At 38.2% G+C, this 101,269-nt stretch overlaps 10 protein-coding genes and 4 long non-coding RNA genes across 37 annotated transcripts; 8 read left to right on the forward strand and 6 right to left on the reverse strand.

Moving 5' to 3' along the window:
• Window positions 1-424: 424 nt before the first annotated feature.
• Window positions 425-3,935, reverse strand: LOC131320208 (uncharacterized). 3 transcript variants are annotated; one of them, XM_058350830.1, is made up of 4 exons: window positions 3,663-3,902; window positions 2,276-3,048; window positions 838-1,901; window positions 425-733 (listed from the first exon to the last, which is right to left on the reverse strand). In XM_058350830.1, the coding sequence occupies exon 3, from the start codon at window positions 1,829-1,831 to the stop codon at window positions 890-892; it is 942 nt and encodes a 313-aa protein (XP_058206813.1). In that variant the 5' UTR covers window positions 1,832-1,901; window positions 2,276-3,048; window positions 3,663-3,902; the 3' UTR covers window positions 425-733; window positions 838-889. The 3 variants fall into 3 exon arrangements, with proteins under 3 accessions (XP_058206813.1, XP_058206812.1, XP_058206815.1); XM_058350829.1 differs by lacking the exon at window positions 2,276-3,048 and having other exon boundaries at window positions 3,663-3,935; XM_058350832.1 differs by lacking the exons at window positions 2,276-3,048; window positions 3,663-3,902 and adding an exon at window positions 3,049-3,067.
• Window positions 3,936-5,103: 1,168 nt separating this feature from the next.
• Window positions 5,104-10,311, reverse strand: LOC131320207 (uncharacterized). 2 transcript variants are annotated; one of them, XM_058350828.1, is made up of 8 exons: window positions 8,070-10,311; window positions 7,885-7,950; window positions 7,607-7,759; window positions 6,920-7,083; window positions 6,294-6,441; window positions 6,018-6,140; window positions 5,837-5,924; window positions 5,104-5,588 (listed from the first exon to the last, which is right to left on the reverse strand). In XM_058350828.1, exons 1-8 carry the CDS (start codon window positions 10,263-10,265, stop codon window positions 5,422-5,424), a joined length of 3,105 nt encoding a protein of 1,034 aa, XP_058206811.1. In that variant the 5' UTR covers window positions 10,266-10,311; the 3' UTR covers window positions 5,104-5,421. The 2 variants fall into 2 exon arrangements, with proteins under 2 accessions (XP_058206811.1, XP_058206810.1); XM_058350827.1 differs by having other exon boundaries at window positions 7,885-7,953.
• Window positions 10,312-12,579: 2,268 nt separating this feature from the next.
• LOC131320209 (uncharacterized protein At2g29880-like) lies at window positions 12,580-13,769 on the forward strand. The gene is made up of 2 exons (XM_058350833.1): window positions 12,580-13,036; window positions 13,129-13,769. Exons 1-2 carry the CDS (start codon window positions 12,710-12,712, stop codon window positions 13,648-13,650), a joined length of 849 nt encoding a protein of 282 aa, XP_058206816.1. The 5' UTR covers window positions 12,580-12,709; the 3' UTR covers window positions 13,651-13,769.
• A 6,046-nt stretch (window positions 13,770-19,815) lies between these two features.
• On the reverse strand, window positions 19,816-21,718 carry LOC131320210 (protein BUNDLE SHEATH DEFECTIVE 2, chloroplastic). Of its 3 annotated transcripts, XM_058350836.1 has the most exons (3): window positions 21,445-21,718; window positions 20,198-20,346; window positions 19,816-20,088 (listed from the first exon to the last, which is right to left on the reverse strand). In XM_058350836.1, exons 1-3 carry the CDS (start codon window positions 21,688-21,690, stop codon window positions 20,043-20,045), a joined length of 441 nt encoding a protein of 146 aa, XP_058206819.1. In that variant the 5' UTR covers window positions 21,691-21,718; the 3' UTR covers window positions 19,816-20,042. The 3 variants fall into 3 exon arrangements, with proteins under 3 accessions (XP_058206819.1, XP_058206817.1, XP_058206818.1); XM_058350834.1 differs by having other exon boundaries at window positions 19,816-20,346; window positions 21,445-21,694; XM_058350835.1 differs by lacking the exon at window positions 20,198-20,346 and having other exon boundaries at window positions 19,953-20,088; window positions 21,445-21,704.
• Window positions 21,719-26,034: 4,316 nt separating this feature from the next.
• LOC131320211 (uncharacterized) lies at window positions 26,035-27,363 on the forward strand. Its single transcript, XM_058350837.1, has 4 exons — window positions 26,035-26,141; window positions 26,314-26,626; window positions 26,919-26,993; window positions 27,075-27,363. Exons 2-3 carry the CDS (start codon window positions 26,325-26,327, stop codon window positions 26,986-26,988), a joined length of 372 nt encoding a protein of 123 aa, XP_058206820.1. The 5' UTR covers window positions 26,035-26,141; window positions 26,314-26,324; the 3' UTR covers window positions 26,989-26,993; window positions 27,075-27,363.
• Window positions 27,364-30,748: 3,385 nt separating this feature from the next.
• On the forward strand, window positions 30,749-35,797 carry LOC131320212 (nudix hydrolase 19, chloroplastic). The gene is made up of 6 exons (XM_058350838.1): window positions 30,749-31,410; window positions 33,528-33,668; window positions 33,771-33,875; window positions 34,189-34,288; window positions 34,857-34,949; window positions 35,211-35,797. Exons 1-6 carry the CDS (start codon window positions 30,823-30,825, stop codon window positions 35,504-35,506), a joined length of 1,323 nt encoding a protein of 440 aa, XP_058206821.1. The 5' UTR covers window positions 30,749-30,822; the 3' UTR covers window positions 35,507-35,797.
• Window positions 35,798-37,561: 1,764 nt separating this feature from the next.
• LOC131320213 (zinc finger CCCH domain-containing protein 34-like) lies at window positions 37,562-41,772 on the forward strand. The gene is made up of 3 exons (XM_058350839.1): window positions 37,562-37,798; window positions 38,612-38,722; window positions 40,004-41,772. Exons 1-3 carry the CDS (start codon window positions 37,727-37,729, stop codon window positions 41,429-41,431), a joined length of 1,611 nt encoding a protein of 536 aa, XP_058206822.1. The 5' UTR covers window positions 37,562-37,726; the 3' UTR covers window positions 41,432-41,772.
• Window positions 41,773-46,056: 4,284 nt separating this feature from the next.
• On the forward strand, window positions 46,057-52,047 carry LOC131320218 (uncharacterized). Its single transcript, XR_009198162.1, has 4 exons — window positions 46,057-46,157; window positions 47,168-49,453; window positions 50,355-50,921; window positions 52,015-52,047. It is a non-coding gene; the product is annotated as an uncharacterized LOC131320218 (long non-coding RNA).
• Window positions 52,048-54,809: 2,762 nt separating this feature from the next.
• Window positions 54,810-56,357, reverse strand: LOC131320217 (uncharacterized). The gene is made up of 2 exons (XR_009198161.1): window positions 55,656-56,357; window positions 54,810-55,549 (listed from the first exon to the last, which is right to left on the reverse strand). It is a non-coding gene; the product is annotated as an uncharacterized LOC131320217 (long non-coding RNA).
• A 680-nt stretch (window positions 56,358-57,037) lies between these two features.
• LOC131320216 (uncharacterized) lies at window positions 57,038-70,236 on the forward strand. Of its 3 annotated transcripts, none has more exons than XR_009198158.1 (4): window positions 57,038-57,183; window positions 58,144-58,227; window positions 59,141-60,793; window positions 70,222-70,236. It is a non-coding gene; the product is annotated as an uncharacterized LOC131320216 (long non-coding RNA). The 3 variants fall into 3 exon arrangements; XR_009198160.1 differs by lacking the exon at window positions 70,222-70,236 and adding an exon at window positions 61,472-61,486 and having other exon boundaries at window positions 59,141-60,781; XR_009198159.1 differs by lacking the exon at window positions 70,222-70,236 and having other exon boundaries at window positions 59,141-60,859.
• LOC131320214 (uncharacterized) lies at window positions 61,845-66,085 on the reverse strand. 17 transcript variants are annotated; one of them, XR_009198154.1, is made up of 3 exons: window positions 65,746-66,066; window positions 63,931-63,988; window positions 61,845-63,261 (listed from the first exon to the last, which is right to left on the reverse strand). XR_009198154.1 is itself a non-coding variant. In XM_058350843.1 (3 exons), exons 1-3 carry the CDS (start codon window positions 65,895-65,897, stop codon window positions 62,293-62,295), a joined length of 354 nt encoding a protein of 117 aa, XP_058206826.1. In that variant the 5' UTR covers window positions 65,898-66,085; the 3' UTR covers window positions 61,845-62,292. The 17 variants fall into 17 exon arrangements, 4 of the variants coding, with proteins under 4 accessions (XP_058206826.1, XP_058206827.1, XP_058206825.1 ...); XR_009198153.1 differs by having other exon boundaries at window positions 65,741-66,066; XR_009198152.1 differs by having other exon boundaries at window positions 65,753-66,064.
• LOC131320219 (uncharacterized) lies at window positions 66,637-68,647 on the forward strand. The gene is made up of 2 exons (XR_009198163.1): window positions 66,637-66,736; window positions 67,678-68,647. It is a non-coding gene; the product is annotated as an uncharacterized LOC131320219 (long non-coding RNA).
• A 3,287-nt stretch (window positions 70,237-73,523) lies between the features above and the next one.
• On the forward strand, window positions 73,524-73,862 carry LOC131321357 (uncharacterized protein At1g15400). The gene has a single exon (XM_058352343.1). The coding sequence runs from the start codon at window positions 73,524-73,526 to the stop codon at window positions 73,860-73,862; it is 339 nt and encodes a 112-aa protein (XP_058208326.1).
• Window positions 73,863-78,041: 4,179 nt separating this feature from the next.
• Window positions 78,042-79,513, reverse strand: LOC131320220 (glyoxylase I 4-like). Its single transcript, XM_058350846.1, has 3 exons — window positions 79,254-79,513; window positions 78,651-78,756; window positions 78,042-78,297 (listed from the first exon to the last, which is right to left on the reverse strand). The coding sequence occupies exons 1-3, from the start codon at window positions 79,406-79,408 to the stop codon at window positions 78,067-78,069; spliced, it is 492 nt and encodes a 163-aa protein (XP_058206829.1). The 5' UTR covers window positions 79,409-79,513; the 3' UTR covers window positions 78,042-78,066.
• Window positions 79,514-101,269: the final 21,756 nt, after the last annotated feature.

Genomic DNA, 101,269 nt, shown 5'->3' on the forward strand with positions numbered 1-101,269 from the left:
CCGATTTTTGTGCTAGAGTACCGATTTTTGTACTCAAACAGTACATATTGATTCCAGTGAGACAGCAGTTATCACTTCGTATTTGTCACTATTAGTGCTTTTTTTACATCAAAGAATTTAATATACTAATGATATACATTTATTAAAAATAAGAATAAATTTAAAAATAGTCCGATACTAACTAGTACCGAAAGAGAAAAATAAATTTAAAAGTAGTCTTGTACTATTCGATATTGACCAACATTTATCAGTACCAACCGGTATTTGAACTGCGGCAAAATTAGAGGTTTTGAGTACCAGATTGGGTCAATACCAGGACATACGGGCGGCACAAAATTCAAAACCTTGGCAACAAATAGAAAACTCCCGAATGTATGCCTTTCCATATAGATTACAACTATCGAAGAAATTGAACTCAAGTCACTTTTAAATTGCGTAGTAACATTCATATGGAAGCAAGATTGTCGAATCCTTATCAAATGTATTATCAACTCTAAGAAAAAAAAACCATAAATATGTGCAGCGGAAAACAATGCCGATGCAGAAGGAAGGTGAACCAAAGATAGTACTATTTGGAACCTCTTAATGCGCTAAGAATAGTAACTTCAAATCTTTTCAATTCCCGGGTACAAGATTGTTCTGCAACCTCAAGCAACAACCTCCACGCCCAGAAGAACAGGCCAAAGCTCGAGCTAAAGAACTTGCACTTCTTGTTCTTGCGATTCCAATCCGCCTGAGACACCAAAAGGGGGAAAAAAAAACACAAAACAATAAACTTACTGCACTCATAAAACAAATAAATTAACGGTGTGTCACAGTAAGTAGAGGAGCACTTACAGTCGACGCATCCCAATCAGTGAAGCGAATTGGAAGATAAAACAATCCAGGATCAAGGCTCATTATCGTTGTCTCTAGAAAGAGATCCATTGTCCACATCATGGGTCTCCCCTCGAAGCCTTCTTGATCTCCTCCTCACAGGCACTTGAACTCTACCTGAGGTACCAGACGAGCTACCACCGCTCCTCGAACTACTTCGAGGTTGGAAAATAGAAATAACGAGAAAAACAGGAAACAGCTCACCTTCATTGAAACCCAAAGGGCTTTCCTCCTCGTTACTCCTTTCCTCTCCATCGTCTCCGATAGTAGATTCTAGTGTACTAATCAAGTCTCCTAGATCCCTCTGCCGCTCCAACCTCCTCCAATCGTGCTGCCTCTTTGGGTCAGCCTCTGATGGCCTCGCACAAGGATGCTCCACCCTTGCATGCTTCCTCAGATCTTCATAAGAGCCACTGAAATTGCAAGTCTCACAGGCACAGCTTCTCGATTTCGCATTCATGAAACGTCGGGCAGAAACGTCTACTGCCCACCCCATGATATGCCCGCGACAGAGAGGGCACACCAGCTTTGTCTTTACCTGGTTCTCACAGGACATGGGATGCATTGAGGTGGAACCCTCCATTTCAACCGGGCAACTGCTAACCATTTCCTCTGATATCAGACCGCTGGTGGAGTGTTCAAGTTCATTGTTCGGTGGAGTAGTTTCTTTGGCAAATGACTTGCGAAACTGGTCAAAACAGTTAGAGTGGCGGTAACTTGTGTCACACATGTAGGGGCGGCAGCCTTTCTCACGGGATGAACAAATGAGGAGAAGTGCATTGTGGGGATGTTCCATGCAAACGGGGCATCTAGCTTCCTCCCACTCTTTAACATTCTCTTTGCTTTCAGGTGGGTTTTTGGGCAATGAGTGTCTTGAGTGACTAGAGCTGCTTGAAAACGGAGATGCCCTGGACCTATTGAAGGACACAGAACGATCTCTTCTCTCCTTTGGCATCTCGATTGTCAAATATCACCCTCAACTCTGAAATGCCTGGCAATCTGAACTCGCAACGGAAGGAGATACCCTACACAAGTACTACAGTTTGTCAAACACTATCCAACAATAGCATTACAAAGTTCATGTATAGAAGGAAAACAGGTGGAACAAAAAACTCCATTCTGAGAGAGAGAGAGAGAGATGCAATTTGTTCACAAACACTTCTTCCATCCCACCACAACAACTCAACATAGACAATTAGACACAAAAAGATTGACCTCCCTAGAGCAATCAATCCAACAGTAAAGAAGCACTTGCAATATTCTTTTATTGAAATTGGTGAAGGCCTTTAGACACTAGGATTGATCAAATAAGATTCCTAACTGTCAAAAGTTCTCTCCATCCATTGGACCAATAAAGCAACAACACCTTCCCCAGTGCAAACAACCATCACAAGTATACCTTGCATAATCCTAAAGAACAAGATTTTGTAAATGCAGCTATAGACAATGTCTTGAAGTATGTAGCTATGCAGGAATACAAATGAGTAATTCCCCAAGATCTCAGTTATAAACTTGTTGATGGCAAATTGGACTTGTTACCATGTTGTTTCGTGTTCAAATGAGAAAGCATCGTGGGACTATTTTGTGCAATGTTTACTATCGAAGATTGGATTGCGACTAGCAGAACAGACAAACACACAATTCAAGAATGGAATTTGGAAGTATCCCTTCAGAAATGAGTCATGTGGATCTATAGTAGTAACGAGGCTAGATTTTTTTTTTAATTGAGCCATAAGTCCCATAATACAACAAATGTTGGCATACGAGTTATTTAAAGAAGTGGTCCTGTGATGATGATGGATATTGAAGAGTTTGGAGTTGAATGCTTTATCGAGTGTCTTTCACTCTTGTGGCTGGGTCTCCGAACATCACTTTCAGTTTCAACTAGAGTGGCATTTTTTTTAAATAAGTCAAAGTCAGCAGTTACAGTGTCATGGATGGGACTCATGCCTCAATTCAAAAGAAATCTAGCCTCGTTCCTATAATACTCATCCTGATTCACATGGCTGGTTTCTGGAGAGATACTTCCAAATTCCGTCACTTGAATTGTGCGTCAGTCTTTTCTGGTATTCCAATAACTGTCAATCCAATCTTCAAGCTTATCAAAAAAAAAGAAAAATTCAAATCTTCGAGAGTAATGTAGCACAAATCAATCCGAGACTGCTTTCTCACCTGAACAAGAAACAGCATGGGAACAAATCAAGTCCAATTTGGACTGAAATTTCTGTTTGCACTCCTACAAAGTCCAAAAGCTAAGTGCAATTTTGTTCACCCTCCCTCTTATTGGTAGTAATGGTGTAAGTCCCACCACTGCAAAACACTTTTTGGTAAGCATGACATCTCTTTGTGGTGGGATCCACACCATTTCAACCGATAGGAAGAACGGTAATGTTTACTCTCCTCTTAAGGAGGGTGAACAAAACTCAACTCCCAAAAGCTCAAAAAATTGGGCAAAGACAATAAATAGGAAAAAGACTTCCACTTTTAGCTCAATTGGCAATTATCGAGATACGTCGCAAACAGGAAAACTAATAATCACAATTCAGGTTCAAAGAATAACACCAAATCAGCACGTATCAAGTAAACATCAGCTCAAAACCACAGTTTATCACCCAACAGAATTGAAAACCTTAATAAGAACAATACATCAAAAACTCAAAATAAAACGCATAGCAGCACGCTTCGGAGCTCAAAACACGCGAAACGGGAAATTAAACGATTAATCTGAGTGAAATCGGACAGCTCTCAAGTACATCAAAAGTAGGACTTTCGGTTAGAGAAGTTACCAGAGCGAATCAATCGATTAGACAGAGAAGTGTGTCCGTCCACTTTAGCTTGGTAACAGCTTGAGTCGAAGAACTCCAGAGAGCGAGAAGGCAAGAAAGAGGAAGCTTTCTAGGGCTACCTTTTCAGAGAGTAGAGAGAGAGAGATCTGGTACGAGGTTCAATCTTGCGAGCCGAGGAAGCGGACGAAGTAGGAGTATCTCTCAAATTTAAACCTACGGTTCACGTCGTCGCCGAATTGTACGGTACCCACGAAAAAAGCTCAACAAAGTGACTATCCCGAATCTTCTTTTGCGTTTTTTTCCTCGCCCCTTGTATTTACCGGGTTATTAGACTCCAGCACTCCGTTAGTGAGTCCGTTTGGTTTAACATTTTGAGAATTGCTTTTAAATTTCGGCACAGTTTTTAATAAATCTTTCTCTTTATATGTTTCCACTCATTACCACTACAACTCTCAAAAATAGCTTTCTAAAACTTAAACCAAACAAAGCCAGATTTTAGGATCCTAAAAATGAACCGGTTCCCGAGCCGCTAGAACGATCATCCCTAACACTGCTCTGATGTCTAGGTTAATTTGTAGTGTGGAACGTAGAGAGAAGTAATCGAATTTGAAGAGTTGCGTACCAGTCCCTCGTGGGGGTGATTTTATAGACGTTTTAGGGGGTTAAATAATAACGAGATTAGGATCCTTAGAATCTCAAGGTGTAGATAAGAGCATCCGCCGCAATGTAATAATCAAAAGTAAACAATTAAAACTTGTCACGTCAGCTTTTAATTATTTATTTAGAGGATTATTAAAGTTAGCAATGTGAAGTTTCACATTGTTACTATTGATTATTTAAATGTCGAAATTTGATTATTAATTAGGAGGTTACTAATTTTGATTATTACAAATGTGAGCATTTTTTTAAACACGCATTGCTAACTTTGACAATCTTTTAATTTTGATTATTACCTTATGGATGCTCTAAGGATGGCACCTGTTTGATGAGCCCCTCATGTGGGGGTGATTTTATAGACGTTTTACGGGGTTAAATCATATTGGGATTAGGATCCTTAGGTCTCGAGGTGTAGATAAGGATAGGTGTAGACAAGGATGGCACCAGTTTGATCCAATGGCCTTAGCTTTCCCAATCTTTTTAGAACTACGAATACCCGTAGGCCTTGGATTGTTGGTGGCTATCCCCGTGGACATAAACGAGGTGTAGATAAGGATAGGTGTAGACAAGGATGGCACCAGTTTGATCCAATGGCCTTAGCTTTCCCAATCTTTTTAGAACTACGAATACCCGTAGGCCTTGGATTGTTGGTGGCTATCCCCGTGGACATAAACTCGTCCTCGGATAGGAGGCGGTCGCAAGGAGCCCTGCCCGCTCAGGACCCTTTTGGCTCCGCCCCTGATTTAAATCAGAGAGAGAGAGAGAGAAGTAACACAGAAACTCATCCAAGAACAACTGTTCCTCTTTGACAAAAATCAGAGCGAACTGATACAATAGGTTCTGGAAAAAAGGGATACAATAAAGTCCGTTCTACATCCTACACACACACCATACGCTAGTACAAACCGGTGTACTGCAAAAAGACGAGCTTCACCTGGTTCGGTTTCGGTAAAACAACCTAAGGCTGTTAATATGTCCATCCGATCAGACAAGACGATTGGACGGCCAAGTTGATCACGTCTCAGAATGCCTTGTACTTCTTCGCTCCAAAAGTATTTACAACTGTTTACAAGAAAAGGACTTCTGCTAAGTGCAATTGAGATCACTTGATGTTCATGGCCGCTGACATGGCACGAAGCTCCTTTGCAATTTCTGAGAAAGCTGGTCTAGAGGCCGGATTGGGTGACCAACACCTCTCCATCAATGATCTCCATGCTGGGTCACACCAACTTGGAATTTCAGGGCGCAGATCGCCTTTGATTATACCAGCTGAAACCACCATAACGAGGAAACATCAGACAATTGCAAATATTGAGCACATTGTTATTCGAAAACTTATTCGGAAGATTGAGTTTGGGGACAAATAGTGATAACTTCTTTTGTAACTCAATTACGTGGCAAGACTACCAAGGATAATTTCAATGTCACCGTGCATTAACTATAGCAAGAGTGTCCCCCGTCAAACAGAAAACTATGCATATCGACTTTCTATCACGCATGTCAACATGAAAGATTACCTATTATTTCCTCTGATCGCATATTTCCATAAGGTTCTTCCCCTGTCAAAAGCTCCCACATGATTATTCCAAATGAGTACACATCCACCTGAACTCGAGCACCGGCGAAATTGTAAGAGGAAGCAAATGACAAGTACAAATACTGGGAATAATTCATGATATTTGAAGACGATCAAATTACCTTATCTGTAACCATATTTTTCTGAAAGTTCAATAGTTCCGGAGCCATCCATGGTATAGTTCCTCGAACTCCACCAGAGACCAGTGTCCTCTGCTTAACTTTTGATAAACCAAAGTCACCAATCTGACCAGGAACCAAGTGAACGTTCAAAAGATTGTTGTACAGTAAATCATTTACGATGAAGAAGTTGGCATCAATTTTGTGAAGCACCAACAAAAAGAAGATGTCAAACAGAAAGAAATTCCAATTTAACAGCAACAATAAGTCTGATGGTACCTTGCACACCGGCCGCTGAGGATCCCTCATATTCACAAGCAAGTTGTGAGACTTCAAATCAAAGTGAACGACATTCTTCTCATGCAGATATTCCATACCAAAGGCCGCATCCATGGCTATAATCAATCTTTTTCGTCGATCAATAGTTCTGCAAATTTTAAGCACAGTTTCGGTGAAAAGTGGGATGTATGAAAAGCCTAGCAAGAGTAAGCTACGGTTTTTTCTTTTTCTTGGTAACTAACTAGCTAGGATATTTTACCGAGTAACAGTCTGCGATACCTTTTCAAAAAAAAAACAGTCTGCTATACAGGAAGAATCTTACAACTTGCTATTAAAGTTGTGAAGGACTGAACGCAGTTTCTGTAGTGAGTATGCCTGGTTCTAAAGGCTCACAAATATCTTCACATTTGAAACCTAGCAGAAATAAAGTTTTATTCACTCTGATTCCTTAGTATGTCCTTTGGCCTTGACATAGTACTGTAACAGAAACAAAAACTATAACTTGTGGTATAGTGTCGGAAGAGTGAACAAAAGGAAAATAACTTAGAAAGAAAATACCTAAAGAAATGAAGTCTACTAAAAACTTGGCTCTTTATGTTACCAAAATAACTTTGAAAATGACAGACCTATCTTTCCTCCGCAACACTTGTCTAAGGGACCCGTTCACCATGTACTCTGTCACTGCAGCCAAATTTGTGACAGGCCCATCTGTAACTACACCATACAACACCATGACATGGGGATGGTGAAGTTGTCCAAGTATGTGAGCTTCCTTCCAGAAGTCTGCAACCTGCACACAAACAAAAAGAAATTTGAAAATCACTGGCAATCATGCAGGCATGTATTTTGCAATTCAAAATTAAGGCCACAGATTTAACAGGGAATTAAATCCCAAAATTAATTTCAAGTGGATGTTTGATAATGAATGTGCTTAAACACATGCTGTAGATAGTCGACAAAGCAAGGTCTAAGTACTTCCCGAAACACTAGATACACCAATACAGATGAACCATAAATCCGTCATGCAGGCATCTATTTTGCAATTCAAACTTAAGGCCACAGATTTAACAGGGAATTAAATCCCAAAATTAATTTAAAGTGAATGTTTGATAATGAATGTGCTTAAACACATGCTGTAGAAAGTCCTTGTCAACAAAGCAAGGTCTAAGTACTTCCCAACCACTAGTTACACCAACATAGATGAACGATAAATCGGTCCAACAAAAACCAGCAAAGCAGCAAAGTATCAGTGATAACCAATCTGATAATTTTATGGGTTCGTACTTCAAAACCAGCAAAGTATCAGTGATTACCAATCTGTCTTGGTCTGGTGCACCTTCAGCGAAGCAGCTGGGTTTAAACTTTTTGATGGCAACATCACATCCCTTCCATTTTCCGTGGAATACAGACCCATATGTACCAGATCCGAGTTCCTTAATATATTCGAGGTCAGAATTTTTTATAGTCTGCAGGAAACAACAAAAAGATTCAAGCCAGTAAAAAAAACAACAAAAAGATTCAAAGTAGAGCCAAAAGAAGCACTTCCGCTCAAATACAGTTCAAGGCTGAATTGTTTATCGTCAAGAATTACCTGCAGAAGGTCACCAGGGATGCTTCCGTTTCCCTTGGAGCAATTACGATATTCTCCAATGTCAGCCTGCTAGAAAATAGTCATTAGTTTGTCAAAGAAATGGTTAACGAAGGCCATTGTCATTGTTGTTCCTTCCCTTGATTCAAAAATCAGACACATAATTATTTTAGACTATAAGCCTATACCTGTTTGTCAACGCTTAGATTGGATGGATGGTCCTGCTGCATCTTTTCTTCTTGTTCATCCACTTTTTCCAATTTGGCAGCGTTGTTAAGAAAAGAATCCAATGAAACTCCGTTAGAGTCAACTTGGGGGCGTGAAGTGAGGAGTTCTTCAACCATGAGATCTACATGCTTTGAGTGAGGCTTCACCAAGGCTTCAGCAACATCATTGCTACTGGGAGAAGTACAGGCTGTGGGTTCAACTTCTTTGGATGAAGATAAGGAGAGATTACGCAGAGAAACATCCACCACAGAGGTAAGTCCACCTGGCATAACATGATCACCATTACAATGTTTGCTAAATGGATTAACCATTGATTCTATATTGGACAGCCCACTTTCAAATCCCGATTCTGTTCCATTTCCAAAACCCAAAGTGTTCGGCGAACCACAGATGTCAATAGTTACCATTGGCTCCACCATCTCTGATTCCTTTTTGAAATCAATACAGCTCGATTGGCTACTCGGAACCCTTGTAAAATTTTGGCATGGAACTACATGTTTCTCACCAATGGAACCAGTTAACAGATCTTCCTGAGGATCCATAGCCCTTGTGCTTGTAAAGAGGTTATTGGTAACAATAGGAGGCAAGAGAGATTTGCCATCCCTCCCTGTTGATACACCATTGTGAGCAAATTGAAGTGGCTTAGGATTTCGCTGTCGTAGTTGTTGAACTCCATGACCACTCTTGGTAGTGAAGTTTTCTTTATTGGTGCAAGGTTGATCAAACGAGTATGTTTGGTCATTTAGGCCAGAATCCAAGGTATGGAGATGGTAACCTGACCACGGCTTCCACAAGCTTGGATAAAACAACTTCATAACCTGCCCTTGTTTTGAAATGCTGGAACTTGACCTAAGTCCAGGGTAGAATTTTCTAACCCAGGGCCGTCCTTCCCATCTAAGATTCCGATGGTTCCCCATCTCCGTGACACTATTCCGGTGGCTCCGCAAGTAGTATGACGAACTCCTATAGCTTCTAAAATCAGCTGGTGGGACCTGATGGTTGCGCGTCCCACCATGAAGCCTAGCCCATATCCTCTCACTTCCAATCAACTGATTCCTGCAAGAAACTGGAGGGAAGCAATTGTTTACCATATCATAATTGGCAGACAACGGCGTTATGTTCCCCCCATCCAAAACCCTCTGCGAATCCATCAAATCCATCTTGGAATCGCATGAATGCTTCTGGCACCGTGTGACAAACTGGCTGTAACCTCTGTTGCTCGAAATTGGACCAGACCTATTCGCCGAGCACTGCGTAAAACCATTTGGTTCCACACAAGGGTTTCCATCCCTTGGATTCAAGGGATGCGAATGGGACTCCGGGACATAGTTCTCACCCAAATTTTCACTTCTTTGAAAGTGTGTATTCCAAAATCCGTATTCTAACACTTTTGACCTATAAGGGCTGCCACCAGATTTGAACTCTCTTGCCTCATGGCTCAAACTGCCTTGTGGCAAACAAATTTGACTATGGTTTTGCTTTTCACATGTAAGCTTTACGTCGTTTTGATCAAAACCTAACGCTAAACCCTTGTCAAGACCTCGAATTCGACCCGATTCCATCAGTACCACCTTTGTCCAAAAATCATCACTAACACCTTTAACTGATTTCTTAACTTCATTATTACAATCAAACTGATCACTACCATTACCACTCACAGAATCAACACCAAACACATGATAATCACTTTCCAAAAACAACCCGGACCCATTACGCATATTCTCAAAACTACCCAATTTCCCTATCCTATGACCAAACCCATTACCACTATTACAAACATAAATCCATATCCTAGCGGGCTTACCGAGGAACTCAAGCTTCTCATACTCGCTGAACATGCACGAAACGTCGTCGTCCGACTCGATCGGGACCAGGGGCGCCACGTAGTCCTTGCATGGGAGTTGCAAGTGCTTGAGAGAGAAACAGAGAAAGAGGCCGTTGTTAGGGTTTTGAACGAGGGGTAGATCCGAAAGCTTCGACTTGAGCTTTGAAAACCCGATGCTCCGTTCCACGGTTATGATCCGGGTCTCGCCGCCGGTGTACCGGAGGTTTTCCGACGGGGGTGGGCGGCGGTGGAATGCGCCATTGAAGCTGCAGACCAGCTTGAGTTTCTTGGGGGTGGTGGGTTTTCTGCGACGGGATAGGGGGTCTTTCATGGCGATTGAGAGAGAGAGAGAGAATAATGTGGAACTGTATGGAGAAGTGGCTGCGTTGAGGGTATATATAGTTGTTGAGGTGGGAGAGGACAGCGAATTGGGAATTGGGGCTTCAGGATGTTGTTATTTACGTGGGTAGCCCTCTGGCCCAGGTGTTTTCGGTTTAAGATTTTTTAGATTTGAGAATTGATATCCACACTTCTTTTTTTTTTATATTACATTTTTTTTTTTGTCTTTTAACAAAAAAAAATACACTTTTTCAATGTTAAAAATTTTAAAAAAAAGGTGTGAATATCATTTTTCTTAAATTTAGGTCTTGATAAATGAATGGCCAGTGATGTGATGCGATATTTAAATGAAATTGATTTTGTCACTCCTCTTTTATTTAAAGGCAAAGTTCTTTTTTCACGAAACAACTAATAGAGACACAAAGAGGAATGACAAATTTAATCCCCTATTTAAAACTAAAAATAAGATGGAAAATGATTTCCACACCCCTTTTACAATGTGCTACTCCCTTTTTTGTTTTATCCACATGAATTTACAATGTTGTTTTTGGATGAGTGAAAAAGTGTATTAAAAAAGTTAAGATAATAAATTCATGTGGATAAATACAAAAAGATAGTGTGAATTGTTAAAAATGGAGTGTGAAAATCACTTCCCAAATAAGATACTCCCTTCACCCCATAAAGGCCGGATATCAATAAAGACTTAGTCGATCGCATATAAGAAGCAAAATAAGCAATTAAAATCTTATGCCGTTTGTCAATTTTTTTTGGAACAAATAATATATGAATATTAAACACCGATTATTACTAAATTTGATTTTTTGCATGGACGATAAGCACCTTGCAATACAACTCTTGAATCATATTTTTGGCACCGTGATAAGTCTTATTAGTAGTTTGCATTACATGAAAGAGAATCATCACGTTGGACGATCTTAATTAAGGCTCCGTTTGTTTGGGCGTAAAATGTTTTCTCGTAAAATATTTTACTTATTTTTCGCTGTTTGGCTAAAAAAAGGAGAAGGAAAATATTTTCAGTGTAAAATATTTTGCACCAAAAGGGTGAAATTGTTTTCCTCTTCTTTTCCCCGTAAGTCGTTTTTTTTTTCGTTGCCGTGTCTCCCGTTCCCAAACCACATAAGCCCCCCCTTCTTCCAAAACACGTACCCATCCCCTTCTCCCAAATCAAATCTAAAACACGAGAGAGAGAGAGAGAGAGAGAGAGAGAGAGAGAGAGAGAGAGAGAGAGAGAGAGAGAGAGAGAGAGAGAGAGAGAGAGAGAGAGAGAGAGAGAGAGAGAGAGAGAGAGAGAGAGAGAGAGAGAGAGAGAGAGAGGACGCGAGAGCTTCCTCGATCCTGCGATTCTCTACGGCACCTTCACCGGCGACCGATCACCTGCGTTCTCAACGGCGAGTACCTCCGAATTCTTCTTCCATTCTAGTTTTGAGAAAATCTATCAATTTTTTTCGATCTAATTTGATGCTTCTAATTCATATTTGATCTATGGTTAGTGAATTTCTTTTGTTTGACAGTAGTGATGTAATCTTCTTCTTATTGATTTTTTTTTGTATGTTGTGTGTCAAGTTGTTTTGTTCCCCGCTATCTGTTTGATGTATTTACTCAATGAGCTTCAGCTATTGGTTTATTCTCAGCTGATCAAACATGTGATTATATCCTCTTAGTCTATACTTTTCTCCAATAATTGTGTTTGAATTCTTTTGTTTATGTAGATGGCTAATGATCAAAATGATGCTACTGTAACTGAAGTTGCAGTAATTGGAGCTGCCGCTGCAGTAATAGCTACCGGTGTTGCAATCCTAGACATTTTAAGATATAGGAATAGGACCCTTATTCCTGATATACCTAGGGCACCTCATGTCAATAGAGACCGAGAGAGGGAGAGCTATTGATGGGACACATATCCGGGCATCAGTTCCCCTTGAACTTCAAGGGAGGTTTCGTGGGCGAAAGGGATGGACATCGCAAAATGTTTTAGCAGCCATCACTTTTGACCTCAAGTTTGTATATGTACTTGCTGGTTGGGAGGGCTCAGCACATGATTCCCGTATCTTGAATGATGCAATTTCGAGGCCCAGGGGGCTTCAAGTCCCTGAAGGTAATTTTTTTGCCCTAGGACTTTTAGTTGGATAGCATTATTGATAAAACTGAGCAGACACATGACATTAGGGTTTTTTTTTTTTTGTAGGTAAATACTACCTTGCTGATTTTCTTTAGACTGTTCCTTTTTTATTTCTTTTCTTTTCTTGAGACTGATTATATAAGATTGAGGCTGTTAGTTTTCCAAATCAGTTTATATATGTTGATCAGACTGTTTTTTTTAGTACTTGGTGCTCTACTGGTTTGCTCCTTTTTGCTTTTATGAATGAGTTCGATGGATTAGAATTTAATCATGGAATGTGATTTGTGGTATTAGATATGAGCAAAAAAAGTGAATCCAGGGGCAAACAATTTAGGTGGTCAAAACCCATGGAGCGTGTGTTGTTGGAAGTTCTTGCCGATGAGGTGAAAATCGGGAATAGACCTAACAACACTTTTAGAACAAGCTCATTCAATCGGGTGTCGAGTGTCATATTTGAGAAATTCAACATTGAATGTTCATCGGATCATGTTGAACATCATCTTAGAACTGTGAAAACTGCATGGGGTATCATAGCTCAACTTCGGGATAAATCTGGATTTGGATGGGATGACAACATGAAGATGATAATTGCTAGTCCAACTGTCTACACAGAACATGTTCAGGTGCCATTCTTAAGTTATTTTACTCTCTATTGGCTTAAGTTTCTAGTCTTTTTTTAAAACTTGTTAGTGTAACTTTTATTGCTTGAAAATAGGCACATCCAACTCATGAAAAGTATCTTAACAAGAAGATTGAAATGTATGAAGAGATAGCTTTAGTGGTGAACAAAGATCGTGCGAAAGGAAATTTTGCTAAATCATTCAATGATGTTGACTTGGATATTGAACCAATAAATTCGGATGCTGACATTGCCATTGAAGACATCTCTAAGGACAAGAATGCGGGAAAACAATCCGCATCCTCAAGTGAAACTTTTGCCCAACCAAGACGTCATCGCAAGCGTGGTCGTGATACTCATGATGAGGAGTCGGATATCAAAACAATTTCAGAAAAGCTTGGGCAAGTTGCAGATGCAATTACTAGGCTGACATGGGATAGGCTTGATGTTCAAGCTCTTCATGATGAACTGATGAAGATGGAAGGTTTTGATGAGGCTTTTCTAGGCGAGGCTTTTGATTATTTGGTTGAGCATGAAAGACTTGGGAAGGCATTTATGGCGAAGAGCATTAACCTCCGAAGGATTTGGCTTGAAGATTTTAGCAGCCATAAATTTTGAAGTGAATTATATCTAGTGTTCTATGACTTACCTGTTCTTGTTGCTAGTAGCATATTTTTTTTGTTAAAAAATCTTATTTGTTGCAAGGGTTGATTTGTATTTCAATTCCGATGGTAACGATGGATAATTGGGTTATTTAGTTGATGCTTTAGTTATTTGCATGAAATTGATCTTGGGTTATGCTCAAAGATGGATCTGGAGAGCTTATATGAATCGATTGCTTCAATATGGTTTTAAAATGCTTGGGAGGTTCTTTATCTAATTTCAAATAACAGGTTAGTGCATAATCTTTGTGTGGAAAACTATTTTGACAACCAAACGATGGAAAATCATTATTTTGAAAAATATTTTCATGTACCAACCAAACACCGGAAAATAAAAGTTTGAAGTTTGTTTTCTGAAAAAACATTTTACATTGTAAAACATTTTACATTGAAACAAACGGAGCCTAAGTTTCGAATGCCGCCGACAGCTGAAATTTGAAAAGTTGAAACAACTCCAATTGCATCATTCATGGAAGCGAAGGTAGGTCATGTGCGGAATGTGATGGACGTACAAGCAAGTGTTTCTCATGACATGAAGGCTCTCTCTCTCTCTCTCTCTCTCTCTCTCTCTCTCTCTCTCTCTCTCTCTCTCTCTCTCTCTCTCTCCTAAGTACTGCATGATCCATGCGACAAGCTACTCCCTCCGTTTCCATTCTTTGGTCTCTTTTCGGGATTCTAACTTAATAAGAGAACATAATAATTGCATGCATGATCACTTGATTTTTCAATTTTACCCTTGAAACATTTAGGCAGCAAAATAGGAGCTAAAACAGAGTACAATTTTTTGGCGGCAAAATAGGAGCTGAAAACAGAGTGAAACTCACTCCGGAAATTAAGGCGGAAAAAAGCCGGTGATTTGAAATTCAAAATTTTGTGAATATGTAGAAGGTTGTGTAAATGAGAACTGGATGTTCGTTTTGTGTTTGTCTATGTACATCTCATTTTGATGATTGTAAATGCATATTGTAATAACAGTGCTTCTATGGAGTGGACTACATGAGTTTTTGTCAAATTCCCCTCTCTTTTTTTTTAGTATAATTGATTTTCAGGAAACATAAAATGGGAAATTCCTTAACTTTTAGCCACTTAGTTCTAAAGTGAGACAGCCAAAAGTGCTAATTGAGACAATAGAATGGGGACGGAGGGAATAAGTTTTTAGGTGATTTACATATCTTCACCAAAGGGGAAAGAAAATATAAGAACGGACACGCGTAAAACTACTATTATGCTTAATAACATTTGATCAAACATCGAACATTTGGTACTTTAAATGAAGGGTTTAAGAAAGCAAAAAGGTTTTTATTAAGAATTTTGATATTTGTGTTCCACTTTTTACTAATGACGCTCCGATTTATGAACAAAGTGGAGCGCCATCAATAAAAAGTGAAGCGCGAAAATCAATTTCCTTTTATGAATGTCAAAATGCTTTGTTGTTTCACTGACAGAGGACCACAAGGTTCCCCGCCAGAAGTGACAATGACGACACAATTGGAAATTCCCGAAATCGATCAATCTGGAATAAGTTCTTCGTCTAGAAAATCCTTTCTTAATTCCACCTAATATTCGTGCATTATATTATAATTCCCGTTCGGACAAATAAGCCACAGTGGCTTATTTTTTGTCCTTATTCAAATTTTTTTCGTATCACTTGGCTTATTGTCATTTTTTTGGGAATTATTGCATCCTCACGACAAGAGGAATCTAAAAAGTAAAAATTTTTGACCGAAATCCAATTTTTTTTGAATAAAGACGAAAAAATTGGCTTATTGATTTTTTTTCGTCTTTATTCAAAAAAAATTGGATTTCGGTCAAAAAATTTTACTTTTTAAATTCTTCTTGACGTGAGAATGCAATAATCCCCAAAAAAATTACAATAAGCCAAGTGATACGAAAAAATTTAAATAAGAACAAAAAATAAGCCAAAATGACATATTTGTCCGAACACCGTCGTTTATTTTATATACCTACTACATGCACGATTGATGTATTTAAGAATCAAGAATGGTATTATAATGACGTACGAATTTTGGGAGCCTCCCATAAAAGAGGAGGGTATACTATCCCGTGATTAGGCTTGTAGAAGGACATGGTAAACTTTTTCGGATACATCGATAACGGTAAATTTAAAAGATCAATTGGTAATCGATTGAGTAACCTCTAAATTATGTTAACAAATTAGCATTGGTGGCTTATATATATGATCAATGTGTAACTACTAGCATCACGTGTGCAGTTTGGTTGCACGTGATGGAACGTACGTGTGTACTTATTGACAATGCAAGGCGATTGACTCAAGTAGTGACTTGGTTTCAGGAAGCAAGTCTCGATGACTTAGGTACGGTGTAAGATTTCTTTGAAGCATGCATGTAACTTGAAATTCATCAACTACAAGTAGGGTACGTACGTAGTCTTAAACATTACTACTAATATTAACTAAAATTAGGTTACTTCAGTGAGCCATTTGAGACAAATAATCAACTCCAAGAATTGGCCTGGCTGATAATCAATGAAGACTTTGGTATTTTTTTCATTCTGGTAGGAGAGGACCTTCTATATGCTATAAATTCTGACGAGGATACATACTTCATATACATAAGGATTTTGCTCCAATTTTAAATTAAGTCTCCAAAAGTAAACGATGAACTGGTCCGGACGCTCTGGTTATGAAAACTAAAACAAATAAAATACTAGTAGTAGTATATACTCTATAATATCCTGACTCCCACTTGTCGTCTAGTCCAAAGAGGAAGGACTCCCTTAGACTTTGTTAACATCACATCAATTTTTCCTAATTTGGATGGAACATGGCTATCCACATTCGACCGGGGACCCAGCCGAGCGGCACCTCTGCCAAGCGGGTGTCGAGCGGTCAATTCGGTCGTTCATCTCAGATTCAACGGCAAAGATCGAAACATTTTTTTCCTTTTCCTTTCTTTTTTTTAAAAATCCGTACAGTACCTTTACATCTGGACCGTCTGAACACTTTTGGACGGTCGAAATGTGCTCGACATCCCTGCCAAGCACTTGGCAGGGTCTCCAGGTCCTATCCATCCGACTATCGTGGTGTAACAGTACTGTCAAACACTTGGCAAGACGTTATAAAAAGTGCTGCGGCCGCCAAGGTACGTGGCCAAATTACATTCGATCGGTTTGCCATACCCCCAAAGAAAAGAAGAAATCAAACAATCACATCCCTAAACTTCACCATCAAGTTTGGCATATTCGTAACTACTCATAATTTTCAAACCCGGCCCCATGCCGGTGGGGATTACGTGTACACGTGGACCACTCCAAGAGGGGCGGCTTTTAGCTGTTCAAGCCGCGAATAGCCCAAGCTCAAAAAAATGCGCTAAAATTTTGTAATTTCTTCGGCCAAAATGATACTCTTTTCGTCAATTTTAATTGTTCAGTTTCGTAACTCAAATTTATTAAGGAGAAATTATCATTACATAATTCATATCAACTTTTATCTCAATTTTTCTTACATATTCTCTATAAAGGTATGATCACTATATTTTTATTCAGTAACTTTTCAAAATGAAATATAAGTTTAGGAGCAAAATAAAAAAGGCATCGACTTTTATCCACTGGACTTTACAAAATGACCCTTTTTAAGGGACAATCCAAAATAAAATACTGGACTCTAAAAAAGGGGACGGATGGAGTAGTTTTTATTTACTAATCGAAACATGGAATAGTCTGTTCATAAATTTTTGGATATTTTGCACCAAATTAAAGAATCAGTTCTTTAATTTGGTGCGAAGAAACTCAAAAAATTACATAAGTATATTTTTCAACATATTCCTTTCATCCCGATTTGTTTGTCTCATTTTTTACTTATACATGTCTCAAATTGACTATTTAATTTCAAAATCAATGACTTAGATTATGTAAATTTTCAAATTAATAGATTTGATTTGATTTCTTTAATAAATTAAAAACTCGAAATTGAAAAAAAAAATCGAAACGGAGAGACTAGTACATATTTATCATCCTAAAGCCGCCCACGCCCCCAAAGACCACCTGAAAGCAACAAGCCTCGTCTGTTCTCTTTTGATTCGTCAAATTAGACCACTTGAGGCTTTTGTTCTATTGCGGCCAAGGTCAGCTGGACCCACCTACAACTTTGCATGCATGTGCGCCACGTGTGTAGAAAGTATTCAAAGGCACGACACGTCATCAGCAGCCCAAGTTTTGATCCGTATAGAGCTGGACACTTGGCACGATGGGTTTTATATGTACTTGTTGGTTGTAGGGGAACAAGTGGTAGTTTCCTAGTGGACAGAGTATAAAATACTAGTATAAATACAAATAATTTTGCTAACACAAACAAGCAGTTACGTGCACTCGCATTGTAGGTGAATCCCACACGCGGTGCAAGTATGTATCTAAGTCACGTAATTCACGTGCACGCACGTATCAGAAGCGGAAACGTGAAAGTATTTTTAAAACATATCCCAAACTTATATAATTCGCAAGAGCGAGAATTGAGAGCGCGAACACAGAACAAGAATTGAGAGCAGAAACGTTGGACATTTTTTAAAAATTATGTGAGCATGCGCCCGGGCGCATTTGATGTGTAGAGGATGCTCTCGAGTTGCATTTGAATTGCGCCTGAGGCGCAATTGATATGTGTAGGATGAATTCAGGGTGCACTAGAATTGCGCCAGAGGTGCATATTTTATCCGTTGAGCATGCGCCCGGGCGCTCTTGATATTGTGGGCGCACTTGACATGATTGCGCCAGGGCGTATGATTGAGAAGGTTTGGGGAGGAATGCGTTAGGAGCACCAAATAATCCCTCACAAGCGTATAGGATAGTGCAAAGCCCAATCATATTTTGGACCTCGAAAAGAAGTGGTGCTGGAAGCCTGGTCCATCCCGAATTTATACAACTAGACTAGAAAGTACACTTCCAGAACAAAGATAACAGAAAAATTGGAACAAGAAAAAATCGCGCCAAAACTACTTCTGGCATCACCGAAGGAATCGACACCACATTTGTAGGATGCCAATTTTTCTGAGTCAGTCGAACTACTGGAAGAAAATGGGAAAGGAACACCGAATAGGATCGAAGACACTAATCCTCATGTTTCAATGCATTAAGTAACGAAAGTTCCGCAAAACATTGCTTTTGCAAGTTCAGACTTACAGCAGTGCATATCGACTACCTAACAAAAGCTCCTTCTGGTAATCAATCAAACAAACAAAACAATTAAAGTTAAGCTGCAAATTGTGGGTGTAGATCCCAGCTTGGCCTCTTTTCATTTTACGCCCAACAGAACTAATTCACTGATTTCATGACTGTTTCTCTTAAGCACACAATCAGAAAAGCCACGTCGAGGTCAATATGTTTCATGTCACTCAAAGCTGCGTTTCCTATCCCTACGAAAGATTAGCTGCACAGATGTCTGACCCGCTTCAAGTACTAATAAACATCATCGTCTAGATTCCCCTGATACACGAAACAATGCACAAAAACCAGAACTATTAACCTCGAGTTTCAAGGTTCGAACCCGAGCACAACTACTGCGCACACTACTGGAAACTCAACTAGTAGTGCGTTTTACCATCTAGGTGGTAGTCCAGTCGGTGGGAGTCACCACCTCTCTGAACACCTGTGCCGGTTCGAGCCCTGGGAGGCACATTTGTGCTGGTACCCGGTGGTGCCATTAATAGGCTTTATTTCGAACCCATATGTGGACCGAAGAGGGAGATTTCTCGCCGTTGTGCACCAGGTGGTGCCGTGGTGATAGCCCGTTCTTCCGGAAGGTAGCTATGGCTCGAACTGGATATTCCATCGGCGGGTAGGGAGCCCTATGGACACGCCCACGGGGGAGTTACTACGCTGATCAAAAAAAAAAAAAAAACTAGTAGTGCGTTTTTCCTATGCTAGCATCAAGGCCACTATAAAGAGTTAAACCAATCAGTCCAGTTCCAATCAAGCCTCCCCTTGAACCTAACCTATGAATCTTATTTGAGATTTGACGGATAGAGTTTTCCGTAGGTATTCTCCTTTTTACGCTCAACACATGTTTAAGGTATGCATGGTTACAACCACACACCAGGAACACTGCAATATCATCGTGATATCTGATCCTAATAAGTGCATTACAGTTATATATTTCTAAGAAATGGACCTTCACATTGCACAACAACTTACAATACTATCTTGAATATTCCAATGAACAAACATCTTCTGCTGCAAATATGTACCCCGAGATACCACTGCTCGTCCACAAGATATTCTAACTTTTTGAAAATTCCCCAAGTACCAGGCACTAGATTTGGACACTTGCATAACAAAAGCAATTTACATTCAACATGAACAATTCGTCATTCTTACTTGTTAGTAATAGTAACCTTTTCCCAGACAGTTGAGACAGCGTTGCGCCCTATAACAGAAATCAGAAAACTCAATCAAATGTAAATCTACACAACCGAAACAACATTGTTAGGAAACAATTTTGAAGACAATAATGATATAACCCACAAGTGACAGACCTGACTCCATCACAAGTAGGGCAAAGACATGGATTTATAACTTGAGGGTCATAAGTAGGCGACCACTCTATTGTTGAATTCCCTTTGCACAATTTGCAAATGTAAAACCCTATTCCATTGCAAACCCCACAAGGCAAAGCGAATTTCCTCTGCAGAAAACCCAACTCAAGTTAACATATACACTATAAGATTAAAAAAGAAAAAGAAAAAGAAGAAACACATACACTATCAAATTCCATACATACAGACAAGTTTCCTATTGTGAAGGTATATGAGGATATATAAGGTTTCAGAAACAAGGGTAGTTGCAGAAAACCCAACTCAAATGCAACAAATTCATCATCAAAATCCCATATGCAGATCTATAAAAACACGTAAATTTTTATATATTTACTTGTACTGTTGTACATTGGAAAAGATAAGGTTTCGGTCTTTCAAAAACAAGTTTCATTCCACAAAATCCAACTCGAATTCAACACATACACCATCGTATCCCATGTACAGATAACTATGAACACATCGATATCCCGAAATTTTAGTCCATCACGAAAAGACGTGTAATTTCCTAATGAAAAAATAAAATACTTCCCTGTATGATTTTTCGAATTTCTCTTCACAAAATTAAATATCTCAATTAGTTCTACAAATGTGAAAACTTTATATCAAAATCAAAACCAACCGACAATGAGTGGAGAAGTCCCAAAATTATATTAAGTGATCACCCATTCCACCCAAAACAGTGTGGGGCTATATTTCCTTAGCATTAAATTGGTGCGTAGAAATTCGGAACATTTTAAATGGAATTGCTTCTTTTGTTGAATAAAAAATTACACCGTTTTTTCATAAGGAACTAAGATTTTGTGGCAGAGGGAGTATATTGGTTTGCACGTAGGAGTACGTGAGGTTTCAGAAAAAAAGGGTAACATGTCAAAAAAAAAAGAAAAAAAGGGTAATTGCTGAAACCCAACTCAAATTCAACAACTTCACCACCGAATTCTCTCCCGAAACCCCTATACACGCATAAACCTGAACTGAGAAAAAAATATATTCGTGCTGTTAGATTTCTTGGAGGAGGGCTCCAACCTAAAATCAATTGGCAATATTTGGGGTAGCCTCTAAAATATATATTAACCAAGCTTGGGTGGCTTCGATTAGCGAGGTAGGATAAAGTCTAGCACATACAGTGGTTACGTGTGTGTATCAGTATATGAGGAAAGATAAGGTTTCAGAAGCAAGGGTATAGTTACCCGTCTGGCCTCGGTGACAGCCTGTATGGCTCCGATTGTGGCGGTGGAGGCTAGAGAGAGAGTAAAAAATCCACCGATAAGTACAGCAGCAGCTGAAGCTAACACGCGCAGTGGCTGTGGAACCCCGCCGCCGCGACCACCCGCCATTGTCAGGCGGAAAGTACTGTCCAGATAACCGGTAAGAGAGAGAGAGATTGGGAGACTGGAAATTTTGAGTGGCGGAGGGAATTCCTGTGAATGGCCCATGGGCCTGTGCTAAGCTAAAAGCCCAAAACGGATCAGAATACAAAAGGCTGCCCAACTTTAAGGGCTCGAGCCCAGCAGACGTAAATTTGTATTCTTTTAGGAGGAAAATGGTTTTCGCACCCCACTTTCTTCATAAACGCATTTGAAAGTGCGTAAAAATTTTCATGTGTGTGATTTGAAGAACTTAACAGAAAATCTTAAACAAAAATTGGATTGTGAAAATTATTTCTCTCCCATCAAAAAGAAAATTATTTTCCCGTTTTGAGGTTTGATTTACCGAAATCAATGGAAAGCTAGCTTAAAAATTCTTGAACAAAGTGCCGATTTTTCTATATTAGTACATGTTTTGTGAAAAAAGGGTCTAAGCCTCAAGCCATACGGGGAACATAGTATGTTGTCCTTCTCACTCCTCCAGAGGATAATTTGTCAAAAATGTCTCACGAATATCTGAAAATAACTCAAGGAAACCTCATGAAAATAGAAAAAAAAAAAAAATAGAGCAAGGGTCCTTGAGATTTAATGAAGGACAATTTCTCTTGTCTTCATGACCTGTAATGCCTCTCTCTCTCTCTCTCTCTCTCTCTCTCTCTCTCTCTCTCTCTCTCTAACCGGTCTTATATGCGTAAGTTATAGTTTAGTGTCAGTCGTCCTTATCCCATCATAACCGGCTACATATGAAAATTCCTCTCTCTCTCTCTCTAACCGGTCTTATATGCGTAAGTTATAGTTTAGTGTCAGTCGTCCTTAATTATCCCATCATAACCGGCTACTTATGAAAATTCATGTTTGTAGCCCACGCTCTTTGTTATTCGTATAAGATACATAGTCTCTCTCATTGCCCATGCTTAGTGCCCTTTAAAGAAAATGTACCTTTCGACATCATTTAAACTACTTAATTCGTATGGCATCTGAATTATGAATCGTGGAAAAACATGGATAAACTAATGCATGACTAATATTCTCTAGCTGAGTATACAATACAAATTGATCAACGATCACATAGCCTATAAAATGCAACGGCTACTTTTTTCCATAACGGCTGTTTGGATGTGGATTCTCGAAGTATTGTTAAGCAGGAATATATAATTCATAATTGGTCCCCTTTTTTTTGGGTTTTTGTAAGGGTGGTTTTGTGAAGGACGAGTTTTGGCACAACGGTAAAGTTGCTCCATTGTGATTTGGAGGGTCACGGGTTCGTCTTGTGAAAACAGTCTTTCTGTTTGCAAAAGTAAGACTATGTACATCAACTCTTCTACAGACCCCGCAGTAGCGGAGTTGCGGGGTCTCGTGCACCGAATTTACCCTTTGTGAGGGTGGTTTTGTGTCTGATGATTTAATGTGGTATATTCATACTGTCCTGTGAAAAAGGCATATTGTCTCATGATTAGGATTCTTCCTTATCGAATCTCAGGTCAGCATATTTTGCTTGCAAATTGACCAGCTACAATTTGCCCTGTCAGTAAATGCAGTCCAACACAATTTGGTCAAAATTAAAGATCTAGTCTTCTACATACTAAACCCGCGTGTAAGCCCAAGTAAAAGCATCTTTTGATATTTCGAAAATATCTTAAGCCATTAAAATTTGTGAAAGTGATGATTGACCGTAGAGACATAGCGCGAAGAGTAAGAGCGAAAGATTTTACCAGATGATTACATGTGCGTTCTAGCTTCTTGTATCAAGACTATCGGGCTGTACATATCAAGAATTGGGGGTCCCAATCATAAATTATCTCAAACTACGTTTGGAATTGAATCGGCTTCAAATGCTAATTAAATACATCTCATTGGTTGACTTTGATCACAACAAGATAGTTCATTGCAGATCGATTAATCTTATTCCTCTTATGCGGCTATGCCATATGTTCAAAGGAAAAAAGAAAAAAAAAACACACAATTAGGCTCCATTTGTTTTGATGTAAAATGTTTTACAATGAAAAATATTTTCCATGTAAAATATTTTTTCAGAAAATAAATTTCAAACTTTTATTTTCAGGTGTTTGGTTGGCACTTGAAAATATTTTCAGAAATCAACAAAATAGTGTAGAGAGATCTAGAGGGGGTTTAAACGGTGGAGAGATATGAGAATATTGGAATGAACGTGGGTCAGGACTGACAATCTAGGAAACTGAGCAAGTGAGAATTGCCGTAGAAGGCAGCAGGTTCATTTCGGTAAATAATTTAAGGAAGATTTAAGGGTAAGTCATTTTCATCTAATTAATGGAAAATGTATTACATGTAAAATGTTTTTCTCATTTTTTACATAACTAAACACCGAAAAATAGAAAAAACATTTTACGCCCAAACAAACGGAGCCAAATTATTTTACGCCCAGAACATCCAAAAAAGAAACCCTTCAGGAAAACAAATCAATGGTCCAAAACTCTTCCCTGAAAGAATTTCTTTAAATCTGAACCGTTGATCTGTTTTCGTGGAGGTTTCCTGACTAGGGTTTGCCAGGACCGTATCATTTACGTTATGAATAAATAAAAAAGTAGGCAAATACCAACTTTCCACCTCCCGGAATAGCATCGATTCCTAGTTTCCTAACACCTGTTATTCTTCCCTTTTGTCTTGCCGCGCGCCGCGATCTGTATTTTGAGAAACAAATTGTTTCTTGAAACATTCTTGATTGACGTAAAATTCTTGGAAAACATAGCATAAGGAGGCCTTGTCTACGGCCACCGAAGGAAAAAAGCGGTGGCCCGTGACAGCCCACTCTGGGCCCCCACACGGATGATCCGATCCGTTCAATAATTTTTTTTAAAAAAACCGAGTGGGTTTCGCGAGAAATCAGCTCGATCCGATATGTGTAGGTGCTCGGATCCAAAGATGAGAAGCTTGATCCGAGCACCTACACATATCGGATCGAGCTGATTTCTCACGTAACCCACTCGGTTTTTTTTTTTTAAATTATTGAACGGATCGGATCATCCGTACGGAATCCGGAGTAGGCCCCAAAGGGCATGCGGTGGCCGGCCACCGCTTTTTCCTTCGGTGGCCGTAGTCTTTCTGATAAACATTGATGCTTAAATACTGCTTAGACAATATGAGGCAGGGGGTGTAAAGAAAGGGAATGGATGTGAATCTTTCGAGTGCCTTTTTGAATTATTGCAGAAAAAAGGAATCAAAATCGAGGAGGCATATATAGGATTGGCAATGAATATGAATGATCATCGAAAGGAATTGATTCTTGTGTGTACATGGAGATCAAATTCTCTTTGTTTCCTCTGGATTTGCACCTGAACCATATGAGCCTAGCTACTAACTCGGGGAGGTGAAATGTGTGTGCAAGTTGCATGGAATCGGTCGTACGTAAGCGCATGACGCGCGTATACACCTCAATGCCAGATTCAAGTTTTGATTTTAAACTCGATGAGTTTGGTTGGTTTATCTACTCTGTCATTTAATCTTGTTATTCTGGGTTTATGCACTGAGAGATAAATTTCTTGCACAATTTGCTTAATGGTAATTTTAAAAAAAAATTGAACCAATAATGAGTCGTATCTCAATACTACAATAATAGACGGGAGATGAAAAATTAATTAACAGATAATGAGTATTTCAAGGCTTTTTTAAGTAGTGTCTAAGGGGTTGTTTGGTAACCCAATTCAGCACTTTCTTTCACAATAAATTTTACGATAATTTCAACAAAAAAATAAAAATAAAATAACGAGTATCTGCTAAGAGGTGGCCGTCTATCACTCTATGCCCACGTGAAGTGGAGATGGGAGATGAAAAATTCCATTCCTGAGAACTTTCAAGTTATAGCCTCCCCTCGTAAGACCTAAATGCAAATGGATATATGGGGAAAGAAGTGAGAATAAAATTTCAAACCTTTTTCCCTTCAAATAATGCACGGGGAATCATAGAAAGGGTGACATTATTGGGTTTTGCATGGAAGCTTTTTTTGTGCATGCACTGACCAATATATCCACAACTTTAAAATTAATCCCCTTCCCCACAGAACCATTTTCCCTAGCTAGAAAAGGAGAGTTAAGGAATATTAAATATGTTTCGATTGATTGCTACTGCAAAACATTTTACAGAAAACTGGTTCCGCGCTTTATCGGTTTTTCAATCTTGGTTTTATGGGTGTTTTTCAGATATTTCTACTTTTGAAAAATGCCAAACAAATCAGAAGCTCATATAAACATGAAAAAAGAACATCCAATGGGACCCATCATTAGGCGCTTTATCGATTTTTCAATCTTGATTTTATAGATGCTTTTTAGATATTTCTACTTTTGAAAAATGTCAAACAAATAAGAAGCTCATATAAACATGAAAAAAGAACATCCAGTGGGACCCATCATAAGGCCTTTGACATGTATATAAACCATCCCAACCCAAACACTAATATCACCAATATTTCCTCAAGCTATTTCTTCTTTCCGCTACGGCTTAATTAGCAGATCTATCATTTACTATTCATTTCTTCATCTTCTCTTGAGGTGAGCCCCCCTCTCTCTACTTTTTTTTTTTTTTCGTTCTTCATAGAACTTAGGTGTCCGGATCAGTTTAGCGCACCCCTCTCTCTCTACTTGGTTGCTTCGTTTATGGATTTCACTATTTAAATATTACTCCTAAATAACTGTTGTATTTCCCTTGTGTTAATCTTTTCAGACATAGACAAAATGAGCATAGGAGGAGGAGATTGGATGTGCAGTGCATGCCAACACATGAATTTCAAGAAGAGGGATTCATGCCAAAAATGCAGGGCCCCAAAGTTTGGCGGCGGGCCGGACGTGTCCTCGTACGGAGTAAACAGGACGGAAATCTTGGCCGGGGACTGGTACTGCAATGCCACGAATTGTGGGGCTCACAACTACGCAAGCAGGACCAGCTGCTACAGGTGTGGTGCATACGGCGGAGGCATGGCCGCCGGAGATGGAAGTGGCCTCCCCGGATGGAAATCCGGTGACTGGATTTGCACTAGGTTAGTTCACATAACTTTTGCTCATGAATGTTAGTACACATAAGTGTAGCTAGCTAGATTAATAGTAGGTCTCAAAATTGCAGTGTCACAGTACACTTTTTAAACTCATAGCTATTCAGCCTATTCGCGCGGTTGAGATAAACCGAACGGATTCTACCATAACTTGTTCCTGCCAAGATAAAGAAAATCATACTAATTGCAACAAGATGGTGTTGGGATATAAAGCAAGTAGTAATGTAGCATTTTGGTTTCTGTTCCTTGTCTAATTTGAGTGCATTTTGGATATGGTCAGATATGGATGTGGTGTGCACAACTATGCTTGTCGGGCAGAATGTTTCAAATGCAATACTCCTAGGAATTAATTCTGGTAAGCAAATTTCTTAGTTATTTTTGGTTTATTTTTCAAACGAAATTGTCCTCTCAACAATTTTTATTATTTTTTCTTCAGGTGGTCCATTTTAAGGAGTGTGGATCAAGAAAGACTATTCAGCGGTTTATTGAATCCAGTTCAGTTCAATCGTTCCGTTTTTCTTGTCTTCCTTTCCTTTCTCTCAATTTCCTGATTTAGCTTAATAAGCTTATTCATCGTTGATGATTCGATTTCATGAGAATAGCTATTATTAACGCCAAGAAGGGTTTAAGACTTCATTTTTATGTTGCAAAGTGTGTACTAGCACAAGAAGCATGAGTTTCCAGAATTACCCTCTTGTTTGAAATAAAATGATTACCTTTTAGACTAATGCACTCTTTCCTTCTACTTTTGCGTTTGATTTTGAATATGGGATGAAGGGTAAAAAGAAAATAGATCATTTTTTTTCTTCTTGACGAGTCAAAAGAGTTAAGGATTGCCGGACATCCAAAAAACAAAAGATAGACCAAAATTTTAGAACGAATGGAGTACATGTAAATTTTGTAGAGCAATTTAAAACCAGTTAAATTAAATGGGCTCCACTCGATTGTTTTAACGAATCAAAATTGATCCCTTTTTTTTTTTTTTTTGTGTTCAAATAAACACGACCGAGGACCACAACTTGCAATTTTATTCAACCAATGCAAATGAAACAGTGCCAGAACCTTGGAACAATTGGATATACTATGAGATTCAAAAAGATCTCTGTAATTCATTTTTTAAAAAGGCCTTGTTTGGGGCAATAAAAACTCCTCCCCTTTTCCTTTAAGCATCAAATCCATAAATAAATTTAAAAAAAACACAAATAATGTTGCAGATAAGAACCGGATGCCCGCTTTATGAGCACATATTTATGCAATGCCAAGATCGGTCCGCAGATGCTGTCGAGTAGCTCCCTGCCGAGCAGATGTTGAGCGGCCAATCTAGCCGTTCATCTCATCTCGACATGGACGGCTCGGATTGAATCTAAAAGCATACAAATCTGAACCGTCCATTGCCCCGTTAAGATTCGAGTCATCGATTGCCGAGATGAGGCGGTCGGATCGGCCGCTCTGCACTGATCTATAAGGAGATGTTTGGCAGCATCTCCCATTCTCTGTCTGAGATGTCTAAAAGTTGACTTTTTGATGATCTTTCTTCTCTATTTTTTTTTTAAAGACAAAATTTTTTAATAATCGTTAAATGGTTACAATGACAATGCCCTCTAAAACAAGCTAAAAACACACAAATCATTTTTGAACATCCAAAGAGATTTTGGATCTCCATGCTCCATACCGGCTTATACCTTTGGGCTTTCCAGCCTCGGTCCATATTTCATGGAGTTAAAGAGAGAAAATTGCTTCTTGTGTGGAGTGGTCTTCGGTTTTTTTAGGGATGGCAACCAAGCGAGCGTAAATTGGTTTTTTTTTTTTTTAGCATATTAAAAAGTTATCTATTTTGGATAGACCAAAAACATTTCGAGTACATTTGCTATCCTTTGAAACTGGGGAATTCACCATGATAACTTACAAAAAAAAAAACAAACTTCCCTCGTGAAAAATAGAGTGAAACGTTACTATAATAACTTGGGCGATAAAATGGAAACAACAATAATTGAAATCGTATGATTCCATGGTACAACTTGGCCAATATTCAAAAACTGGCGGAGGTTTTTGGGTAATGTGTAGAGAGAAATAGAAAGAGATGTGAAAGTAATAATTACAGTAAATTTTTTTTATTGAAAACCATGCACAGAAAACGAAGTTGAGAAGCGAACACACCCAGCAACGGTTTTGCCCAAACGTATGAAGCCTTACATGAAAAGGGTAATGCTAGGTACAAAGAAAACTTATCCCAAAAGTATTTCGAAAACAGCAATCAATGGTTGAGAATCACTTTGATGATTATGTCACACACATCAAAGTGAATCTCAACCACTAGTTGATCTTTTCGGGGTACTTTCGGGGTAAATTTTCTTTGTCCCTAGCATTTCTGACATGAAAAAGATTTCTTATACTCCTATTTAACGTGGTTGGAACTTGGAAAGCCTCGTAGATACGTATTACCCAAAAAACAAAGAAGGGCCCCAACAACAGTTTGGCCCAAACTTATGAAGCCTTCTATAAAAGGAGTGATTATTTAGCTTCTGGAGCACCAAGTACCGCCACTTGAGTACTTTGGGAGCACTTCATAATTTCTTCAATAAAAACTAAAAAGCTTTCTTAATTGGAAAATGACAACTTGTTTGACATATTTCCTCCGTCCCAATTTATTTGTCTAATTGTCGAAATTCGTGTCTTTAAAAAATATACTTATATCTTACATTTTATAAATATTTTTTATGATTTTTAAGATTTTGTATGAGATCTACCAAATAAGATCCATATTGTATATTAAAAATATTACGAATTGAAAATTATAGACAATTTTTTAAAAGGTCAAACGCTCTAAAAAGTCAAAAATGGGACAAACAAATTTAGACGGAAAGAGTAATATATAAATATTCCCTCCAACCCATTTTGATAGTTCCATATTTTATTTTAGGACGTCTCATAATACATATTCACTTTTCAAAATCAACCAAAGGAATTTGATAAAATTTCATTATTACCCTTACGTTTAAATTGTAATACTACTCCATACTTCAATGAAATCACTTTTTGAGGGCATAATAGAAAATTTAAATACATATTGAAGTAATTATTATATATCAAAATGGGACGATAACAAAATGGGACGAATGAAATACTCCTACATATTATCAACCTTCTAGTGGGCGCCGATAACACGACCCTTCTTATTTTTAGTGTAATTGGAATGGAAAACAGACGAGACACATGTATATCTACACACAAATCCTAATAATACAGAAGTACGTAAAGTCTTTGATTTTGTTTGGATCAAACATCCATCTTACTCCTATGCATCCTTCTCATTGAACAACAAGAACTCTTTCAAGACAAGAAAAAAGTTTGGGCTGTCACCAATTTCCACCATATATTCATGTGCGGTTTTATAACTAATGTATGACCTCACGTGAATTTGTGATAAAGAAGAGTGCAGAGTACTATGCGACGGCTCATGACGATTTGTGAAAGTGTCTCAGGTTGTTAAAAATTTGTAGATTGAAAATTGATTTCTACACTCTCATTTTTACCATATACACTCATTTTTTATCTTTATTCATGTGAATTTACTTTTTTACCCTTTCATAAGTTTACTTTTACACAAATAAATGGACAATAGAGTAAATTCACACCAAATAAAAACAAAAAAAAGGAGTGTATATGATAAAAAAGGAAGGTAGAAGGAGTGTATATAATAAAAAAGGAAGGTAGAAATCAATTCTCATTTTTAGTTGTGATTGAAAAGTTGTCATGTATTTCCGGTAGTAAAAAAGTTTTTGAGAAATATCAAATTGTTTCCGATAGTGAAAAAGTTTTTGAGAAATGTCAATTTATTTTCGGTAGTGAATTTTTTTTTCGGAATATGCGAGTGAAATTTTTTTTGAGTTGGTAAAAACTTTTTTTTGTTATTGGAAACCAATTGATCAAATGCGTTAAGATTAGTTTTTTTTATTAGTAAAAAAGAGATGATAAAATGAAGTACTAAAATGCGTTAAATTTTTAATACATGAATATTTTTTTTTTTGGAAACGGGGTATTCTCCAAAGAAAATGAGTCGCGGGCCCTACTTAGTCCATATGTCATCTCAAAGGCCCCGAAGCCTCCTGAGTCACCACCAAACTTTTCCGTCCGTCACCTTTCTTCAACAAACCTCCCAACCAACCAATGGAAAAATCAGAGCCATGCTCTTCCTCCTCTCTCCTTCATCCACCTCCTCACTCATTTCTCTTTCTAAATCTCTCTCTCTCCAAACCCTTAAAAAATTCCACCCCCTCTCCCTCCTCTCCACCATGTCCATAAACATGACCACCCATGCCTTTGCAGGAAACCACACAAGATCCAAAACCCCAAAATCGATTTCAGCCTTTTCACATACCTCAGCCCTTCAAAGCCTCAAATCCATTCTTTTAGGGCACACCCATGAACCACCTTCCCCTGATTTTAAAGTTCTGCCCTTTAGGAAGGGCAGGCCCTTGGCCGGTTCGACGGGCGATCCGGGGCCGAAGTGGCATCTGGGTTGGCTGAGTTTGGGCGATTGTAAAAGCGTTTTGGAAAAATTTGAGGTTAATTTGAGTGAAGAGTCGTTGGTTTACTTGGGTTCAAAACCGGAGGAGGATGTGGTTTATTGGGGAATTGATGTTTCTGAGGCTAATAGTTTGGTTAATGAATTAGGAAGTAGAGGGTTGTGCTTTGTTGAGCTGAGGACTCTGATGGTCGCCACTGATTGGGGTGATGATCGAGCAATGGGTGAGCTAGCTGTTGCTGGCCATGTAAGTCTTGATTGCTAGTCCAGTTTGATTTGAGATCAGTGTTTTGTTCTCTATATGAATGCCTTGAAGTTCATTTTTGCCCAACCTTACAATTTGTTGCATTTGGTAGCAAAAATAAGAGGAGGCATCAATTACAATTCACTGTTTGTTTTTTGAACTGATTGTGATCTCCATGTGGACCTTGAATGGCGAAAATAACCTCACTAAATTTCTTTATCCCCCCAAAACAACTGGGCCAGCAGGATTATTTCTCCTCTATAATGGTCTTGCTGAGTTGATTGGTGGTTTTTGGGCTCTTTAAGTGAATGCAACTCTTTGCTACCAAGAAGCTTTATGTTGGTTGATGTCGAACTTGTAAACTGTGTTGAACATGTTTGTTTAGAGTGAAGAATCTCAAGAGTGCTTAATTTTTCCAGTTAATTTTTTGAGTGGCATTATAGGGGTATCTTGATGTCCGGGGATTGGTGGCTGTTAGAGCTTGTCCCACATTGGTTAAATATAACCTCGGAACCTAGTATATGAGCCTGGGCGGCCTCTCTACTCATTGCCAATTGGTTTTGAGTTTGGATGCTTTAATATGGTATCAAAACTAGGCTTTCGGAGGCGTTTGGACTAGACTCTCTATCGTTGATAGTTGGTTCCCCTTTGTTTGTCGTAGATGGTTGATCGTTGTCATATGTGGATGCTTTAACATGGTATCAAAACTAGGCTTTCGGAGGCGTTTGGACTAGACTCTCTATCGTTGATAGTTGGTTCCCCTTTGTTTGTCGTTGTTAAACTTGTCCCACATCGCTCATCTAAGCCACCCAAACTTGGTTAATAAAGTCTAGAGGTTACTCCACCTATTGTCAATTGGTTTTAGGTTGGAACCCTCCAAGAAATCTAACATGGTATCAGAGCTAGGTCTTGGGTGGCCTCATATCGTGTGGTCAAGTCTCCGTCGCCCGAGTTAACTCATCAATTCATACCTCCACGTGCATCCGGGCTGCACATGAGGGGTCGCCCGAGTCAAATCTCTTATTTCTTCAATCCGTATCTCCACGTGCATCCAGGCTGCACGTGAGGGGGAGTGTTAGACTTGTCCCACATCGCTCATCTAAGCCACCCAAACTTGGTTAATAAAGTCTAGAGGTTACTCCACCTATTGTCAATTGGTTTTAGGTTGGAACCCTCCAAGAAATCTAACAGTCGTAGATGGTTGATCGTTGTCATATGTGTTGAATCGTTTGTTTACCTCACCACGTGCGAGTCAGGGGTTGCACGTGCGGGGGAGTGTTAGAGCTTGTCGGGTGGCCGTTGGATGCTTTAACAGTGCCAACATGCAGATATGACTTACGTTCCTAGTCTTCTACTCATCGGCCAAACAACATTTTGGATGAATATGATGGAAGATTAATACTGCATGTAAAACTAGTGCAATTAGCATTAACTTTTAAAAATAGCACAACATGACACTCAATATACCTTTCTTTCTCTAACCTATCGGAGTCAAGATTTTCATATCACCGCGTTAGAAGAAAGAAAATGTACACAAATCATTTGTTTACCCAAAAAAAAAAAAAAGTAACTTAATGAGCTGCATGGGGTGGTAATGTTATGCTATGTATTTACTTTAGTGAAACTCCCCAAAGAAAGTGATTTTGCCTATCATACCTTTTGGTATCCCCTCACCTTGCACCTTTTCTTTCTTTCCCTCACCCTTGATTCCTAGCCCGTGTCATGGAAGTGTGGTATTGCGTTTGTCTTCAACATTTTATTAGGAAAATTAGGAAATTTGATGAACCTTCTCAATGAAATTTCGGAATTTCGATGTAATTTGATTCCAATCCGGTTTTGAGGCTAGTTGATTTTCATTTGCAGATTATGGAGTCTTAAAAGTCCATTAGCCTTCAAGTATCACATTCTTCTCTTTTTCAAACCTTTTCTTTGTGTGTGTGCGTGTACTAAAAAATATCTGGATTTGTTGGGGAAAAAATTTTCTTTTTGGAGATGTGGGTATTGCTCTTCATGGAATCTTTTCTTTTCTTTCTCGTGATGTTCTCAAATTTTTACCTGTATAGTGGTTCTATTGCACCCTCTTCTATTCCACAACTTGTTGATGGTTTGACATTAATCAGGCTAGGGCATTGCTAGAATGGCATAACCTATCACGTTTTTGTGGACATTGTGGAGCAAAAACAGTGCCCAAGGAAGCTGGGAGACGGAAGCAGTGCTCAAACGAGTTATGCAAGAAGAGAATTTATCCTCGAGTTGATCCAGTTGGTGATTCTTATTTTTTTCCTTACTGTCCTTTGACATTATTTCATAATGAAAGCGGTTGATGTTATGGCTATCTTATAATCCAAGTACCTTTCCTACAGGTGGTTATTATGTTAGTGATTGACAGAAAGAATGACCGTGCACTTTTAAGTAGACAGTCAAGGTTTGTGCCTCGCATGTGGAGCTGCCTTGCTGGTTTTATAGAGGTACATTTGTCACCGACTTATGGACTTATGTTTTGAGACAAGCCTTTTCAAAGCAAGATGCCTTGTGTCATTACGCTCTGTTTTTAGAGAAGTTTTTTGAGTCAAGTAATTGGGGAGCAGTAGTTTGATGCTCATATTTTCCGGTGATATGTGATACTTGTGTATAAGATTAAAAGGTTAGTGAATATATCATTATTCTACTAAAAATATTATCTGATTGTTGTACTTGGGTTCTCTATTTTGTTTTTGTCTGTCGGGTTTATGTATCTTACATTAGAAGTGTCCATAAGCTGAAACCTTTGATTCTTCTTAGCCTGGAGAAAGCTTGGAAGAGGCAGTGAGGAGGGAAACTTGGGAGGAGACTGGCATTGAAGTTGGAGAAGTTATCTATCACAGTTCACAGCCGTGGCCTGGTATTGTTTTCACCCTACACTTCACTGTGATCTGGATTTTGTTCAGTATGTATGCTTCATTAAGTGTTTTACTTTTGATTTGCATATTCCTACTATGATACAGTTCAAGGAAAATGGAGGATATCAAAGGAATGTTATGCTTAAATGTTTGTTGCATAATTAAAACATGACATGGATTATGTAACCTTCAGAACTCTGCTAAGAACTGAGGCTCAACTTGGCTCTGCAAGTTCTCAAAACAAGCTTTGTTTGAAGATAAACGGAAAATAAGAACTTTTTTTAGAAGAAAAATGACCTCATCTCAAGTTCATTATTTCTTAACGAACACTGAAGTTCAGATTTGATTTGTGAACTGTTGGGTAGAAATTCTGTTTATATGTCCATCATGCATACCTTTGACTTTGTTTGAGTTTCTGATAGTTTCGAACTCTTGAAATGCTAGTGGCGTTTAAGGGGAATGATTGTGATTCCATACCACATTGGTACAGTCATTCCCTTTTGAAAACTTGTTTCTGTGCAAGCAATGTTTCCGTTTGTATAATGTTCTTCTGACTTGGTTTGTTCGCAGTTGGGCCCAGTAGCATGCCATGCCAACTGATGGTGGGATTCTTTGCGTATGCTAAATCACTTGAAATAAACGTGGACAAGGAAGAGTTAGAAGGTACTTTGATGATTTGGAGAATATTTGTTCTTGATATTTGTTTTTGTCTCAGGCTGAGATGAACTGCAAGTTCCCGGTGATGCTCTTGTGCATTTTACCCTCCGGCAATAGATTTTATTTTGTCCCTATTCCAGGCTCTGTGGGATGGGAAAAGCGGATTTTACAACTCCACTAACCAACCCAAATAAGCACCTTAAGAAACTAGCATTGCGCTGAAAATTTTAGGCTACGAAGTCTACTAACCCGATTTGATTTCTCCAGATGCTGAGTGGCACAGTAGGGAAGATGTGAAGAAAGCCTTGGCATTGGCTGAGTACAAAAAGGCACAAGTGACAGCAGCAGCCAAGGTAGATCAGATGTGCAAGGGAGTGGAGAAAGGGCAGTACAACTTAGCTACCGACTTCAATGTGGAAAGTGGGGAACTTGCTTCGATGTTCGTCCCGGGGCCCTTTGCAATTGCTCATCATCTCATCTCTGCCTGGGTTAATCAGGATGATGGGTTAAATGGTGTCGAAGCCCAAGTGAAGCAACTTAGTGGCTCTGTGTCAAATTTATAGTGGCAATCTGATAATGTGGCCTTTAATCCTTCTCGTTTCCTCTTTTTAAAGGAGGGCAAGGGGTGGTTTTGCTGTATTTTGCCATCACCAGTAGTATATATCCTATAATCCTCCAGAATGATGGAGCAACTCTCTCTCTCTCTCTGTGCGCGCGAGCGCGTAAGGGCCATAAAGCTGGTAGGCCATGTTTATTCATTCTTGTAATAAGTTTTTGGTGTTTTTGAACTGAATTCCTGAAATTGTGTTTTTTAGCTGAATTCCTGAAATAAGTAAATTGATGACAGATCAAAAGATGAGAGCTATGCACCCTTGATTGTTGTTTTGCCTATGTTATATTCCTTCCGTCTCTAAATAAGTGTCCGACGCGCAAACCTAGGCTTTCAAAAAGATGCATTTGTTTCGTTAAAAAAATAAATTTTTTTTCACAAATCAATAGATAGTAATGAGTTTTATTAGATTGTGAAAAAAAATTAAATTTTTTAATGAAAAATATGCATATTTTGTAAGGTCTAATTTTGCGCGCCGAACACTTATTTAGAAACGGAGGGAGTACGATATAAACTACAGTCTAGGGATGCACCGATACTGTTGTAGCTGCACATTTCAACTTGTATGTCACATCCCATTTCCCGAAAATTGTTGAGAAGTGTGTAAATTGATAAGATTCTTAACACTTGAATACTAATACATAACCTTCTTCGATAAACATATGTTCATTTATTCTTATCTTTCTGAACCCACCAAACCAAAGACGTGGGGTATGGATTGTGGATTTTTATAAAATGTGGAATGGAATGGATTTGACTCTGGTACCATGCAGAAACCTTATCACCAACTCAATGCCAATTCATGTACTATTATTGTATATATTTCCACCACATGTTTTCTAATTTTATTTCATATAGTCCGGATCCAGTCAGGGATTCCGGATTGGGCTCTGGTGCGAACTTCTTTTCTCAGCCGTTGGATTGTGTTTTGAATGGTCGGGATCCGCAGATAGTTTGTTCGCGCGAACAAGGCTGGGAGCCGTGTCCCGCACCAAAGCCTCCATCCGGGATCCCTTAAGGGATCTAGAGTGTTATTTCATAAGTTTGAACTTCTATTTACCTATCCAAAAAGTAAAAGGTATCAACTCTTATACCTACTATCCCAACAACCAATCAGTATACACGAGTGAAATAGGTATTTCTTCGAGTTTCTATAACTAATCCATCTCAGCACGGTCTTTAATAAATTTTCTCTCTAATTATTACTCTTATTTTTCTATCTATTATCTATTTTCACTCATTATTCCAACATCCTCACTCAAAATTCAAACCAAACAAAGTCATTTTGTAGTCCTCAAACAAAAATACACAATGTAATAGAGGGTGAATAGGTAATAGAAATAAACATCTGGGGCCACGAAAGAATTACACAAAAAATCGGACACTTCACTGCAAAAACACCCATCAAAAGTGCTACACACAACGGTTGTGTAAAACATAACACACAACCAATCTCTAGCCGTCCATTGTTGTAATAAATGAAGGGTAAACTATAGTTAACCCCCTCTAACTAAGCTTCAAGTGCACTTTGCCCCCTCTAACTTTTTGTTTTGACACTCAATCCCCTCTAACTAACTGAAATTCAAACGGTCATAACTTCTTTGTCTGAAATCGAAAACATGCAAATTGTATATCGATTTTGAGGTCTTGAAGTCAAGTTTCTAAGGACACCAAAATCATATCACGATTCAATGCACAAAGAAAGTTATGATCAAAACGGTCTTTCTGTCTACCAGCCTTTACTCTTTTGATCATAACTTTCTGTGTGCTTTGAATCATGATGTGATTTTGGTGTCATTAGAAAGCTGACTTCAAGACCTCGAAATTGATATAGAATTTGCATGTTTTCGATTTCAGACAAAGAAGTTATGACCGTTTGAATTTCAGTTAGTTAGAGGGGGTTAAATGCCAAAAAAAGAAGTTAAAGGGAACAAAGTGCACGCAAGGCTTAGTTAGAGGGGGTTAACTATAGTTTACCCATAAATGAAGAACCCCGTACCCGTACCCCGTGAACAGTAATAAAACCCCAAAATGGAATTCTCTCTCTCTTTCTCTCTCTCTCTCTCTCTCTCTGTGCCTGCAACGTAACTGGTGAGTGATGATACGATCTCCCTTCGCCTCTCTCTCTAGAATTTCGATACGCACGGGGCGTCTCTCCCTCTCTCTCTAAAAAATGGACGAAGAACTACAGAAGCGAAACACCGACTGCGTCTACTTCTTGGCTTCTCCCCTCACCTGCAAGAAGGTCCTTCTCGGCTTCCACGATTTTTTTGTTTTTCTTTTTCAACTTGATTCAAAAAAATTTTTTTTTTTCAATTAGTACGCTGTTCGTCTGTTCCAGCAATTGCCAATTATCTAGGGTTTTTGTTTTGTATATTGCAACGTATTATAGCGCGTAAGGATGTTTTCCGTATTGCAGTTTTCTTGTTTCGCCGTTGTTTATTTTAAGGTTCTTTTTGGTGATCATAGATTTGCGATTTGGCGAAAATGCAGCTTTTTTTATTTTTGTCGATTTATCTGATTAATGGCCGTTGTATTGTGTCAATCAGTAAAAGTTGCCAGAGAGAGATCCATGTACTTGGAAGAAACAACGACAATCTTGTTTGGTGCCAGTTTATATCTATGTAAATCTACAATATTTTGTATCTTCAGGTTTTCAATGTAGATTTTGAGTTTCGTTCTTTAGTTTCCTTATGTGATTTAGGTTTCTTGTAAAACATTGTCTTGAGTTAGTACTGTAGCGTTTCTATCATAACTCAAATATCTATTTAGTGGAATACTGTAATATGATATATCATGGGGCTGCGCCATTTTCCGAACACAAATGGAAGAATTCTTACGACTGAGAAAACGATACGTGGGTAAAATGCACTTTAGCTGTTTTCAACTAGAATAAGATCGGTTGACGTACGTCTGTATCCACATGTGGTATTAGGGAAAAAATTATTGGCCATACTGCTGTTTGTAATGGCTATGCATGTGTATTAAACTTGGTGAATTCAAGAGCTTTTATGTTGGTGAGGGGGTTGGATGTTTTAGTGAATCTTTACCTTTGCAGGGGATTGAATGTGAGTATCGACATAGTGAGATTGCGAGGCTCAACCCAAGAGATTGCTGGTACTGGTTAGCTGGGAGCTGTCTGAATCCTTCTTGTGCTTTTCGACACCCTGTAAGCTCTTATTACCTTTGGATTGTTATGTTCTCTTTAAATCTTGGTTGTGCTCTTCAGGATTAAATATGAGTCCTGTCTCTTTGTCTTTGTCTTTGATTTGCAACATTGTGTGTGAGTTTTAATTGCCTATGGGAAGTGGTTCAGGTAGCTCAGATGGCTTGAGCAAAGGACTGAATTATTCCACTTCTAAGCAGGGGAAGGGTCCAAGGACACATAGCCCGGAGCGACCCTATTTATAGAAACTTGTAAAATACAGCTAAACTATCAGTGCCCTATCAAATATTAGTTGTGGACACTGAACAGGATCCTTCGAAGATCCAGCAACAAGCTCAACATGATCACATGAGGCATTGAGGCATGACGGAAAAACTTCCTGAGCTTCATTGCGAGTCTGTGACCAACCTTAGGAGTCCACACTGGGACAGCCCTTACTGCATAATACAAAAAGTTCCCAAACTACCTTGGCCTAACCCACAGGCCCACTCTTAAGATTTAGATATCAGCTCATGCTACTCCAGACTTGCTGGCAAATTGGGCTATGCAAAAGAAGACGATTGACATGAATGCAACATCAATCCATCATGAAACCAAACCAAACCAATCCAAACTAAGCCATACGGCCCAATCAATTGTGGTCTACTACTAAACACCTGTTGTTAAGATGGCCTAAAAAGATGTGGTTCATTCCAAAAAAATGCCTCCTTGAAAGGAGCTTCCGATCTCTGAATTCATTTCCATCCCAACTATGCGCATCCGAACAAAGATTATTTAATAAGAAGCCACCTAAAACTGAGTCACTTGTAGAAGATTTCCGCTAAAATCTGCAATCCTTTCTGATTGATGAGCACCCAATGAAAAGAAAAGCATGGATGTCAATTCCAAATCCAGCAAATGTCTCCTATACACGGGAGTCAAAACCAGCAACCGATTCTGTGGAATGTCTTTCTGTCTCTCCAGTTTATTTACTTTCTCTTGTTGTCTTGGTTTCTTAGACTTTTATACTTGTCATCTAGTGACTGTACTTGAAAAGATGTAAATTACTTGTCTAAGTAATGAGACAGTTACACCAAGGGAACATCAAAACTAGGTAAAAATCTGTGTTCACATTAAAACAGGACATTATATGGACATGATCCTGTGGACAATGGACAATGGGCCACCGGGACTGCATCTACAAGTCCACCCTTTTAATCTTGTCTATAGTCATTCATCTAGGATTGATGAACATCATCTGAACTGAACTTATTCTTGCTCCTTTTCTTCTTCTTTCCCCTACAGCCTTTAGATGTGCATACCGAGGCGTCATCTGAATCTGCTCCTCCCCAAAATCAGTCGGCTGCACCCGTGAACAAGTTAAACACCCCATGCTTTTTTTATTTCAATGGTTTTTGCAACAAAGGTGATAGATGCCCTTTTCTACATGGACCATATGAAGATGGTACGCCTGCTTTGAAATCCTCAAAGACAGCTTCTGCAGTCACTGGTGCGCCTCCCCTGGAAAATAAGACATCTGCGGTAAGTGATGCCAGATCTGCACCAGTAGAAACACTTCCTAATCCATCTGAAGCTGCTTCTATGAGAGCAGCAGAACTACAGATTAAGCCTAAACCAGATGTCCACTTATCTGCTCATACTAACATCGAGGATCAAAGTGCTTCTCCTGATATATCCGCATCTGAGTGTGAAGAAGCTCCGGTAGTTAGGCCAGAAATGCTGTTTCTAGGGACAGATTTAGTAAGAAGCAGATCTCTTGTATGCACTGATCAGAGCTCAGAAGAGGACGCAGTTGATGGTCTTTTAGAGAGAGAGGACTGGTTAGAATCGTCTCCTGGTTTTGATGTTCTCGTGGATGATGATAGATTACTGAACTTGGGCTATGAAGAGGATCCGGAATACTTACTTTCCATTGATAGGGATGCAGGGGCGCTAAATGGTCATTTCTCGGGGTATGATTATGAAGACCCAGTTGAGAATGATCCTATGTATCCTGACACACACTTGTTTTACGAGAAAGAGAGATGTGATTCCTCTGATCAATTTGATCATAGGGAGAGATTTGACTTCATCAGAGAATTTCAAGGGCGTTCAAGGGACAGAATGTCGGAGCCAATTTTGCCCTGGAAGAGGAAATCATTTCCTGCGAATTTGGGAATTGATGACCAAAGAGGTGGGGATCTCCGAAACCATCTTAAGAAACGTCGTAGGGTCATTGATGGTCAACATGGGACACATTTCTCAAAAAGGAACAATACTTCTTTTCTGGCTGATGGAATCCGAGAAAGGCCTCGAAGACTTGGAAATCCGCCGTGGCTTTTTGGGAGAATGAACTCCGAAGTGCATAGTGACAGAGTTGGATCATTTAGCAAGCATGGGAATTTGTTTCGTCCAAACAGGCCCAGACAGCCATACGTGGAAAAAAGGCAGCCTAGACAGAAGTTTCTTTCATCCGAAGTCTCTGGAGAACTAGTTTCAAGGAAGAAGAGATCTACCAAGGAGAAGTCTAATGTGTTTTCTGGGCCGAAAACTCTTGAAGAAATCAAAGAAGAGAAGAGAAAAGCCAAAGAGAATGGGAATTCTTCCGGCAGGCCCAGGAATTCAAGCAGAACTATATTAGAAGAGTTTCAGGGTCCTAAACCCCTGAGTGAAATCCTGAAGGAAAGAAAGAAGCTGGGTTCTGTAATTGATGCCAGTAATTACAGCAGCTAAGCTACTTGAGTATTAGGAATCCAAGTCGAATCATGGTCATCAAATCAACAGCTTTACAAAGTTGACGCCGATAAACAAGTATTTGCTGCTTCCAGATGAAGGTCACGACCATTTCTGAAAATTTTGAATTTTTTGAGATTTCGTTTTAGCTTCAAGAAATTACTGAGTTAGCATTACTAGTGCGAGATATTTGTTGTTTCCTGATGTATAGCAAGATTCGTTAGGGACTTCAATGCCTTCTCTCTGTTGTAATCATGTTCTTGAGACAATCTTGAGCTTGTTTTGCTGTATGGATTTGGTCATTGATACTTGTGTTATGGTTGAAAAAGTTGCTTGAGAAATCCATGCATGTTACTTTTACCAACTCAGCATGTTATGCTGACATAGCGGTCACGGCCATTTCGGATAGCGGTCACGACCATTTTGGATAATAATCGCGCAAGATTGGTGGGGCCGATACAACACACCTTATTTGTTATGGCTAATTATTTGATTTTGGAGCTCAAGATTAGTTACACTAACAAGTGAAAAACTAGAAAAAAGAGCTCTTGTTAGATGCTCAGACAAGAAGGGAAGGATCCAATTTGCATCTTAGTTGCTCAATTGGTTCAAATTTTAGCTAAGATCTTTATTTCCAAAGCATGAAAAAGGCCAGTCATACAAAATAATTGGATGAGATAGAACTGCAATAGGAGGTTTTTTTTTTTTTTTTGACGAACAAGATCATCCCCATTAGAATAAACATTCCAATCATAGCTGCTCTAGCTACATCATGAGCAGGCTTATTATCCATTCTTGGTACCTTTTTTAAAATCGGCAAAAGAAGAGTATATATTAATAGCAAGAAGAGATAGGAATTACAAAAAAGAAGTGTGATGATAGAACCACAACCGAAGCCAAAGAAAAATGTTCAAAATGGCATCTGAAACATGGAGCCATTAACACGAAGAGAAAAACAAGAAGCCCAAGCCAACTGATGTCTTTGAGAGCACTAACGTCATCAAAAGTAGCAGCACTATGAATTGACTCACCAACATCCAATTTACTTGAAGCAGCAGCAGCAGCAGCATCAGCAATTGGAACTAGGATTCCTCATAGAAATTGCTGGGAAATGGGAATTGACACACCGACAGCTCATGGAAATGGAACAGCAAATTTACTTGGAGCAGCAGCAAAGCAATTGGAACCAGAATTTTTATCATACAAATTGCAGTAGGAGCATATGGAATTGGAACGTCATCAGTTGACGGAACAGAAAATTTACAAGGAGCAGCAGCAGCGATTGGAACGAGGATTTATCATACAAATTGCAGTAGCAGCAGATGGAATTGGAACGTCATCAGCTAGTGGACTTTGAGCAGCAGCAGCAACAGTTGGGTTTCACTTCCAATGATTTGAACGTAGTAGCTTGCAAGGACTTGATCTTCCCCCAATAGAGCACGAACTGAATACAGGCCAGTTAAAAGTGGTATCAAAGAAGAAATCTCCCCATTCTACCACTTGAGATCACAGAAGATGGGCCTAAAATAACTTGATCAAGCAAATCACCACCAGCAACTGAGCATAATGGAAGACTGAGAATAAAAGAAGCGAACTAGGAGAAATCTGGAACAGAGATATTGCTTAGAGATGATTTAACCTCCATATCATTGATTTCATCTTCAGAATACGGCTTCAAACGAGAATGATACTAAGAACCCCAACTGACAACCAAAATGCCATCATACAAGTTACAGCCCCTGCCTCGAAACACAGAGTAGATAGCTTGGAATTTCAATAGCACATGTTTAAACACGATCAAGCGAGAAAGCAAAGGATGAAAGGGGTGCCTTCCAGTTACTCTACCTGGATTGAACTCGATCCAAGACACGTGAAAAATAAACTCCCCTTACTTTGAGTGAGATCTAAATTGGACCCCAAGTAAATGCCAGGATTTGCCACACAATAAACTCCAAAGATCGCTATGCATCATAATTTTGGACTCACAAAAAATTCAAATTTTGAAAAGTTAACGCGTTGGCCTGCTTGTTGACATTATGAATCAAGGAACCATTTTAAAGATCAGGAATGATCAATATAACAGTACTTTAGCAATGCAATGAAAGTCAGCCTCCTCCCGGTTTATATCATCTTTACCATGCATCTTTTGCTTCTATTGCCTGTAATCTTGAACAAGTATGCCAATTTCTATAGCTGAAGCAAAGGATCTTGAACGATTTTCCATAGACAACAACTGAAAATGAAACAGTTTAATACATTGCTTAATCCAGTTGACCCAAGTCTGACTGAAGCCCATTGTTCTCAGCATATTGAGCAAATACTCCCAGCTAACTCTATCATAGGCCTTGTTCATGTCAAGTTTAAGACCAAAAAAGGATTTCCTGCCTTTAGCCTTCTTCTGAATAAACTCTAACGTTTCATGAGCAATGGGTGTTGTTTCGAAGGGTTGCATTAGGACTGGTTCAAGATAAGATACATCAACTCTAACATGACATACAATTGCTGGCATGAGAGGAACCGTAATTTTCATTGAATGCCGACAAACCTTTATCAGAGAAAATACATGGAAAGTTAATCTATTTTAAAATCGACAAAAATCAATTTGCTAACGGGAAAAAGGGTAAATCATCCAACGGGAAAATGAAAGGAAAACTACAGCTCTAGGCAAAATTAACAGTAGTTTATCAATGCAACGAAAGTCAGCCTCCTCCCAGTTTATATTATCTTTATCCTGCTCTCCCAAAGCATCCTCTTGACTGTTTGACTCATTTACCCTGCATCTTTTGATTCTATTGTCTGTAATAACATGACAAATGCATATAGGAAAGGCCAGGCAAATCACAAGAATGCCAATCTCTATAACCATAGAGGATAGACAATAGCTAATGATCACCAATTTAGAGAGATTTGTTGTCCGGTGGCTCCTGCTGCTTATAAAAGTTGTCTGTGAAATGTGCAAGCAAATTGGTTCAATGAAGTTAAACTTACTGCATTATGTAAGGTTCTATATCAACAGAAAATGATACCACATACTTATGAATACGTACTTTTCGCTAATTGAGGAAAAGGGAAAATTGTCTCGAGTCCGAGCAGACAACAGACATACAAATACTTTCAGGAAAAAAATTGGACAAACTCAAGACCATGGGTGATAAATGAGCTGAACGAGCCAAGCAAGAAGTTGATCATGTTTGGTTTGAAAGCTAAACGAGCTTCAAAAATATGTTCGAGCTTAGCTTGTTTATGAGACGAGCTAATCTTGAAGGTGCTTTAATCAAGCAAAACACAAGCTGATCTCAACTAGTTTCACGTATCATAAGCCGAATGAGCCGAGTAGTATCTTGTTCGAGCTTTTGAGACTTTAACGAGCTTCAAAAAGTGAAGCTTTACTCTCCCTTTTTTCTTTTGTAATTGTTTTAGTTCATATTAATTATTTAGGCAGAAGGAAAACTGGAAGTTCACACAAAAAGGGCATCTTCAAGGGATGAAGTCCAAACTGAAAGCAATCAATCCCATTCTAAGAACCTAATAAATATCTAGCAAAAACACACAAAGTAGTTGACAATTTGCCTCAATTGGAACATGAAATGGAGCAAGAAATTTCTAGTTGTCGCAGATTAATTAATAGGTGTAAAAAGATCATCAACAGATTAAGGTTCAATTCAAGAGACCATGAAATCTCTCATTTAAACACAATTGTTGCGCCCATGAAATCTCAATTGATCATCAGCAGCTCCGTTTTGGGTTTTTGTTTCTATGTGTGATATTATTGCCAAGAGCAATGAAAGCTATTCAAAATCGAAACTAGCTTACAATGGAGTCATTGAAGTGAGAATCAAGAAGCTCCTTTCTGCTGAACAACCACTCTCTCTCTCCCCGTCGACGGCGTCCCTTCGTCGGAGTGAAATTACGAGTAAATATTTGATAAAATGGGTTTGATGCAGTGTGACCAAATCTATTTTCATAAAAATAATTTCACACAAATCATCTCCGATTCTGAATTAATCAGAATGAGATTAACATGACCTTCAACACGGTTTATCTCCTCGACAAGCTCTACAATATGAACAGATTCGATTATAGAAACAAACCGTAATGCGCTCACAATTAGACGAATTCGCTTTGCAGTTCCTATTAACCCGGGCGACATCGTTTTCTACTGAAATTCATCTCTATCCCGTAGAAATGGGTTTGTTACTGTGTGGTCATATCTATTTTCGCAAAAATAAATTCCCACTGATCATCTTCGATTATCTATCAATGAGTGTTTAACTCAAATAATCTTTGTTGAGATTTATCTTCTTGACAAGCACTGCAACATGAATGGTTTTGATTACAGAGATAAACTGGAATGACCTTACAATTTGACAAATTCACTTTTTAAAAGACTTCCCAAGTTGAAGATGAGAAGTATTAATGAATACAGGCGACGTCGTTTCCTGGATACCTCCCGTGTTAAATATGCGAGCTTTAAATGAAAGCCGGCCGACGCCCTTTTAAAAAAGCTCGCGTCTGTCATATGCGAGTTTTTAATGAGTGCCACTACGCGAACGCTGCAGCCAACCCGAACACCAGTCGTCCCCATTTCTTGTTCCCCCCAAGATCGATCGCGCTCTCTCTCTCTCTCTCTCTCTCTCTCTCTCTGTATACATATTGTCTTTCACTGAATCTTCGTTCGCAAACGGCGTCGATCTTTTGCAAACTGATTCTGGCCTCACGTTCTCAGGTATGCAAAGGCTCAAATTTTTTTTATCTAAATGGTATAGGATTCAAATTCTGCTATCGATTTCCTCATTGTCTAATTTAGTTCAGGTCAATCTTCTTTCTCGTTGCTTGGATTCTTTTTTGGCAACTCTTGTTTTCATCGCCTGTCTTTATCACCCAAAACTATTAGTTTTGTTTGCTCTCTACAGAAAATCGTGTCATTTTTACCCAAAAATAAATTACTTCCGGAGATAACTTTTGCGCATATTTTTGCATTGTTATGCTTGAACATTCAACAAATCGGAAGCACCTTAGTTTTTAGGTCAAAATGACACAGCTTTACATAACAAGCAAATAAAATGGGATGGGGAGTATCATTTGTCCTTTCATTAGATGTACCTCTATGGAATATCTTGAGTGTTTGAATAAGTTTCCGTATAGGCAAATTTGGAAGTGTTATTGCCCTATAATGATTAGCAGCCGGATCTTTGGCTGCAGTCCGTTCTCTCTGAACGGAGCTTGATTGTGATTTCAAAAGGTTTTACACCACAAGCTGTTATGGTGCCATGTCATTTGAGATGGGTAATATCATGGTTTTAACTCTCTGGTTTTGCAAAAGTAGATTTTGAGTTTAGTTCTTTAGTTTCCCTATGTGATGTAGGTTTCTTGTGACACATTGTTTTTAGTTTACTTCTGTACTGTTTCTATCATAACACATAAGTATATCTGTTAATTTGAACACTGCCATGGCCGATCAAAAAAAAGAAAAAAATGATATACCATGAGGCTGTGTGGTCTGCCGAACACAAATGGAAGAGTTCTTACCGATTGAGAAAATTATACGTCAATAAAATGCACTCTAGCTGTTTTCAACTAGAATAAGATCGGTCGACGCAAGTCTGTATCCATAAGTGATAAGTGCGATGAAATTTATTTATGTAATCAGTATGCATGTGTACTACACTTGGTGAATGCAAGAGCTTGTATATTGGTGAGGGGGTTGCATGTTTTAGTGAATCTTCACCTTTGCAGATCGCGAGGCTCAACCCAAGAGACTGCTGGTACTGGTTGGCTTGGAGCTATATTACTAATCCTTCTTGTGCTTTTCAATACCCTGTAAGCTATTAATTGTTATTTCCTTTGTATTGCTTTGTTCTGTATATATCTTCTTTGTGTTCTTCAGGATTAAATATGAGTCCCATCTCTGTCTTTGATTTGCAACATTCAACATTGTGTGTGAGTTTTAATTGGCTATGAGAAGTGGTTCAGGTAGCTCAGAGGACTGAATTATTCCACTTCCAAGCGGGAAAAGGGTCCAAGAACACATAGCCCAGAGCGAGCCCCATTTATCTACAAACTAGTATCACGACAAAGGAAAACTCTCTGAAAGCCGTAAATATAGTTAAACTATCAGTTTCCCTATCAAATAAAATGTGACCAACCTTAGGAGTTACGGCACTGGGACAGCCCTTAATACTCGATGCAAAAGTTTCCACACTGACTTGGCCTAACCCACAGCCCACACTACTTCAAAGATTTTGATATCAGCCCATCCTATTCCAAACTTGCTGTCAAAAGTGAGCTATGCAAAAGAAGACAATGTGCACAAATGCAACACCAATCCATCATGAAACCAAACCAATTTACCAAAACCTTCGTATGAGGTGGCCAGTGAAGGTATGGGTGGATATTATAATGAAGAAGAAGGGACCCAGTTATGGCAAATTATCCGGCGACTACCCGCATATCCCAATATGGTCGTCTTCCTACAGCCGAGTACCTACACTTTATTGGCTTAAGACCTGATGAACTCTGTGGCATGTCTTTTTGTCTCTCTCGTTTATTTACTCTCTCTTGTTGTCTGGTTCATGGGACTTTTACTTGTCATCTACTAAGTATTTGTTTTGTACTTTAATAGACGTAAATTACTTGTCAGAGTAATGAAACAGTTAAACACCAAGGGAACATCAAAGTAGCTAAAATTCTATGTTCTACATTAAAACAGGGACATGACGTGGACATGAGCCTGTGGACAATGGACCACAAGGACAGCATATACGATTCCACCATTTTAATGTCTTCAGTCATTCATCTATGATCTATGGTCGATGAGCTTCATCTGAGCTTATTCTTGCTCCTTTTTTGTCTTCTTTCCCAAACAGCCTTTACATGTGCAATACCGGGGTGTCTTCTGAATCTTCTCCTCCCCTATATCAGTCTGCTGCACCCATAAGAAAGTTAAAGACCCCCTGCTTTTTCATTCGGATGGTTTTTGCAACAAAAGTCATAGATGCCCTTTTGTACATGGACCACATGAAGATGGTACGCCTGCTTGAAAATCCTTAAAGACAGCTTCTGCAACTCCCCTGGAAGATAAGACATCCGCGGTAAGTGACACCAGATCTGCACCAGTAGAAATACTTCCTAATCCATCTGAATCTGCTTCCATGAGAGCAACAGAACTACAGATTAAGCCAAAACCATATGTCCACTTATCAACTCATACTAACACTGAGAATCAAAGCGCTTCTCTTGTTTTGTCCACATCTCAGTGTGAAGAAGCTCCAGTAGTAAGGTCAGAAACACTGCTTCTAGGGACAGATTTAGTACGAAGCAGATCTCTTGTGTGCACTGATCAAAGCTTGGAAGAGGATGCAGTTGATAGTTTTTTAGAGAGGGAGGACTCTTACAATTGTCTCCTGGTTTAATGGTTTTGATGTTCTTGCGGATGATGATAGATTGCAGAACTTGGGCTATGAAGAGGATCTAGAATACTTACTTTCCATTGATGGAGATGATTATGAAGATTTAGTTGAGGATGATCCTACGTATCCTGAGGCACGATTGTATTATAAGCAAGAAAGATATGATTCTTCTTATCAATTTGATCATAGGGAGATATTTGATTGCATCGGAGAATTTCACGAGCGCTCAAGGGAAAATGAACGGTTTTGATTACAGAGATCAACCGGAATGAGCTCACAATTTGTCAAATTCACGTTTTCAGAGTACTTCGCAAGTTGAAAATCTGAAGTATTAATGACTGCGGGCGACATCGTTTCTGAGAAACCTCCCGTTTCAATATGCGAGCTTCAAATGAAAGGCGGCCGATGCCCTTTTAACAAAGCTCGCATCTGTCATATGCAAGTTTCTAATGAGTGCCACTACCTGAAGCTAACCCGTACAGTCTTCGTCCCCATTTCCGGTTTCCCCCAAGATCTCTCTGTCTCTCTCTCTGTATACATATTGTATTCGCTGAATCTTGGTTCACAAACAGACGTCGATCCTTGCAAACCGATTCTAGCCTCACATTGTCAGGTATGCAAAAGCTCAAGTTTTATCTAAATTGTATGTGATTCAAATTATGCTATTGATTTCCTCATTGTCACGTTACCTAATTTAGTTCAGGTCAATCTTCTTTCTCGTTCATTGGATTCTTTTTTGGCAACTCCGTAGTTTTGTTTGCTCTTTATAGAAAATTGTCATTTTTACCTCAAAAATAAATTACTTGCCGAGATAATTTTTTTGCACTAATCTGCAAAAATATTCGAAACTTTATGATTGAAAGCACATTAATTTTTAGGTCAAAATGACACGACAAGCAAATAAAATGGGACGGGGAGTATCATTTTTTGTTTCTTTAGATGTACCTCTATTGATTGTATGGGTGAATTTGGAAGTGTTATTGCCCTATATTGATTAGTTGTTGAATCTTTGGTGTGGTCGGAACTTTTAGAACAGAGCTCGATTGTAAGAAGATTTTATACCACAAGCTGTTATTGTGCCATGTCATATGAGAAGGTTTTGATTGTCTGGTTAAAAACTATCATTTGTTCAAAAATGTTAGGCTCATATCAAGTTTATGAGTCATCTAAACTTTTTGAAGCAGTCATGTCGTACATATCTATTCGTATTCTTAAGTTAAATAAGAAATTCAATTCATTCATATTTTGTAGTAACGAGAGAACCTTCCTTATTTTGGTTGTCGTTGTCGTGGGACTACATTACTTTTCCATCAGTGCACACCGTCTTAGTTATTGCTAGTATATGCATAGCACACAATGACTGTGTTTTATGCGACATGTACTACTGTTATGCAATCTTTAAAGTTTTCACAAGCAAGCTGAACCGTGTGCATACACTTGAGTGACTGTCGTTCAATTCGGAATCAATGATTAATGACTTCTACATGGACATGTTAACTAGTTCGCATTGACAGGTAGTTTTGCTACGACACCCATAGCACAAAGTGAGGATATCTTTGTATGTTTTCTTTTTCGTCTGCAAAATAGCAAATGCAGGATATTGCGTCATGGGCTAAAGGATATCACCAATTCGTTGGCCAATAGGAAGAGTATAGGGTAGCAGTCATAGAGAGAGGAAATAGAAGGGAGATTTGAAGTGATAATCTTTGTAACTTTATATACGGAAAAAGTGCTAATATCACATCCCAAATTAAGCTCAATTGTGATGAGCACGTCAATCAGAATGTCCACTCTAGTGCACTTCAATTGAAGAACAATGCTGCACTTCACAGATGTCCATCCATCATCAATGCCATTTCCTTCCTATGATAAGGTTTGAAGCTGTCATGGACTCTACTCAAGGAATATTCAATTTCAGAGGTTGGAGAAGGAAATGGATATGCTGCAACTTTAGTTGAATCAACTGCAAGTCTTGGGTAAAACAGCTACGGGTGGGGGTATGAGCAAGTAGATATGATGCAACTTAAGTTGGGATCTACTTCAAGTCTTGGATAATACAGTTATGTGTACCAAACCAAACCGTGCCTTACGTCCCAATCACTTGAGGTCGGTTACATGAATCCGTTTCCTCTATTGAGCTCTGTCAAGGGCTACTTGTTCACACAGACCCATTATACTCATATCTTTGCGCACTACAGCATCTAATGTCAACTTAGTCGACCCCTCCCCGTAACATTGCTACCTAGAGCTATCCTATCCGCTCTCTTAACTACTGCATCTTCTGGTCTACGGTAGATATGCCCAAACCACCTTCTCTTATTTTCCCTCAACTTCTCCTCTATAGGTGCTACACCTACCATCTCACGAACTGCTTTATTTCTAATCTTGTCTCGTCTAGTCTTACCACACATCCACCTCAACATTCTCATTTCCGTTACACTCATCTTGCTCACATGTTGTTTCTTAATAGGTCAACATTTTGTCCCATAAAGCATCGCTGGTCTTATGGCAGTTCCATAGAATTTTTCCTTCCATTTTGTGGGTACCCTCTTGTCACATAATACACCAGTAGCGCTTCTCCACTTGAGCCACCCCACTTGGATCCTATGGGTCACATCATCAGCAATCTCTCCATCTCTACTAATAATTGAGTCTAAATACCTAAAATGATCACTCTTTAGTATCTCCTGGTCTTGAATCATCACTCTTTCTTCATGCGCACTACTGGTACCACTAAACTTGCACACCATATACTCAGTTTTACTCCTACTTATCTGAAAACCCTTTGACTCTAATGCTTCCCTCCAAATTTCTAGTTTCGTATTAACACCTCTAGCGGTTTCATCTACGAGGACAATATCATCTGCAAACATCATACACCATGGAATATCCTCTTGAAATTGTCTAGTCAATTCATCCATAACTAAGACAAAGAGGTATGGGCTCGGGGCTGACCCTTGATGCAATCCTACGGTGATTGAAAATTCACTTGTTTCCCCTACTGGTGATCTAATGGTAGTGACGGCATCTTCATACATGTCTCTAATCACCTCGATATACCCTTTGGTCACTCATTTTCTCTCCAGAACCCACCATATGATGTCCCTAGGCACCCTATCGTAAGCCTTTTCTAAGTCTATGAAAATAATATAGTTATGTGTATGAGGGCGAAAGTCTTATGAAGGGTAGTGAGCTTTGTGCGAGGGGTGCTAGTGAGCTTTGTGCGAGGGGTGCTGGTGAGTTGAGCGTGGGGGTGAGCAAGAAAGGAACAAATCCTTTTGCTGGTGTTTGTCTATGGGATTTGTGGGGCAGGGTGTTTGCGAGAATGGAAGGCGTAGGGCAGACTATGGTAAGGGGTTTGAGTGTGGGAGCCGGAGGGCTGTAAGTGTTTTTTTCAGGTGTGTGTGAGTGGGCATTTTAGTGCCATTGTAGATTGTCTGGTTGCTGCTATTGATGAGTGAAGATAATCAGGCTATTAGACACTGCAATGGTTCTGCTACTGCTACTGCTACTGGTATTGCTGTTGCTGTTGTGCTGTGATGATTTGGTGATGCTGATGCTCTTGTTTGTGAGAAATGTTACTGATAATGTAAAGGTCTATGGCAGCAGAGGAATGTTGCTAAAGTATATTGCTTAATTCTTTGCGGCCAAGAGCAATTTTAAGCGGCCAAGATCAATTTTGAGCGGCCAGGAGCAAAACTTCGCGGCCATCAGCAATTCCTGACGGCTAAGAGCAATTGTTGGCGGCTGGGACAAATTCTTCATGGCTGGGAGCAAAACATTGCAGCCAGGAGCAATTCTTCACGGGTTGCTGCCTCAGGCACGATTGTATTATGAGCAAGAGAGAGATGATTCTTTGATCAATTTGATCATAGGGATAGATTTGATTACATCAGAGAGTTTCATGGGCGCTCAAGAGAGAATGTTGGAGGCTTGGAGCCAATATTGCCCCGGAAGAGGAAATCATTTTGGAAATGACATTTCCTGCAAATTTGGGAGCTGATGACCAAAGAGGTGGGGATCTCCGAAACCATCTTAAGAAACTTCGTAGGGTTATTGATCGTCACGAGTGACATGCTTCTCTAAAAGGAACAATACTTATTTTCTGGCTGACAGAATCCGAGAAAGGCCGTGGAAACCCCATGGCTGTTTGGGAGATTGAACTCTGAAGTGCATAGTGACAGAGTTGCATCATTAAGCAAGTAAGGGAATTTGTTACGTCCAAACAGGACCAGACAGCAATATGTGGAAAAAGGGCAGCCTAGACAGATCAGTTTTTTTCAGCTGAAGTCTCTGGAAAACTAGTTTCCAAGGAAGAAGAGATCTACCGCGGAGAAGTGTAATGTGTTTTCTGGAAGAGGAAATCATTTCAAGGGCGTTCAAGGGACAGAATGTCGGAGCCAATTTTGCCCCGGAAGAGGAAATCATTTCCTGCAAATTTGGGAATTGATGACCAAAGAGGTGGGGATCTCCGAAACCATCTTAAGAAACGTCGTAAGGTCATTGATGGTCAACGTGGGACACATTTCTCAAAAGGAAGAATACTTATTTTCTGGCTGATGGGAATCCGAGAAAGGCCTCGAAAACTTGGGAATCCACCGTGGCTTTTTGGGAGAATGAACTCCGAAGTGCATAGTGACAGAGTTGGATCATTTAGCAAGCATGGGAATTTGTTTCGTCCAAACAGGCCCAAACAGTAATATGTGGAAAAAAGGCAGCCTAGACAGAAGTTTCTTTCATCCGAGGTCTCTGGAGAACTAGTTCCAAGGAAGAAGAGATCTACCGAGGAGAAGTCTAATGTGTTTTCTGGGCCGAAAACTCTTGACGAAATCAAAGAAGAGAAGAGAAAAGCTAAAGAGAATGGGAATTCTTCCGGCAGGCCCAGGAATTCAAGCAGAACTATATCAGAAGAGATTCGGGGTCCTAAACCCGAGTGAAATCCTCAAGGAAAGAAAGAAGCTGGGTTCTGTAATTGATGCCAGTAATTACAGCAGCTAAGCTACTTGAGCATTAGGAATCCAAGTCGAATCATGGTCATCAAATCAACAGCTTTACAAAGTTGACGCCGATAAACAAGTATTTGCTGCTTCCAGATGAAGGTCACGACCATTTCTGAAAATTTTGAATTTTTTGAGATTTTGTTTTAGCTTAAAGAAATTATTGAGTTAGCATTACTAGCGCGAGACATTTGTTGTTTCCTGATGTATAGCAAGATTCGTTAGGGACTTCAATGCCTTCTCTGTTGTAATCATGTTCTTGAGACAATCTTGAGCTTGTTTTGCTGTATGGATTTGGTCATTGATACTTGTGTTATGGTTGAAAAAGTTGCTTTGTGAAATCCATGCATGTTACTTTTACCAACTCAGCATGCTATGCTGACATAGCGATCACGACCATTTCGGATAATAATCGCGCAAGATGGGTGGGGCTGATACGACACACTTTATTTGTTATGGCTAATAATTTGATTTTGGGGCTCAAGATTAGCTACACTAACAAGTGAAAAAACAGAAAAAAGAGAGCTATTTTTAGATGCTCAGACCGCAACATCTTAGTTGCTCAATTGGTTCAAATTTTAGCTAAGTTATTTATTTCCAAAGCATGAAAAAGGCTAGTCATACTAAATAATTGGATGAGATAGAACTGCTGGGTCTTTTTTTCTTCCTTTTTTCCTTTTTGATGAACAAGATCATCCAATTAGAATAAACATTCCAAGCATAGCTGCTCTAGTGGGCTTTGCCCATTTTTGTTGGTCTCTTGCCAACGTTTGAGTTTCGGGTAGCCTTAGGTTATTTCTTTCTGTTGTCCTTGTCCTTTTAATCTTTGAATCCTTTCAAAGATTAATAAAATTCTTTTGCTGATCAAAAATAAATAAATAAAACATAGCCGCTCTCGCTACATCGTGAGCAGGCTTATCATCCAGTCTTGGTACCTTTTTTTTTTAATCAGCAAAAGAAGAATACATATATTAATAGAGAAAAGAGATAGGAATTACAAAAAAAGGAAGCGAGTTAATAGGAGATCAACCACAACCGAAACCAAAGAAAAATGTTCAAAATGGCATCTGAAACATGGAGCCATTGATACAAAGAGCAAAACAAGAAGCCCAAGCCAACTGATGTCTTTGAGAGCACTAACGTCATCAGAAGTAGCAGCACTATGAATTGACTCACCAACATCAAATTTACTTGAAGCAGCAGCAGCAGCAGCAACTGGAACTAGGATTCCTCATAGAAATTTCTGGGAATTGACACACCGACAGCTCATGGAAATGGAACTGCAAATTTACTTGGAGCAGCAGCAGCAGCAGACGGAATTGGAACGTCATCAGCTAATGGACTTTGAGCAGCAGCAATAGTTGGGTTTCACTTCCAATGATTTGAACATAGTAGCTTGCAAGGACTTGATCTTCCCTCAATAGAGCACAAACTGAATACAGGCCAGTCAGAAGTGGTATCAAAGAAGAAATCTCCCCATTCTACCGCTTGAGATAACAGAAGATAGGCCTAAAATAACTTGATCAAGCAAATCACCACCAGCAACTGAGCATAATGGAAGACTGGGAGGAAAAGAAGTGAACTAGGAGAAATCTGGAACATGATTTAGCCTCCACATCATTGATTTCATCTTCAGAATACGGCTTCAAACGAGAATGATACTAAGAACCCCAACTGACACAACCAAAATGCCATCATACAAGTTACAGCCCCTGCCTCGAAACACAGAGTAGATGGCTTGGAATTTCAATAGCACATGTTTAAACACGATCAAGCGAGAAAGCAATGGATAAAAGGGGTGCCTTCCAGTTACTCAACCTGGATTGAACTCGATCCAAGACACGTGAAAAATAAACTCCCCTTACTTCTAGCGAGATCCAAATTGGACCCCATGTAAATGCAAGGATTCGCCACACGACAAACTCCAAAGATCACTATGCAACGTAATTTTGGACTCACGAAAAATTCAAATTTTGAAAAGTTAAACGCATTGGCCTGCTTGTTGACATTCTGAATCAAGGACCCATATTAAAGGCCAGGCATGATCAATGTATTACAGTACTTTAGCAATGCCGGTCAATATCATCGTTACCATGCGTCTTTTGATTTTATTGCCTGTAATTTAATCACAAGATAAATGCATATAGGAGCAAGAGCTCGTACAGTAATACACACAAAGTAGTTGACAATTTGCCTCAATTGGAACATGAAATGGAGCAAGAAATTTCTTCTTGTCGCAGATTAATTAATAGGTGTAAAAAGATTATCAACAGATTAAGGTTCAATTCAAGAGACCATGCAATCTCTCATATAAACACAATTGTTGCGACCATGAAATCTCAATTGATCATCAGCAGTTCCGTTTTGGGCTTTTGTTTCCATGTGAGATATTATTGCCAAGAACAATGAAAGTTATACAAAATCGAAACTACCTTACTGGTTACCCGTTACAATGGAGTGAGAATCCAGAAGCTCCTTTCTGCTGAACAACCATTCTCTCTCTCTCTCTCTCTCTCTCTCTCTCTCTCTCTCTCTCTGTCCTTTCTGCTGAACAACCACTCTCTCTCTCCGTCGGAGTGAAATTACGAGTAAATATTTGATAAAATGGGTTTGATACAGTGTGACCAAAACTATTTTCATAACAATAATTTCATTCAAATCATCTCCGATTATGAACTAATCAGAATGAGATTAATATGATCTTCGAATTGATTTATCTTCTCGACAAGCTTTACAACATGAACAGATTCGATCATAGAAACAAACAGCAATGCGCTCACAATTCGACGAATTCGCTTTGCAGTTCCTATTAATATGATCGACGTCGTTTTCTACTGAAATTCCTCTCAATCCCGTCAAAATGGGTTTGTTACGGTGTGGCCATATCTATTTTCGTAAAAATAAATTCACACTGATCGTTTTCGATTATCTATCAATGAGTGTTTGATTCAAATAATCTTTATTGAGATTTATCTTCTTGACAAGCACTGCAACATGAATGGTTTTGATTACAGAGATAAACTGGAATGAGCTTACAATTCGACAAATTCACGTTTTAAAAGACTTCTCACGTTGAAGATGCGAAGTATTAATGAACATTGGCGACGTCGTTTCGTAGATACCTCCCGTGTTCAATATGCGAGCTTCAAATGAAAGCCGGCCGCCCTTTTGAAAAGCTCGCGTCTGTCATATGCAGGTTCACGCTGCAGCTAATCCAGTTGCCAATCTCTCTCTCTCTCTCTCTCTCTCTCTCTCTCTCTCTATACATATTGTTGTATTTCACTGAATCTTAGTTCGCAAACGGGCGTCGATCTTTTGCAAACTGATTCTAGCCTCACGTTCTCAGGTATGCTAAAGCTCAAGTTTATCAAAATGGTATACGATTCAAATTCTGCTATCGATTTCCTCATTGTCTAATAAAGTTCAGATCAATCTTCTTTCTCGTTGCTTGGATTCTTTTTTCGCAACTCTTGTTGTCATCGCCTATCTTTATCACCAAAACTACTCCCTAGTTTTGTTTGCTCGTGTCATTTTTACCCCCAAAATAAATTACTTCCGGAGATAATTTTTTCGCTTGAACATTCAACAAATTGGAAGCACCTTAGTTTTTAGGTCAAAATGACACAGCTTTACATAACAAGCAAATAAAATGGGATGCGGAGTATCATTTTTCCTTTCATTAGATGAACCTCTATGGAATATTTTCATTGTTTGGATAAGTTTCTGTATAGGCGAATTTGGAAGTATTATTGCCCTATAATGATTAGCAGCTGAATCTTTGGCTGTGGTTGGTTCTCTCTGAATGGAGTTCGATTGTGATTTCAAAAGGTTTTATTATTTCACAAGCTGTTATTGTGCCATGTCATTTTAGATGGTTTTAACTCTCTAGTTTTGCAAAAGTAGATTTCGAGTTTAGTTCTTTAGTTTCCTATGTGATGTAGGTTTCTTGTGACACGTTGTTTTGAGTTTACTTCTGTAGCGTTTCTATCATTACACATAAGTATATCTATTAATTGGAAAACTGTAATATGATATACCATGGCCGATAAAAAAAAAGAAAAAAATGATATACCATGAGGTTGTGTCGTCTGCCGAACACAAATGGAAGAGTTCTTACTTCTTACCCATTGAGAAAATTATACATCGGTAAAATGCACTCTAGCTGTTTTCAACTAGAATAAGATCAGTCGACCAAGTCTGTATCCATATGTGATAAGTACGGCGAAATTTATTTACACTTGGTGAATTCAAGACCTTGTATATTGGCGAGGGGGTTGCATGTTTTAGTGAATCTTCACCTTTGCAGATCGTGAGGCTCAACCCAAGAGACTGCTGGTACTGGCTGGCTTGGAGCTATATTACTAATCCTTCTTGTGCTTTTCAATACCCTGTAAGATGTTAATTGTTATTACCTTTAGATTGCTTTGTTCTGTATATATCTTCTTCGCGTTCTTCAGTTTTAAATATGAGGCATTAAGGCATAAATGAGACCAACCTTAGGAGTTAGGACACTGGGACAGACCCTTAAACTTGATGCAAAAAGTTCCCATATTGACTTGGCCTTACGCACAGCCGCTCTACTTCAAAGATTCAGATATCTCCACATCCTATTCCAAACTTGCTGTCAAAGTGAGCTATGCAAAAGAAGACAATTTACACGAACGCAACACCAATTCATCATGAAACCAAACCAAAGTAAACTAAGCCTTCCAATAGGACACGTGTCATCAAGATGACCTAAAAATATGTGGTTCACGCCAAGAAAATGCCTCCTTGAAAGGAGCCTTCGAACTCAAAATTCATTTCAATCCCAGCTGTGCCCATCCGATCAAGACTTGTTTGATAAGAAGCCACCTAAAACTAAGTCACTCGTAGAAGGTCTCCGGTGAAATCTGCATTCCTTCCTGATTGATGAGCACTTAAAACGCCCGCAAAAGCCTCCGTAGATGTGAATACGAAATCCAGCAAATGTCAACTGAATACACAGGTGTCAAAATCAGCAACGATACTATGGCATTTCTTTCTTTCGCTTTCATTACTCTCTCTTATTGTTTGGTTCTTGGGAGTTTTTTTTGTCATCTACTATTTGTTTTGTAGTTCAGTGGACATAAATTACTTGTCAAAGTAATGAGACAGCTACACCAAGGGAACATCAAACATAGCTAAAATTCTGTGATTTACATTAACAGCATATACGAGTCCACCATTTTAATGTCTTTAGTCACTCATCTATGGTCGATGAGCTTCATCTGAATTTATTCTTGCTCCTTTTTTGTCTTCTTTCCCATACAGCCTTCATACAGCCTTTAAATGTGCGTACTGAGGTGTCTTCTGAATCTGCTCCTCCCCTATATCAGTCCGCTGCACCCATGAGCAAGTTAAAGACCCCCTGCTTTTTTATTCCGATGGTTTTTGCAACAAAGGTGACAGATGCCCTTTTGTACATGGACCACTTGAAGCTGGTACACCTGCTTGGAAATCCTCAAAGACAGATTCTGCAGTCACTGGTGCACCTTCCCTGGAAAATAAGACATCCACGGTAAGTGATGCCAGATCTGCACCAGTAGAAATACTTCCTAATCCATCTGAAGCTGCTTCCATGAGAGCAGCAGAACTACAGATTAAGCCAAAACCATATGTCCACTTATCAGCTCATACTAACATCGAGAATCAAAGTACTTCTCTTGTTTTGTCCACATTTGAGTGTCAAGAAGCTCCAGTAGTTCGGTCAGAAATGCTGCTTCTAGGGACAGATTTAGTACGAAGCAGATCTCTTGTATGCACTGATCAGAGCTTGGAAGAGGATGCAGTTGATGGTTTTTTAGAGAGGGAGGATCGTCTCCTGGTTTTTTAGAGAGGGAGGATGCGCGCAGTTGATGGTTTTTCAGAGCTCGGAAGAGGATCCAGAATACTTGCTTTCCGTTGATGGAGATAGAAGGGGACTAAATGGTCATTTCTCGGGGTATGATTATGAAGACTTGGTTGAGGATGATCCTACGAATCTTGAGGCACGATTGTATTATAAGCCATCCAGATATGATTCTTCTGATCAATGAGAGATTTGACTCCATCAGAGAATTTCACAAGCGCTCAAGGGAGAGAATGTTGGAGCCAATTTTCCTGCGGAAGAGGAAATCATTTCCTGCAAATTTGGGAGCTGATGACCAAAGAGGTGGGGATCTCTGAAACCATCTTAAGAAACACCGAGGGTTATTGATGGTCGACGAGTGACACGTTTCTCAAAAAGGAACAATACTTCTTTTCTGGCTGAAAGAATCCTAGAAAGGTCTCAAAAACTTGGGAATCCGCGACTGTTTGGGAGATTGAACTCTGAAGTGCATAGTGATAGAGTTGATCATTTAGCAAGTATGGGAATTTGTTAGGTCCAAACAGCCCCAGACAGCAATATGTGGAAAAAAGGCGCCTAGACAGATCTTCTTTCATCTGAAGTCTCTGGAAAACCAGTTTCAAGGAAGAAGAGATCCACTGAGGGGAAGTCTAATGTGTTTTCTGGACAGAAAACTCTTGATGAAATCAAAGAAGAGAAGAGAAATGCCAAACCGAATGGGAATTCTTCCGGCAGGCCTGGGAATTCAAGCAGAACTACATCAGAAGAGTTTCAGGGTCCTAAAACCCTGAGTGAAATCCTGAAGGAAAGAAATAAGCTGGGTTCAGTAATTGCAGCAGCTAAGCTACTTGAGCATTAGGAATCCAAGCCGAATCATGGTCATCAAGTCGAAAGTGAGAACTGCTTTACAAAGTTAACACCGATAAACAAGTATTTGCTGCTTCTAGAAGATGCTCACCAGTTTTCTAAAATTTTTGAATTTTTTGAGATTATGTTGTAGCTTCAAGAAATTACTGAGTTAGCATTACCGGTGCGAGATATTTGTTGCTTCCTGATGTATAGCTAGATTTTTTAGGGACTTCAATGCCTTTTCTCTGTATGGATTTTGGTCATGGCCTGACTACCTAAATGGTCCTTACAAAATACAAGTTGTGTCAATTTCGTCCCTGCAAAATTTTTTGTTTCAATTTCATCTTTACGTTTTTAGAATCAATTCAATGTTGTCCTTGCCGTCATATCCCTAACGGCAGAACCCCCTCCGTCCACCCCTACCTGGCCCACACATTTTCCCCCCAAAACCCACCCACTTCCAGACCATTGTAAGCCATGCTTGAATGGTTGTTTTTCTAAGACATGCTTGACTGGTTCTTTTTGTAAGGCATGACTGATTCTTTTTGGATGTTAGTTTTTAATGGAATGACAGTGGCATGCTTTGGCTCAATTGGCTTGTCATTAGTTGTAGCTGTATTCTTGCAAACTATAGAATTCATTTTGCATTGTGATGTAGTAGCCAAAGAGGAGGTGGTTCTACTAATAGGTAATTTCGTAAATAACTAACCGAGGAATTTGGCTTTGGGCCCACTTGGGTTCGATCCGAAATGGGTGGGTTTTGGGGGGAAAAGTGTGTGGGCCAGGTAGGGGTGGACGGAGGGGGTTCTGCCGTTAGGGATATGACGGCAAGGACAACATTGAATTGATTCTAAAAACGTAAGGATGAAATTGAAACAAAAAATTTTGCAGGGACGAAATTGACACAACTTGTATTTTGTAAGGACCATTTAGGTAGTTAGGCCTTTGGTCATTGATACTTGTGTTATGGTTGGAAAGTTCGCTTTAGAAATCCATCCATGTTATACCAACTCAGCGTGCTATGTTGACATGGTCACGACCATTTCGAAAATAATCGCAAGATGGGTGGGGCCAATATGACCCAACTTGTTTGATTTTGAAGTGGCTAATACAGAGTAATTTGATTTTGGAGCTCAAGATCAGCTGCACTAAAAAGTGAAAAAAATTAGAGAAAAGAGCTCGGCAGCTACTAAGACAAGAAGTAACGAATGTGTAGCATCTTAGTTGCTCAATTGGTTAAAATGTTAGGTAAGATTTTTAACTCCAAAACGCAAAAAGAGGCTAGCCATAATAAATAATTGGATGAGATAAAACTGCAATGGGAGTTTTTTCTTTTTTCACGAACAAGATCATCCTTTTAGAATAAACATTACAAGCATAGTAAAGCCGCTCTAGCAAATCATGAGCAGGCTTAACATCCGGTCTTTGTACCTTAATAACTTTTAAAAAATTAAAATAAGAACATAGATAACAGAAAAAAAAAAAGAAAAGAAAAGAAAAGAAAAAGTGCATGTTGAAGAGAAGAACTAGCTTTATTAGGCCCTTGAACAAAAACCAGGCAATCTGTGTGAATGCTCACTGCTTCAATCCCATTGTTGATGGCCCATTCCAGCACTTGCAACCCTGCCGTGATTTTCACCAAAGACGCTGAAGATGCTTGAATAACTTCAACTTGTTGCATCAGATTAGTTCCCCCTTCTCGCTTTCTTGCTCAAGCAGCAGCACCACTCATCAAGTCGGACTTCCATGCCCCATCTGTCAAAAATAAAAGGACTCGGCCATTCCTCTTCTACATTTTACTTCAAAAACGAAGCAGTCATAGTACCAGCTCCCCCGAACCTGCAAACAGACTCTGACCTGTCCACATTCAACATCTTCGGCTTGAGCTTGAGAACTTCGCAACTGCAAAACGAGCTAAAGAATCATCTACTTTACAGCAGTCCCCACTAAATAGCACACCTTTACGGCTTTACGCGTACACCAAATAATCCACATTAAAAGCACCGAGTCCCAGATTACTTCTTTGCTCGGTTCTTCCTTAATCCAACCTGCAAGCCACCAACCACTGGAATCGGATCCCCCGCATCAAAATTAAAGCCCAGAGGTGAAGCTCTCTATAATCTTTTGGAGAAAGAACATACGTTCTATGGTCTCCAACACACTCCCACACATTGGACATTCTGGCATGACCTCCATTTTCCTTCTAAACAAAGCATTGTTAACAGCGAGGATACAGTGGATTACCTTCCAAATGAACAATTGAAGCTTGGGTGGAAGCCCAAACCTTTCCCCAAAGATCAAACTTGGGCTGGTCCTCTCTTAGAACAAGCACATGCTTCTCAAAAAACTGCAGCAAGTAAGCTGATTCAACAGTGAAAACAACATCCTTGGTATGCTCCCATGCAAGTTCATCCTCAATATTTCTTCGAAGAATATACAGGGACAATCTACTGTTCCACCTCCTCTGGAAACAGAACCGAAACCAATGTGCTCCTCCACGAACGAGTCCAAGCATCAAACATATCCGCCACCTTGAAATACACAAAACTATGCTCCATGGCTTACCACCATATAGATTGATGGCATTTGCGATCCATTCATCACGAAACGCACTCACCTGTCTTCCATTCCCCACTCTCCACTTCAAGCCTTTTTGAAGCAACCTCTTACCCCACATAATACTCCACCCTCAAGAGGATGAAGAAGTAGCCAAGGTAGCAAGAAACTCTGAGCAATGACAATATTTACCCAGAAGTACAGAAGAAAGCAACGAGTCCAGATTCTTTAAAATACGCCGCGCAATCTTAGCAAGTAAGGCTTGGTTGAAAAAAGCCAAGTCTCTCAAACCAAGCCCTCCCTCGCGCTTTGGTAAGCAACAAACACTCTATTTTCGCCAAACCATCCCTGCTTCCTTCTCTCGAAACCACAACAATTTCATCGCCACATGCTTAACTTTATTCAGAAAATAAATAAGAGCATGAAACCTCGAAACACAAAGAGTAGGAATAGCCAATAGCACATGTTTAACCAAATCAAGCGAAAAGCAAAGGGTAAAAGGGGCGCCTTCCAGTTAATCAACCAACTCGATCCAAGACACGTGAAAATAAACTCCCGCTACTTCTAGTGAGATTTCAATTGGACCCGAAGCAAATGACAGGATTTGCCACACAACAAACTCCAAAGATCCTTTTACATAAATCACCTTCATCATGCAACCTATTTGGACTCGCAATTAAATAATTCAAATTTCGAAAAGTTAATGTATTGGCCCGCTTGTTGACAATATAAATCAAGGACCCAATTTAAACACCAGGGATGATCAATATTATACTCCATAAACAAAAAGCAGCCATCTGCAAATAGGAGATGGGAAATGGGAGGACAGCAAGGACTTACAGCGATACCCTTACAGATGTTGTTCACAGCAAATTCTTCCAATCCATATGAAAAACCCCTGACCCACCAGTATAAATAAATAGGGTGAGAGTGGACCCCCTTGCCAAAGACAGCATGCTGCAGCAAGGAATGATTTCCATTGACAAAAACTGAAAATGGAACAGTTGTAATACATTGCTTAACCCAATTGACCCAAGTCTGACCGAAGCCCATTGTTCTCAGCATATTGAGAAAAAACTCCCAGCTAACTCTATCATAGGCCTTGTTCATGTCAAGTTTAAGACCAAAAAAGGATTTCCTGCCTTTAGACTTCTTCCGAATAAACAGTAACGTTTTGTGAGCAATTAGAATATTATCCAAAATAAGCCTGGAAGGGACAAAGCCATTCTGAAACTTAGAAACCAAATTGCCGAGAACCGCAATGGGTGTTGTTTCAAAAAGGGTCGCATTAGGATTGGTTCAAGAAAAGATACATCAACTCTAATATGACATACAATTGCTGGCACAAGAGGAACCAGAATTTTCATGAAATGCCGACAAGCCTTTGTCAGAGAAAATACATGGAAAGTTCTATTTTTAAATCGACAGAAACCAATTTGCTAACGGGAAAAAGTGTAAATCATCCAAGGGGAAAATGAAAGGAAAAATACAACTATAGGCAAAATTATATTTACAGTAGTTTATCAATGCAACAAAAGTCAGCCTCCTCCCAGATTATATTATCCTTATCCTGCTCTCCCAAAGTACTCTTGAATGTTTGACTCATTTACCCTGCATCTTTTGATTCTATTGTCTAAAATAACATGACAAATGCATATAGGAAAGGCCAGGCAAATGCCGCAAATCACAAGTATGCCAATCTCTATTATAATAGAGGATAGACAATAGCTAATGATCACCATTTTAGAGAGATTTATTGCCCGGTGGCACCTGCTGCTCATAAAAGTTGTCTGTGAAGTGTACAAGCAAATTGGTTCAATTAAGTTAAACTTACTACATTATGTAAGGTTCTATATCAGCAGAACATGATACCGCATGCATATGAATACATACTTATCGCTAATTGAGGAAACGGGAAAATTGTCTCAAGTCCGAGCAGATGACAGACATACTACAAATATTTTCAGGAAAAAAAAAATTGGACAAACCGACAAACTCAAGACCATGGGGGATAAATGAGTCGAACAAGCCAAGCAAGAAGTTGATCATGTTTGGTTTGAAAGCTTAATGAGCTTCAAAAATATGTTCAAACTTAGCTTGTTTATGAGACGAGCCGATCTCGAAGGAGCTTTAATTGAGCCAAACACAAGCGGATCTCGAACGAGCCGAGTAGTAGCTTGTTTGAGCTTGGTTTGAAACTTTAAGGAGCTTCAAAAAGTGAAGGCTTTACTCTCCCTCTTTTCTTTTGTACTTTTTTTTGTTCATATTAATTATTTAGGTAGAAGGAAATCTGGAAGTTCACACAAAAAGGGTATCTTCAAGGGATGAAGTCCAAACTGAAAGCAATCAATCCCATTCTAAGAACCTAATAAATATCTAGCAAAAACCAGTGCTCCGCAACAGCTAGTACATTAATTACACACAAAGTAGTTGACAATTGCCTCAATTTGAACAGGAAATGGAGCAAGAAATTTCTTGTTGTCGCAGATTAATTGTAAAAAGATCAACAGATTAAGGTAAAATTCAAGAGACCATGAAATCTCATATAAACACAATTGTTGAGACCATATCAGCAGTTCCGTTTTCGTTTTTGTTTCCATGTGCGATACTATTGCTAAGAACAATGAAAGCTACACAAAATCGAAACTACCTTACTGGTTACCCGTTACAATGGAAAGAGAATCCAGAAGCTCCTTTCTGCTGAACAACCTCTCTCTCTCTTTCCGTCGAGGACGTCCATTCGTCGGAGTGAATTTACTCTTTGATATCAAATGGGTTTGATACAGTGTGGCCAAATCTATTTGCATAAAAACAATTTCACTCAGATCATCTCCGATTATGCGTTAATCAGAATGCGATTAACATGATCTTCAACATGATTTATCTTCTTAACAAGACCTACAACATGGACAATTTCGATCATAGAGATAAACTGCAATGCGATCACAATTAGACGAATTCGCTTTTGCAGTTCCTATAAACACAGGCCACGTCGTTTTCTGCTGAACAATTCCTCTATCTCCGTCAAAAAGGGTTTGTTACACTGTGCTCATATCTATTTTCGCAAAAACAAATTCACATTGATCGTCTTTGATTATCTATTAATGAGTGTTTTATTCAAATAATCTTTATTGGGATTTGTCTTCTTGACAAGCACTGCAACATGAACAGTTTCGATTACTGAGATAAACCGGAATGAGCTTACAATTCGAGAAATTCACGTTCTCAAAAACTTCTCAGGGCGAAGATGCGAAGTATTAATGGCCACGGGCGACGTCGTTTCTGGGATACCTCCCGTGTTCAAGATGCGAGCTCTAAATAAAAGCCGGCTGACGCTCTTTTAACAAAGCTCGCGTCTATCACATGCGAGTTTGTAGTGAGCGGCACTATGTGCAACTAAGTTAAAAGCTCGCGTCTATCACATGCGAGTTTGTAGTGAGCGGCACGTGTACGTGCATCTAACCCGTACAGTCGTTGTCCCCAATTCCGGTTTCCCCCAAGATCTCTCTCTCTCTATACATATTCCAAACGGACGTCTGCCCTCACATTTTCAGGTATGCAAAAAAGCTCAAATTTCATCTAAATTGTATACAATTCAAATTATGCTATCGATTTCCTCAGTGTCACGTTACCTAATTTAGTTCAGGTGGATCTTCTTTCTCGTTGCTTGGATTCTTTTTTGGCAACTCGGTAGTTTTGTTTGCTCTTTATAGAAAATTGTGTCATGTTTACCTCAAAAACAAATTACTTCCTGGGATAATTTTTTCAATTTTTCTTGTATTGATCTGCAAAAATATTATGAAATTTTATGATCAAAAGCACATTATTTTTTAGGTCAAAATGACACGACAAGCAAATAAAATGGGCCGGAGTATCATTTTTTGTTTCCTTAGATGTACCTCTATCGAATATATAGGCGAATTTGGAAGTGTTATTGCCCTATATTGATTAGCTGTTGGATCTTTGGCTGTGGTCGGTTCTCTCAAAATAGAAATCAATTGTAAGTAGATTTTATACCACAAGCTGATATTGTGCCATGTCATTTGAGAAGGTTTTGACTGTCTGATTAAAAACTATATCATTCGTTCGAAAATGTTAGGGGCACATCAAGTTAATCTAAACTTTTTGAAGCAGTCATGTCATACATATCTATTCATATTCTTAAATTAAATAAGAAATTCAATTCATTATTCATTTTTCGTAGTAACAAGAGAACCTTATTTTGGTCGTCATCGTGGGACTACATTACTTTTCCATCAGTGCACACCGTCTTGGTTATTGCTAGTATATGCGTAGCACACAATGACTGTGTTTTATGCGATATGTAATACTGTTATGCAATCTAAGGGGTTTGAGTGTGGGAAGGCTGTAAGTGATTTTTTCAGGTGTGTGTGAGTGGGCATTTTAATGTCGTTGTAGATTGTCTGGTTGCTGCTATTGATGAGTGAATATAATCATGCTATTAGACGCTGATATGACTCTGCTACTGCTACTGGTATTGCTGTTGCTGTCGTGCTGTGATGATTTGGTGATGCTGATGCTCTTGTTGCTGAGAAATGTTACTGATAACGTAGATGTCTATTGCAGCAGAGGAATGTTGCTAAGGTGTACTGCTTAATTGAAATTGCTTCCTGAGGCACGATTGTATTATGAGCAAGAGAGAGATGATCTTTTGATCAATTTGATCATAGGGAGAGATTTGATTCCATCAGAGAATTTCATGGGCGCTCAAGGGAGAGAATGTTGGAGGCTTGGATCCAATTTGGGAGCTGATGACCAAAGAGGTGGGGATCTCCGAAACTATCCTATGTAACATCGTAGGGTTATTGATTGTCACGAGTGACACGCTTCTTGTAAAGGAACAATACTTATTTTCTGGCAGACAGAATCCGAGAAATGCCTTGAAAACTAGGGAATCCGTGGCTTTTTGGGAGATTGAACTTTGAAGTGCGTAGTGACAGAGTTGGATCATTCAGCAAGTATGGGAATTTTTTACGTCCAAACAGGACCGGACAGCAATATGTGGAAAAAAGGCAGCCTAAACAGAAGTTTTTTTCATCTGAAGTCTCTGGGAAACTAGTTTCAAGGAAGAAGAGATCTACAGCGGAGAAGTGTAATGTGTTTTCTGGGCCGAAAAACTCTTGATGAAATCAGAGAAGGGAAGAGAAAAGCCAAAGAGAGGGGCAATACTTTCAGCAGGCCTGGGAATTCAAGCAGAACGACATCAGAAGAGTTTCAGGGTCCTAAACCCGAGTGAAATCCTCAAGGAAAGAAAGAACCTCCCTTTGTAATGTTACTTCTCTAGCTTTTTTCCTCCTAAGGAAATTTGTAAGGTCTGTTAGCAGAGGTAATAGAGTCCTGGGTTGGACAGCCTATTTTATTGGTATATATAAAGACATGGAATGCTAAGATGTCAATTTTGAGTTTGAAAGTCAAATTGCAACGTTGTCGATTGAATGAATGATTTGGCTTGCCTTCATCTACAGAGTACCCTATTATTGTTGCTAAGGATTTGTGCTACATTGTCTTCTCTTTGAAATAATTAGGTTTCAGATTATGTGCGATTTGTGCCTGTTGGTTTTTACCTTTGGAGACTGATATTTTTTTTCTTTTTCCTTTTTGGCTGTCCATTTCCTTCTGAAGTTGTGCTGCTTCTGGCTCTGGGAAGTGGAAACAATTAGGCATTTTGTTTATAAAACTGAAGGATCGTAAGTTTAAACACCTTAATTTGTGGTTCTCTCTTACTGTGCTGTGTAATTATGCCTTTGGAGGCCTTGACTTCCTCACATGATATCATTTTGTCTTGTACTAGGCTTCACATTCACGGGCTATGCTAGGACAATAATACCATGTTAGTTTGCACTACCGTTATGACTCGAAAAGGTGCACAATGTTTGATTTGGCTGAGAAAATGGGGAGAACCTTTTTTTCTGATCTGGTGCTTTGTTACTTAAATCTATCAAGATTGATCATTTCTATTCCCCTTGCCAATTGTCCAACCAACGCAAACACTATCTCATCAGGCCAATACAAGAACACAGAGAGTGTTTGAACTCATGTAAACAATTAAAGACAACCCAATTGAGATGGTATTCATAATGCATATTAAGAAATCCATAATTTCACTTAAAATTCAACGTTAAACACGAAAAATACATTGAAATACTGAACTCCAACAATGTTGGCTAGAACAACAAAAGATGATATCAGGGGATAAATAGGTCTTGGTGCACTGTCCTGAGCAGGAACCCACTCAGCTTTCCACTTTCTCTCCACCTGCGCCAAACACAAATGCAGAAAATGAGAGAGAGAGAGAGAGAGAGAGAGAGAGAGAGAGAGAGAGAGAGAGAGAGAGAGAGAGAGAGATACCAGGGTTTTGCTTTGTGCTGATATTGGAGCTGAGGGAAGCAGAACAACCAAGTTTGCAGAAGTTGAAGTTGTAATATACATGGGTACCAGTAGCACTAGATTGGGGAATTTTAGGGATGAGGCAATCCTTTAGGCACTGAAAAGAACAATCAAAAGGAGAGTGGGGAGGCACTATCATGCACAAAACAAACATCCCAATAGCATTCTTTGAAAGTGGTGGTGGGTTGCCCCTTCACTGTATAATATTCTGTACTAATCCCACAAATTAGAACTAGCACTAGCACTAGCACTACTGCCCTTAGTATTCGTCTCTCCATCTCCTCTCTCTCTCTCTCTCTCTAGTAGAAAATAGAACAGCCACAACTCAGTTGCACCCTCCTATACGTGTTTTGTGTAAGGATAAGTCTCACTAAATATGAACACTTCAAAAGGAGAAAATGCAGCAGCTAAGCTAGTTGAGCATTAGGAATCCAAGCCGAATCATGGTCATCAAGTCAAAAGTGAGAATAGCTTTACCAAGTTAATGCCGATAAACAAGTATTTACTGGAGTTTGCAGAAGAAGCTCACCAGTTTTCCGAGTTTTTTGAGATTTCGTTGTAGCTTCAAGAAATTACTAATGAGTTAGCCTTACTAGAGCGAAATATTTGTTATTTGTTGTTTCCTGATGTATAGCTAGATTCGTTAGGGACTTCAATGCCTTTTTCTCTGTTGTGAATCACTTGTGATCATGTTCTTGAGACAATTTTGCTGTATGCATTTAGTCATTGATACTTGTGTTATGGTTGGAAAATTTGGTTTACATATCCATGCATGTTACACGAACTAAGCATTGCTATGCTGACACGGTGGTCATGGCCATTTCGGATATTAATCGCAAGATGGGTGGGGCCGATACAACCCACCATTTTTGTGTGTTGGGTGAGGGATAAGGCTCGTCGCCTAACTGGTCGAGAGCACCACGTGCACATTTCACCGAATCAATTTGATGTCCTCCAAGCCCAAGGGTCCACATTTTCTTGGTGATCTCTAGAACTATTCTTCTGTGTCTTTTATTTCCTGTCCCCGTTTCTTCTGGTCTTGTTAACCTTCTCCAAGTCTATGAATGCCTCTTTTCCCTCTTACTCATTCATTGGTGGTGTTCCTTAAACCCTCATTCGCTGTGTTCCTTCAGATGATTAGCCTTTCTAAGATACTATCGGCTCCGGTCATCGAGTTTGAAATTGTCATGATTTTCTCTTGAGCCGAGGCGACTTATCAAACTCTTTCGCTCCAAAATCAAGATTTAACCAAAGCATATTCATATGAAACAGACCAACTAATTCATTATTAAAAAAGCAATGTCAATTGGAATTTTTATCCTTGTCATTTCAGTCACTTTGCTTAGCAAAGAGGGCTGGACCTACCTTTGTACCAAATTAATTTCATTCCTTATTCTCTTCCAGGAGATACTCTGAAGGTTTAAGCCAAGTACTAATTGTATAAATGTGACAGGAATTTATACGTATCTTGTCCTTCGGATACCCCACCGCGAGCAACTATAACAAGAAGATCGCAAAACAAAAACAAATCTGTCGTGGACCAAGTACACAAAGAGTCATCTCCGTCAAAGTAATCAGTGATGCGAAAATATAGCAGGATGGCTGTCATTATTTACGCTCTTTTTTTTTTTATACCTTGAGAGAGTTAACCGGTCTTGTATATTTAGTCGGACTCCTCGCAAGTGGGCGGTGGGATTAAGCCCCAAAGATTGATCGAGGTGCACGTAAGCTAGTCTGAACACCTGAGTAATTAAAAAAAACTGGTCTTGTACATTAATTAGTGGTCTTCGATTATTGTTAAGTAGTTTTCAAATAGTGGTGACCCTATCAAACCACTTTGGCTAATAGCCGAAGAATCAGTCCAATTGTATATACGTGTAACAAATTGCAGGGCATTTGTTTGATGCCGCCTTCTTCATTTGTGGAGTACTGCCATTTCTTGAAAATTCAGAAATGGCTGCCATGTTCTTATTATTAATGGCTTGAAATGGCAACGTCATTGTGGTTGTGGGACCCAGCTAAAATAAAGTCCGTGGAGGAAAGAAAAAATTACCCCCGTCAAAGGAACAAAATAGGAAGGCAGTACCAATTAACAGAAGTATGTGCAAGATGGTGTTGCATATTATCCCATCGAAAGACATCATTCCATCGCTTGAGGCGGATATAAGAGGTGTGTCGTTTGAGAGAGTTTAGTTCTGTTGTTTATTTTTCAGTGTACCCAAAAAAAAAAAGAAGAAGTATGTGCATGTAATATTAACAACACCCAAATCCGAACTTTTCAGGATAGATGGATTCTGCTAATGTCACATTCGAGGGAGATTAATTATGATGGTCGACGCAGCCCGCATTTTGACCAAGCAAAAAAATACGCCCGAAGGCCCAATTTGATTTGTAAAATTCAGATCAACTCTTCTTCTGTCCCTAACTAAATATTCAGCGCACAAACCTAAGTCTTTGAAAATATGCATTTTTTCATAAAAAGAATAAAAAAAATCATAAATCAATAGATATCAATGAGTTTTGTTAAGTTGTGAATTTTTTTGATTTTTTTAACAATTTTTTTTTAAATCATAGATTTGCGCGTCGAATACTTATTTAGAGACAGAGAAAGTACTACATATGATTTCGTAGGATGAAGGAATCCACGGAACAAATATGATTTCGTAGGATGGCGTTCCCTAAGATCTTGAATTATTTCATGTTTTACGTGATTAATTAATTATCCAAGCAGATATATATATATATAATCTCTTAACCGTTTGTTGTATATTCAAATACTAAGTAACGGTCAACATTATACTACAAACTACCATGTCTAATTCTGCCAATCAAATATGACCTTGGATTTTTCCCCTAATTATTTACCAACAGAAAGAACTTCGAATTGGGGATGGTGCTGCGCAGTGGTGTGAACAGCACCGTGCTGCGCACCTCCGAGCAGTCGAATCGTGCATTCGACGGCTCGGATCTCATCTTGGCAATAAACGGCTCTCGATCGTTGATTGTAGAGATGAGATCCAAGCCATCGAATGCATTTCCGATGGTTCGAAGGTGCACAGCATGGCTACCCGAAGTCCAAGAACTTCCAACTAACCATGTAATTAAGCATAGCCCCTTGTGACTTCAACATTCTCCCAAATGATTAATGTCTCACTACTTGATTAATTAATGACTAAGTAATAGGGGCACACCCCCTATCTGTTGTTGTGGGGCCCATTCACATTATTTCGACTAAAATCATTTTAAAGGAAAATTCTATAATTTGACGGGTCCAATCTCTCCTGTTCCTAAAATCCTTATGCCTCTGTGCCGAAAGATTTTTGTCTATTGGATTGTGTGTGTGTTTTTTTTTATGTTTTAAATTTAACAGCCGAAAAATTCCTCGCCATAAGAGTTTTCGGCACTTCGACTAAAATCATTTTGAAGGATAATTCTATAATTTGACGGATCCAATCTCTCATGTCCCTGAAACTCCTATGCCTCTGTGCCGAGTGATTTTTCGTCTATTGAATTGTGTTTTTTTCCATGTTTAAATCCAACAGCCGAAAAATCTCTCGCCACATGAATTTTCGGCGCAAATGATCATGCCTCAGCTCGGCATATGCATGTCATTTAATTTCTTGATCTCATGTTTCTTAAAATCCAAAACTGGTCCCACAATTTTAGAGGTCGCACCGTCCCACAGTTATTTTTCACACAAAAGTTTAGCTTACCATAATTAGTGACACTCAAAGTCTCAAACTAGAATAATTAATGTAATAACCTCAGCCCTTTTTTACCACGTGAGCTAACTTTTTTGCTTTCCTCAGAAACAAATATTCTTAGGTGGACAAGTCTGACCAGTGACCACCCCCTTAAAATTATTTCTTGATTATTTTTGTCATTTTCCCACTCCCCTATACACCTATCTGGTCAAAGGAACTAGTCTCAGATCAGATAAATAGGCATCTATCTACTTCTCATTCAACAAATTAACACCAATATCACATAGAGAGAGAGAGAGAGAGAGAGAGAGAGAGAGAGAGATGGATTTGCAAAGGTCTGTGACATCGTATAGAAGATCAGGGTCGTCAGGGTTAGTTTGGGATGAAAAGCTATATTCAGGAGAACTCAAACGAGTTCCAAGGCCTAAAGATGAAGTTGATGATGATCAAGAAAAAGGAGAAACCAAATCTTCAGTGCCAAACAGGCCTTCACAAGTTCGAGTGGAGCAACGACAACATAACAGTATGTATCGGACCATGAAGGAAGATAGGCCCACAAGGGAACCCCCTTCCCCAAAGGTCTCTGGTTGTGGGTTTTGCGGCATGTTTGGCAACTCAAAAAAGACCCGAAACCGTAATCGCGCCAACCGTAAGCGGTAGGATATTTGTACGTGTTTGTTTTGCTATCAAAAGTGAATCTGATGCTGCCAAACGCTGCCTTTAGAAATATATTCTGTCTTGATATACTTATATCATATATACGCAGGAAAAAGAAAAAAAAAAACAAACAAACAAACGTTAGTTCTGGTTGTGATTTTGATCTGTGTAAATCACCGTGGCCTAGAGGTGGGCTTAGTTTTTGGTTTTGTGGTTTGATGTAATTCTTTGTGTATACTTCTTGTGTTGATTTTTCTCTTCGAGCTGGAAGTATGATTGCAAGAAAGTTCTCTCTCTCTCTCTCTCTCTCTCTCCTGAAGTCTGCTAGCTAGCTGGTGCCTGGTTTCCGTATTCAACAAAGATGGGCGTTCTCATCTGGTTTTTTGACTTGTATTTTCTGCCATGCACGTCATAGTCTAGCTTGGTGGCGTGGCGCATGTTAGCTCTTCTTGTGACAAATCTTGGCAGTGTAAACATTTGTTTTCTATAAATCAATTACAATGCATCCACGTCGTCAAAACAATGGTTCCAATTAATAAAACATGACGACATGACGCAATGTAATTAATTTGGAGAGAACAATTGTTTACGCCGTTGGTGTATATAATTTATTCTCTTTGGCAATGAGAGCAATATTAGATACCTACCCAAGAAAACAATACTCCACATCCCTAACGGCTCGTTTGTCGAGTGTTTGGGTGAATAAGGTTTTGGATAGAAGAGAAAAAAAAACTATTATATATGTATATAGAATATCCCATGATACATATACATGTTTTCAGGCCTTCAGTATCATTACATCCCGATATTAGTGAGAAACAAAGTTGCCTCATAACGATTGATGCTATTCATTTTAGATATGCTCTATTAATGTGGCTGATTTGACTGTTCTAGAAATTATATCGTGATTTTTAAAATTTTACGATCACAACATCAATTTGCGATGCGTAATGCTGAATAAGTCAGTTACTATTAATTATCATTATTGTTACACATATTCTATGATTTAATTCATGCGGTTCATAACTAATCATTTATAGTAAAAATTAATAAATTCTTTTGTGTAGAAAGAAAGGGGGGAAAAAAAAAAAAAAACCCTCATCAAGCTTTCATAGTAGATAATATACCAAGCAAACCAAATTGACAACTCTAAAATCTTTCTACATCAAAAAATAATGACATAGGAAAAGATAAAAACTACAATCTTGCCTAGCTGCATTTTTATTTATTTTTTGACAAGGCCTATCTGCATTTGACATATATTACTCAAAATGATGTAACTAGTGTCGTTATCTAACAACAATATATAGGTAGATTTTCCTTAGCCAACTAAAAATACAAATACACACACATATATACTTTTTTGTGGATGTAAGTTTGAATCTCACGAAAGTTAAACATCCAAACTTTTGAGCCACTGAAGGTTTGCTCGGTTGTTAACTTTGGAATCTCGGATTCTCGAAATTAATTGAGGTAAGCTGACAAGAACATCATGTTATTTATAAAAAAATAAAAAAAGACGATGACTAGCATACCTTCATTATCCACGACCATCTTATAAATATTACTTCATCCGTCCTTCATTAATAAATGTTTGGCCTGCAAACCTAGTCTTTTAAATAAAAAGATATTTCATCCATCCCAATTTAATTGTCTCTCGTTTTGTTCTAACCGGCTAAAAAACTAGTTATATCTTTAAATCCATAATGAATTTCATATCGAATATGGATCTTGTTTGATAGATCTCGATTAGTTCTATAATACAATATTTTCAAAATTACCTAAAACATTATAAATTACAAGATATAATCAATTAAAAAGTGGCACAAACTTCCAAAAAGGACAATTAAATTGAGATAGAGGAAGTAATTTTTTTTATTAAAAAAATTAAATTTTTTTCACAAATCAACAGATATCAAATACTACTCCTTTTAAGTTGAGAAAAAAAATAGAATTTTTAAATGAAAAAATGATTTTTTTTAAATTTTAGGTTTACGAGCCAAACACTTATTTAAAGATAACATTTTTGCAAATCAAGTAAACTTACGACGTTTTCCTTGCCAACTAAACATTTTGAAAGTCAAGTAAACGAACTTTTTCTTGCCGACTAATGCAGCTGTCTATGTTTGTACCTCCTTAAGCCTGAAGGTACTAAATAAACTAGCCTTATTTGTTACTCCCTCCGTCCCATAATATTTGTTCGGTGCGCAAAACGGAGACGTAAAAATAATACTATTTTTGTAAGAAAAGTTGAAAAAAAATTCAACAATTTACTAAATCTCGACGAGTTCTTTTAACTTATGAAAAAAATTTAAATTTTTTCTCGAAAGAAATACATTATTTTGTAGTCCTCATTTCGCGGACCGAACAAATATTATGGGATGAATGGAGTATTTAATTTGATGTTATGAAAAATGTGTTAAGCAACATACTATGTAGTTGAGTGATAGACGGCGCCTTGGCGTGACTTATATCCAAAAATCAGCATTCAAGCAATTATTTGAACCGTTCAATAAAAAACTGTTCGAAACTGTTCGAATCAAGCTAGCCATTTCCGATCTTTTTTTTTTTTGGCTGATTTCTCGCGGGTACCCTTAAAATCACGTTCTGATCACATGGAGCGGCTCGGATCATCAAAATTTGATCGGAAACTATGAGGTATTTTTTTAGGTGTTTTTTTGAGTGTCCTCAGAACCGCCCCGTGTGTATATATATACACACACAACAAATAGGTCAAAAACGAGCTGGCAAAATTAACGTTGGTCTTAATCTGTACGCATAATGAGTCTTAATCTTCTGCCAATAACGATAAGTCCATAAGCATAATCTGCACATAATTAAATTCAAATCTGAAGCATTCATTTCTCCTTTTCTGGATAATTGGTCGAGATATATAATTAGAATCATTGTCGAAAAATTAATAGGTTGATTTTATCCGACTTTAGAGTGGGTCGCGAAGGATCGGGAACTTGAGCCCACAATGCAAGTCAAGGCCGGCCCGTAACAAAATTAATTTTTGCACCCCTTTTATTTATTTGTAAATTGTAATCTTTTTTTTCACCCGTAAAATATTAAAGTTACAATTTCACGTGATTAAGGATAAAATAAAATTAATGCGAAAGGATGTAAAGAAAGTTCGCGCGGAAATAAATTTTCTTCTCGTATTGGGTTGTGGAAACTGATTACGGAGTACATTATTAGTTAACTATATATCCCTTTGGCGGATCAAAAAATATATCCTTTTTTTTTTTGGTAATACATGGTGTCTGAGGCTAATTTGTGCATACTTCGAACTAATTTCTACAGCCTTCACACACCCATTTCACGCACTTATGCGTGGCCTCGTGGGATGGGACGCTACCAAGGGGTACGCGGATCCGGGGACGCTACCAAAGGTAATTTATCTCTTTCTGCAGATAGAGTTGGGACAGTTACAGATTTGTAATCATTAACAGTATTTTTTTGAACGGCTTTATCCAACAACATTAACAGTACGTCAGTTCCATCTTTAAGGAAACTATTTTGCGCAAAACCATCATATTTTCTTTTCTTTTTTTGGGTCCAACTTCACATTTTGTTTTCATCATACAAAGTTAATTTACCCTTTCACTTGGACAAAGATAAAATACATACATATATATACACACACACCAGGGGCTATTCAGTGTATAGATTGTTTTTCTCCCAACATTACAACTATATATATATATATATATATGTTCCGGTGCGGGATCTCTCATTTTATTAAAATGCGGGACTCCCCTTCCCGATTGAATTTCGATGATCCGAGCCGCTCAAAGTTATCAGAACGTGATTTTAAAGGTCCCCATGAGAAATCAGCAAAAAAATTGACCGGGAAGGGCTTCATCCGAGCAGTTTTCATTTAACGGTTCAAAAAAAACTGCTCGGATGACCCCCTTCCCGGTCGTTTTTTTTGCTGATTTCTTATAGGACCCTTAAAATTACGTTCTGCACACATTGAACGGTTCGGATTTTCAAAATTTGATTGGAAATGAAAGTCCCTCATTTTGTTAAAATGAGGGATCCCTCACTTGAAAATTCCTATATATATATATAAATAAATCCGCTAACACATACAAATACACGAACCAGTCAACAGATTTGATCTTAACCGCCCATCTACATCATCAAAATGATAAAAATCCCCCCTTCGATCATGTCATTGATCATTCACCTACACCATTCGTCAAAGAGACGAATTCGTTCCTGCTGCACACTTGCAAGAGCATGATCGGACGGTGTCTCCGGACAGTGGGACCACGGGCAGGTTGTCGCAATTGCAAATCTCGATCATCGAGCCGTTGGGATCGTGGAAGAACAGCTGATCGACGTAGATTCCGCCCTCCTCAACCCTGCTCTTCAAGTACTCTATCTCCATTTCCTTCAATTTTTTCTCAACTGCTCCCATGCTCTCACACTGCAGCCACACCCAAAGGTCAATTTAATTGCAAAAAATGTCCACATTTAAATGAAAAGACATATATACTCCTAGTAAATACTCCACGTGAAATCAAAACCTAAATAAAAAAGTCAAAGAAAACTCCACGTGAAATCTACCCAACCTACACCCATCACCCATGCATTATTTCATATTTTTGAGTGGTTACCAATCTTTGTTCGGTTTGAATTTTAAGAGAAGTTTTTGAAAATATTGAGTGAAAAAAGATATATAGAGAAAACTTATTGAATACCGTGTTCAGAAGTTTTGATCAAGATCCTAAAACGAACAAGGCCTCAGACTCTGTGTGTGAGAGAGAGAGAGAGAGGTACTTGGAAAGAAATGTGATTATCTTTGGGATTAATTTGTCTAATCTTGGGCATGTCATCAGAGTCTTCCGATTGCAAAAGGTGTATGCCGACACCAAAATTGAATAACCTGCACAGAGAAATAAATACGATATGCATGTAGACAAATTCAAAAGGAATTAAAGATGGAGCAAAATCCCATGAAAAAAAAATTAAATTAAACAACAGAAAAAGATTAAACGGTACCGTAATTATTTTCTTGTTGTGTAGTTCTAAATATTAGTATATAAATAGCAGGAAAGTCTACAATACACACATCTTAAAAGGGTGTACCATATGTACCTATTTTATGGTTCATTCATAACATTTTAGTGTATTTCGTAACTTTTGTTCTAAAATTCATAACCTTTCAGTAGTATGATTTATAACATTTTCGTTACAATTTATAACATTTTAGTATATTTCGTAACTTTTATACGATTTGTAACTTTTTAGCAATACGATTCGAAATATTTTCTCTATAATTCATAATATTTTGGAGGTGCATATGATACACATCAAAATAAGAGATGTATACTTTCCCATAGATAGCTAACATTTGAGAATATATACAAAAATGGTACGTACCAAGCTCCATCAAAGTTAAAGGAATTAGGCCTCTTGATTTGGGAAAACCCAAGAACGTTCTTGTAGAAATCCAGGGATTCGTCGACAGAGCGACAAAGAAGCGAGATGTGATTCAGTGATTTCAAGTTGAGGGGGTTTTCCCTGTTCTCCTTCATGATTTCCTTGCTTCCACAGCTAAGTCAATGACGTACGTACAGAGTAAACCAGAGAGAGAAAGCTAGCTAAAATGCAAATATGAGAAGAATGGAGGGAGATATATATATATATATATATAGCGGTGTTGATCTCTCTCTCTCTCTCTCTCTCTCTCTCTCTCTCTCTCTCTCTCTCTCTCTCTCTCTCTCTCATTGTGTGTAATATAAGCATGAGGTTATTATGTTTGTTTCTTAGGTTCTATTTGGAACCTGCGGAAAGAAAGAATTTTTTATTTTAAAAAACTTCCTCTCCGTGTTTGGTTGTTAAAGAAAGAGAAGAGAAAGTCTCAAAAACAAATGCAATTAACTTTCCTCCTAATTCCTCTTTAACTTTCCCACTCATTTCCTTCTTCCTTACATGTTAATTAGTATTCTTTTTCCACTTCTTCAATTCCTCAGCTTCCAAACACTTCTTCAATTCCTCAGGTTCCAAACAGAGCCTTAGGCTATACGTGTTGTTGTCTATTCTCCGTAGTTTCCACGTAGAAGATCCAACTCGAAAAGGTATTACCTATTTTTTTCCCGTGTGCGTTTCAAGAAAAACGTAAATGACCATCCATAATTTAAAATAGTTGTCTATATTGCTAAAGTGTATGAACAAGTATGAAAATACATGATCATGTGCATTTGACTAACTTTTAATTGAATTACGATCCCCAGTTTCACTATTTCATTTTTGTTATCACATTAATCACCACGCATACAATAAGCAGCCGGACCCAATAACTTACGTTCAGTGGAGGATATAGATACCAGTAGGGTCAGTCAAACTGTGACACGATAACAATCCCATCTATAGATATGTAGAGACAGTGAGATGATTGATTTTGTATCTAAAACCTTGAGCATATTCTACGCTTTAGAAATAAAATAGAAATGTTCCAACATGCACATACACAAGCTGGCCCGGATATCGAGTTATTAAAAAAATTGAAATATGGGTTCCATTTGTTTCGATGTAAAATGTTTTACAACGTAAAATGTTTTTTCAAAAAATAAACTTCAAACTTTATTTTTCGGTGTTTGGTTAGCACTTGAAAATATTTTCAGAAATTAACAAAATAGTGTAAAGAGAGGAGGGGCTTAAATGGTGGAGAGATCTGAGAATATTGGAATTGAACGTGGGTTAGGACTAATGATCGAGGAAACTGAGCAGTGAGAATTGCAGTAGAAGGTACGTAATGGGTTCATTTCGGAAAGTAACTTACGGAAGATTTAAGAGTAAGTCATTTTCATCAAATTGATAGAAAATATTTTACATATAAAATATTTTTCTAATTTTTTACACAAAAAATAGGTAAAACATTTTACGCCCAAACAAACAGAGTCATGATCTCCAATCTCTAATGCTTGCCCGGAATATCGAGTTATCAAAAGAAAATGTTAGATTTCTTGGAGAAGTCCAACCTAAAACTAATTGGCAATAGGTGGAGTAACTTCTAGAATATATTAACCAAGCTTGGGTGGCTTAGATGAGCGATGTAGGATTAAGTCTAACAGAAAAAATCGAAATATGCGCTCCAATCTCTAACGCTGTCGTTTCCTGATACACCGTTGAGTATGACTAGAAATTCTAGTTTCTTGATATAGGACTAGTTAATTTGGGCACCTTTTTTAGTTAGATGTTAATTTGACTAACCCCAACCATTAGAATTAATTTCTTCATCCTGTTTACCAATGAAATAGCTTACATTCGGACAAGCAGATCTTTTGTCATCCTCAAAATAGGTGTATTGATGTGAGAATTATAGTTTTCAACTGATGAAGCCGTTTGGAATTTAGAAACAAACTTATGAGGTATTTATGTACGTCATATTTATTGTTCTCAAAAATTTTCGTATCATGTACGAGGTCAATGATCTAGTTTATTGATGCGGACTCGATCAAACATTTTCTTATCATGTACGAGGTCAATGATCTAGTTTATTGATGCGGACCCGATCACCCGGGATGAAACCCACAAAAGAAAGTACGAAGGACGACTGTTGGAGGGAAATCTGACCGGATCATGCAGTGACGGAACCAAGAATTCAGTTTAGGCAAGATCGGGATTTTGCAAGAAAAACTTTACATAGTCATACAAATATGGTGGTTTTTAAAGTCTCGGTACTAATTTCTTACATAGTGCTATTACATTTCAATTCAACAAATATATTTATGTTGGTATGTTCATCTGATAAAAAAAAATATTGGGGTGTTTATAATTTCCTAATTTTTATCTTTTTATTTGAAGCTCATTGTGATTTGTTAAACTTTGAAATCTCTGTCAGCTATAAAATTCTTAATGGTATATATAATATATTGTGTATGAACGAATATGATGTATGAACAACTATAAAACAAAATAAAATCTATTGGATGAAGGGTTTAACGTAAGTTCTTTCGCGCGCAATTGCATATATACTTTGAGAGATTTTATGAAAATATATGTTTATATGGGATATCATTCGCGATACCTAGACTTATGATGCTACATACACTACCATTCATCCACTACACCATCCACTACATTTTTTATGCGGCTCACCCCGGCTCCAAAAAAAATACATAAAAATGTCCATAAATTTTAGAATAATATCTTATGGGGCCCTGTAAAAAATCAACTCCAAAGAATATCGGTAAGTATTATTTCTTGATTTGTAATGACGAAACTGTTTAACTGCACCGTTTCGCCCCTACAAATCAAGAAATAATATTTACTGATATTTGTTGGAGCTGATTTTTTACAGGGCCCCATAATATATTATTTTAAAATTTATGAATATTTTTCTGTATTTTTTTGGGACACAGGGTGAGCCCTACAAAACATGTAGTGGATGATGTAGTGGTTAAATGTAGTGTACCTAGACTTATTGTTTAGTATAGGGTAAACTATAGTTAACCCCCTCTAACTAAGCCTCGCGTGCACTTTGCCCCCTCTAACTTCTTTTTTTGGCACTCAACCCCCTCTAACTAACTGAAATTCAAACGGTCATAATTTCAAACGGTCATAATTTCTTCGTCCGAAATCGAAAACATGCAAATTATATATCAATTTCGAGGTCTTGAAGTCAGCTTTCTAATGACAACAAAATCACATCACGATTCAAAGCACACAAAAAGTTATGATCAAAAGAGTAAGGGCTGGTAGACAGAAAGACCATTTTGATCATAACTTTCTGTGTGCTTTGAATCGTGATATGATTTTGGTGTCATTAGAAAGTTAACTTCAAGACCTCGAAATCGATATACAATTTGCATGTTTTCGATTTCAGACGAAGAAAGTTATGACCGTTTGAAATTATGACCGTTTGAATTTCAGTTAGTTAAAGGGGGTTGAGTGTCAAAACAAAAAGTTAGAGGGGGCAAAGTGCACGTGAAGCTTAGTTAGAGGGGGTTAACTGTAGTTTACTCTTTATTATAATCTCTTCAAAATCTAAATAAGCTCAGCCCACAGATTTTGGTAGGGGTGGAAATTTATTACACGACTAGAATTCGATACGAAGTTAGCAGGTTGGAGTTGACTATTTTTGATACGAAACACGTATATGACACGACCCGAGCACACGATTGCTAAACAAGTCAGGTTCAGATTCAACCCGCCTAACCTGAAAATGACACAGCTAACCTGTTTATTTATCTGTGTCGACACGTTAACCCAAACCCGAGACGTTAACCTAAACCTATTTATCTTTCGGGTTCAAAAGTTATAGTGTCATACATGCAGTAGTTTCATTCCGTCCATGAGAATGGCTAATTGTTTGTTTGAAATTGATTAAAAAGTTGAAACACAAATAGGTGCAAACGGGTTATGTAAACATGTCATTGGAAAAGCAAAGGGTTTTGTGCAATCGTATCTATCCATGTCGTGTTCGGTTTACACGATTATAGCGGGTTGTGTTAGGGTTGAAATTCTTGACATGTTTAGCCAATTAAACAGGTCAAGTTATCTGACACGAACTCAAATTAACACAGCACAAACATGACATGATTTCCAATCCTAGATTTTGGTATGCACATAATTTCCTGGTTTGCAATCAACTTCATGAAACAACCTTTATGTATTTAGTCAGTGTTATGGCGACAGTTTTTTTTCTTCCTCGTCAAACGAAACTTTTATAAACTCGAAAGGGATACATCGAGAGAGTAATGAGATAAGCATAGAAACTTAAATGAAAAGAAAAATAAAACAAACATCCAACAGAAAGTTATAGCGACAGATTCGCTCATTATACTTTCTTTATGGTGCGATATTTTCTAATGGAGTAAAAGTTTTCCTAAGTGGGCAACTGTGAGATTTTATAAAGTTCTTAGGTTTTAGCCTAGTAAATATATATATCCACTTGACCACTTGGCAAAACAAATCGCCAAAGCCAGGAAGGCTTATTCGGTGCACGGGACCAATGCTCCGAGGTCTCTCTCCAGCACATTGTGTGGAAGGAAAATATTAGGGTCCATAAAAACAAAACATGAAAGTGTTCGGAAAAGTGTAATGGGCGGTCGGATTCACTTGTACCATCCATTACACTTTTCCGGACGGTACTTTCATGTTTTGTTTTCATGAACTCTACCAAACTCCTTGTGTGCAATGTATTACAGGAAGAGGTCATGGAGGTGTCGGATTTGCTAAACGTGGGTTTGGTTTATTTTGTGCTTTCGTTGATTAGGTTCGACCTGGTATGAGCCGTGGATGGAACTCTTGTGCTCTCTTTATTCGCTTAAATTATGTAACTATTTTGCTGGGATCGATGTACTGAACTACACGGTTGAAAAACCATGTAAGAATTTCTTTCATTTCTGTGGCGTTCTTTATTTACTTGTTCTTCGTGCATTGCATGTGTAGTGCACGCTCAATAATCAATGGTCCAAATTTTATTCCGACTCCTGCATATTCAAGTCGTTCATTATTAAGATGGATTCTAAACCATTGATAGCCAAGATGGACGGCTCGAATTATGCACTACACCTGTAATGTAGTGCACCCCTACACTATAGACAGCCTCAGTTCCCTCGCTAGTTGAACCACAATACCACATTTGAATAAGATTTATCAGTATGTTATGTTAATCAAGAGAAGTGCTACAATACACACCCCTTATTTGGGTGTGTATCATATACACCTTTTTTGATTACCATTAAATGCTTGAAAAATGATCTGGACCCTTTAAAATGTTACGATAGGTTACTAACAAAAAACCTATTACCAGTGCAACAGGTAAACCCTGTGAATTAATAGTTGGGCCATAAGTTTGGGCTGAAAGAAAAATTAGGCCCAATTTTATTTTTGATAATTAATTTATGTTAAAAATAATAATTTTATTTTTTATAAACTTTGAAGCTAAAATTATTTCAAGTGAAAATAATTCACTTCTTTAAAATAGGTTCTCAATAATTACTAAAGGAAAAAGATACTATCATTATCATAATGTAATAAAAAGTCAAGTTAAGGCATTTTTTATAGGAGTTTTGAAGTGTTTCATATTTGTGGCCAATTTTTTTTTTTTTGAAATATTATGATGTTTAATATTTTTCACAATATCTTTAATTGCATAGTGAACTTTCACATAAATGGTCCAACTAAAAGGAATAATGAAGTCAATCATCCGTATTAATAAGTAAGAAACACTAACAAAAAAAAGTTAATGGGTGATCAAGAGAGTGATGGTGACGAGATAAATTTACCAATACATTTTAGGTTATGTGTAAAAGATAACAATATTTAGGACGTGCTATTTATTTTTTGGTCAATAGACGTAATACTAGTGTTTTGTGAATTAGTGCAAGCATTCGAATTACAAATAACTAATACTCGTATTTGATAATGTAATCGATTACAAGTGTTATCAATACCAATCAATTACGTAATTGAAACCGCAAAGAAATATAATCTATCATGTAATCAATTATTTGTGTTATTCAGAACAATTGATTTTTAAATCTATTGCAAAAAAATTTTTAAACTTATTTCGCAATTGATTAGAGGACTTATTGAGGCCCATCAATTAGCAAATCGATTGAGTAATCAACTTCACATTGTTACCCAATCGTATTCAATTCAATTACAAAATCGATTATATTGTCTAATCGATTACATAATAGAATTGATTACATATTCGATTATGATGTCTAATCGAATATGTAATCAATTGCAAAATCAATTACTATATATTTGATTATAATGTCTAATCAATTATAAAGTCTAATCGATTATGGAATTGAACATTCACATAATAGATAACATTTTTGATTAACTACCGTTCAAAAAAAAAAAAATGATTAAGTAATCGATTGCACAATTGATTATAGAAAAGTTATGAAATGGACTATAATGTTAAGATTCCGTAGTGAAAATGTTACGAATTAAAAATGTTACGATTTTTTTTATAAAGTTATGAAATACACCAAAATGCTATGATTCTAAAAATGTTATGAATCTATTGCTAAAAAGTTACGATTCATTCGTAAAAGTTACGATATGCACTAAAATGTTATGATTTGTAAGAAAAATGTTACGAATCAAAAGTTACGAATTTTTTGTATAAAAGTTACGATAGACATAAAATGTTATGAATGACCGGTACAGCAGATAATTTTTTATGAGGTGGCACAATATAAACCACACAATAGGTGCATATGATATGCACCTTAAAGCGGTGTGTATTGAAGATTTCTCCGTTAAGTCAAACTACACAAATAAATTTTTTTTTTTTTTTAACGGTGAAGATACGCTTAAGTTGCATATTTCTTATAAATGAAGGATTTTCTTTTTTAATTAAAGTCATGAAATCATTCTTTGACATCTTGGAATGCAAATTCTCGTTTGACTTGATAAATTCTCTTTTCACGCGGACACAGCTAAGATTTGAATATGATTTCATGTTCGAATGCAAATTCTCGTTTCACTTGAATAAGATTTACTATCAGTATGTTTACAAATTATTTTTTCCGACCGCGAAGATACACGTAAGTTGCATATTTCTTATTATGGGTTTTTTTTTTTTAGAGTCAAGAAATCATTCTCTGACATGTTCGAATGCAAATTCTTGTCTGATTTGATCAATTCTCTTTTCACGAGGTGGAAGCGAAGAAATTCCACCACGTGAAAAGAGAATTGATCAAGTCAAACAAGACTTTTCCGACTTTGGGCTTAATTAGGCCCTCCTTTGTACTGAAAACCAAAAAGTTAGGCTCCGTTCCCGAAATCTTCTTAAAAAATAAGCAGCTTATTTCACATTTTCAAACTCAAAAATAATGTAAATAAAAAGTAATTTTTTAATTTTTTTTGCACCATATTAAAGATCTTGATGAGATCTATTAAATAAGATCCATATTTGTAAGAAAATTATTTGCGTAAACACATTATTTTTGAGCTTGAAATTGCCTTCTTAAAAAATAAGTACTTATTTTACGTTCCGGAATGGGGCCTTAGATTCTTCCAAATAACTTTAACTCATGACGTACTCCCGTCAGTTAACCTGTCAAGTCTTAGTCTAATTAACTACGGGGCTCAAAAGCAATAACTGAGGTTGATAGAAACTAGTTGATATTAATTAATTACCTTATAACTCAACTTGCATGCTAACCTTTAGTCTAATTAACCACGGGACTCAAAAAGTAACACAGGTTAATAGTACTCCCTTTTTAAACATACCGTTTCTGAAAACGAATTTGCCTAACTATCAAATGGAATCATAATCAGCCTCATTTATTTTGTTCGAGGAAACCGGATAAGATTCCTCAAAGGAGAGGTACCTATTCTTTTTTAATGTAGGATGTCCCCGATTAATTTGCGTCTATCTTAAACTATTCCCATTCGGTACAGCCTCTCACACACATTTTTGCTTTGTCAATGCCATTTATATATCCATCGTCGCAAGGAAGCAGGGTTGGCAATGGGGCGGGTAGGGGTGGATACCACTATCCCCGTCCTCGATCCCCGAATCCAAATCCATTTTCATCCCCTCCCCGATCCCCACCGGGAAATTATTTTTACCTTCCATCCCCTCCCCAAACGGGGAACAGGGATCCCCGTGGAGAATCGGGGATCCAATTGGAACCACAGGCAAAACCGGTATTCTTAATCCGGTATCCCTCTTGCAGCAAGACGCCAAGAACAAACAACACACGCAAAGCTCTTTAAAACTTCATTTCTTAGTCTCTCAACACGACGATATTTCATGAGTTTTCGACGTGAACAATATTTATCAGACGTGAACAATATTTATCTGACTAGAACTATCGATTTGAGCTCTTTTTTCTACTAATCTTCTATCCGTGGTAAGTGAATTCAATTACTTCTATGTTAATTGACAGTGAGATAGTTTCTTTCTTTCTTTCTTCCTCACTTATGTATATAGAGTACTCCTATATAATTTTCATTTATGTATATAACTTATTTATTATATACATACACACACACACACACAAACGGGGCGGGGCGGGAACAGACTCATACCCATCCCCTACCCGTTCCCCATTTTTTAAAAAAAATTATCTCCATCCTCTACCCGATCCCCGAAAAATCCCCGAATCCCCAATCCATTTGGGGTGGGGCGGCCGGGATTGCCATCCCTACAAGGAAGATGATGCTTAATTGTGGAGCGAAAAAAGGCACGGGACTGGAGGCAGCCTATCTTTCTTTTTCTTTTTTTCTTCAGTAAAAATAGATTTTATTAACTCAAAACACGAAATACAGAGATAATGGGGGTTTGGGTATATCGGTCTGATCACTCAAGACCCTCTTCTCCTAACCACACAGAGGAAACTGATGTAAACCCAACAAACTGAGCCCAAATCAGGAGGAAAATCCTTAAAAAAAACCCAACGATTGGTAAAGAACCAACCTAACCCAAAAGCCCAAACATAAAACACCTAAAACCTTAGAACAAAACAGCAACAGCCACGCCCCCAGATCACCACTGCCGCCTCCGCAACCCACCGCCATCCAAGAGCCCACAACCACCAGCCACCAACAACAGCCACCAAAGTCGAACAAATGGCTATGCACGCTCGCGCCCTCCACCGAACAATCAAAGCACCAGACGACCGTGAGCTGCCACCAAAGCTCCAGTACCACCGCTGAACCAACTGCCGCATCGGAACAGCTAACCCCAATTTCGTCAAACCTGCACAGATCAGTACCCCCAACTCTGTCAAAACACCCACCGGTCACCACCTGCAAAAACAAAACAAAAACCTAGACCCTAAACAAACGCCCCAACTCCCAAGCCACCAACAAACACCACCACCTCAAAAGCCACTAAAAGCTGCACCCTAGAAAACACATTCCGGCCACCACCGTCCACAATTGCAGTGTGAGATTATATTAATAAAAGTTCAGTGACACTTACATAACGGAGTTCATTACAAATATTTTGGACAAAACTAAACTAATTATGTAAATAAAGCCAAATGCAAAAAACACAAGGCAATCGATGTCTATTACATTATGGCGAAAATTCATACCTAGAATTTGCTAGCCAAAGGCAAAAGATAACAAATAGATGGACTCCAACTAAGTATAAAAAAAGAGATGAGATTGTGTCTATATGTAACTGGTAGTTAATACTACACCTACGATCAAAAAATTTGTTGATAACTTGAAATTTTAAGGATGTTTTGACACATATGTAGAAACTTTATGAAATTTTTTTTTTCCCTCTCAAGAGACTTGTAGGGCCCGCTCCTATTAGAATTTTTTCGTATTAACCTAAAAAACTAGTATAATTTTAGTGGGAATATTTGAAGTTGTGGAGCCCCCCTTATGTCTGCCCCTAGCTATGTAGTCTCCTACTTATCAAACAATACCTTGTTTTTTCTCAACGGAAGTTCGGTATTGCTAGTTGTAATTAGTGAGATTTGAACCTCTATTAAATGTATAAGTGTGTATGGGGCCTATTACTTAGCTATCGCTAATACTTTATTCAAACAAGTTGCTTGCAATTAATCTAAAGACAAATAGAATCGTCGCAATATATTATGCCAAGTGCATGTTTTTATCATTTTCCAATAAATTACAGGTAAACACTAAAAGTTTGAGTTAATAACAAGTTTAAACGGTGTTGATGTTAATGTGACTCTTATTATACTACTATTATGAACCTAATAATTACACCCCTCATGCAGGAGGTGTGGGGTTCAAGCCCCACCCTCCCCCTTTTCCCCTTAACACTAACATTAACGCTAACATTCTTCTAAAGTATGGCAAAAAATAATAACAATAATAATAATTATACAGCCACCCACTTTGTTCTTTTACAAGTTTTGAGAAAAAAATTTACTCTCTGTATGGTTCTGAATAAGTTTCTCTCTCCATTCATTCATTATCACTCATTACATCCAAAAAATAATAATTCAAAACTCAAAACCAAACAAAGTGTAGTTTTTGGCTGGTTTTGTCAACTTATCAAATATTTGGTGGAGTACACTCAGAAGGAATCACCAACTTGCTTGGTAGCTTTGCATATATAAATACCTAGGACTTGTCTTGTCCTCTCAAGTTCACAATATTTCAGAAGAACCCCTCCTTGCAAAATCTTTTTTTTTATCAGCGAAAGAAATTTTATATATATCATGAGGATAGAAATATATATAAAATTAGTGCAATAGGGAAAGAAATGCAAACATGTTTAATGGAGTTGGTGTCATGATTGTAATTACAGGAGTTGTTAAATAAAATAAAATAAATTGGGTCGGCTTATGGTAAATGTTTGAGTTCAATCAATTGAAAGCTAATTAATCTAGCCTATGTCTTAATTACTGGAGTATTAGTAAAGTGGTTGCGTCCAAGGCGCGCAAATTAGGCCCGCTACAATCAATAAGAAAGTTGAGCTTTCAAAATAAAATACCAATCCAAGGGTCCAGATTGATTTTTTTTTATAAACATCAGATTAATTCGGATTAATTTTGCAATAAGTCAATGGTAAAGATTGTTTTTAATTTCCCCCCATCCGACGTACTATCATTTATCATTGATACTTTTGCTTCAATGCTTCATATTGTCTGTCTTTTTTTTTAATCTACATAGAACGTACCATTAATGAAGGAGTAATCGAAACTTGGTGTTCAATCTGAAAAAGGAAGTGGAGTGTTGGGGGGCGTCCTGTCCCTCAATGACTCGTTAATCTTGCCCTTTGATGATGTTCGGCCTCTTGGCCACTTGTCTTCTTCCTAATAAACCAAATCTCTCCATTTCTGTGTTTAGAAAAAATATATCTGAAAATGGGGTTGGACTGTCATGTTTTTTTTTGAACATCAGTTGGACTGTCGTGCATGTTGACCATTTTATTCGACACTACCTTTCTTTTCATCCAGAAAGTCCAGGGTCACCGCATGGTCCATCGCACGCCTTTTGGGGCCCATTCTGGGTCCCAAAAAAATACAGAAAAATATTCATAAATTTTAAAATAATATTTCACGGGATCTTGTAAAAAATCAGTTCTAACGGATATCGGTAAGTATGTTTTTCGGAATTCGTAGAAACGAAACTGTTTAGTTTTGCAGTTTCGTCTTACAAATTCAAAAAACATATCTACCGATATCCGTTGAAGATGATTTTTTACAGGGTTCAGTAAAACATTACTTTAAAATTTATGAATATTTTTCTGTATTTTTTTGGGACCCGAAAAGGCGTGCAGTGGACGGTCACCGTGAATTGCATGCGGCGACCGTAGTCCGGCTGCTTTTCATCACAAGTTGCTGCCCTTCGGTTCTTTTTTTCTTTTTCTTCATTGGTTTGCATTCCTCTATGTCATCTTCGATCATCCTAGCTCGTAATCAGATCTTAATTGACGACTGTCTTTCATCCTCCTCAGATTCAACTACGTACGTATGAACCAGAATTAAAATTTTCACCGTTGAGCATCGGAGATCCTCCAAAGTCAAGCCTTCTTGCTTCTTGATACTCTCCCATTATTCCATGAATAAGCCCTCATATGTCTCTCAATCTTTTAAAGTCTACCTTTTCCTGCAATGTAAGTAATAAGCAGATATTGGAGAATAAGCAGCAAAACTCATCCTTTGAACCAATCAGAAAATTAAGCGCGGCCCCCGGGTGTGGGTAGGTAAAAAATGCAACTGGCTATTGGACCTCTTTTGGAGTTTCGTTATAATCTCCCTTCTCTTGGATTTCTTTGTTTCGTACCGGTAATGAGTGATAACTGTGTGGTTTAAAGAATAAAAGGAAGACCAAGCACCGGAAAAACAGCGACGAACAACCACCAGCAACAGCAAACCACCTTTGACAAACAAACACTAGCACAAAGCAAAACCAGCCAAAGAAGCGACCAAAAACAAAACCCCAGCAACCACAGCAAAACAAACAGCTAGCAAGCGAACAACAAAAAACAACAGATGAATACCCCAATAAAACAGTAGAAATAGAATCAAAACTCCACTGAAATGGAGGGACCTTCCTCCAATATTTCATCAAAGCCATTGATGCCATCGAGCTCCTTATTCGAAATCTCACATGCCTCTATGTGACTATGTCAATATATTTTTTAATATTATATCTTTTTCCGCCATAATATTTAACACTCAAAATAGCGCCTATATCAATAAATTTACGAGCTTGCTTGATTAAGATGGAATTTCTATTGCAGATGTCATGAGAAGAAAGAGAAGAAGAGGGAACCTTCTTATAGTTAGATCGTCAACACTAAGCCTCCTTTAACCCAAACTCGAAGAGAGATTTCTTCTTTCTAATCTTAATTCCTTCTCGATATATCCAACCGCCTCTTCAATTTTTGAAAAGCTTGATGAATAGATCTCTCACCAGAATACTAAGCTTATCGCTCCTTATCTTTCGAAGAGGGCCCCAAAAGAGGAATATGTTGAATTATAAACTTAATTATGAAGTGGGGTCATTATATGTGAGTGGTGAGAGACAAAGAGATAGATGGGAATTGAGAGTGGACCAAGTCAGTAAAGGAATGGGTCCAAATTCCAATATGAGCTAGTTGGTTCGGTGGATTTATTGTGAAGGTTGGCAATAGAACGTGAGGTGTTTTATATCTTGTTTGGCTAAATAATCTAACTGATTTATTTTTTATTTTTATTTATTTTGTTTTTGCATTTGTTAGTTTTTCATTAATTTTTTGAGAATTATTGCATCGTCATGACAAGAAGAATCTAAAAAATAAAAAATTATGGTCGAAATCCAAATTTTTTGAATAAAGACGAAAAAATTGGCTTATTTTTATCTTTATTCAAAAAAATTAGGTTTTGATCGCAATTTTTTACTTTTTAGATTCCTCTTGTTATGATGATGCAATAATCTCCAAAAAATTAACAAAAAACTAATAAATGCGAAAAAAAATTGAATAAAGACAAAAAAAATAATCCAATTGACTTATTTAGCCGAACGAGACCGTATGTGTGTATGTGTTGTGTCAAAAGTATGGGAAAAGAGAAAGCTGAGAGCAAAGAGAGACATAGGGAGCCCCTGAGGGGGTCTCCCCCACCAGATTAAGTATTTGTGTGTCAGCTGTGAGTGAGTGAGATTGAGTGAACGGTATATGTATGTTTTGTTTGAGAAATGAATAAAAGTAGAGTTGTTAATATGTGAATTCTCTCTTGATTCCCAAGAGATCGAATAGGGCTAGTAATAGACTGGCACTCTGGAAGGGAAGAGTTCGTTCCTAAAGAGACAAAACCATCATCCTTAATTCCCTCTAAAATTATCACGTACGGTTCTTGACAACACTATCTTTTTCAATTGCCAAAACGTCATCTACATGTTCAACATCATCAGAGGAGGATTCCCGGCCAGTCAACTACAACCGGGGATGTTGAATAATCCACAGTTACTACTTCTCTCGAAAGGTCACTTTGATAGAAATTACGTCAAAGGAAAGCTGCTACTCAAGAATTCGAGGATGATTACGAAACCAAATCAATGAAAAGACTAGTACGGTTCACCAAGAAAGAAGAAAAGGAGATGCGCCCGACGTCGAGGAGCTTTACACTCCAAACCGAAATGAAGAGTTCAAGCGCCAAGAAGGGATATCCTTGTTTTTACCATTCACATCCTCAGCCTCATTATCAGATGAATCCTTTCTCCCATGTTGACCCCCCATCTCTCCTCCAGATTTCTCCTTAGACTTTGCAGACCAAACATTTTTGGCATCGATCGCCACCCATTCTACATCTGCAGCTCGCTTTGATGAAACTAGTTGCACCCACTTGTTCTTCAACAATTCTAACTGGAAAGACTTTACCGTTGAACTCCAAATCAACAATTTGATAAATTTAACAGAAAAAGAAGAGCAATTTCACATTGCATCACCCAAAGTAATCACGTCGCCCCAAATTCTTCCAATACTTTAAAAGATTTCAGCTTTCCAAAAATTTAACGAGACCCCATAGCAATTAAGCCAAACAACAAAAGAAATTTCCTTCATTGGTTCAAGTTTCCATCGGTTAACTTCATCAAGCCAATTCCCAAGCAAACACAAGCCTCCACCTTCAAGCATAGAATTCATATCTTCAGTAGAAGGGTGATCATTAAAAGGCTTTAGAATCAAAAATTTATTACGACCATGTAGGAGAAACTGATCAAAAGAATAAGATCTTTGCATCGGTTTAACCGGATTGAAAATCGTGGCACTTAAATAATACTAAATAAATAAAAGAGAAAAAAGATATAAAAAATATTAAATAAATATTCTTGGCACACGAATCAATATTTTTGTTCCATTCTGTCTGGGTTTTTTTTTTTTTAACTAATAATAGGCCACATTTATTAATTGGCATACAGATCAACATTTTCGGCTTCCCAAATTCGGTGATTAAATGGACTGATTTTTGCAGTACTTTAATTGTCCTGAGCACATTTTAAATTGTCCAAAATTATCAATGTTGTCTGATCAAGTCCCGAGGTATATCAATTTTCTTATATCGGCGTGCACATTACAATAGTGAGTTTGAAGGGAAAAACATAGATAGAAAGAGATAAATAGATAAAAAAAAATATGTTCAATAAATAAAAGAGATAAAAGATATAAAGAAAAAGTGAAAATAAATAATTAAATAAATGAATTAAAAAATAAGATAAAAAAATTAAGAAATTAAATAAAAATGAAATTTAGTTAATGGCATTGATATTGTCAGTCCACTGAGTTCGCATAAGCACAGTAGAAGATAAGAAAAACACGTATTTTTGTGAATCTTTTACACTCTTTAATACGCATTTACTCATTTACTATTATCAGTCCATTGGGTTGATTTTAGAATTTTTTTTTAACTAAAAAGGAAGAGTTTTTCGGACTTTTGGTATGGGGGTGTGTGTCGGGGGTGGGAAAAGCAATTTGCGAGGGTAAAAAACAGAGTTTTCACCTAAAGACGTGGGAGAGGGTCCTGTACAGTAAGCGTCATCATTGGGCAAGCCCTTGCCGACCCAGCCCACCAAGTCACCGCCCAAGCCCGCCCACAAGCTGGGCTGACCAAGCTTTTTCTTTTTTCGGGCCGGACTAACTACTATAAATTGAAGCCCAAGCCCAACCCACGGGCTACCCAATTGACGGCCAACGGGCCAAAAGCCGGGCAGGGCCGGTCGGCGGGCTTAAATTCCCTTGGGCCGAAACTAAATCAAGGGAAAAAAGAAAGGGTTTTGTTTAGATTTTGGGCTAGTGGGCGGGCTATTGGGCGGGTATCACGGGCTGGGCCTACGGGAGGGTTGAGTAAAAATTCATAGGCCCAAGCTCGCCAATTACAAACTATGGGCCGGGGCGGCCCGCCCGTTTTACAGGCTCGGGCTGGGCGGTTCATGGGCTTCGGACTAAATGATGACTCTTATTGTACAGTGTGCTTTGTACTTTTTTTTTCAAGATAAATCATTCCAATCAGTCATTTATCGATGAATTTGATTTTAATTAGTCTAGAACTACATACATTTGTACATACAAATGCACAAACACACTCACAAAATTTATGCATTTGTATGTGCAAAGTGTAGGTGGTTCTATCATTTTTTATCTGATTTCTATCTTGAAGAATTCGACAAACCCTACACAAAAAGCAATTCCTAATAATGAGTTCTCTCCATAGCTAGACAACAGAAAATGCAAGGAAATTACCTTATATCCACATCAAACAAAACAATTAAAACTTAAAGTCAAGCACTCACTTCAATCATTGAATCACCATTTCCATTTACAAAAATTCACAACTTAGTAGGGGGACAGAGGACTCTACTGTCCCAACGAGGCAGCAGGCGTTGCCCACCCTACTTAATGCTGCCGTTTTGCCTCATTAAGGGAGTCCAACATGTGCTCTCCTTTTGTTTGCTAAGGTCCGTTTGTAGCAACAAAACATTAAACAAAGCAAACAAAAACTTGTTTCACAATTCATAACGCTCTTTCACACAGTTTGAATTATCTTTGTGAGACCCAAAATTAGCCCCATAAAAAAATTAATAATCATTAGTCGGAAATTAGGTGGCGTTTTCAAAATTCGTAACGGCCCTATCAATATCTGAATGATTCTGAAAATATATTGATTCTTAAATTTCTTTCAGGAACCATAAAAAGTTTTTAAAAATAATGAGTAATTTGAATCAACTTTGTAGGACCCAAAACGAGTCCCACAACAAATCGATAAATCATTAGTCTAAAATTATGTGGTTTTTTCACATATCGTAACACCCCACTGATATTGGACTGAACTAATGTTTTTAGAAATTCATAAAAAATATTTCAAGTATAATGAGCGGCTGGAATCATTTTGGTGGGACAAATGAGCTCAAAAAAAAAAATCAATAAATCATTACTCTACAACTAAGTGATTTTTTCACATATCGTACCGCTCTACCAATATCGAATTGAGCTAAATTTTTTAGGAACCCGCAAAATATATTAAAAATAATTAGCTATTTGAATCATTCAGGTCCTTGTTTACTGCTCTTCTTCTATTTGCTAAATTCGATAACCGATTACTAATTTATTATTTTTGGCCCATTTTGGCTCCCATAAAAATGATTCAAGCCAGCCATTATTCTTAAAATATTTTCTATGGGTTTCTAAAAAATACTCAGCTCAACCTAATATTGGTCAGATGTTAGGAATTGTGAGTGAAAAAGCCACTTAACTTCGGACTCTCGATTTATTGATTTTTTGTGAGTGTCATTTTGGGTCCCATAAAGATAATTCAAACCGCTCAATAATCTTTATTTTATGGGTTATTTGAAAAAATTAGTTCAACCCGATATCGATAAGACATTACGAATTGTGGAAACAAGTTTTATTTGCTCTGGTTAATTCTTTGTTGCTCCTAACGGACCTTAACAAACAAAAAGGAGAGCACATGTGGGGAGTCTGGGGACCCCCTTAATGAGGCAAAACGGCAGCGTTAAATGGGAGTGGGCAGCGCCTGCTGCTTCAAGGGACAGTAGAGTCCCCGAGTCCCTTAGTAGGGTAGTTGGCCCTTCCAAGTGGGCATCATAGACGACTTTGATCAAACAGAGTATTTCTTTACTAGTTTGAACACAACTACAAGATGTGACTATGGAAAGAGGCGTGAATCAGTTACATGAATTTATACAATGAACAAGTTTGGAGATGGCATTACATAATTGAAACTCATGCACTCAAGTCTCTACACTAAAATTGACTAGTAACCTTCTACTCATGCTTCAGAGCCATCTCCTCATATGCTTCTGCAACTCAAAAGAAGGCTACACCCCAAAGAGAAATCAAAATTGTCATCTCCTTGTGCTTCTTCCATAGAAATAGCAACATCAGAGGCTCGGAAGCAGCAAATTCACGTACAGTAGTTCACTGAAGCAAAAAGTCATTAGGACACGACACGGCACGGATATGGACAAAGGTTGTTCAGTGAAGCAATCTTGCATACTTGCTCGGCTGGTGTTATTCTTGTTTTCCTGCCATTTCTAAAACAAGAAAGAAAGTTAATTTCAAACAACTTACACCAAAAACAAGTACTATAATAAACAGGTGAGTGAGTGAGACAGTATGCAAGAGCATTTGACTGCTAACAAGAAAGAAATCAAACAAGCCATAGGAGTACATGTTATGTCTCTCCCTCTTTTGCATATAAAACTTCTCCCACTTGGAAAGCTATTAGGCAACAACACTATGGTTAATTATCACAAGCTAGCACGGTTTTGAACCGTGTATGGCTATCAATATGACGCGGCGGAATTCACGAGAGACTAGTTAGCGTACTAGTCCAAACGAGATAAACAACTCGTCGCAACGAGCAATTCTTGCGCACAAGAAAGAAAGAGAAAATCTCTGCAATATTATTGATAAAAGTTATAAAAGTTCTCATAATTGAATAGGTTACAGCCCTTTTTATAAGACTCTAACCTTAGAAATCCTACTGTAAAAGAAATAATAAATCATGCAAAAACAAGCGGCATTAAATAAAAGATATTTCCTAATTAATTAAAATAAAATCCTAATTCTTGTAGACCAAGAATCCTAATAAAGGCAGAAATCAAAATCAAACTGAATACGGAAAGTTAATAATTCTAACCTAAATGAAAATATTCCTAGCCAAAATCTTATTCTAAAACAATAAAAATAAAATACAAAAACTCTCCATTTTTGTCCTACATCAGTCTCCTTTTCTTCAAAAGAACTCGCCCTCGAGTTCTCATTAGAAACTTGCCATCTGCCTTTCCAAATAAATAAATATTTGGAATACTTCAACTTCTCGCTCGTCTTCCAATAAAAGTACACTTGCCAAGATAGTTTTTCTGCACACTTCAATTGATTGACAATTTTCACAATACGAGAATTGAGTGAAAACTCAAACTGCTCCAACCCAAGAAAATCAATAAATTGAACGTCATGCAGAAATTTCAATTTCTCTTTATGTTGATCCATCGCAGAATTAATTGGTACATCATGTATGAATGATGTAGCATTAAGAGATCTTGTACCAAATTCACCATTGGGACCACTCATACTTCCGTGTGGCTCACAAGGCTCAATATTAGGGAAGACATCATCATGTCGAGAAATTATAGGTTTTGATTTATGACTTTCCTCTTCCTTTGGTTCTCGTACTTGATACAATGTTGCGATATTTTCATCCTTGCTTGCAATTACCTCATTGGTTGCACCTCCATCTAAATCCAACCGATGTTCGAGCATAGGGGCACTCAAACATTCCTCTTTGCCACCAACTTTTTCATCGCCAGCTTCTTCTTCGTCACCAAGTTCAATCCGATCTCCCTCCTCTTTTGCAACTTCTTCAACATCTTTGACAATAATGGTTGTATTCTGTTGCTTTGGCCCATATTTTTCCTTCAGTAATTCCTCATAGTTCCAGGGCAAAAATCTCTCCACCAAAAGTTTTTTAATTCTCGACCATGCATGAATTCGACGCTTGCCCAATCGATCTCTTGACGATTGTAATTTTAACCACCATTGTAGCGCCGGGCCCGTAAGCTTCAATAATAAAAACCTCCACCTTTGTTCAAAAGGAGTTTTCGTATACTCAAAAAAATCATCAATGTCCAATATCCAATCCAAACGATCTTCAAAAAATTCAAGACCACTAAATTTTGGCAACTTATTGTAATACCTGAAATTTGCTTGTCGCTTTATCGACTGATAATCATCATGGCCCTCGAATAACTCGCCTTCAAATTCATTCCTACTATCGTAGTGATAATAAGAATATCCTCCGGAGACGTTTTGGTGAATAGGCTGGTTGCGGGCAAATCCCTCAACGCGGTTCCTATTCTGGTTAGGAGGTTGGCGATGGGCAAATCCCAACGCGCAATCCTTCTCAACCCTTTCTGGCCTTTGGCGAATTTGTAGAGTCAACCCATGCAGTAAATCACGGATCTCTGCAAACTGAGTGCGAGTATCTTGACGGATTTCGGCTAACTGAGTGCTTCGATCCTGCATTTGTGTTCGGGTATCCTCCATCATCTTCCTTAGGTCAGTAAGCCCACGACCAACGTCAATGGGTGTGTCTTCAACTTTGTTTGGTGACATCGAACCAGGCAAAGCCTTGCTTTGATACCACTTGACGCGGCGGAATTCACGAGAGACTAGTTAGCGTACTAGTCCAAACGAGATAAACAACTCGTCGCAACGAGCAATTCTTGCGCACAAGAAAGAAAGAGAAAATCTCTGCAATATTATTGATAAAAGTTATAAAAGTTCTCATAATTGAATAGGTTACAGCCCTTTTTATAAGACTCTAACCTTAGAAATCCTACTGTAAAAGAAATAATAAATCATGCCAAAACAAGCGGCATTAAATAAAAGATATTTCCTAATTAATTAAAAAAAAAAAAAATCCTAATTCTTGTAGACCAAGAATCCTAATAAAGGCAGAAATCAAAATCAAACTGAATACGGAAAGTTAATAATTCTAACCTAAATGAAAATATTCCTAGCCAAAATCTTATTCTAAAACAATAAAAATAAAATACAAAAACTCTCCATTTTTGTCCTACATCACAATAGCAAACTCAGAACAGGAGATAAGCTGAAAGCTTGGGTTTGTGACAAATTAATTCTGGTCTAGACCCTATTTGTAGTCAAGTAGATGAATCTATTTTTGTTTGAACTCGAGTAGATGAATCTATTGATCACCTATTTTTCTATCACCATTTTTCTAGAGTCAAATAGACAAACAACAAAGCCAATAATCCAAAGCAAAACAACCAAGACTTGGCAAGAAGCCAAAGAAATGGAGCCACAGAAAAAGAGAACGAAAAAACAGAGAAGGGGCTTGGGAAACCATTGAAAAATAAATAAAAGAAAAAAATTGCAAGCAACAAACTTGGAAACCAGCGTAAATCTCTTCATCACTTCAATGTTATAAAGAAAAATTATCCCTGTATGGTCCCAAGGAAACAGAGGGTTAACTCGCTAAGATGATAGCAAACACTACCATCAACAGATTGACAGCTAGAAAAAAACGAAAATTTTCAAATCGACACCCAAAAGCAATTATTTACTCAACAGATTGACAACCACTACTTTCATAATCGAAAACTCTAATTAAAAACCCCAAATTTATGAAAGCTGAAAAAAAAACCCTAATTTCTTCGTGTGTGCACAATAGTGAAAAAATCAAATGTAGATTAGCGGGGAGGGGAGTGAGAGAGATACCTGTGAGAGAGAAGAGATGATGGTGGTGCGTCGGTGGTGGTAGGAGCCGGGTCTGGGGTTGACCGTCGGTGGTGGTAGGGGCGGTTTTGGGGTTGCTCGTCAGTGGTGTTGCAACGAGAGGAGAGTGTGTGAGATGAAGGAGAGAGAAGAAAGGAGATCATGGTGGTGGTGCGTCGGTGGTGGTGGGGGAGTTTGGGGTGGCCGTCGTGCGTATAGAGGATGAGGAGAGGATATCGTCTTGTGTGGTTCAGAGGGAGAGAGAGAGAGAGAAAGGATTTCACGATTCAAAATTTGGGAATTTTTGAATCTGGGAACACAACTGCTGCATTGTAGAGGAGTGGACCTCTTGGCTTTCCACATAGGATCGGAATGGAGATCGGGATTTCGGTCGTAGTTGATAGTAGCAATTTTGGTTCTGAAATAAGAAAAGGTTATTCTGAGTACTCATCAAGACACCGCTTGTATCACCGGTGTCAGTCGGGTTCTCGGCGGGGGCGGCTGTTGGAGGGGTTACGGTGTGAATTTGGCTTTCCACCTTGCGTGGAAAGCCACTCTTCACTCTAGTAAAAGAGTTGTGGGATGGATTTCGTCATCGTCACTCGCAGTTGCTCTTTGTTTTGCGGCCGTTTATGGAAAACGGGAGGATGCCCGTGCGTTGGCGAAGCTGCTTTCCGCCCACCTTGTGCTCACGTTCACCGAGCTATTACTGCATCGTAACCTAGTTGTCACTTGCTTCCTAGTCATT

Source organism: Rhododendron vialii, chromosome 3a, assembly GCF_030253575.1.
Source record: "Rhododendron vialii isolate Sample 1 chromosome 3a, ASM3025357v1".
Lineage (NCBI taxonomy): Eukaryota > Viridiplantae > Streptophyta > Magnoliopsida > Ericales > Ericaceae > Rhododendron > Rhododendron vialii.

Excerpts from the sequence above, each read along its gene's own strand:
- LOC131320213 (XM_058350839.1), top strand. The coding sequence starts at position 37,727 with ATGGACGAAGAACTACAGAAGCGAAACACCGACTGCGTCTACTTCTTG. Across the intron at positions 37,799-38,611 it reads CTCCCCTCACCTGCAAGAAG|GGGATTGAATGTGAGTATCG; the intron begins GTCCTTCTCGGC and ends TTACCTTTGCAG. Across the intron at positions 38,723-40,003 it reads CTTGTGCTTTTCGACACCCT|CCTTTAGATGTGCATACCGA; the intron begins GTAAGCTCTTAT and ends TTTCCCCTACAG.
- LOC131320207 (XM_058350827.1), bottom strand. The coding sequence starts at position 10,265 with ATGAAAGACCCCCTATCCCGTCGCAGAAAACCCACCACCCCCAAGAAA. Across the intron at positions 7,760-7,884 it reads TCCCTGGTGACCTTCTGCAG|ACTATAAAAAATTCTGACCT; the intron begins GTAATTCTTGAC and ends TGTTTCCTGCAG. Across the intron at positions 5,925-6,017 it reads AAAATATGGTTACAGATAAG|GTGGATGTGTACTCATTTGG; the intron begins GTAATTTGATCG and ends GCTCGAGTTCAG.
- LOC131320208 (XM_058350829.1), bottom strand. The coding sequence starts at position 1,831 with ATGCCAAAGGAGAGAAGAGATCGTTCTGTGTCCTTCAATAGGTCCAGG.
- LOC131320212 (XM_058350838.1), top strand. The coding sequence starts at position 30,823 with ATGCTCTTCCTCCTCTCTCCTTCATCCACCTCCTCACTCATTTCTCTT. Across the intron at positions 33,669-33,770 it reads TTTATCCTCGAGTTGATCCA|GTGGTTATTATGTTAGTGAT; the intron begins GTTGGTGATTCT and ends CCTTTCCTACAG. Across the intron at positions 34,950-35,210 it reads GGACAAGGAAGAGTTAGAAG|ATGCTGAGTGGCACAGTAGG; the intron begins GTACTTTGATGA and ends TGATTTCTCCAG.
- LOC131320220 (XM_058350846.1), bottom strand. The coding sequence starts at position 79,408 with ATGAAGGAGAACAGGGAAAACCCCCTCAACTTGAAATCACTGAATCAC. Across the intron at positions 78,757-79,253 it reads TTTAACTTTGATGGAGCTTG|GTTATTCAATTTTGGTGTCG; the intron begins GTACGTACCATT and ends TTCTCTGTGCAG. Across the intron at positions 78,298-78,650 it reads ATAATCACATTTCTTTCCAA|TGTGAGAGCATGGGAGCAGT; the intron begins GTACCTCTCTCT and ends GTGTGGCTGCAG.
- LOC131320211 (XM_058350837.1), top strand. The coding sequence starts at position 26,325 with ATGAGCATAGGAGGAGGAGATTGGATGTGCAGTGCATGCCAACACATG. Across the intron at positions 26,627-26,918 it reads GGTGACTGGATTTGCACTAG|ATATGGATGTGGTGTGCACA; the intron begins GTTAGTTCACAT and ends GGATATGGTCAG.
- LOC131320210 (XM_058350834.1), bottom strand. The coding sequence starts at position 21,690 with ATGGGCCATTCACAGGAATTCCCTCCGCCACTCAAAATTTCCAGTCTC. Across the intron at positions 20,347-21,444 it reads CTGTCACCGAGGCCAGACGG|AGGAAATTCGCTTTGCCTTG; the intron begins GTAACTATACCC and ends GGTTTTCTGCAG.
- LOC131321357 (XM_058352343.1), top strand. The coding sequence starts at position 73,524 with ATGGATTTGCAAAGGTCTGTGACATCGTATAGAAGATCAGGGTCGTCA.
- LOC131320209 (XM_058350833.1), top strand. The coding sequence starts at position 12,710 with ATGAGCAAAAAAAGTGAATCCAGGGGCAAACAATTTAGGTGGTCAAAA. Across the intron at positions 13,037-13,128 it reads TCTACACAGAACATGTTCAG|GCACATCCAACTCATGAAAA; the intron begins GTGCCATTCTTA and ends GCTTGAAAATAG.
- LOC131320214 (XM_058350841.1), bottom strand. The coding sequence starts at position 64,200 with ATGAACAAGGCCTATGATAGAGTTAGCTGGGAGTTTTTTCTCAATATG. Across the intron at positions 62,437-63,930 it reads ACATCTGTAAGGGTATCGCT|TTGCGAAGTTCTCAAGCTCA; the intron begins GTAAGTCCTTGC and ends CTCGTTTTGCAG.